This window comes from Rhopalosiphum padi, chromosome 1 (genome assembly GCF_020882245.1).
Source record: "Rhopalosiphum padi isolate XX-2018 chromosome 1, ASM2088224v1, whole genome shotgun sequence".
Lineage (NCBI taxonomy): Eukaryota > Metazoa > Arthropoda > Insecta > Hemiptera > Aphididae > Rhopalosiphum > Rhopalosiphum padi.
This window is the reverse complement of record NC_083597.1, coordinates 10704013-10848191: the sequence shown is the minus strand read 5'-3', so window position 1 is coordinate 10848191 and position 144179 is coordinate 10704013. Positions and strand designations below refer to the sequence as shown.

Below are 144179 nucleotides of genomic sequence, written 5' to 3'. Positions count from 1 at the left end.
ACCTACATACTGCGCATAGTACCTATACATAGCGTATTAGACAATTGCATGCTGTCTAGTGAAGCGGAGCCAATATAGGTGAATCAACAACAATAGCGTTATTATACGTAGGCAGGTACGTTTTAATGTAAGTATGTTGTAGGATAACATTGATAACCATCAAAATTATCAATTTTGTAACTAAACATTTCTACTTTCCATTCAATAATGTGTAAGTATATAGAATAATATGCGAAGGTTGGTGACCTGAATAACGTCATATATTTATACACACACTATAATAATATACTATAACGCGTTACACTCCATCTCGTATCTATATAGAAGAACAAATAATAAATTTTTTATCGATTTAGTGTAAACAACTGGATTATAGGAATTTTTATCAAAGTATATAACTTCAACCAATAAGTTTTATAATTATTTTTTTAATGTCAAAATTAGTATAGTTAAAATTATTTTATAATTTATATTATATTCTATTAAATTGTATTTAAAATTAGTCGTATGGCGATAATAAAATACTTATTTCTACACTATCTTTATAGTTTATACTATAAACGTGTAAACATTATTTATAGTTTATTCGATATAATATAATACAATAGCATTAAACAGTGCTAAAGTGATTTAATGTATTGTGCATGTATTATCGACATTTAAATGCATCCTGAAATGGCAAATTTTGTATTTATCGATTAGACCGTATATAATTACATGTTTAAGATAAAATAATTTTATATTTTTTTTCTTCGAATTCTATGATATATTATAATGTTTCTTATAACCTTGGTAGTTGGTATAAGGTTATTCTACATAAATTAATAAATTATGAACTGATGACCAAAACCATTTTGTTTATCGGCATTTAATTGGTAGGTATGCCTTTGAAATATTTTGAATAAACTGCATATACATGTACATTTTTAATTCCTATTTAAAAAGAAAAACCCAAGATGTTATATTTTTTATTTAAAATGTTTATGTGTTATTATTGTTATTCACTATATTTATTTATAATTTATTTCTGTTTCAATAACAGATTGGTTAAAATGAAGCCGATCATTTAAATTAATGATCGCACAGACATACTTCGAGAGTTTAATCATTTACTCGTCGTTTATAAATTGTAATATATTAGATGTATATAATTGATTTTAAGTACTTTTCAATAAAATGTAATTTAAAATGTATAATACTGAACTACAAAAAATAATAGTTTTTAAATTACCACTGTTATAGGGAATTAAATTTTATGCAGCATGATATTATTAATTATTAATTTCAAAATTACATTGATTTTACACTTTTACGAATCAGCAGACATTTTTATATAGTTATTGACATAAATTTGGAGCAAAAAAAAATTTTGTAAATTTTAAAATTAATATATATATATAGCCTGTTGGTCATAATATATGTTAATAATCATTTTGTTGTTTTAATGTTATTTTGGTCAATACCTATTACAGTGGTCTTGTTGATCCGACACATATTATATTACTGTCATGTTACCAAAAACGCAAGATTATTAAAAAATAAACAAATATTTGAACAGAAATCGGATAAAAATAAAAATGTATTTATTTCCATTACACTTTTATTGAATTATGTGTGTACTGTGTAGATGTAGGTACCTAATAATTAATATCATCGGCAAATTTATAATTTTTATCGAAATTCTAACAATCATCATAAAAGATTCAATTACATTGAATTATTATTTCATATATAATTCAAAAAGAAAATCGTAGCTAGATGATGTTGTGATGGTGAAAATATGCCGAATTACTGAGATTGACAAACTGATGCAGAGCTAATGCATTGAGGTTTTTACCTATATCTATATTATATACATGTTATATGCTTACATACATTTTATTACGACTAATAATCAATTAATCTGCAGTTGTTTGATGGTTTAGTCGATGGATTTATTTTGTATAGGTATACCAGAACAAGGAAACCTATGGTCGACAATTTATTTATATGTTGATTCAAAGGTATTATACATTTCATGATAAATGCAATTGAAATATTTAAGATACTTTTATATCTACTTATATTTTTGTGCCAGACTGCAAGCATTTTTGGTAAACGGTTTTGTCTTAGTAATGTGTTCATGTCATTCATCATTCAGACCTACAAGAACAACACGTTACGGGAATCACTGCAAATCTGTAACTTAGAGGTTTTTATGATGTCACGAGATATAAGTATGCTAGCAACACATTTAACAAACCTATAGAAGTCCTCGCATCACGCCAATGTATAGTCGTCGCGTGACTTGCAACAAGGAGTTGAAGCATTGAAGTCGCAGTGAAGAAGCTTCAAGGTGGCCCAAATTCTAGCAGGGATAATATTATATGGTGAGCAACAGTGTTCTTGATTATATAGTCTGCGGTACTTAATGTTTTGGTGGATCAATCGTCAATGCGCAAAATTACTCAGCTATTCAAATACTGGTTTTGACAATATAAATTTAGCAAGTCACTTCCGAGTCTTTTTGAAAGTAAGCGGTGCATGAGTAGTGCCGTGAATTTTGTTCCATTGCACCTGGTATAAATGCCTTTCGCAGAAAAGAGTCACAATAACCTTACATTTTCCGTTTTTTAACATTGGCCTTAAATATAATATACATATAAAGAATTATACACTATACACTACCTATACAACAAAAGGGATATACTACTAAAACGACATTATTTTTGGTTTCTATTTTAGAGCACATTATATCTCCGGTATCCGTCTGTCCGTTATTAACCTGCACCGGTAGGTATATCATAGTTAATATGATTGTTTGTATTAAGACATTCAATTACGACTGTCGAATAGTTATGGAATTATAGTTTATTATATGTTGTATTACATATATAGGAAGTTCATAAACCAGGATTTTAGTGTGCTCACAGATTGATCTTTCCTAACCTAAACTTGAATTTATTATAAGATTTTATTAAAAATAAAAACTGTAGTAATAAAGGCAATATAATATTAAAATTACATAAAACTATAGGTTCATAATATTATTATATGCATGTATATGTCGGTAATCGGTATTCACTCGTTTCAACGTTTGTCGACGTAAAACTATAATTTTGCAACGTATTGTAAAGTAGGTATGTTATTAATATTTAAAGTGATGGTAATTAAAATTATTTTAAAATGTCAAAATGCAAAACACTGGTATTTTAATCATAATTGAGTGTGCTATTTTTACCGATTGTCGTATCGGACCTCTGTTGTGCATAATTTCGACGACATCAGCGCCCGTGTAATATTACGTCCACGACCAAAAATACGCTGTGACGCTGAGAATCATATAATGAACATTGCGCTATGTAGTACTATAGTCGAGGTCAAACGTTGGCGTGGGAAGAAAATAAACACAAACGCGGCTATTATAGCTCCTATAATTCCTATAATAGTATTATTAATTATTATATATATTATAGGTTTTATATACTTCTATATACCTATATAGTGTATATATATATTTTTTTGTGTGTGTGTAAATATATAATATTCAGTAATGAATGTATACGAAATTAAAAATTATTTAACAGTTTAAAAAATATAAATTATTTAAACTTTGTCAGACAATTTATTTCGACAACTAAAATATTGGCTAACAAGACTAAAAATAATTTAAAAAATATAAAATTCGTAGTCTGTATAGTTATAACTTAGGTACAAGGAATGATACCTAAAAATATGTGATGAATATAATATTATCTTTTTGAGATGAAAATATATTTTGGATATCTAACAGGATATTAGTGGCAGCTAAAGATAAGATGATAGCCGATAGGTAATGTCATAAATCGTATAACTATTATTGAATGTGCGGAAGGTAGTCATCCAATGAAAGTTTAAAGGAATGGGGAAATCAGAAAAGTATAAGGTGTAAGTCAAATCGGTTACGGCAGAACGATATGTTGTATAGGTACATTTGTTTGATAGATTAAAATAGTAAACCCACTCGGGTTGTGGTGGAATGGCCGAGGAAATATTTTTATGTAGCAAGTGGTATTAAGCTTAATTAACAGTCATATAAAATATATAAAGTAGGTACATTCATAGGTCATAGCGATTCGCAATTATAGCTATTTAGTATATATCATACGCTATTTAAATTACTAAAAACCGAGATTAACGAAATTTAACAACAACATATAATAATAATTTAAGCATATAGTAATATAGTGTTATAGCAGTGATATATTTATATATGTTATAGGTTTATATATGTAAATGTACTCGTATATTACTATATAGTCACAAATATTTCTTGTTTTTTTTATTAATTTTGATAAAACTATTTTTCAGAAATTGTTATTACTTTTATGAAGCGTAAATTATTATATTTTAGTATATACAATTATTTTAAATGAAATCATTCGTGAAAGAATAATGAAAAAATTCAAATTATTAGTTTAACTTAGTACTTACAGAGAGTAAAGTTTCAGTAAATAATATTGAAGTATCTATTTGAATATTTCTTAATATAAAAAATTTCCAATTTTTATGTTTTAAAACTTAAATCGTTAAAATATAAAATTTATGCCGAAATTACCAATGTCATTCGTATTTATTTTTAATTTCCCCCGTAATTACATAGGCGCAAGACTTGGGAGAGGGGATTTTCCCTCCTTATAAGCTTCCCAAAAACTAATGATTTAACTATATAATACATTGAAAATTCGGTATAGAACTGTGCTACTGCCCTTTCAAACTTCAAACATTATTTGCGCCTATATGTCCGTAAGTAGGAATATCAATAATAACTAGGTATAAACCATGCAATATGAAAAATATAAATATATTTTTAATAAGTATAATTATTTATTATAATAGTAGTAAAAGCGTTTGAATATTTCATGAAGTATATAAAGTTTTGAAATATTTCAATGTATTTTAAGAAAATGCAATGTTTAATGTTTTTGTGAAATATTTCATTTAAAATATTTAAGACTTCAAACACTATAAGTAGTATATAGTTATGTGACATGTGCAATTGGGCTATATTGTTGTTCACGAGGATTGGCGTCTTCTTTCAGTTTCCACATCATTCAATAATTGATTGAAAATGAAAAATCTTCAAAATAATCTTCTTTTTAAAAACGAAAATCCATGCTTAATGACCAAATGCAGGTTTGAGATAATATTTAAATCAATTATATGCTATAAACAACATTTTTATAAGTATAACTATATAAGCTTATTTACAGTTGTGTTGGCCTATATTTATTATATCTGACATCTGTATATCAGTATTACTGTATTAGTATAAACATTAATACATTAGATGCAGTTGTTAATTACATGATACTGATACAATCAATATATTAATAAAATTACTATCGCAATAGTCAAAAAAATAATGAGTATGATAAGTCATAAGTGATAATAATTGTCGCTAAAGAGTTTCAACCTTTCAGTTATTTATATTATAAAGATGATTTCACACAATTGTGTCCGTTTGTTATGCGAGATAAAAATTACCTACCTGTAAAAAGAAAATCCTATGTATATTACACCTACCACGATATGAAAAAACCAAAGAAAATTTAAAAAATAACATTGCTCAATCGAAATGTACATATTGCTTTTATCATTTATGTATACGGGCAGACGTCATTAAATTATAACAGTTTTGGAGCTTTAACTGCGCATTTTATGCAATAATTTTATTTGTTAGAAAATTTGTCATTACTGTTGCTAGTGTGTGCTGCAATATAATAATATTATATTATATATTATCTATATAGGAATGACTATGGGCAACGATAAATGACACTTGAAAAAAAATGTATTTCACTAATATATTGTTATTGAGACACGGATACTCGGAGCGTTCGGCGCGTATAATTTGGTTTTCGAGTTGTCGAAAAACGAGGTGGTAACCGGTGCACGCGGTGGAGCCAAAACCGGTTGTGTTGCAGGGCCCCCTCCCGGTGCGCGGCTTAGCAGTGGCAATCGGACGCACGTCAACCACCTATAAATAATATTATAATATTATTTTGATTGTTGTGTTTATTGTGTAGTAGGTATATAATACCATACGACATGAGATACACTTATACGTGAACGACAAGATCTCGCGGTGCGCCTTATTATTTATTATTATGTACGATTTATTATATTATTATATTTACCTGATGTATACACGACGGTATATTGACGAGCGTCATACGATCTGGCCCAGTGCAGGTCGGTGTCGTCGGAGAGTATATCTATGTATATACAAAATAATATATGTAATATACCTACTGCAGGTACGGACGGACCACCATCGCCGGGTGAATGCCGCCGATGATGAAAAATGGCCGTTCATATTATAATGCGTATATAGAATGAAGATACTACTTGGAATAATCCGAAGAGTCACACGGTATACAGCTATCGCGGTACCGATAAAATACACACGTGCACAGCGCATTTATATACGTATATATTGGTATATTTAGCTTGAACATAAATCATGATTTATAGGTGGTGACCTATGCACTTACCTATGTAAATTTAAACAGTAGCGTAGGAAGACTCGTCAGCGCCACTGGCAATCTTAGAAAAAAAGCGCCTTTTTACCAATTAGATAAATTGACGAATGTACGCGATGTACGCGTTAATAGCAATAATTAATGGAACACTGATGGAACAATTTTCCTTATTATGCTATTTTCATCATTAAGTTCACACGTAGTGTAAATAATTAAACAAAATCATACACCTTTTAGAATGTATACAATGAAAAAAATGTCGTTTTGAATGTACTGAATGTAGAATAAAAATACTATTTTCAAAGTAGAATTTCGCGCCCCTTCGCAATTTGCGCCCCTGGCGTGGGCACACTTTGCCATACCCTTGCCACGCCACTGAATCTATATAGGTACATTAGCGTAATTGGGATAAAAAAAAACTAGTGGGGAGGAGCACAAAAAGACAAAACCATAATGACCTAGTTGTTTGTTTTTACACAAGTCTTAACACTCATTGTATACCTACAATAAAGTTTATTAATTGTATACCTACCTACGATATATATAAATAGCCTAGAAACAAATCGTAGCAGTATTGTTAAATTTAAGTACACTGCCAAGAGCTCATTAAAAAAGTAACTTCTGCAAGTTGTTTGATAAACAAATAATGTGACGTTAGTTGTTGTTAATTTTGTTATCAAAATTCATGTAATAATTTTTATAGGGTATTTGGAAATATATAGATTTGCGATAACGTTTGTCAATATATACGATAGCATATTATTGTACAATAAGAGAAAGTGAAATAATATTGCATTTTATGCAATAATTTGAAGATAACAGTTTTTATCTTAAAAATGTATGTTATGTAGGTAAATACATTCATTATATTTATTTTAAAATATATACACCGATTTTTACGGTTGGTATACTTGTGTGGGACAAAATATAATACATTTGCCTTGTTTCTGTAACAATTTCAAGGGGCTGGCAAGAGCCCTTGCGTAATTCATAATTTTTCACTGTTTATACTTATATTATATACATAAATTAATGTACGTTTGTGTATGGGACTTGCAGACTTAGAAACTATACTGAACCAATTGGTATCAAATTTTGCAAATATATTCTTTTAGATTCGGGGAGTATTCTTTGTTTTGTTATTCAACCCCTATAGGTCGCTATATAGGGTGGCTCATACATGACTAGTTCTGGCTCTTGAAAGCCGAATAATTATTTTGCTTATATATACCTACTACAAGGTTGCCATTGAATACAGAAATACAATTTAAAAAAAAATTGGTTTAAATCAACCGACCTAGTTTTTTTTTTAAATAAAAGTAAATATCATTTAATTAATCGTTTGTTTTTCAAAATTATCTACAAAAAAAGGTAATGTCCGTATGTTTCAACTAATTTTGACAAAAATATCAGATGAGATTAGTTCCTTATAGTTTTAGATATCAGGAAAATTTAAAAAGAAGTTTATATTCGAAAATGTACCAATAGACAATAGTACTTATACTATATCTATAATCTATAACACGGTGTACTATCACGGATTGCCCATCTTTGTCGAATTAGTTTACAAAACGAGGTACAACGATGCCGATTTAGTCGTGAACTAGGGTATTTCTTTCTTTATTTATTTTTTGTTCATTTTTCGCGGGCAATGTCGGATTACCTAGTCTATGCAGCTATAGTAGTCTAGTCTATCATCTATTATAATTTATGTATTCCGGAATAAAATTAGTATAACTATACCTATGTAATATAAGTTATGATTATCATCATATTATTATAATATTATATTGTTTAAAATACGTATTAATCGTCTTGAGTTATTATAAGTTAAATAATAATTTAACTGCCGCAGACACTGATTTTATATCTTATTCATTATGAGTGAGCTGAGCTTTAATGCACAACAATATAAATAATAAATAATAATATATTAATATCGAACATTTTTATAATATATGTATAGGTACCTACACCGCAGTGCAGTAATAATCTAATTGTAAATTATAATAGGTATACGTACTTTAAATATATTAATCAATAAATAAAAAATGTTTGGCATAGACGTTGCGAAACACTCTTTTTATTTGATACATACAATTTTTTTGTATACAATTAAACCTCTATAAATACCGCTGCTATTTAGTGGTGTCTACTGTCTATCAGTGAAATGTTCACTATTTATGATATATAAGTGCCTATATATTTTTAAACTACACGTTTAAAATATAAATATAATGTTTTTGTTTGTTATACTATATTATGCGTTATGGTCTTCATCGGTTATTATTACTTTTATCATATCTGTATATTTCATTTTACGAATTATAATACCATATCGTATATCATATATATATATAAATTAATTGTTGAACTGTATAAATTTAAATATTGAGAGTTAATAAGAATAATAATAATAAAAAAAATGTTTATGTTTATACCTATATATAAATTATATACAAAGATGTATAGCGCGTTATTGAGTGTTATTGTTACTACGCCAATAGTCATTATGCTCGATAAATGCAATTATTTTATTTTTTATTCGGTTCGAGGGTCTTGGTAATTGGCGTCAGTTATGATTTATTTTGCGCGCACGTCAAGTTGTCATTGAGGAGTGCAAGGACGAGAGATATTGTCGATGTTGCGGAAAATTCAGGAGGGGTCGCACCGCGCAGCAGTCACTCTACAAATGCAGTCCCCGGGCGTCCCCGCGAGAACTGCAGTCATCACGCGGAGGGGTGTGTTTTTTAATATATTAAAACGAAATCACTCGACGCGAAATAACCCTCCTGTTATTTGCATTTCTTTACGTCGCACGCACGCCATTCTCGTTTTTATAATTGCTGTACTCGAATATTCTCCTTTATACATATAATTTATGAAACTCAGTCGTTATATAAAATGCATGCAAATATATATTACAATAGGTACTTATATATTGTATATTGCATATATTTAATTATTATATATGCTAATTAGAGCCGGTAGCCATTATTATTTGTGACACACATATACTGCATTAAATTGGTATAACATTTAAATACATATAGTATATATATATATAATATATGAAGATCGGTTATCATTTTACAATTATAACGATATGTGCACAAATTCTGAACGGAAGTAAATTAAAACGTATATAATTCGCAAAAATATTGCACAATGACAATGTCTATGAATTCGAAAAACAGCACCGACACTCTCTCTCTCTCTGCCTCTTCCAAGTCCATATTTCTAAAATATTGTACACCTGTATTGTTAAAAATAAAACTACAAAAAAAATAACATGTTATACCATCGACTATTATAAACAAGTACGAGTTAGGTATCGCTATACTATGATGATGAAGTATAAATATACAAACTATATAATAATCTAAAATATACTATATGGAATGATATTATTATAAATATTATACGGTTTAGTCCCCGCTCAACCGAGTCTCTGGAAGTGCACTTGTATCACTTGTACGATGTATACATCACGTATAATACCCAAAAGTGTAGTGTTGGATGTAGAGTGAAGAGGAGCTGAAGAGATGAATAGCCATTCCCATAGATTCTATGAGAAAAAATATTACTTGTTATCTATGTAGTGTGTATACTGTTTAGGTAGAATACAATAAAACCTCTCAAATACAATAGTTTTTGCAATCTCTCTAATACATAAAACTCTTTATTTTATCAGAAAAATTTGTTGGTCTCAGGCAATTCCGTTGTAGAGAGGTTTTACTGTATATACGATTTTTATGTATGATATCTTGTATAATTCATAATGTGTACACATATACATTAATACTGTATTTTAATGTTACATCAATATAGAATATTTTATTACATTAATTTATAATTTATGCATATACAAGGAGGTAGTTCATAATATTAAATGTAAATAGTACAGTTTAGTTAGGTTTAGTGTTTTTATAAATGTATAAACGTGAGTATAATATTACATTATATTTATTATAATAAATGGTTATTTTTAATTTTTATTAAATTTGTAATTATAACAGGCAGTTGGTATTTATTATAATGAATACATAATCGCAAAATTGTTACCTATATATAAATCGTTTAACCCCCACCTACCGTTTTCGTAGCATATGTATCCGCCCCCGCGCGATCGTTATAGACGCGTTTATTTAAATGGCGTTTGTAAATATATTACCTATATAGTACGTTTCCAAGAATTATATTTAACTAATCAGTATACCTATAATACATAATCAAATAAACAAACTTATACATCAATATTGATCGAAGATTTTATACTTCCAGAATTCTATTAAGTAGAAAGCTCATTTTAGAGTACAATTTTTAAATTTACGAAAATATACATATATGTATGTACAAAGTGCATGTATCGTAATTCATAATGATCTGACACATTCGAATGCAATTTTAATATAAAATTTTCTTATATCCATGATGCACTGTGCACATATAATACCATAAGGTACGACAAGTATACCTACCATACTTATACAATATTATATGTATAATATAATTCGTACTAATTATATATGTGTGTGTGTGTGTGTGTGTGTGTGTGTGTGTGTGTGTGTGTGTGTGTGTGTGTGAGTGTGTTATATGTGTAAAATACTTATATATATATGTATACGTGAAAGGGTGCGCTTATTGTTTCGTGGAATGGTGATGGTAGGGAAGGTTGAATGCATATGCATACACACAAATATATATATATATAAATGGTGTATACGCGTCCCGCCAAAGCTCGAAGGCAAACATTCCACGTGACGGCGGTGGCGACTATCGATCCCCGCAGTTGTATGTATATAAAGCGCGGGGAAGCGGTGCGGGGATATGCCGCGGATGCGTACGAGGGTTATACATTATTATTAGGCGCCAGCGACGGAGGCGATCAATACACGCGCGAGCAGCCTGGAGCGTACCGGCCGCCGTGTGCTCGAGAACCCCTTTTTCAGCTAGTATAATAACATTAATATATACGCACGTATATACACAAAATACGACGTAGATAGGTGAGTATAGCATAACTCGTGGTTATAGATATATAGTAGGTATATCATAGGACTTTAAAGGTATATTACGATGTATTATAACGACTATAAGGCGGTTTATGTCGATGACGTGTATGCAATCTATGGACTTCTATTTCGTATTTGATATCATCGATATTACATGAACATTTATGGAGTAAATGTGTAACTCCCCCTCTCTTATTACGATTTCTATTTAAAATTAAAACATGTGTTTCAAAAAAAAAAATCCTATAGCCACGCTTCTGTTACGTGACGTCGGAAAGATTTCATATAGCGAAAAAACGGTGACAGTCACGCGAACGATGAATATAATTATGATACTCCACTCGTGATGGAGTGGCGGGCGTGTCATAACAGACGATAGCGTTATCTCAATAACGATTCTATTATTATTATTATTATTATGTATTTTATCCGATCGTTACAAGTCAGTCACCGCGGATGCCGGAAGTTGCCGATTCTGCGCTATATATATACGCGTGCACGTGCGCTGCACCCGGCGCAGGCTCGTGCGAGGGACGCGAAAAAGCGAATACTATACTACTGCTACTGCTACTGCTACTAATAATAATAATAATAACACAAAAAAAGCTGTTTGCGCCTTCTGTGGAGCGGATTCCGCGTGGACAGACCTCGTTGCGGGCGTTTCGGTGCCGCGAGAGGGGGAAATTCGCGATCGCGACCGAACTGGGGCTGAAAATCCCGGCGGATGCGCGCGCGGTAAATACTATTATGCGTATACCTATATATATATATATATGTTATATATACTGGCGTATACTGCAGACAACCAAAATATATATGCGCTGGGTGGCTGCCAAAACGATTTTGTTGTATGTCCGATCTCCGTCTACGTATATACCTGTAATTATAGATGATATTATCTACCACGGTTAGATATTATACGCATCGCGACGAATAACTTTTATAGTATTATAATTATTATTATAATACTTTACATATCATATTATATATTTATACATGGTTTCGAAAACAATGATATATCGTCTATGTTATATACGTGTAAGGACTTAATATTTTAATATTTTATACAGTCACATAAGGGCGTAGATGAGACAGACCCCGACTTAGGTCTTCACAGTTTATACAGCTGATGATTTATTTTTCACGCCGTCGTCCTTGATTTCTTGATTTCTCGAGCCGGCAAGAGCTCGCTTATGGACTGTCGTAGAAGTGAAATAGTGAAATAGCTTGATCGGTCGACAGCTTGTCTTCTTCGTTTTCGAGCCTAAGGATATTCTCCGACGTTTTGTAGAATATCCCGAACGTCTCTTGATATTTTTAGAATAGAAATACCTTCTTCAAATAGTTCGAAAGGAGGTTTTCAAAGACCGAGCTATGTAATAATTCTAGCAAATCTGCCATTTCTGGAGACCGATCAAAGCACGTAAGAAGGACAGCTCCTGAGCTCCATGATCCTCCCAATTTGAAAAGTTTAACAGGGAACGCTCATCAATATCTACCACGTAAATAAGCCAGTGCAATTTTTCAAATTCATCAAACAACGAAATAAAAATACATTCTAAATTTGATGAGAAACCATAAAACAATTTAACGAAATTATTAATTGTTTTAGTGAATAAGAAAATGTTCTATACTTATCGATACCATTTTATCACAGATTATATTTTTTTAAAGTTTATAGGATTTTTTAAAGCTCAGTCTGATAAGTTCGATAAGATAGTTGCAAGTTTGATTCAGTTTGAGTGATTCAGTTTAAGTTCGATAAATTTAAAAAATAGTTCACAACATGACTAATGATTAGAGTTATTTACAATTAATTATACTATAATTAGGTATATAAGCACATTATAGGTACAATGACTTGGAAATTCAATTGAAAATTAATAATGCTAGTGTTAAACATCAAAAATCAATAAAAGTTAATTGATGTATGCACTGTTTTGTATAGAGGTGTGCAAGTGTCCTTACTTTTTAAGTACCTAATTATTTTAAATTCATTTATTAACGTCTGACGAGGATAAGCAATTTATTATAATCATCACAATCATTGTAACGGTGACTGACGGTAAGCACAGCATTAAAATAGCAATTTATATTTTAATGTAGGATGTGCAATTATGAAACCAATATAATTAATGTTTTCTCAAATATTATTCTCCATTCATTGTTTTTTTTACACGATAACAGCAATTTTTGACTAAAAATGTTTTAGTAAAATTGAAAATATATAAATACTATCATAAAGTTTTTTTTCAATAAAAATACCACTATGTTTTTTCAAATACATTCTGAATTTTTAGTTCAGATTTTATAGAATATTATATTATTTAAAATAAGCTGTTTAAAAAGTGTGTATGGTGAAAGTGAATTAAGCTAATTTATTTATTTATTTTTTAAGATAAACGCCAAATATTGGCTCAAGTATATAGTGTTAGTGTATTAATAGTAATTGGAGTATTACAATAAGTAATTTACAATAACATTTTTTATATACATAAGAATACTAAATAATTAATGCTAAACTTGAATTAAATTTTTACACATTAAATAACTAGTTTACTAATAAATTGTTTGAATGCTTAATAATTAGTAATGAAAAAAGTCCAAACCGGACTCATTTCCCAACTTCAACATTCTCTTAAAAGGGTTATTTCGACCATCATAACTAGTTCGGCGGGTTTTGATATAATGTTTAGCCATGAATTGGAATTTAATAGCTACTCTGAGTACTCATGACGTTTAATTATATTAGAGTATATTTATAAACTATCAAAAATCAAAACATTGTTGTATCTACCTATATTATACAATAATTATTATCATTATTCATTATTCATTACCTATTCATTAATTCATTATACTATAAATAAAAACAATGTGAACAGGTATTGTGTATTTCCTGAGTTGCTACATTTTTTGTGATCTAAACCCTAAAATGTATTAATTTGTATGAACTTATACATAATATTTTTTTTCAAAATAAACCCACATATTATACATTACCCATACACACACATGCATATAATATTAAAGTTCTTTGTGTACCGATTCTTTTTAAGATTACGTTTACGTTTTTAGGAAATCTTTTATAGTTGCTAAACAATGATTATTAATTATTATTTTTTATTCATTTAAACGCTTCAACCATTATAATATGGTACGCCGTGTCCAACGTGAATGCGTCCAATGCCGCAAAAAACAAAACGGCTTGTATTTTGCCGCGTCGGACGCACCGCACTATACGAAAGAATAACAGCTTGCAGGTAAGAATTGAAATTGCATGGACTAGTCGCATTTAACGGATTTACATTGGACACGGTGTATACATTTTCAGTAAAACATAGTTTATGTTGATAATATTGTATTATGAAAATAAATTTTGTGTAAAAAATAAGATATATAACTTGAATTCGCGTTAATGATTTTTAATAATTGTATATATATATGTGGCATATATATGCTACCTTTTTACAAAAAATGTATGTACAAAATAATTCAAGTTGCAACAAACCATCTGAACTAATTATAAAATAACATTTATGCAAATAGCATTAATTAAAAATATTTTCGTTTATAACGACTTATATAAACGTAATTTATAATGAATTATGTATTTTAATTTATTAAATTATTGATACAATATTATTTACTTAATATTATGACGTTTTGTCAGATGAGTATTCATCATCTGAAATTACCATACAAAGAATTTAACTTTTAAATCATTTTAACCTTCGAATGAGAGAATATGACGAAGAAAAGATACAACCATTGTTTAATAAAATTATTCAAAATCGTTGAATTTTCCAAAAAAGGAGCTTTTACCAAGTCCCAAGACCATAATAAATTATAGTTTAGTGGCATTTTATTGTTGATAAGATATAAACTATTATATTATTTAGGTACATGTACAGCATCTAAGCATGATGAATTATCTAACGATTAATAGAAGTTTATGGTTATATATTACTGGCGGGGCTTGGCGTTAGATTGAAATTGTTTATAATAATATTATACAAAAGGTATATAATATGATATGTCGAGAGAAAGTCACCTGCAGTTGATATTAGTACAATAGCAATTTCTACCAGAGAAAGTTTGCGCACAAATTAACTGACACTATTAGATATACTTTCCATCGTTTATTTTTACCTATTATATATGTATATTAAATCATAAAGTGTTACATTATAATTCTTATCACTTATTGTATACCTATTTATTGTGCACATAGGTATTTATTATGTCAGGTATATTGTATAAACGTAATAATATTTGGGTGTACAATTATTTTAATTTTTTTAATATTATTTTGTATGCTGCAAGTGTGTACACATATGAGTACAGTCTCAATTTATTACTTTATATACAAACAATTAACTGATTAGATAAATTTCAACTGAATAGTTCTTAGTTCATAAAACCATTTGTATTATATAATTACGAGTATACCTATCTATATGATATTCTTATAGTTAATTTTATTATATTGTATAAAATGTATTATGAACGTATTGTACAAATACTTTTATAATTATTATCATTTTTTTTATCTTTTGTCAACTGTCAAGTACATATTTGTTAAAGTTTTTTTTTTATAAGACCGAATTTCATATTTGCGTGTCGTGGTTTTCAATTGCAAATCTACGTGTTTATATAGCGGCTAACAGGTATAATATTATATCGTGTTTTGTATTTATATTACAAGATAAAAATCGTATTCAAAATATACAAATGTAGTCATTACATTGTGAAATTAAATCAAGTCAGAATTGTATCAACACTTGCATCATATATACACACAAAATATTGTATATTTACACTGTTATACATTGATAGAGTAGTGTTTTTAAATTGAAATATATATATTAGCTATTAGATTTTCTGTGATAATTAATCAAATAAAACTTAACAACTGGACCAATTAATTTAATTATTGATGTAATTTGTGGTTCTAGACTTTGAAGTATATTTTAATTATTATATAATAGCAATTATTTTATTATACAAGTCACTAATTAGCTAATAATTATTATATAACATATTATATATGTTATATTACATGTATAAATATGTTATTAATTATTATTAATTATAATAGACGTAATAATTTAATTTTAACGCATTAAAAACTATCTATTTTCCCCATAGAATCCGTACTAACAATAATACTCGTATATTCATATAAGATAATATATAGTTTATTACTATATAAACAAATTTTCACGTCTTATATAAGTTGATTATTTCAAACAGAATCTCATTATCAGCCCTTTGAAGATAAATTCAATTATTATTTGAGTAAATTAAATGTATACGGAATACTGATATATTATAATTTGCCGCGGGGTGGTTAGTTTATGCACGTTGGCTACATTCATATTTGATATATCTATATATGTTAAAAATAAAAATTTGGTTTGCTTTTACACTCCCTTTTCAATAATGGGATGAATTTGTTCGTTCTGATTTAGTATTACTTCTACCCATAAATTATTAAGTTACCATACAGGAAAAATTTTACGTTTTGAAGAATTTTGATTTAATATCTACTTGTATTAGACTTTTAGCCAATATTATAGGACCTATACAAATTACTATATATAACTCCATTTATGCGATGTCACTTTATTTACAATATTACGTATAGCTATATATTTACAACAGTATCATAATGTAGAGGGTATATTTATTGTAGCATAATAATATAAATTATAATTATTACAGATACATTTCTTAGTCCTTTGCATTATGACTGCATATTATTCAAGGATTTATTTTTACAAAAAATAACAACAGATTACCAGCTATCTATCTAATTCGTTTTTAACATAAATATTAAATATATAATATTATGTAGGTATAGCCGTGTATAAGTACAGACGAGTCTATGAAAAATCACTTGTTTAATAGGGCGATAATTATTATTAATACGTCATGAATACGTCGTATAATATGTATATTGTAAATATCATAATAATATTATAAAGGTTACGTTAGGTACACATCATACATTATGAATTACGATACCTACTGAGCATGTAATCTCACTCCTTTTGTTATTTCCTCTTACTCCGCGAACAAGCCTATAAGCTATTGCTTATGAACCGTTTTATAAGCTATAGATTTTATTGATTTATGGGTCTTGCTAATAAACAGAACTTCTCTTCTTTCCCGTATTAAATTTATTATATACTCCTATTTTGTTTTCGTGTTTCTATGTCTAAGCGTTATCTATATACTATGTGTTGCACAATATATTACTTTAGGGCGTGTGTTTACTTTAGGTCTATACTTTGGACGTATGCCAAAATAAACATTTTTAAATTCTAATATTTTACATCTTCATATATTTTATACATTTTGTATAACAGTTGAAATATCGTAAAGCTAATCATTATTCGGATGATTTTTGATAAACTTATAAAATATTTTAATTTGTGGATAGGTGCCCGTACTATATGTTTTTGACCGCTGAATCCAGAAGGATTTGACACTTCAAAAATTCTTATAAATTTCTTTTATATTCGTATAATTTATAATATAAATTATAATATTTATAATATGAAACTTATCATTATGCGAATTAATACCTTTTATTATTCAATTATAGAATAAAAGAAAAACTAAAGTTTGCGAGTTCTTGATTTTTCTTGTCTGTTATTACCATTAAGTTAGTAATATTGAAATAACTATATATTATATTGTTCTATACGTGTTATATTATGCACGGTCGCAATGCATTTATTATCTTAAGAGTTAAGACTCGACCATGATAAACTAATAAATTGTTATTTTAGAATATACTAAATCGTTATATAGCTACTATATAAACATATAAGTAGTTATATATTATATTGTTATATCTATATAAATTAATTACTTTTTAATATTTACTAATTACTATATAAGTACAAGGTATACAATGTTATATATACTACGTTTTTGCCGGTACAAACTTGATAATAATTTAACTTGACAATGGCGTGTGTGTTAAACTGGGATGGTGTTCGGCTGCCCGAACAAGGATGTGATGATGCAGCGAGGGAAGGTAGATGCATTAACTTTATATCATTATTATTATACTATCGTGTCATGTGTACGGCGGCGAGCTCGTATGTTTAGCCATCAATAATGCTGCAGGTTCGCGTCAACTCTAATTATAAGGCCACGAACACTGCATATTACTATATTATATAGTTTCATGATGCGTGCTGTATGGCTGGCTACATTATATAGTAATGTATAGATATAATATTATGGCGAGGTCGTGCTCTTGTCCTTATTTTCAGTACAACATCAAGGTTGATTTCTCGGCGTGTCTACGATTAAAATTTTCGAAAAATAATCAAATTCAGTTTTACGACCGTTAATACGTCGTACAAGAAATCGGGATTATCGTTACTTTTTACAACTCTAATAATTATAAAGTACAAGTGCCTACCATATATATATAGCTTAGTAATTATGATTGTGGATTACGGTCCTCGTATATAGAAAATTAGTTTAGATTAAATGATAAATTTATTAAACCTATATAAGTACTTTAATGATGTTAAAATATTTCAATAGCTGTTATATAGATTATATAGACATCCATGTATTCACTTTTGATTACGTATCTTAACCTCATATATAAATACATATATATATAATATAAATATTTATATATTAATATACACCTATAAATTGACTACACGATGTACAACACGCGTATAGCATATATTGTTATATATATACATGTATATATTTTTGGTAAAGAATTATGATTAGATTACCTATATACTTATGTGAACTGCGTATATATATTAGGTATTACTATGCATCTACACAATATATTTTTAAAAACTTTGTGATGGTTATAAAATACATATTAAGAGATTTATTCATCATGAATTATTATCAATCTGCAGAGGTATAAATATACTCCATAAACGCGTATATGATTTATCTGTACTCAATAATAGCCGCATTAAGCTTTAAAGAAGGATATATCTTTTCATAAATTATCACAAATTCACAACTAAAATATGTCCGCATAAAAATTAATCAAATTAACAAATGCCAACATAAAATATTGTCTATACCCTTATTATGCGGTCGGTATAAGATTCACGATACAAATTTCATTCTGAATGTTTATACAATATAATATACTCGTATTATATAATTCTGCCGGAAGTGATGATAATTAGACACTGCCGTAAAGGATGACTTGGCAATAATGAAATGTCTTATTTTATCAAGGAATTTATACTTTTTCCTACAGCCATTTTTTACCATACCTAATAAATGTTGCAAATGTTACTGAGATTTCTGATAAATATAAATAGTAAATACTGAGTGATCAAATGATGATGGTTTTCCAAAAATATCATAATTAAAAAGCATAATTTTTATAAGCTAAATATTAAATTAATTATTGTTCAAATGTATTTTCACACGATATAAGTTACAATTCAAACTCAGATGAAGGAAGAAGGGAAGTAGGGTACTATCGTGGGTTCCGCTGTTCTTAGAATCTATACCTCTTTCTATAAAATGTATATTTTTTTTTAATGCACACATGAAAATTACCTATATTAAATGTTTTATTAAAATCGATAATTTAACCTCATTTTCATACGGTTTGATTATTATTAATATAAAAATACCTATTATAATTTATTTCGTGTGGAAATCAAACTATTTGTTTTATTTATAGTTAACATTTATTTAATTTATATAGACTTGCATTACAAAAAGTGCGAATTTTCAAATATTTTCACAGTTTGCGTGGAAAATAAAGCTCAAAGAGTAAATATCTCAATAAGAGTCTTCGGCCGGCAGAGACGCCCCATCTGAACAACTGCAGTCCGTCGAAACCTCCGACACCGGAACGGCTGTAGTAGTGGAAGACGGTCCGCCTGCAGTCTACGCCAGACTTTCGTATGACAGCGTCATGTGGGTTAAGGGTCCTGAAGTCAAAAATAGTTTTGACCAGAAATTCGGTTGGCACGACAACACCCCAACAACGCGCTCCCCGCTGTCGTCGACGTTCTTCCACGGCGTGGCGAAACGTCAAGCGCGTTGTGTTGGGCGCGTGTTACATCCAGCGGGAGTAAAGTCTAGAGCTTGACCCATTTGGCCGCGCAGGAAATCAGACATGATGACGTCGTCTGTATTCCTAGTTCCTCTATAAACTCACCCCACAAGCTCACGATAACCGCGAACTCGTCGCGCACCATCAAGTGATCGGAGGAATGTACGCAGGTGACTTACCATCGCGGGACACCGCGTGTCCGTGCACTTTCTTTTATTCCTCGCCCAATCTCGTCTTTCATCGCCGTCGTCCTGTCTGATGTCCCGGTCAATAAGAGGGCCAAGCTCCGGATGCAACACGCGCCCAACATAACGCGCTCGACTTTCCGCCACGCCGTGAAAAAACATCGAGTACAGCGGGGAGCGCGTTGTAGGGGTGTTGTACCCGGCTCGAGCCAGCGGACTTGCTGGCCAATGCTGTTTTTGACCAACATGACGCTATCACACGCGACTCTGACGTAGACTGGCGGCCCGTCTTTCACGACTACAGCCGTTCCGGTGTCGGAGGTTTCGACGAACTGCAGTTGTTCAAGTGGGGCGTTTTCGCCAGTCGAAGACTCGCAGACCGACCGCACCAGCTCCTCCATGGCGTCGGCGATTACGGTTTCTACTAAATCGTCTTCGTGATCTGTGATGTTGTGAATGGTATTTAGTATGTCGCCTATGATGGAATTGAAATCAAGGATGTCATCGTGTAATATAGCTTTTGAAGTGACGTTATCTTCAATCGAGGAAGCCATTATTATGTCGCTGAAAATGTATTGCGTGCGTGCGTGGGTGCGTTTCGAATTTTAGATCAGAAATCAACTTATTTATAATATCGTCGGACGCCGTGACAGAGAATCACTCAGACAACGACTACGGCGCATAGAGTAATAGTATATTATTACTCTATGGTATGGTGTTGTTTATTACAAGCCAACAGATACTATTATTATGATTATTATTTAAAATTAAAATCCATATTGTTAGATCTTTAACTTATCATCTAGTAAATTTTAAAAGTACAATGAAATAATAATTTAAATTTGAAAAGTTAACATTTAAAATTTAAATATAGGTAAGTATACTATAGCTATTTATAATTGCAATAGATCCACTGGAAAATATTATGTATTATTGTTTGACTAATTTTATATGTTGTTCACAAATGTTGTTCACAATACGTTGAGAATAGTAGGGGTGAATTCGGAAGGGGGGCTAATGAGGTGATCGGCATTGGCTCTTTTACTTTAGGGGGAAAATATATCGTAAAATATATCTATGTCGTTGATAATTATAATAACTGAAGGGAGATGAATAAATTTCTCACGTTATACTTACCCATTATATTTATCAATGTAGAACCGCAATGAATTTATATTTATATATAATGTATCCATAACATTTATATATTGCAATCTTCTACTTATTAATATAACCAGTGGCTGATTCAACTGGGGGGGAGGGCGAGGGACCAACCCTTGACAGTTATATTATAAGTTTGTAGTTTGTATAAGGCCTAACATCCAATCCTAAATATTGTGTATGCAAAAGTATGATATTTATTATAATATAAAAATGCTGAGCTTCCCGAAAAAATCCTTAATCCTAACTAACTATATCCAATGTGTATAAACATATTCTGTATTTTGATATTTATTTCATATATGGATTATTGGTACATATTATGACTGTTATAATTATCATATATCAATTATTTGTAGTTCCCACACAACCATAATCCTAAATATTACCAATTATAATTATTTTTATTTTTATATAGTATTAATTGTACGGAGTAGATAAACTTAAACTTTTGGTTTTTTCATAAAATAAGAACACAATAATTTATGTATAGGTAACCTATTCATTCCGTTTGTTCGTTTTTCTGAGATTTGTTTATTTATATGTAAGATACTTTTCGTTTTACATTTTAATGAATAAAAATGTGTATTTAAACTTGAGCGCATAATAGCTAAGAGGAGCCAGAATAGGACAGGTAAAGCTTCTTTTTTTTTTTTTTAATGCTTATTTATTATAACCATGTAAGTATCTATACCAATATTGCATACCTAAATTCTATAAACAATTAAGGAAACAAATCTGGAATATAAACCTATTACTGCTACAGCATCATACGCGTTCAACAGTCAAATACAATCTATGATACTACAAATACTAATCTATTATCTATATGCAATAACTGTAATAGCTGCCATGATAAAATAGCTTTATGAAGCCTGTATTTTTTCTGTTTGTTTTAATTCAAAATTCGCATCTATATATCATTTGTAAACTATAACAACGTATAAGAATATAGTTAATGATTTAGAAACTATAATAAATGAGAGCTATTATTTTTTATATAAACCTTTAATACATTGCATTTATTCAAAATTAAACATTTGCATTATAAATATTTGTCTTTTGAATATGATTACTTACCACAAAAAGGTGGACAAGCATAGATACCGCTCTACTGTTCAATATATCTATAGTTTTATTAGCCGGCATAAATTTCTAGTTAAAATTACTTGATGAGTTAAGCCAGTTAAGGCAATCAAACTTATTTTATGTATAAAAGATATTTATTTTAAATATTAATCTTAACTGATAATGTATTAATGATGCATGTTAATTTTATTAATATCTATAGATTTTTTTTAATAATAATATTGTATTTTTCTAAAGAAATATTGCGTTCAATCGTTTAAAATATCGTTAAAATATTTGTTTGATTATAAATATTGTTATTTTCGTTCATATATGAAATATGTTACTATATAAAATATGTGTACCTGAACCAATGTCATATTTGTAATATTATATTAAATTTTTGTTTGAAATTTCAATGTATTTTGAATGTTTTTATGTAATACGTATGAAAAGTTGTCATTATTATTACTAACATATTGAATATTGTAAATATTTGAAATTCTTAATACCGTTGATATGTATGAACAGTTGGTATAATACGAATTGTGTGTAATAAAACTAATGCGAGGAAGAGGATACATAAAAAATGTATTCGGTACCAGGTTTGGGAAACCCTGTTTCGGCGTGCGCGTGCAAGAGAGCGAGACACTGACGGTGAGCGGTCTACATTTCTACAACAATATAATATAATGATATATAATTTAATATCACAGTGTGTAGGTATATATACTCGTAATTCGTGCGGGACACCAACAGCGATGATGGTAATAATATATAATAAGAAGAACAAGAGAAAGAAATGCACCGCAGAGAAGGCTATTATTGCAACAATTTGGGGAAAGAAAAAAATATTATAATCGCAGTCGAAGTGAAATGTGAATATTTCATCATCGTAATATTATTATTATTATTATTATTTTATGGTACATTACAATATTGTTATTCAAAAGCGACGACGACAAGTCGACAACACACTGTTTTGTGGAGGAGGGGGTCGTCACCGATTGCGACGGGTTCGTAGGCCGCCGCCGCGTGTAAAACGTGCGTTCAAGGTTTGTCGGGGAAAAAAAACACATTTCGTCGGGCGGATGTGCGTGCGTATTACAGACAGTGTAGTCGTCACCGGCGTCGCGCAAGTCATGCACGGCGGCGGCTGCGGCGTGCACGTTTATTATTATTATTATTATTATTATTTTTATGTTTTTTATGTAGTCGACCGGTAAGTACGTGCGGCGACGTAACACAACGTTGCCGGATTGCCACCGTCGCGCGTCTGGCCGGAGAGACGGTGCGTGTGCGAGTATTTTTTTTTTTTACTCGACGGCGTTCGCCTCTTATACCGCGCGCAGTAAAATAATATATTATTATATTTCAATCTATCGGCACCCCTTCACTATATTATTTCGAGAGATTCTATTCATAAAACGGTGGCTGATACGATTATAATAATAATTAATAGGTAATAATGTATATATGTCATAATCAATCGTATACATAAAATCCCTTGATGAAATGATAGGTGTGATCTACCGTCAATAGTTAGTATTCACTACTATAGAATATAGATACATATATTATAGACATAATATAGTATAGGGCCTATTATGTATTTTAATATTTTTTTTCGCGTTTTTTAATATAATTGATTCAATCTAAGATATCGCGAAGTTTAGATAAAAATAAAGGGAATTTCAATACTAGTACTTTACTTAATAATAATTATGGGAAAAACTAGAAAGAAAGAAAAACAGTATCACGAGAAAATGTAGTTACGTAACACCAGATTTATACTAAATCGATTTCGTGTTTTTATAAAATTCAGAAGAAATGTAATCGTAGAAACTTGATATTTTCAACAAGATATACTATCTCGTGTATATAGGTACTATAATTTTCTAGATAATATGATGATATAATTATTAACATATTCAAATTTCAAAGTATTAACATTTGTACCTCATCTGAGTCATCTGTATTGACTGTATTCATACCATAATAATATAATATTAATAAGCTATAGTGCTTTATACTGATTTCCTATTTATACATAATAGTATATATATAATACTGTGTCATTATCGTGGTCGAAATGATTTAAACAAATTAATAACACCGCGATGATGGACATAATAATATGTATATATTAGGCCTTAGACGAGGTAATGGTGTGCTTGGGTCAAACAATAGTCAAATTGTAAACGCCTATATATCTATTCCCACTTCTCCACTCAGAAAAATTATTTATTTTTAATAAATATATTTTATTATTTAAATATTATTACATATAAAAACTTGACCCTATAGTAAGTAAATGAATGTCTTATAATGTATTTACATTAGCTGCATTGATTGGTTCAGGTACAGGTACTGGTAATTTTTAGGTATATAAAAATACGATGAACCATCATCGTCGCCGTGAAAAATGTTTAGATGACATTTTTCCAGTGCGTTCCCCTTCCTTGAGAAACACCCTGGGCCAATGACCAATGCTGTGCCAAGAATCTATATAATCACGACGATTGCACGTACACAAAAGCGTAGGGAGAGAATTTTCGAGCGAACCCTCTACCCCCAAACGCCATAGCGCAATAGTGCAATATTTGTATAATATGGCCATATTGACGTTTTTATAACATTGAATAATTAATAATATTATAAAATATTAATATCAAATAACATGATTACCTGGACTTCCTACGTTATACTACAGAAGGTATTTAAGGTATTTATAAACTTGTGAGAAATTATTTTTAAAAACATTATTTTACTTTATCCTATATATTATAGTATAAATGTATGACATATCTCTATTGTGGCATAAAAAATAATGACAATTTTATTATAGTATAAAATAATAATCCATAATATCAAAAATATTTTAACTTAATTGCTTATAATATTATAATGATATAGCTACGTGAATTTGCACTTAAATTTGTTTTAATTTTTAGAACTAAAAACTCATGACTTATGATAGGAATCTTATTGTATTATATTTTCAAATCATGGGTGCTAAACTAAAAATGTTATGAATTTTTACCTAATAAATAAGTTGATGCAAATTTTCATGATTTTGATGAATTTTGTGAAAGTTTGAAGTCTAAATAGCTATAAAAAAAACTGTAACTATATTATATTTTCGGTATTTTATTAATTATGAACAATATATATGAGGAACCTTGTGCATATAATTTCCAAGCTTTAATAAGCGGGATAATCGTGGGTATATAACACAAGAAGAGCCAAAATATTTTAAAATTATAGGTATCATATCTTTCAAATGCTAATATAGGTACTCGTATTTGGTTAAAATTCAATATAAATACATGCAGTCTATAATACATTAGGAAAATAAATAACATTTTGTCCATAACTAGGTTGAAATTTATGTTTTTTGTAAAATGTCAATGCATCCATCATTCGGTTCAGAAATTAAAATTATAATTTTTTTATAACAATAGAATATAATTTTCACAAAAATGTCGCACACGAAAAATGTTATATAGATTGTTTGCTAAACTAGCCATTATTATAGGTACTATTATTATAGAAAAAACATTTTAAAATGAGTCACCTTTGAAAAATATATTTGCGTTTAAAGGTCTCTACGAAGTTTAATTTTAAAGCAAATTATTATTATAATTCTCGCATAAGTCGAACTTTAAAACGTGATAAAAGATGTATGTATATCATACATCATGTAACGTACATGCTGGTATAGGTACATATATAATATAATATAAAACTATGAATTAAATGCATCATTTTTTGTAAATTATATATCTTTGAGATATATAGAATATTTGAAATATATATAAATATAGCTTTGCCTCCCATAGCCCCTGAGTAAAATCAGTATGTGTGTATATAGCATTGATTTGTGTTGTAAAAATGTAAAATATTACAAATAATTTTAACGAAAATCCACATTTCTTATTTGGGGGAAAGTAAAATGAAATTGAACTGTGACACTAAAATTCTGAATAATATGCGTCTGCACATGGGTATTATATATATAAGTATACGGTTGTGTCTCTGGTGCCTTATATATTGTTATAATTTATTGCGTCGCTTATAATTACGCTGCCGACATAAATATCATAGGTATAGGTATATATACATAATATATTATGTTGTATAGTTGTCAGCGTGCGTGACTCGAATTCTGTCATAGGTACTATATATACACCGCCGTACGAAACGGTCAAAATTAATAATTAGGTATATTCACGCTCGTACAATAGGTGTTCATATATTTCATTCCTCTATATAATATAGAGAACGATGTACCTGAATGTTCCATAATATACATAACTGCAGAATATAATATATATAATATAACGCGCGTTACCGACCGCCATGCATTACACAATAACTATAGGTACCTATATATATTATATATATTACGTCTCATCAAACCTGATGCGCGTTTGAATACATTTTGATATAACACGAATGACAAACGCGTTTACCTTGAACAACATTTTAGATGATATTATATATTATCGTTTATTAATATATTATAGTTATACGGTATAATACCTATAACATTATATTATATATATATATTAGGTACCTATACAGGGTATATCTGATGTATCTGATGTGTATATAATATTATGTATTTATATATCTATATTACCTGAGTAGTAATCTATTATATCTATCTATTTTATACAAATATATAGTCATAAATAGCTTTAAATTTGTATAAATCGTTCAATATATAGTTATAATTCCGCCAAATCACTAATATCCGTAGTTGTATTCGTCTATAGCTAATATAATAGGTACATATTATAATTACGTATATATTATTATTATATATTTTTTTAATATCGATACTTTATTATTCAATAATATGTAGTATTTGATCATAATATATTCTGTATAAAAATATAAATAATTTATACAGTAAAAAAGAGGGGGTTAATATAAAAAACAAGAGTTCGTATTGCCACAGGACATTTGTTAAATAGTTCAAAATTCTTAAGAATTTTATAATGTAATCTTTAAGTATATTTAAACATTCTAAAAATCAGAAATTGAATAAGTTTATTATTAAATGAAAAAATGGGGGTGAACATGCTTTGTAAAATCGTTCAGTATATATATTATTATATTATACTCTTATACGTTAAGCTATGCGTAATACCTATATACTTATTATATTATATAAGTTGATTCGCGCGTAATCCTATAAATCTCACATTTCCACATTAGATATATAGTTGGGGTGAATAGAAAGTTGAAACTTACAGGTATATAAGTCGCATTTACCTACGTGATATGATTAAATCGGGCGCGCCCACACATATACAAGTGAGATTTTCTAATAAAAATACATTTTTTAATTGCTTAATTCATAAATATTCAATTTATTAAACGTATTAATATAAACTAATTATTCTGAATTTTAAAAATGTTTTTTTGAATACATTTAAATGCTAGTTTTAAATTTTCTGAATTTGAATCTACTTAATTGTATGATTTTTTTAATAAATCAAAAATATTAATTTATAATTAAAGTGGTATAATAAATACATACATTTACCTGTCTATGATGACGATGAGTTTATTATTGAAATGTAGACCGTTCATAAAATATCTTAACAACTGAACTGCAATCGAACAATGCATAACACGATAATATAATATATAGCTGTGCAAATATATAAAATACTACAGGTCTAAAATGTATCCAATTATATAATCACTTTTCTATTTTATGTAACCGTCAATGGCAACCCTATTTATAAACAAAATAATAATCGTCCTTTATGAGCCAACAAATCCCTGTCTGAACCTCTCTTTAAATTACGAATTTAGCAAAATCCTTTTTTGTGTGCACTTATATACATAATGTAAACGAAAATACTGTTAAAATTGCAAGTCTCTACCTATTGTAGTTTAAGCTCCACATTGATTCTTTATCTGCATTAAAAAAGGCCGCTTATATATCGATGGATAATATTTATACTAATCATAATAATTGCAGTAATATATGTAAGAGCCTGAAGAGATATAATAATAATGTTCAATAATATATTCGGGCGTGTCTTTGAAGATATATAAGCGATATCTGCAGTAGTAAATATAAATAAAAAGAATCATTTCCTATACACATACATAGGTATATATTAGTATTAGAGATCGTGATTAATACTTGTCTTTATCTACATGTATATGCAGTCCACATATACCTACTATATATACCGACAGGCGGACAGGCGTACACAAATTGAATGCGGTAAAGTTGAATGTTGAATGTCCGGCTTCCTGGTTGCCAAATTACACATAATGTTACTATATTACTATATATACTATTATGTAATTTAGCAATCAGGAAGCCGTGTATATAGCTATATAATCCTACACATGTATCGTATATACATGTATACAGTAGCGTATTCAGACCGGGATTACCGCGAGTACAGACCACTGGTCCTCTAAGGCAGCGGTTCCCAAACTTTTACGACTACGGCCGCGGCACCCTTAAGAAATAATTTGTGTTTCGCGGAACCACCTTTATTATACGTACATTATCTAATTAAATACGTCATTGGTTTTCAAACGATCGGTTATATAGTTATAAAAATAAATTATCATACCTTATTACTAATTGTAGCATGTAGATTCTGGAGTTCGAAAGTTGAAGTTCTGTATAATCTATATTGATAAACACATCGTGATTTAACCGTCATATGTCTTGTCATCGTCGTCTCTTTATACATAGGTACATAAGATTATAAGTTCTTACTAGCTTATATTTATATTTACGTACTGATATTATACCTACATTTATATTTTAAATATTATTATAATATTTCTTTTATTAATAATATATCTATAAACGTTTGCATTTTAGTGAAAGTTTAAAACATATTATAATACATAATTGAAAAAGAAAAATTACCCCCGTGATCAAATGCTTTTTTAATAGAGATTCTCTTGAAAATAATTCATATTTAAGTACGACTGTGTAATATACGGTTGCAGCGAAAACAATCGATATTGTAATAACTATTAAGTATGTATAACAATTTCTGACTATAATATAATAGTTCCAATAAAATAAAAGTTATTATACTAAATTTAAAAACCAAATTATTATTTTATTTTGACACTTTCTAAAACAATACGTTTTTATGTATTTACATAAGTTGGTTGCCACTGACATAGACGTGAGTATAACTAATGAAATAAGTAGTTTTAACCTGTCATCATTATTGCTACACATATTATTTGTGCTGCTCACATATAGCTGATAAACATTTTGAGCGTCACTGCGTCAGTCTTTTAAGTGTTTATCATTGATCGTTTGACTAAGTCGAGAATACCGATAACGTGAGTATGTTTTAGTATTATAGCCTAAATGCCATAAAAAGTATTAATTTTTTTTTTTACTTATAGGCTCAATCATTTCCATCTACGGGTTTCGACTATTCAAATTTCTAAATAACAACTGCAAATAGACGATAGTACCTAAAAGCGATACCGTCGATAACCATAGGAGATTTTCCAAAGGACAAAGTTTTTTTTTACAAATACATATTGAATATACATAGTATAAAATTTTTATAATTTCTATGGGATCGTGCCAATCAGAAGGCTCATTTCTGAAAAATGATTCTTAACAAATATCGTTCATTTTCTACGGTACATTATAAAGAGATGAGTCTCTAGCTATTTCTTAAAGCCCTAGGGCCATCAAGATTCTCATTACACCACTGTATGAATATAATATATACAAGTGTACTTGTTCGATAATTTGCATAAATATACTATGTAGTTTTATAATAAATAAGTTATAAAATAATATTTTAAATATTATACCTGAATATTAAGAGTAAGTACATCTACAGTGTAACATTACATCATTAAAACGTGTTATTTTATAAGTTAGTTAGGTATTACTTACCATACATTATCATACCTCAAAAGTAACTTCGTTAAAAATTAGTTACTTTGTATGCAAGTTATTAAATTATAATATATCATGTATTTATATATTACACAGGTATAAAAAGTACAAAGTCACTATAGAGTAATATACACATAGTAATACTTATATTATATTTAGTCACATCTCACATGTGCTCACATATCACCTAATACTTATACGATTTACATTATTATAAATTTATAAATATAGTTATTAGTGTTGTTACCTACTTATTAGTTATTATACAAATGCTAATAGTGGATGAGATAAACACTGAATCTTATATATAAGTTCCATTCAAATGTGTATGGGATATTATAGGATAAGCAATACTTAATAGTTTCATTAATATATAATTTTAGATGAACCTAAATATTATACATATAAGCCGATTACTATATAAGAGTCTTATTTACGCATAAAAATATAAATATGAAACAAAATATAATATTGAAAATGCATTAAAAAGTTCTATTCTACCGATAAATGCATCTTATATATAGGCCACCACAAATGAACTTTTTTTCATAAATTTGTTTTTTTCTTATACTTACATTGCATCTTAAATTAATAATAAATGCTAAATATAAATTGTCTATATAGTGATATTTACCATGATGTATATGGGCTTATTGTTAAGTTTTAACTTCTATAAATATTGTTTAATATTGAAACAAATTTATTTTCTTATAACTTAATAATTTTAAATTCTAATCAATGTTTATTATTTTTATATAATATATTATATGATAATATTTACACCAAATTTGTTTTAGCTTAAATTTATAAAAAATAGTTAGATACTGGGTGACATTATACACACGGAAAAAACAAAACAGTTATTTGTGCTATAAAATTAGTAGGATTGACTGTATTTTATAGTTGTTATATAGGGACCTCCGAAAATTGAAGATTATTATACATAGATAATTACCCATTATAAATAACAATAATAATTATTATTTTTAAACTTAAAAATAATATAATTAATAAGTTAATTTATGTATAGTGATGTGTCAATTATCATTATAATGTATTTTTATTTTATATTTTTAAATGTTATATAATGTTAATATAATTATACATTTATATTTAAAAATGCACATTGTGCATAATACTAATAGTACTTAAACAGAAAAGTTATACATACAGTACATCAGCTTAATTTTTAAGTATTTAAAACATTTCATTTCATTTTCATTGCTATTATTTTTAGTTATTGCTTGATTATCCAAATCCCGGGGCTCGATTACAATAATAATAAGTGTGGATAATCGACGCTCTACCGTATTTATATTTTATATTGAGTTTCTTCGTTGATGATCGTTATTTCAATTCGCTTATAGAAGATGATGAAATACTCATGTATAAAATATGCAAATAAAATATTTTTATTCCACATTATATCATAGAAGTTAATGCTATAGTTATAACCGGAAATATAGATGTAGTAAAATGATTTTAAACGAATTATTATACAACCGTCGTGTCGCCTGATAAATTTCAATGATCATAAATATTATTATAGTTATTAGCATTATCTTTTATCACGAACTGGCATCTATATACTATAAATTCATCCTGAAATAGAGAAATATACATGTGTGTCTGTGTTTAAAGGCAGCTGTTTGTATAGAATATATGAATAAAATATAATATATTAAGTGGAATTCATGCACATAAAATCGTTATTTTTGTTTTTTAAACCTAATAAATTTTTGTTTTTAAATAAAATCTTTTACTTTTATAAGTGGGTAGGTCATGTTCCATCATCGGTTTTTGGATGTTTAACTAAAATGTTGTACATAGCCCAATGATAACAATTATATAGGGCTAAAATTATACAACTAATAAAACACTCATATAATTTTTACACAATCACAATCACGGCATGCCGATATGCCGTTTTTAAAATTATACTTAAAAGATTATTTTACAATAGTTGAACATTTATTATACATAAGTCATTAGTAAAAATAGAAATTTAGGAATTGCAGAATAGATCATATACTCATACACAAGATATTCATGCATATTATAATATAATAAATTTATCAGCAGACCTAAAAAGTAAAAAGTCTTGAAAATAAGTAAGTACTTAGTACACTATATAGTATCATCAAACTGTTCGTGGTTTTGGTATATAACTATATTATAGATTTGCAGGATTATATTATTATGATTTATGACTGTATGAGCCATACACAATCCTCCGTCTTCCAAGGTTGACCAGAATAAACCTTTTGGAAAAAAGTAATATCTTATTTTACTGTTTTTCTATAGTTTTATATAATCTACTAAAATATTAAATAAATATTATTTACTTCAGATTCGAATATGCCCATAGGTTGATCGTCAGATTTTTTTCCCAGTGGACATATTACCGATTTTATACAAGTTTCGTGACACGTCAAAAAACAATCTGTATACAGAATATAATATTGAAATATAATAGCGCAGTTAAAAATAAATGCATCTGATTTTTATAATCTAGTTTACTTTGACATTTTACAGTTTTCGTAAACGGCCATCTCAAACGACTTCTACATATTCTGCATTTTTTATACATATTTTTTATCTGGTTCAAAGCTTTTGTATCGTGGCCGTAATAATAAACTCCTTCGTCATTTTTGTCCGATTTTGAACTAAAAATACCGTAGTTATAATTTTATTGACTGCTTAGTCGAAATAAAATAAAAATATACACCAATGTAGTATAACATAATACATTGATACATATAAGTAATGCAGTAATATTATATAAATACATTAATACGACAATACGTGTGACTATATCGTTTATACCGCACATTTTAAAATATATGCTTGATGTGTTCAGAAATGTATTTATGCATGTATCTATTACTATACTATTATATAAGTTATATTTATAAATACTATACTCTTACAGGTGATTCAGAATACGATCGATTTGATGTCTGAACGACATTATATATATCTAATATATTGTATATACAGCAAGTAAACTTAGTAAATGTTCTGTAGCAGCAAATATATCAAAACTATAATGTATACTATATACACAATACACAATACACGATTATATTAAATTTGTAAATAGGTATATGTATTTATATTTTAAAGAAAAACAATTTCAAACTGAAAATTATTTGCATCAATAATACCAAATATAATTATTGAAATGGAAATAACATAACAATTCGTATAAAACAGCTGTAGTGAATACTATTATATAGTATACATAGTTACTATATTTAGCCACGATACCTATATTATTATTATTATATTATTGTATTATATAAAAATAACAATGAGCATTTTAGTTGATTTTCAGTTTAAATAATTTTTAAACAAGTCGTGAGTAGGTAAAATATTCTAATAAATATATAAAAACACTCATAATGTTTTTAAAATTTAAAGTATTGTAAAAAATCAACATAAACATATATAGACAATAATGTGCTTACTTTTATGTTTAACAATAAGTCAATTTACAACAACACACAATTAGTTCTTCTAAACAAAAATTTTGCTATCATAATGAACATTAGACCATTTAGATTAAGACAATATATCCATTGTCTATGCTCGTGTGGTATGTCTTTTTATTATACACTCAAATGTAAATTTACATTAACGATGAGTTATAAATTATAACTTACCTATAACGGATATAACACTTATATAAATATATTAGAACTTATTATCAGTTATCAAATGGTAAAAATATATTGTAACATCGTAGGTGTTATTTACTTAATATGTATAAATTGTATACATTCTAGTTATAATATCAGTAATAATATATAATTAGATTAACATAAAAAAAGAAAAAATCTAATTATCAGTAGTAGTATTATAACTATAAACAGGTTCATTTTAGAAAAACAAGTCGCGACAATAACATAATATACCTACCTATTATTGTTAACTTTGTAACTAAAATTATATACTATAATAATTTATATACAGTACATAATACTGCTATTTGTTATAATATTACATATACACTTATATTAAGATATTTAGATCATACTTTGGAATTGGAATTGATTTTCGATCCTTTTATTATGCTTACGTATTATAGAGCGACAGTTATTTATTTTATTAAATCAAAAAATATAATAATAAAATATATTTGGCAGGGTTGAGTTATGAATTTATTTCACATATTATTCAGCTGAAAAAAGTTCAAAAAAAGATAAAATAAATTATTATAGAATCTATAACATAGACTATTAATAAAATATTTCTGAAATTCAAAAAAACTATCTTTCCGGTAACGGAATGTACCGATTCCTGGAAACAATGTATGTAATAATAAATAAAAATAAGTAAATCATAATAACCTACACTAAAATTAATTTTTGAACAAATTTGTTATAATAATACTTGTATTTTTAAAATATACAAATAATATAATATAAAATATAATATAACATAGTCTAGACTCTACATTCATCTTTCATTATCGAAACTGCCTTATATCTATAATATAGTATACCTATACCCTAGGAATTCTATATAAAATGACCGATCTTTCATTTTTGTATGAAACGCCAACATTTTCTACTCCATCCGTAACATTTAAATTACAGATATATGTTATATCCGGTATCCGGAATCCGGATAGCCGTACATAGATATATTTACGAATTATTACAATAAACAAATCATAAGTATACGTATATATAGTCATATATCCAATATTTCAATTCGTTATATTATGTCTATTATGTGGAATTAAACGCAATGTATTACGATGCGAACATTATGCAGGCCGTGCTATGGTTCTGCAGCAGTACATATATATAAATACCTATCTACATTATTATTATTATTATTATTATTATATATGTGTACATATTATATATGCGTATACACTATATACACGCCGTCAGACGGAGATTCTATACGCGGTGTTCGAGTTGTGTTGATAATAATGACCTTATAGTATAATAATGTTATCAACATCTAGACGAACCGATGTCGCATGTATAATGCATGACCGCTTTTGTGAGGTTCAAGTACTGCGGTGTGCCAGTGCTCGCGTGTGTGTGTGTGTCGTTCCGCGCGTTATTTATGAATAATTAATGCATATATTATATATACACGTATACATTATACACAGTGACACGGTGTAAACACGAGGTGATATTTATTTTTCTTCGAAAATCGACAATGTGTTTTACAAGGTGGCCCATTAGCATAAAAAAAAATACAGTGTACTCGTATTATTTCGATAGGAGTCGCTGAACTTTATGGTGTGCGCGCGTTTGTTTGCATGTTGGAAACCGTTTACACATATACCTATTGTATACGTGCCGTCTATATACCCAAACCTAATAATGATATATAATATATGTATTGTATTATCGTATATATCACATTGTGTACTCATTATGAATATAACACTATATATATATATATATGATATTGGTGTATAAGTATAGTTAGATAGGTATAGGTAGGTATACTTACTGCAGTATACTCACCTACGCTACACACTTCAGTCGTGTGTATGTCGAGTCTTTCAATTTTCTTCGGATTTTTTTTTTTAGTCTAGATACCGTATTGCGGTTCGTTCAAACATATTAATATTATAATAATGTGATTAAATTCAGTATACCTTATTATTGCTTAAAAATAAATCAATAAGACTTATATATTATAAACATTTGAGCTCACTATATAATAATAGATAGCTATACCACTGGTAATAGTTATACTATTATTTTTGTATCTTTTGAAATACATTTATATTATCTATTACTTCAGCAGCTATAGGTAGTTATATTTTGTTTTTAAATTGTATGCATTCATTGTATTGCACTATACCTACTTGTATGACATGATGTCAGTATTGGTTATACTGTTATACTTCTATATAATAATAGAACAAAATTATAAAATAATATTATGTATGACATCATAGATACCTACTATTTACCAATAGTATCATATAGTATCATTGATAGTATATATCAATATAATATTATATACTAACGCAACTATATATATTGATGATGTGACCGCACCAAATAGAGCTTTAAACTATTTCTATACGTTTTTAAATTGGATCAAATTAGCAGTGTATTGTATATTAATATATATATAGTTATAGACGTAGATATGTGTATACTGTATATAGTATAAACAGAACCATATTTAACAATATATACTAACTTATTGCTGTATATATCTGTATATATAACTATAAGTACTATTAATTATTTATATTATTATCTTGTTATTTTATATTATAGGAGGTTAAATTTTTATACAATATTTAAAAACAAAATGTATTGTTATACCGCCATTGCGGTCGTATAAATATAGATGAAAAAAAAATTATGTAAGTAGAATAAATCATTTTTTTCATTATTTAAACTAGTTTGGTATTACACATGTTTCATTATAAGCCGAGCACAAAGGATTTGGTGTAATTTTACTTATAAATATTATAATGATAATGTTCGTACATTTTTTACAAATGCTTAAACGCAGTAGTAAATATATGCACCTGCAGCCAGTATAGCCACGATACAGTAGCCACCGGCAGCATTTTAATCGTATATATTATACAACATATTATTGAATAAATGTATTCATATACATATATATAGATGTCCCTAGACGTATTTGTTGTATCTTATACATAATATGTTTTGTATTTTAACGTAGGTATATATCTATAGTTCTATCGTATAAACGAATATATAATTATATAATAGATATCTTTTGATCCGTAGTTTATTGCTATACCAGGCTATCGGTAAAGTAATGTTATATATTATATTAAGTATTAACATTTTATTTCAATACGACTATACGTTAATTTATAGTCAGTAGTAGAATATAAAGTGTGTCGTGTAAAATTATAATTAATATCAAAATCTTATTCTCATACCCCCAATTTGGTATTAATATCTATCACTGATACACCATACCAGACGATAGATGATATATAGACAATGTCTTATTGTATAATTACTAACACGTAACATTAATATTTAATATTATATATTTCTAGTTATATATAGGTACTTCTTAGTAAATTAAATGATTTTATGTAAATACAAATTGTATTTTAAAATAATTAATAATTATTACAGTCCGCAGAGATAGTCAAAATTGTATTATATAAAATCAAAAATAGATCATAATAAAATAGACCTGACAGAAAAGAAATAATATTTTTATCTTGCAGTATTTTCAATTTTATACTCAATACATATATTATTATTTTTTTATTATATTATCCTATCTGAGGGTTCTAACTTCTAAGAGTGTCTGGTGTTCTGTTTAGCTACTTAACTATAATACTCGTATTTACAAAACATACGATTCAAATAGTATAGTATACGCATTATTATAGCTTATAAGAAAGATAAATATAGATATAATAGTATAGTATACTATAGGATATGGTACTGTGGTATTCAAATGCACCTCTAAAGTTCTAACACTTCTAACTATTAATAATACTAAGAATTCTTAGTAACTTAAGTTATGATTAGCAGAAACCTGCAGCTTAAACGCCGAAACCAAAAAAGAATAAAACTTACGTAAGCACTATTTTGGCTTCTGTATAAACCACTAAATAATGTTTAGGTAAATTGAAATACCCTGTAAGGAAGACTTTTATAAACGAACTAGAATAATCCAATTTAATAGGATTAAAATAACCCGTTATAATATGACTTGACCACCATAGTACAAGTACTTATTATTATTTATATTTAATAGTTGACTCTCTGCGCATAATACTATCTGCAGTACCTATATATTATATAGTACCTAATATGAGAATTTATTAAACTCGGAGAACTTTTTGTTATATATATCTGAGGGACAAATTATACAGGAAAAGATCTAATTGCAAGTAATTATATATAAAAGTGCAAGCAATAAAGCAAGAAAAAAATATTATTATACTCATCACTATAAATAATAAAGTACTTAGTAATGAGAAGTTTATTATTTATAATGAGGATGAGTTTCGTCACTTGTTTCCTAAGGGGGCAATATTTTTATTGAGCAGCCATTGGGGAGCTTCGATATTTCAATATTATCATTATCCCTCCCCTAAATATTGTTGAACATAATATTATCTTTTACAAGTTACAACAAAGCATACAAAATATAAATTCTAGTAGAATATTAAAATTAAATTATGCACCAAAATTTAAAATAGGAATAAATAATTTCTAAAGTCTTGTCATAAGTAAAAATATATATTATATTATTATATAAAAGATTCTATTATACAATATACATAAATAAAAATTGTATAAACATTTTCATTTTTAAATGAATTTTAATTAAATTCAATTTTCTGTCAAATTACAGGTGAGGCTAAGGCGTGCAAAACAATATATATATATACGGATAGTTCCCCCGACCAGTACCGCAGCTGGTGATGAGATTCCGGTACATTTAGGTATTCTATACAAATTCTTATTTAATATGATTATAGATTTTATTGTTAAAATTAGTGAACTGTAACAACCGACGAAACATATAATATAATACATAAATACAAATTAATTAATTGATAATGTTTATATTAGGTACTTATGAAATTATAAATATTATACGTTAATGTATTTATTTACATTTAATTTTTTTAAATATATTAATTTGTTCATTGTTGTGAATATCACAAGAAATTCGGGCAGAATGTCCATCTCGACGTGCTTAAACTGTATCATCCAAACTCGAAATTATATATTATTTAATGTATTTTATCATATTTTATAGTTGATAATATTGGTAAATATTAAGGTATATGTACCAATATTATCATTATTTTATAATAATTAATAATGAATATAAATTATTTCAAGTTAATTATTTTTTGTTATTAAACCCATCCGCCACTTATTTTCAAGGTGCAGCAACTGCTACACCTTTAATAAAGGTCCGTGAAGTTAACGGGAGTATAGGGTTGGGCGCCACTGTAGCAGCAGACCATATTATATAATATATATATATACAGTAAGAAAATTCTTAATTCCAATTTTCAAATGTATTATCGAATCATCGAAAAGCATGACGTAAATTATGCAGGGAAAATATAGTGCAGTGGTATATAGATATATTTTCTAAACGTATATAAATTATAAAATAATATAAATCAAAAACGTGTTTTAATAAAAAAAAAAAATGTCTTTTATGAGGGTAGAAAGAACCCGGAAATTATATCATTCCGGACATCCTTTCATATTTCAGCTCGACGCTGCAGAAAATGTATTGATTTTTTTTGTGCAGCTTGTGTATACGATTTTCATAAACCAGAAAACTCAAAGCGGGGTGACGTAAAAGCATTTAATAACGCGAGTGCGTTTGTAAGGGGAAAAGGGTCCCGCACATGAAAACTGGCATTTATGAACGTTGAGATAAAACTTGCAGAGGGGAGAATGGAAAAAGTTTTATATTATATTATTATTATTATATATATATATATAATGATATATACTTGATATACAATATAATAAAAGAGGGCTGAGTATAGCACGTTGTTTGTTACGCTCTACCGGTAACGATGTGAAAATATGTGTGGTTTCTTGAGGGCGGATGTAATTATAAGTTCTATAGTATAAGTATACTTATATATAGTATATATATATATATATATATTTATATATAGGTATGGAAAAATGTAAGTCCAATAATATTCTATTAATCTATTATACAGTAAATGTAAAATAAAAATCTGCTAGTTTATATTACTATATAGTATAATATTTGGTACCTATACAATTATCATACGTATAACAGTACCTGTATATATATTATATACAGTGTATCTTATTTCATTGTATGATTTTTTAATAGTTATGCTTATATACGTATATTTCGTAGAAACAAAAATAAACGCGTTTTTATTTTTAACTCAATTTTTTTGTATCAATTTCAAAATTTTCAGCACACAGCTGTACCAACAGAAAAATCAACTTAATTTGTAATAGATTCTGCAGGTAAAGATTTTTTTATGATGATGATGGTCTAATTATCAATTTTCGATCGCTAATTTATTCACAGGATCTATAGAATTTAGTAAATCAATTAATAGAATAAATTGACAAAATTGGAATAAATTAAATTGTGTAGAATTAAAAAATATTTTTGCGACTCACTCCCCCATGTGTCTGGTCAATTCATGTGTAAACGTATACTATAGAAAAGAAGACAGAAGTAAATTGTCAAAAAGCTTGAAAATATTCAACACCAAACCCAACCTCATGAGATTTTATTACACCACTTACAAAAAAACCCAAAAATATCTGTATATACTTCTGTAAAGTATCTGTGTCAGCCTTATATTTAATAATAATATGTCAAATAAAAAACAAAAACTAATTGAATAATATAACAAAAACATTTATTTGTGAAAAACAATACTATTTTCATAGACATATGCTAAGAATATATAATATTAAACATCTGCTTTTATTTTAACTTGCGCGCATTTATAAGTTCGAACATTATAAACTATACAGAGTGCTTCAAACAAACTTATTATAATTAACATAATTTTAAATCAATAGAAATTCACTCTGTATCATAATTTTAACTATTTATGTGCTTTATGCCCATATTACACACAACAAAACAATCGACGGACAAATTTTCTGGTGCGTTTCCGCCACGAACGGTGTCCACTTTGAATCGTGGATTCATTGAACTGTGTTCCAGCTCTACGACTGGTTATTTCAGGATCTAAAAAAACGTGCACATAGACCGGTTTCGTTTGTCCGTTTTCAACTTCAGCCGATACTTGCATAGGTATGCCCTCAGATATAATAGTTTCTTAAGTTGCACTAAATGTAATACACATATTCTGCATCGAACTATATGGTTTCCTTGGTGGACTTACGAAGTCATCGCTTGCTACATCCAGTTCGGTCGGACCCACAGAGGCTGACCGTGTCGATGCCGAAGACGACAATCGGATTTCCATTCCATCGCCAGCACCACACAGCATTGCAATACTTGGCATTGATGTATATTTTCTTGCTACCAAACCAGAAAAATCTCGATTTACTCTTTCGGTCTGATCACTTGCGGGTGATGGTTTGACCGACACCGACAACATCACCTGGTCAGCTGCAGCAGACGGCGATCGGTTCTCGACGTTGGATGTAAAGATGTAATATTATTTTGCATAATAATGTAGTACCTATAATATTAATATATACGTTTAATATAGTTTAACGATAAATGTATAATTAAATACTTTTAGAGCAGAATATATTTTATTCGACGTATTCTTTGTAATAATAACACTGTTACTGTATAGTAATAATAATAAACTGCAGTGCGACAGAAACGAATATTATGTAGTATTATCAACATTATAATACATATAGTTGTTAATAAAAGCAGTCAGCAATAGATGTTTATAGATTTTGTATATTTGTTTCTAAATGAGTAAAAAAAGCATATTTAATTTAAATATAATAACGGTCAAACTTTATTTCTTTATTCACTTACATATTTTTAACATTAAATTATAGGAGGAATAAGTAATGGAGGACCAAAATCAAATGTTATAGGGGGGGCACTTTCACACCCTGGCCCTGTATAGCAGCGCCCCTGCACGGAGGCCAATGATGGTTTAAGTGGTATAACTCATATTTATGTATTATACCATGGTTAGCTATAAAATATATATACCGCACTTATTATTGCCTACAAATTTCAACCCAAGAAAATTTAAGCGTTCGTATACTTAAAAGTTTACCACTATAATAGCTAGGTATCGAATTTCCTATAAAATAATTTATAGACAGCAGTCGCCTCGACCCTGGTATGAATTCGTTGACCGTGGTATACTTACACATTTTGTACTATTGTTATATTGTATAGGTATATAATACTTACCTAGACGGTGATACGCGCGGTATATACCATCATATAAGCTATATTATATAAAAATCAATACGGTTTCAGACCGGGTCTAGGAACAGAAAATGCTTTATATAAAGGTATAAGTGTATAACGCAATTTCTATATGATAAACTAGATAATGATAAAAAGTATTTGCTGTTTTATTAGATTTAGTTAAGACTGCAGTTGTTAGGCACTATATACGCATCGTCGTGATATTCTTTCTCAATTATTCTACCAAGTTTTGGAATAATTTATGTAACAATCGTAACATATATATTTTGGATTTTGTCAATCTATTTTGTAATATACGGTTTATATATTGTTCAATCTTTTGTCGACTATTAGTATAGGTCCAATTTCTTTTAACCAAATGCCGATTATATTACCTCAAAGAAAAGAATTATTAATTTATTATATATATTAGGTATATTATGAAAGATATTCAATTAAATAAATCAATACAATAAAAAGTCCAATAAATAAGTAATTATATAGATATATATATATCTATATACTCGAGTATAATAGCAGCTATAAACTATATTGATATACGATAATATATAACTTCGAATACTCGACAATATGTCCAACGAAATAAAAATAAACATGGAAAATATCTGATAGCTTATTTATTTATTTATTAATGGGCTTGATGGAATCTAATAGAACGATACAATTTATAATTATAAGAAATTTGAATAATACAATACATAATCATTATAATATAAGCAAACAATAATATGAATCTATAATATTAACAAATGGTAAAAATTGGTAATAAACAGCTTAGATTGCAATACTATTATTAATAATTTTATTCATATTCCTTATCGTCTTCATGGGGATCATAGGTATAATTAACAACGCGTTACACGTATAATTTTAAACTGTATATGATTTCGCTTTTAGATTTTGGCGATTATCATTTTCATTTTTATACGTTTTGTATAATTTGTTCCTATGTGCATGTTACAAATACACGTATAATTAGATATGTAAATAAAAAATAACAAAAAAGGAGGAGAGGATTGATGGAGGGGATATCCATCAATCGCTGTCCCTCAATTACGCCACTGAAAATTCTCTTTTCTTCGTTATGGTGTGCGTAATACCGTAGAAATCCGGTAGAGCTCGCACCTTGTACGCGCGAGTACGTATGTGACGGATTATGCGCGGCGGCGGCGGCGGTATTCGCAGATAGACCAACGACGGCGCGCCTGTTTGCGTCGACGCACTAAGCGGGCAGTCTCGGATCACGCCCAACGTGCCGCCCCGTTCTCAATCAGGTCGATCGTCCCGTATTTTTATTTATTCACTTCCCCCCAAAGCCTCGACCACAACCGAAAAAACAATTTTACTAAGAAATAGTGTATATCTACCAATATACCATCAGAATGGAGCAATCCTATTCAAAATAATAAAAATGTATACATATATATTATTTGCGCAGGTATACGCATGATGCGTAAGTAGGTATGATCATAATTGTATTTCGAAATACAACGAATACTTATTTAAAAAATCTATCTTTATCACTACAATCTTAGTAATTTCTGCAGTATTTTAAAATGATTGGATAATGGAAAATTATGGTTATTTATAATTTCAGCATTTTTAAGTTAGGTAATTCTTATAATTTTCTTATTGTAAATTATATAGGTATGTATATATTTATACTAATTATATACCAGGGGTGGCCAAATCGCGGCTGGCGTCATAATAAACTTTTGCGGCTCTCATCTTATCGTAACATTTTTACAAAAATTTTTTTTAATATGAATTAATTTATATATTTTTTTTTACATTTTGGCTCTTCCATATTTATTAATATATTTGGTGGCTCGCGAGTCTCTTCTCGCTGGCCACCCCTGCTATACATATACCTACCTACATAGGTATTGTAATTTTATATAAAATAACACGCAATTAATTTATAATACGAGGTATATTATGTTTACAGAATTACCTATAATAGAAAAAAATACATTTGAATTAATTCCTGCAGATTATTAAATAAAAGTGTAAGTTATTGTAATTAAAATAAATAATAATTATTTACAAAATGTAAATATAGCTAAGACATTTTTATATAATATATGTCCTTTTATGATGTAAAATTAATTTTCGGGAAATATATAATACAGATAATATGACATGTTAATAATTTTTGAGCATATTGCTTTTGTGAATTTCATAGTTTAATGTATGCTTCAGTTTTGACATCTTTTTATATATTAAAAAGACAAAAATATAAAAAATGTTTTCGAATTTTCCGAATTATATATAGCATCACATCATTTCGCAATTTCCAACTGTTTTAAAATATTGGGAACCAATTCGAATGTAGGTACATTTTTATTTTTTGGGTACATAGATATAGGTATCAGTTCTCACCGTCATACTTATTCTACCCCCCTTGGTCTTTGTGTCCGCCCATGTACCCCTAAACGAGATTCAATTCTACGTGTATACCTGTATACCAATACGTTTCTGCAGGCTGTAGTTTGGTTGACTTCTATAGCAGTCATATATTATTTACCCATACACAATATACACACACACACACATATATATATATTAGGTGTAAGAATATTATGTATATTGTATTATATACTACCTTGAATGCGCATAACATTGAATAGGTGCCTATTGAAACTCTGGTCGACCATGTTTATGTATTTTTTTTTCAGTACAGACAGTTCGGCGGCAGGACTATATATCTATCCACAGTCCACACAATAATCGACATTCCTTCACTACCGACATTGGGTGGTCCGAAAATTACGCACGCATGCATTCCCACACGACACACCCTCACCCTCGCGTAGTTGTTTTACACACGCACACACAGGTTTCGGTATGACTCGTACGAGTTCTCAACACATCTGGTCCCGCGTTTGCAGTTCGTCTACAGCGTGGGTGACCCTTTCTCGGTTTGATTGATTGATCTAAAGGCATTATTGAGTATTTTTATACCTACTTATTCTATAGGTATGTCTCGATTGATCGCATTTTACCAAAAAAAATAATATCTAATCGTTTAATAGTCGCTAAATATTTAGCCACGTGTACGATAATATAAAATAACTATAATAATAATTATAAATAAATTGTACAATGAACCGGACGCTATGTATATTATATATATATATATTTATCAGGATATGTAATAAAAAAATAATATTATAGTGAATACTGAATAGCCTCTATAGTCTCACTCTCTCGCTCTTGTACGGTCGCATGATTGGCCACCACGTTGCCAGATCACACACCGTTTCCGCCGATCGATGTAACGTTGTCGGCTTTCAGAAACACTGTTGGTGACACTGCGACCAACTCCATCCGGAAGTGCACGTCCATTTATCTTTCGTTCGTGGTTCGCACTGCATCGCCTCGTGTATACATCTTGTCGTATGGCGCACCGTGGTCTGTTATCAAATTATCATCAGTTATCACTCGCCGCTGTTTAGAGTCACCGTTCACGTGCCGTACTTGGCTTTTATAATCCATATTTGATTTAGTTTACAACATAGGATTTTGTTTTGATTTATTTTACAATATTGTGAATCACGACAAAAACTCACAATGGTTAAGTCTGGGAAAAGAAAGTTTGTAAAAAAGGAAAAAGCCAAAGTCCATTTAAAAGTCTCACACAAGACACTATTACCCAAAGGACAAAATGTGACCGATACGAATTTCAAAGTACGCAAGATCGTGTTACATGGCCAACTTAAAGAACGTGGTGAGCATGAGATATTGTCCAAGGGAAACTTAAACATCAAGGTATGTACTAAAAATTTGTTCTTCGTAATGATACTTAATATGCTGTACATTTTTGTAGGAATTATTGTCAAGACTAAATCATCATAACATGTGGCAAAGACAGTCTGGACTTGAAGGTCTTATAGACTTGGTAGCTTCTTATCCTCCACAAACCATGGCTGTTCATTTGTCATCATTCTTAGAAGCAGCTTCACGTTTAACACTAGATTGTGAGGCGGACATTCGCAAATTGGCTGTCAAGTTATTATCATCAATATTAACAGCCGTAGATGAAAAGCAGATTGCTCCTTCTTTTGAAATTGTCATCAGATATTTAGCTTGTGCCATGAGTCACATAAATTCTGCTGTAAGAGAGACATCTCTTAACGTATTGGATGTTCTTATAACTAAAAATCCGAAACTTACAGCAATTCATTGTCAGGTATTATATACATTTACTATTTTAATTAAAAAAATTGAACTGACTAGAACAAATAATTCCTTTGTATAATTTAGACTGTAGTGTTGCCAGGGTTTTTAGATTTAATATCTTCAAAACTAAGTGATACAACTTCTCGGAAACTAACTGTACAAATCAATGAACATACTACTACAAGTGTTTGGAGACTAAAAGTATTAAATAGTTTACGTTCATTGCTGAGTGCAATTGTCAAAAACACTTCATTTGGATCAGAAAGTAACTATGAATATATGTTAATTTCTATTATATTAAAGGTTTAAGGGAACTTTATACCTGCCTATGTTGTCTCCATCTTACTAACTTACAACAAAGAACATTTGCATTCAGCAAAATCCGTTTTATGCTGTTAGCTTTAATATTAGAGCAAATTTACCTATTATACAACTTAAAGGAAATAATATTATATTGGGAATTTCATAAACTTAACTATGTAAAATATTACAACTTTAAATTAGAATATTAATAAAATCCCATGAGATACCCTAAATAATATTCTTACCTTTAAATCTTATAATTGGTGAATTGGCTCTAATATTAAAGCTAACCACATATAATGGAATCTGTTGAATACAAATTGTCTATGTTATATATAAAAGAGAAACAATACATACAAGTATGACATTCTCTTAATACAGCAATTCCCAATCGCCTTGGCATGGTACATAAATTTACTTGATTTGCCATGTAATTTTTGGCTTATTATGTGTGTTAAATATATTTCATAATATATTTTTAAATTAACTATAATATATACAGTAGTTTCCGCTTATTAACTGTATATTTATTTCTATAATGTTTGTACTTGAAATACTATAAAAAGACGGTGTGCCTTCAAGTAAAAAGATTGAAATTCTCTGATTAAATAGATACATTTTATGATTTATTATTATTGACTCAAAAACTTTTAAACTAAAAGCTGTATATTATATTTGATACATATTTGTAAGGTATGTAGTAAAATATTAAACTAATAAAATAAAAATGTATAATGTATATTCATAAATATATTATGTTATATTATTTTGGCAGGTATGTCGAAGAAAAGATAACAATTATTTTAATCAAAATATTTGACCATAGAATAAGATTGAAAAATGTAATTATTGTATTTTTTATAGATTCTTCAACTCTAAATAGGACAGTCAATTGGAAAGATTCTTGTCGTTTGCATGTCCCATTATACAATTCCATAAGTTTGAAAGCTGGTCCTTTGGATTTCAACATCTTTCAAAAAACTGAAAAAAATTCTTCAACAACTGAAATACAAGTTAGAAAAATAATTATAAATTGATTAATTAATAACTACCTAAATATTAATTTTTAAATTATTTTTATTTGATTTGATATATTTAACATGTTCGCTGCGACTCAATTTTGTATGCTCATACCCGGGTGCTTGTCAAATTTACGAGTTTTTTTTTATAACGCTTATTGGCGTTTGAAAATTTGAAATACGTATTGCACACACGTACAGTAATATACACTAAACAACGCTGACGGAAAAAAAAATTCAAACGCAAGGCCGACCAAATTATAAATAGTTGAAAATAAATATATAAATGACGCCTTATGGAGTCATCCTGCAGCGAACATGTTAATTAGCAATGGAATTTTTTTTTTTCAATTTATTTCTATACTTTAAAAATTGTATTGATTTAGTATATTTTTAATTTTAGAATTATACAGCATCATTAATGCCTCTTTTAATTGATACTTTCATTGAAGTGGCTCCCAGCAAACGAGAAAATAAAAACAGTTCGGAAATTTCATTACAAACAGCATCAATATTGAAATGTATATTGGATATTATCCTTTTGTTATGGAAAATTTTTCAAACTTCTGATAATCCGTCAGAAATGGTATGTATACTATAATATTAAATATCAATTATATTAATTTTTAGTTAGTGTTTAATAAATATAGGTTATTTAAATTTGTATCTATATATGAATCATATTTTATTTCAGTTTAAATCTCAAAATATGTAGTTTAAAACAGCCTTAAAAAAATCTTTACTATTATTTATTATAATTATTAATTATTTTTTCATAATATACATTTACATGTTAAATTAAGTTTTTATTCTTAAACTATAATACGAACTGCACAAACAGAAAAATACATGATACAATAAGTGAAAATCCTTATAAGAAAACCAAAATGTAGTAAATACAAGTCTAATTAAAAAATCTGGTATTATAACTGTATCCAGTTTCCATTTAACTACGTTTGAATGGGCAACTTTAAATTAATTCTGCATAGATCTAGTTAGATGTGCCGAATCCTTCAAAAATTGAGAACTCAAAGAATCAGAAAAAAATGAATATGTATTGACAGAAAGACAACAATCTATGCCTTTGTTACAAATAGCTTGCACTTCCGAGGTAGTCTGAAATAAAATTAAACTTGTATGATCAAATGGTGAGAGGGTATAAATAGCTCTTAATTAATCTATGTCCTCACTTGATAAATAATTGTTACCAAACAGAACTGAATAATGATGATAATACCTAATACCTTATTTATTACACCTTTATTTTATATATATTTATTTATTTGTAAGTATTATTATTGTGAGTGAAAATCATTTGAATATTATATTAAAACATACAGGGCAATTGTTTTATTTTTGAAAACTCATATATTTCAAAATCTATTAAAGTTAGTGAAAAGAACATTTAAATTATAACTTATTAACTACTTTTTTGATTTTAAATTTTCATCTACAGTGAAACCTGACTTAACGGACACCTGTATATAACAAACACCTCTCGGTCCCGCAAAAAGATAGGCATTCCAATATATTTCGACCTGTCTATAACAAACTCTTTGTATTATTGACACGGACACTAATATTTTACCCCATTGATTTCGTAACTGACAAAAATCCTAGTTCAAATCTAAATGTAATATCATATTATAAATATACGAACTATGAAACAGCGTCAATACAGACCACAATTAAGTACATGTGAAAACACAGATTACGACCGATTGCATTATTGTCGATTTCGATAACGTTAATTTGCAATTAACTCCAGTACTCGCAGTACCTATTGAATTTATGAAGTTGAGAATAGATATAAATCCAGAAATTTATTGTAATAATATGTTTAAAAGAAAACCATAAGTAATTCTAATGTTGTTATTCAGTTTCTATTGGTTTGCAGTCAGAGTTTACATATTTTTCTTAGCAATGATATTTACCGTACCACATAAATCTTTTAAGTTAAAACATAAAGTAAACATTATTTGTTGTAAAGAGTCTATTATTTTGTCTATTCGCAAATTTGCTGATGAATATTAAAATAAAAATAATTTATTACGTACATATATGTAAAATATAATAATATAATAATAATGATAAAGATTATAATATGTACAATATTAATATAATATACGTACAAAATTTTCATATTTCCTTAAACAGATATGTTTCTAATTTTACTTATAAAACACTGAAACCTTTCTTAAACGGACACCTGTCTATAACGGACAATTATTTTGGTCCTGTGACTGTCCGTTAAATACTTATATACAGGTTTCACTATATATTATTTTATACACTGAAAAATATCTTCTTTAGAATATGAAATTAAAAATGTATATTGTCTTTCAAAAAAGTAAAGAACTTAATATAATGGTAAAATATTTTGCTTTATTTTGAATGGAAATCCTAATAAACATTTGTTTCATGAACTTAAATTTATTTTTAATTAATGAGTGTTTAATGACAAAAGAATCACTCTGTATAAAGTATAATATACACACTTATTATGTTTTAATAATTCATGGTCTATATTATAATATTACATTTTCAGATGTCTTGGTTTAGCATTAACTATGGTCCTAAGATTTGTCAAACATTTATATCAACTGGTTTTCCGTTTATTACACTCAACAGTGGTGGCCGTACTCCAGATAAAGTCAAAAAGCACAAAACTGACACAGATGTGGTTTTAGATTTATTTGGAGATAGTATGATACAATCTGACACAAAATGTTCCAAACAAAATATAGACCTGTGCCTTGTATATTTTTTACTTAGTAAATACAAAGTATTACCTGTACCAGTTAAAGTCATATCTTTGTATATTAACAGTAAGTATAAAATTATAATTTTATTTTTAAGATTTTAATAGTTATTAATATTTTCAGATTCATTAAATTCATACAAGTCAATTGATCATCAATCTTTTGTTGTGCTAATGCATTGTCTAGAAACTGTATCTGACAATGATGACTTAATTAAACCAAAGGACTCCTTTGATTTGAATTCTGTCATAGAAAAATTAGTTAATATTCACAACGAAATGGTAACAACTGATGGTCGTCATCGTCAAGAGAAAACCAAGTTAGTGTTTAACTTCTTGTGTTCAATCACGTCAAAAACACATTTGAAAATAGCTGAAGAGTAAGTTATGATGTTTTTATATTTGTATAGTTTCTTAATTATGTCAATTAGATAAATTGTTAAGCTTTTTCATTCTTTTTAGAGTCGAAGATTTTAGTAGCTGGCTGACTTTGTTGCCAGAATTCATGTGCCAACGCAAAGTACCATATCATTTAGTGAAAGCTCTATCAAATGTGTCAAGATATAATTTACCACAATTTACGAAATCATTGAACTTGTTAAAGCCAGCATTATTGAGTAAGTATTTAAATTTAGTGTATTTCTAATTTTATTTTTACTTGTACTTTAATTTTTTATTGTATATATTTTTAGATAATGTTGACATTGTAGCAGACAACAAAGCTGATAAAATTAATGGTCAGACCTTATTAAAAGATATGATGTATACACAATATGATTGGGAAAAAGAAATAGGACTTGTTAATTAATGTGTACAAACTATTTTGTTATGAAAATTAAATTTCAGTTTTTATACATTCTAACTAATAATATTAAATCTGAGTTAAATAACTAATAATTGTTATTTATGTTTTATAGTGTATAATTTTAATCATACTATAAAATCATAGAACAATAATAAAAATTTGCTAATTTAAAGACAAACATTTTTATTTTTTTAAATGCTTGAATTTACTTCAGCTATAAGTCATAACTATGACTAAACAGATAAGTATCATTATAGTTTTTTAATATGCACACTTGTTATATTATTTTTTATATTTTGCCTTTATCATAGTTCTCCACTTCTAATTGTCCGACATTACTATATATTATAGGGATAAAATCAACCAATCAAAAATATAACTATCATAACATGCTCTCGTGAATCAAATTTTATATAAATACTTTAAAGTACTTATTTAGGTTGTTTTTTCAATATGTATATTTTAATAGTGTCTTAGTATATATTTTCTACTTTGGAACAAGACAATCTAAAACCACTTTGGACACTGACAAAAACTAATTAGTATTTGTGTTCTTGGAAAATTATTACCACCTCAAATAGAAACGCATAGTGTCTTGTAATAAAATTGAAAAAACATGAGTTTTTTAGGATATATTTTTATTTTTTGGATTTTAAGGGAGGAGACAGGAGTTAATGTTTTTTTTTAGCACTTATTTGGATAATTTTAGATGCTTTAACTTTGGTAATGACTTAATTCTCCACATTTTATATTAATATTATTATAAACTTCTTTAAGTATTGTAAATTTTGTCAAAATTACAACTTTAAACATTTCACATTAAATAAACATATCTATTTTTATGAATATTCAACTAATCAAAAAAATAGTTAACATATGTTTAAGATTTTGACAAATTACGTTAATACTTCAATTGATAATAAATAACTCAAAATAGTAAAAATATTTTAACTAGATTATGTAAGCACTTGGTGAAAATTTCAAGTTTTATGGTGATTTGTTGTTGAGTCTAAACAATATACAAAATCTATTGTGTCAAAAACTAGTTAATAAAAATTCCTTTTTTGTCTCAAAATAATAGAAAATCCGCCAATAAATATGAATTATAATACAATTCAATATTATGAATAAATTAAACTCATGACTGTCACACTGGACAAAACTCAAAAATCATGAGAAATAATACATTTTATCTTTAAGATCGAGTAAACCTTTGAAAATAGTTTGATGTATAAGTTATAAATTTTAACGGTTATTTGTGTAAAATTATTATTGAAAATAATGCGAAGGACCGGCTAGATTTTGTTAATTATTTTAGAGTTTAAAGTTTAGAATGTATTCATAAGACATTGTAAAAAAATAAAAATTATGTTTATAGTTTAAAATTATTTATTAAATACAACATAAATAATAATAAATTCATATAAAAATTTATTTTGAACTTTTCTTATCAATATATTTTAATTTAACAAATGACCAAGGTGGTACCTAACCTTTCTATAAACATGTCAGTAACCTGAGTAGCGTGTAAAAAGCAATTATAAATATGTCAAACACTGGTTGACCCTAACCTCGTCTAAAAACATAATTTAGAAGCTTTTATGATTTTTTTGGCTGTAGAAAATCAGGCATTGACTTATACAAATAATAATAAATATGTAAATAAAAGAAAACCTGTGAAGTTATGAAAAAACTGTAGTTATCTTAAGAAATTCAGTAAATTAATATTCCTTTACTTAAAGTTATTTTAATTTTAAAATACAATGAAAAATTTAAAATTATAAATTTATGAATTATAATAAAGTATAAATTAATATTAAATAAAAATATATAGAATATATGAGAAAAACAATTTGTATTTCTAATTTATGGAAAAAAAAATAATAATTAAAATTCACTTTTTAAGTATAGTACATACTTAATACATTTATTATTAATGAAATAATTAAAAAAAAGATCAAAGCTGCTGGATCTATTTTAATTTTTGCCTTGGTAAAAAAATTTCACATTCCTACTTAAATAAATATCTTATTTAATAAAAAGACAAATATATTATTAAAAATTATGTAAATATTATCTTATTAAGTATTAATATACAATATAAGTTTAGGTACAGTAGAAAAAATAATTAAAACACAATACTGACAACCAATATTTCTTAAATCTATTTTGTTTATAGTATAAAATGTATAAATTAACTTATTGAAAATTCATTTCTAGTATCATTCTGCAAATTTTCATTTAATGTAAGAATTAATTTATGTAAATTTGGAGCTTCAGTCTGTAGCAAATCTAAAGGATCCTGAACATTTAAAACATGTTTAATCATTTAAATGAAAATTAAATTAAATAACAATATAACATGTTTTAATTAATTAATTATTACCTCCACTGTATGCATAGCGTTCATATAATATGGAGCTAGAGCAATATGTTTTTCCATTTGAAAACATATATTTAAATTCACTATTTTAAAATCTTTTTCAACTTCCTCTTCATTCAAATTCTTAAATATAAATCCTTCTTCGCGCTTATCAAATAACTAGAAAAAAATTCTCTTAGTAAAATATAATCAACTTGTTTTAATATTTTAATGTATTGTACTTACCTCTCCTGTGTAGAGTGCATTATAAAAATCTGCCATGTAAAAGTCAAACAATTGTAACGGTCTTAAAATTGATGGATTATCTGCTATGTCCTCAATTCTGCCAGTATCTACCATAATGTGCCTAAATAATTTAAATTTTTTTTTTAAGATTTCAAATTATATAAATATCATAAGATAAAAATTAGTTTTTAATTAATGTGTTTATAGGTTGATCCATTTAACATAAAACACTCATTATTTCAAAATTTATTGTTTTTGAATATATTTTTGTCACATACATTTAAATATTTAAAAAACAACTTTTTCTAATATATTTTTTAAATTTTTTAATGATTACATGCATTTTTTATTCTTTAATCTAAAGCAGAATATTTAAGCTGTAGTATATAAAAATTAGATTTAGACAAGTAGTTAATGAGTTATAAGTACTTAATTTTTAGATAGGCAATGTAGTGTAGTACATAAGTACTCAGCAAAATATTAGTCCACTACTCATCTCGTTCTAACTTGATTTAAACCGATTTTGATAAATCAAAATACTCCGTATGATATTCTACTTTGTAAAATTAAATAAAATATGTATCCTGTCATTCAAAAGCTGTTTTTTTTTTTTAGTAAAAACTTCAAATATTATAAACTATAAATAATATAGTTGAACATAAAACCTTTTTTTTTCAATAATATTGTTTTGTAATGACACAAAATTATTTAAAATATAGGTTTTCAAAGGTGTTGTTATTTTGAAATAATGAGTGTCTAACATTAAATTATAGATCACCAAGTATAATAATTGTATTATCACAGAATAATTAAGGTTACACAAATAAATTATTTATCTTTAATATCTTGAAACATTGTATTATTTAATCATAAAAACATTAAACACATTGTATATCACATACCTCAACATAAGTTTAGACAATCTATCTAACCAGTAAATATTTATTGACATCAACCCGTTATAGAAAACATTTGGTGGCATAATTGTCCAAATAGGCCAAATAGATGGTTTCAAATTTTCTAAAATAGATACCTAAAAGCATTTTTGTTAGTAATTTAATTTACGTACACGCATAAAATAAACTATATAATTTTTGATTTACAAGAAACTCACTTTTTCAAAAAATGTATAAACTGTATGTTTTAATTGTTCTTCTTGTGGATAATTATAAATACATATTGAGCACCAATGTGATATATATTTTGTCAAACATTTTACTATTTCAAATTCTGTTTCTTCTCTTAATTCTTCACCAAATAATGTACAGTTTTTATTTTTTCTGGTTTGTTTAGAATTAAAATACTAAAACATTAATAATCAATTCAATTATTTAATGTACAAAAAATAATATTCTTAATTTGAGAAAATAAATGAACAATAAATGATCCTTAGCTTGTTGAGAAATGTTTTAAGTATAAAATGATTTCAATATACTAAATAAATAAATTAGAATATATACATTTTATAAAAAATAAAAAATTTAAACCTAAAACCAATATTGTAATTTAAAATAAAAATAAATAATTTATTTATAAAAATTACAAATTTTAGGGATAACTAATCATTTATTTGCTAATTTAATAATAGAGAAACAAAATAATTAATTAAATTATTGATCCTAATATGACTATTAGAAATAAAAAGCATAATGTTAACAAATAAAATCACTATTCAACTTACCAAATTACAAAGAAGATTAGTCAAAGAATTAATTACCATTCTATAAATTAATTCATCTCCAGTAATAAATATAGCATATAACTTTTCTAAAAACCTATTTTTTAATTCTAAACATAAAAATACAATTAATAAATATAAAACTTAAAATTATTTCTTAGCAACACCACCTTCTTCTGAAGTGAATGATAAGTATTCAAAAAGTTCATAAATTATTCGACTATTTTCCATTCCATCCCATGAAATTATGTATTGAAATATAAACATATTTACTGCTGTCAAACCTCGATGGGCAAATTTTTGAAATTCCAAAACTTCTTGTAAGAATTTTGTTTTTTTTAATGATTTAACAGCAACTTCATTACTTAAAAATACTAAAAACATTTTACAAATTAATATTTATAATAATTATAAAATTAAAATAATACTTTAATTACTTTGATCTAGACTATGATATAAATTATTTGAAAATCTATGTTGTAAATTTAATTCTTTATCGTTGTTCATAAGTAATTTACACCAGCCGCTCACATTACCCAAAAGTATTAAGCTGTTATTAGTAGAACTTTCTTTCATGAATGATTTTGCTAATTCTTCAGTACTGAAGATAAAAAAGTTAGTTATTTTAATATACATAGTAAATATTATTAAGATATTTTACCTTGGAAATTCAAATTTGTTATTAACATTTACAAACTGAATTTTATTATACAATTTATCAGAGGACTTTCTTTCCTAAAATAAAATAAATATGAGTTTAAAATGTATGTTTAAATCAAAATTTTTTGAATATATACATAATCTATGAGTTGCTGAGTGTGCGTAGATTGAGGATGTATATTCATTAATTCTTTTCGAACACTACGCAAACCGCATGCAAGTTCTTTACAAAATGTATTGTTACAATCAAAAAGTCCTTTTGGGCGTGTATTGTTCATTGAATTAGGGCTTTCAAAGAGACTAAAAAATTGAAAAAATATATGCTGAATAATTAAATACTGTTGTTTTCAAATATTTATAATTACGTTAGTAATTTGTTCAGATGTGGTTCAGATTTTGAACCCTCTATATTATTCTTCAAACATGTTATCATCCACTTTTGAACATCATCAGATTTTGTCAAACAATAGATAATACCAGCAACTGGTTGATTCTAGTACAATAAAATTATAATCAAATATATCTCATACATGTTTTAATATTAATAATATTATAAATATTTACTTACTACATCTTCATAGTTACAAAGATGAAATAGAACTTTATAATATTTATCAACTACGTCCATATTAGTTAATTTTTCTTCAACTACGTCTATACAAATAAAAAAACAATACAATGTTTAATTTAGTTATATAAATATAAATAGGTGATTAAAAATGTCAATATATCATACTTAAAAATTAGGTAATACAGGTTAAATTAAAAAAATTAATTATTAATATTATTATTATTTTTTAATTACAATTGATTATTTAATATATTTATAAAGTTAAAAACTATAATACTTACAAAGTAACCAATATAATATGCATTGAGCTTTTGTTGCATCATTAGCATTTTGGCGATAAACTGATAAAGCCCAAACTATAAGTTCTTCACAAATATCATGTGGTATTGATGGTTCTTCTGGTACTAGTGTTAAAAGTATTCGTCTAAAATTTTGTACACCTAAAATAATATTATCAATTTGTTAAAATTCTTAAACTTAATCTATCTAAATCTTAAATAGTTACCAATTAATAATACAATACTTTGATTAAGCAGGTTGGACATACATTAATAATTTAATATATTTTTCATAATTAACTTATGATATAGTTATAATACTCAGGTACTTACTTAAATTAACAGTACACAATAATTGACAAACAATATTCATCTCTTCATGAACTAATCCATTGTGTTGAACAATGTCTTTAAAATCGTTTAGATAATTACTAAATAATATATTAGTTGATAACTTGTTTCTTTCTAAAATAAATACAAAAAGTTGGAATTTATGTACCAAAATATTATATTTTTAAAAATGTATAAGACAAAAATATCCCAAATATAAGCTACTAAACGGAATTAAAAAATTATAGTACTTTATTTTCTGAAAGTTCTAAATTTTGTAGCATGAAGTATACAGTAGCCACGTTAAATTTTGAACAAAACATGTTGTAAATTTGCTCTATTTAAGATAAACTTGTGTACACTATGTATTACTTTAAAATTTAAATTAATAATATTTATTTTGCATAATCAAGTACAAGAAGAAAATAATTAGTTATTTTTATGTTATGTTATAGGTAAAACTTACCAATACTTTGTGACAATTCATTGAAAAACATAGTACGGTCATAGTGATAATCCTCTTCTTGACCACTCATTGTTATGAATTTTACTACAACTTACAATAGAAATATACAATAGAATAATTTTTCATAAAACAATTTAAATATTGTTTAAAGAAGTAGTAATTCTGCCATTGAAGAACTATAGTAATACACTATTAAGATTACGGTTTAGTGTTTTTCCCTCACAACAGTTGGTTGTAAAAACAATGTTCTATGGTTGGACAATCTCAATAGACAAAGCTATAGCCTATAACTAAACGTCTAACGAATAAAAAACGGACTAAAACGCGGACCGACTTGATAGTCAGTAGTCGACGGTTTGAAATTATCCATTCTCGAGAGACTCGAAAAAGCTCGATAGGCGATACTGAGTACTGACTACTGACTTCCAGTTTCCACCTTTCCAGTGGCTGAGTCCTGATAGCAGAACCAGATACAACTCATACAAGTGATACAACCGAATTGAAAAAAATAACGAATTTTCGTTATCAAATTTATCAGTTATCTCTAACTCAGCTACCACGTTAGTAGTAAACTGGTAACAGAATCGTTTGTTTTTCGTTCTAGAAATTCTCCCACTTTTTTATTTGGTTATCGTTCGATTCTTTCGGTGCTTACTGCTTACTTCATACTCATACTATATAGTTTACAATGAGTAATAAGTACTAAGTTTCATTACTTTGGTATTTTAGCTTTTTGACTAACGGCTCGCCTAATTTTAATATTTTTGACTTGTTTTTATTAAATTTATATAATTTTTGAAGTTTCCTAAAATATTATTTTACTTAATATCGTACATAATCCTACCATTTAAGCAAGTAATAACGAACAAAAACAGAACCAGTGAATGTTATCATCCAAAAAATATCATTGAAATGATATAAAACGAAAAACATTGAATACAATATTCAAGATTTTACATTCAGACCTAGTATTTGAAGAACTAGTACACAGGTACCTATAATTGTTATAAACTAATATAACTGTTTCATACATTGTATTGATCTCTATATTATATTTTTATGTTAATGGTCTATAGTTAAACATTAACAATGAGTTACGGCGATTCTGAAGCTAAAATGAATCTTTCTGCTTTGCAAAGAGTAGACCCATATGTTGATAGTATTGTACAAACAGCAGGACATGTTGCTTTGTATTCATTTAATGCAGAAGCAAATGCATGGCAAAAAACCAATGTTGAAGGGACTTTACATGTGTATACACGATCTGCTGAACCGTTACATAGTATTATGATAATGAATAGATTGAATACAAACAATTTGATGGAACCAATTGAAAATGGCCTAGATCTTCAACTTCAAGAGCCATTTTTACTATACAGAAACTGTGGTGGTTCCATTTATGGTATTTGGTTTTATGACAAAGAAGAATGTGCCAAAATTTCTAATATACTGAAGTCATTGATTAAAAACTTGATAGTAAAACAGAATGATAAAATTACTAAACAAGAAACTGGTTCCACCAAAAGTATTGATCTCGTTTCAATGCTCAGTCGAGCACAAGAAGATTATAGGTAATTATTATTTTATTTATTCAATATGCTTATATGCTTAATCCATCGGTGTTAAACATGTGATGAAATCAGTTGATTTTTTAACTTAGAGAATCATTTTAAAATCTTATTTAGATGACAAAAATGGATCATTGACTTGCTATCTAATCAAATAACGATCCATTTTAAATTTAAAATCCAAGAAGTTAGTCTAACTACTAAATTACACTTTTAGTTGTGAAATTTTATAATTTTCAACTCGTGATGTAGCATTTTTCATATTCGTAGCAAAGTATAAATATTGGTTTTTAGTTGATATATTTTTTTTAAGTATAGCGATTTGTAATTTGTGGTAATATGTTAATATTGCTCAGCACATTATACTATTATTAACTATATTAGTAATAGGCGCTCATATTAATTAGGTTATACATTTTTTACTATCTTTAATCAGTTTAATGTGTTAGTGCAAGCAATAATATTAATTTAAAGACCAAAGCCAGTAGGTGTAGCTTAGAATAGCGGCTCCCAAACTTTTACGACCACGGCACCATTGAGAAATAGTTTATGTTTCCTGGAACCCCCCTTTTTTAAATAATATAAAATAATAATTTTTAATAATATAAATACTCCAAATATAATATAAAATAATTTTCTCAATAATCACATACATCTAGCGGAACCCTTGACTCTTGAGATTGTCCCGCGGAACTCTAAGGAAGTCACTTTGGGAAAAGCTGGTTTAGAACAATGTTTATACAATTTTCCTGTATAGGTTAGGTTTAAAGGCAAAATATTAAGTTGCCAAATAAATTAAAATAATTTTTATTAAATTTTAAATTGGCATGTCAAAATTATCACAAACCACAAAAACTTAAATTACTATTGAAGCCTATACCTTAAGTAAAAACCATAAAAATAGCAAACTTCAAATTATAATAGCTTTTTAATAATGATTTTCAATAATTTCTGCAAAGGGCACCAAAATACAACTATTAAAATAAAAATAACAAATATATAACCATGAAGGGGCCACTTACTATGTATGATAAAGTTTAATACTTCACAATTATATTCTTCAATTTAGGATAGTATGTCAGTGATAATCCCCTTACAAACTTTTACCTGATAAGTTTATATTCTGACTATGTTCCCAATATTTTATATAGGTAATTATAAATAATTTATGCATATATAATCCAAATACCAGTCACTCATTACTTTTTCTCAATAATAAACTTAAAGTTTAAAATATTAACTCCTCTAATGCTCTAGATGTGCAATAGAAGGGATTTTAAAGATTAGGCTCACACATAATTTTGTCTCAAATTTTTTTTTATATATATATACAGTAGAGTAGGTCATGATAATCTAAACACGATTGGGAAAAGGGGTTGTCCGAATTACCAATTTGTTCAGATTACCTATGACTGCGTGCATAGGACCATATTCATGTACTTTTTTCAACAAAAATGACACGTAATTAATAATTGTTATCAACATATTATGGAATCCGATAACGCATGTTTTTGATATGCAGTCATAATAATTGTTATAATTATAATTTTATTGGACTACTAAGTACAATAATGAAACAGTGGCAATGTAAATTCAAAGTCGATCAGATTATCATGTCTTTTGGACATGTCTAGACTCTACTATATAATATGTATTATGTAGTTGCTATTAGTTACAGGAAAAAAATAGTCAGAGTAACTGCATAGCTTTAGAAAATTGACTTTTGCTATTAAAAACCAATCTTATTTATACCTAATATTGATTTTCCTTTTATTTATCTTAAATATCACAAATTAATATGTAAATTACTACTTAAATAAAATAGCTATCATGATTGGATATAGTTTTATATTTGATCAAATAATTCTATTAATAGTGTTAAAAAAAATGTGCAGTTTACATTTAAAGGAGCTTAAAAAGGGATAAATCATTGGGTATATAATTTGTCATAGGCAACACTATATAAGATCAATTAGTAAATTATATATTATACTAATTTAATAGGGCCAATAAGACCAGTTCCAAAGGATCCGAAACTCCATCCAAGAAAGTTGAAGAAAATGCCCCTCCTCAATGTGTTATGGATTTTTTTGCAAAAGCAGGAAGTGGGAAAAATTTCTCAGAAGGATTACCATCATTATCAAGTTATGCAAATACCCAAAGTACTCAAACTCCAACTTTAAAAACGGGATCTAACGAAGCTTTGTTGCACAAGTTGATGGCAAGTCCAATTCATACAGTAGAACAAATTGAAATGCAACAAAGATCAGCAACACCTAGAACAGATATCTTGGTCACAACTCATACTGAGCAAATTAAAAATAAATCATGTTCATTCAATAAAATAAAGCCCCGAAGTTTAATAAATCAATTAAATCAACAAGATGAAGATGATAATACTTCCCATGCTAATCGAAATGGATTTCATCGGCCAAAAGATAATAAAGATAATTCATTTAGTGCATCATTGATTGAACATTTTCTTAATCAAAGTGATATATCGGAGAAATCAAGTATAGCTATGGGTAAGTACTAAATATGTATTTGTATTAACTTCTACTAGATTCCTTTAAAATATAACATTTATTAAAACACCTTTTTTAAATGTTTCATTTTTACAAATTTATAATCATTATTCAAATGAGTTAAAAATAAAAAATAATTTTTTGTCCTAGGTGCATCTATGCCATTAGAATCACAACTTGAATCAGATGAGCTAATGCCACCTACTAGGTTCATAATGGATGACATTGAAGATGAACTAGTTACCTCTTCAGTAAATGCAATGTCAATAACAGAACCTAAACACTTGGAACCAGCAACTAATAGATTGGAACCATTAACAAAGAATCAGTTATTACAAGCTTTTGAATACTTATTAAAAAATGATCCAGATTTTATGGTTAAAATACATGAAGGTTATGTCAAGTCATTATTACGGAATTAAGATTATCTATTAGGATTCCATTACTTTAATAGAAGTATGACTATTTCTTTTCGACATTTTGACAAAAATTGCATTATTTTTTAAGCAATATATATTTTTTTCCAAACAATAATAGTTATTAATTGCTATACATAAATAATTAAATAAAATAATAAAAAAAACTATTCCCTTTTTATTTTGTGATTTGAAAATGTTTTATTATAATATACAATATACATTCTTGCACTATCTGAGCAGTTCAGAATAAACGCATGTATAAATTGAACATTTTGATTTATATTTTGAAGATTGTAAGTGCTTCAAAGTATTTTTTTCATAATCAATAATTAATATTTACTCCAAATGGTATTTCAATTTTGAAAAAACAATACAATTTTTATTACCAACTGTCATATATTTATGCTATTGATTAAAATAGCTATTGTTGGTATATTAATTGTACTTCACTATTTAATTTTTAATTTTTTTTTTAAATAAATCTTCTGGTTTATTTTCATGCCAATTTATAATTTATTTCATTAAAAAAAAAAAAATGTGTAACTTCAATGTTATCTATTAAAATTACAACCTTTCTTTAAAATTAGACTTCTGTATTTTAATCATGTATAATGTTTAGATTGTTTTGTATAATATGAAAAACCTGTTAAAATTAAGCTTTAAATTATTATTTTCAATTAAAATTAAACACAATTGTGTACTAAGTTTTAATGTTGATACTGTTAATAATGTGTGAAAATGTATTGATGCAATTTTGCATTTTAAATATATTGAAAAATAAAGTAATGGAATTTTAGTTGTGTTCCAAACAATAATAATTTGCAAATACATTATAAAAATAATTTACCTATTATAATATTTTTTAAAAATCTAAATAATTATAAATTGAGATAACTTCAAATGCATTATCATTGGCATTTAAGATATTTTATAAATGTATTATAAACTACTTAGTCTATCATCTCCTTTGTTTTTTTTTACATTGGACACTATTAGAGTTTGCTACTATCTGAAATACTATTTTAGTAGATCTGTTGAATAAATTCATACATCAGAAATTACATAGCCAATTTATTTTATAATTTATTTTGATATCTGTTGTTTATAACTAAATATATGTATACAAGTACAAAAATAGATCATTAAACATCCTATTTTTCATTATTTATTACTGTCTGTAAATATTTTGAGTAAAGTATAACCATACTAACATAGTATAAAGTGTAATAACGTGGATTCAATTAAAATGTTTAAATTTATAGGCCAGCTTTATCAGATAATTTTTAGTTTTGATATTAGTAATGATATTTGAACATAGTAATAAAATACACTTATGATTGCTTTATAAAATCTATGGTATGCCTAAGTCTAATATAGAAAATTAAGACTTATTAAAAATAAAAATAGACAACAATAACTCACTAGAATTTTGACAATCACATTCTAAGTTATAGTATAGTAGTGCTATTTCTATAGCCATTTAAAGAAATTAAATGGTTTATAAAATTCTTTAATTATATCATATTTATCTAAAGATCAATAGTGTAACTTAGTAGTAATGTTTATTTTATTTTATTTTTTTTTTTATGGGGGGTCAAACAAATATTTGTTACCAATTGTCTGTAGAAAATATAGTAATGGAAAAGGTAATAACCTTCTATCCCTCAAATAAAGGAAACAATTTAATAAATGTATATGTGTGAAGTTGAAAAAAAATAGGACATGTAGAGGTAATCACTCTGCTGTACAATGGGTATTAATGTGTATCTTTTCATAGATCAAGTCAGAAATTTGAGTGTTTGTTGTTAATGAAATATTAGACACTTAAATGTATATTTATTAAATTTTAATTAGATATAAATAATTACATACAAAGTTGAAAGTACGATTGTAAGGCACTTGTTGCATTGATTTTATCTATTTCACAAAGCAATCATTAACTAAAAAAATTTTAACATTTTACAAAGAGGTCAAATATTTAAAAGATTATAATTTAAACATTTGGGGAAAACTTTAAATATCTACGGTTATTTATTTATGGATTACAACAAAATATCAAAAATCGATTGGCGATAAATTGTTATTTTACAGATAAATGACCAATGTTGTAAAAACTTCAAGTGATCAAAAAATTAATGTGGCTTTGTTTTATTATTTAGGTCTAACTAAAAATCGTGGACCACCAGAGAACTACTTATTTTAGCGCACAATTATTACAATCTTTATAGTTTATAATCGTGGTCCCGAATGATCACGGAGACACGGACTATTATAGTAAATAGCATAAATACATGTTATTATACACTATAAAACATTTTAGTAAAGACCACGAATAAAGATACTTTCGTGGTAAAGACTAAAAATATAGTATATACTATAATATTAGATATAATAAATAAATAATCATAGACAAGTATACTAATACAGTAATACACTAGTCAGTAGTCACTAGTAGTATAATATATTCTTATTTCTTAGTAGCCTGTCCGCCGTCTATGAAGTATGAATGTTTTTACATTATCAATACCCCTTTACTGTAGTTCTATGATAACTTATCACTAATAAATTTGTATAGATAGTAAAAAAAATTTAGCCCTAATGAAGAGCAAAATATATATTATTTAATTTATGAATTATATGGAGAAGACCCGACATAGTTCCCAATAAAATTGCGGATTCTCAATTCACCTTTTATCGCGAGTCACCATTTCTATTTTCAGTAGTCTATTCATAGATTAAATGTTCATAAATCTTTACGAATACCTTGGTCGTGTTCTAATATGTTTGTCTACAATGATAACTCATATTATTATAGGTTATAAAAATATCCGGTTCTCTTATTGTTCGTGAGATTTCAGATTTTGTATTTATTATTGTTGAATACCTAGTAAAAAACAATCTGTTTTTTCTGAGTTCTAATTAATATTTATTGGTGGACGTCTAGGTATCCGATATTATCATTATTGATACGTTTTTCTTAACCTTGGATAATTTTGTTGATAGCTCAATTATTTTACTCTGCAAGTCTGAATTTCCAAAACCCCAAAATGGACAACATTTTAGCTGCTAAGCAAATTTTAGAAAATTATGACGCTCGTGTTCCCAAGGATAACGATCGGGTGTATAAAGACGAATGTATTTATTCATTTGATTCTCCAGTAAGTATAGAGTTTTGCACATATAATATTAACCTTATATTGTATTGAGTATACATTGATAATAAAATTAATGTATATTTTCTTACAAAAAGTACACTAACATCTATGAGGAAAAAGTATCTAATACCTTAATTTTTGTGTTGATTTTTTTTATTAAGTGACATTAATTATACTAAATGTGTGTAAAATATTTTACAGGACTATGAGAAAGGTCTTTTTATTTGTTTAAAAACATTTGCTGGGTTTGGAATTGATCATGTTGAACGTTATCATAGAAAAACTGGATGTTCAGTGTTTTTACATATGCTTAGAGAAAAAATAGAGGTATGTTTATTATTTAAAAAATTGTTATCAATTAATTTTGAAAAATAAATTTTAATTTGGTCAGAAACATGAATAATATTTTTACCTATACCTATTATTTTATAGGATAATTCTCCGAATGTTTTTTAAACATTGTCACATTACAAATATAATATTTAACATGAATGTAATTAACTTATTCAAATCATTTTTACAGTTTATGTTAAATATATTTTTTTTATATATAAAAGTAGAAGCTTCATTTAATGTTTTTTATATTAATCAAAAAATAGTAGTAATTAGTATTTAGTAAATACCAATTTAATAATGTAATTTATGTCAAATTAAATATTATAATATTTCTGACTATTATAATCTATTGTAGATAGTATGTACCTATCACATATATATATAAATTATTAGGTTGAAACCAAAATGACACAGGTAGGAGATGCTCCAACTGAACGGAAAATTACTAGACTAGCTATTGGTGTAGATGGTGGATTTGATCCAGATGCTGAAAATAAAAAGTATAAAACAATAGAAAAATATTCTATAGTTATATTACCGTCTTTCAATTCAATTCCATTTGAAACTAGTGAATTACCACAAAAAGTAATTATAAAGTTATATTTATTTTGCTGATTAAACAGTTAACATATTATTTTAATTTATTTTAGATTATTGACTCTGTAAAAGGTATTATTGAAGCTAAATCTGCTAATTATTTGGACGAATTACAAAGTTTGTCTAGTACTTGGGACGGTGAAGTTCGACAAAAAACTGTGTATGTGATTAATTAAATTTATGCCAGAATGTCTGTTTAAATAATGCTAATATAAAAATGTACATGTCTATTAAAACGATGTCACACCCGTTTGTTATAATCATTAAAAAAAAAAAAAAAAAAATGTATTGTATTAATATGATCACATAACTTGGTTCAAAATTAAAATATTTTTTAAAGATAAAATTTGCTATGTTGTACATTTGGAAAAAGGAAATAACATATGCGAATGTGACGTCCTTTTAAAAATAAAAATCAATACATCTTTCTTTCCAAACATAATTTTTTATTCAATATTAACTAACTATAAAAAATTTATATTCTTTGCTTGTAATAAAATATTGAAGTTACTAATTTTAGTAACAATATTTTTGTTTGACTTTTGATTAAATATTCTGTTTTTAAACATGAATGTTATGGATTTTTATGAGCTTGAGTTTAATACTTAACATTTTTTCTATTCATTAGATATGCTGATATAGAACAGTTAAATAATGGTAAGAAAATTGCTCCCAGTGGATGGAAGTGTGAATATGAAGATTGTGATAAAACTAATAACTTATGGCTTAATTTAACTGATGGTTCAATTTATTGTGGTCGCAAATTTTTTGATGGATCTGGGGGAAATGGTCATGCTACTCTTTATTATGAAAAAACAAGTATGATATTAACATATTGATTTAATTTTGAACTTGATCTAAGCTTATTTTGTATTATTATTATTTTAGAATATCCTTTGGCTGTTAAGCTTGGTACTATAACAAAAGAAGGTAAAGGAGATGTATACAGTTATCCAGAAGATGATATGGTGGAAAATCCAAATTTAATCAAACATCTTTCACATTTTGGTATCAATATTTCTGCTTTAGAAAAGGTATTGATTAATATTGTTTATTGTTTATATACAACTAAAAACTAATTAAATATAATAAATTTACAATATTTAATTATAGACTGAAAAATCAATGGTAGAATTAGAATTAGATTTAAACCAAAAGTGTAATGAATGGGCAACAATACAAGAAAGTGGAAGTGAGTTAAAACCAATTTTTGGTCCTGGTTACACAGGTGTTCACAATCTAGGAAATTCTTGTTACATGAATAGTATCATACAAGTTTTGTTTTCTATTTCGGATTTTACAGATAAGTAAGAAATTCATTATGTTAATTTAATATTTATGTATATATTTATTTATAATTTAAAATAAATATTCTTATTTATAGGTACTATTTAGGCTCAAGAGATATATTTGAAATGTGCCAAACTAGCCCCATTGACAATTTTGATGTGCAAATGTATGTTAATTATAATATTCAAATATTTATATATTTAATTAAATAATTTTTTTTAGGGCAAAAGTAGCCCATGGCCTATGTTCAGGAAAATATTCAATGCCACCTCCAGAAGTTATTGAAGGGAAAAAAAAAATATTGGCATCATGGTATTAGACCAAATACTTTTAAATTATTGATCGGCAAAGGCCATTCCGAGTTTGCTACAAAAAAACAACAAGATGCACAAGAATTTTTCTTATATTTCTTGTCATTGATAGAGGTACATATTTTTTTTGTTTTTATTTACATTTGTTTACAAAAGTAATAATCCTGTATACAATTTAATGAATATTTTTAGCGCTATTCTCAAAATTCCCAGAATCCAGCAGAATGTTTCAAATTTAATATTGAAGACCGTTATCAATGTTCAACTACAGGACAAATTAAATATACCTATAGACCAGAATACTGTTTGCCATTATCTATTTCAATGGACAATATTATTAACAAGACTGAAGTCGAAATTTTTAAACAAAAACAAGCTGAAAGTGAAATTAAAGAGTAATACATTTTTTTTTTTTATTATTGCTATATATATAATTTAAACTAAACACTGTATAAGAAGTATATTTTTAGTAGAAATTAATAATAAATTAAAATATTAATTGTTTGATTACCGTTTATCTTGAAGATTCATGCAAATTAAAAATAATTATATAACAAATATGTATTCATGTTTTATTTGTTTTTAGTGCAAGTTATATAGTCCGTCCAAAATTAAAATTTGCTTCTTGTTTAAATTCTTTTGGCCAACCTGAAGTCATTGAACAATTCTTTAATGCTGCGTTAAACCAGAGAACTACTGCAGAAAAGTATGTAGTGTTGACTTTGTACTTTAAATTTTATGATGTATCTGTGCTTTTTGTTCTTAATTTTTAATAATAATATTCCCACTTAAATACAAGGACTACAAGATTTGCTTCTTTTCCTGATTACCTCATGATACATTTAAAAAAATTTACACTTCGTCATGATTGGGTTCCTATTAAGTTGGATGTATCTGTTGATATGCCTGAAGATATAGACATTGAATATCTTAGAGGAAATGGACCACAAGAAGGTGAAAATCTTATACCAGAAACTTCAGGTGTGTAAATTATTATCAAGACCTTGTTAACCATGTGACTTTATATTTATTATAAACATTTATATACTTTTTCAGATGCTCCTCCAGTATTTGTGTTTGATGAAAATATTATGTCAGAATTAACAAATATGGGATTTCCTCCAGATGCATGTAAGCGTGCAATATTTTCCACAAAAAATAGAAGTCTTAACGATGCTACAAATTGGCTTATGGAACATATATCAGATCCTGATTTTTCAAGTCCTTTTGAACAACCTGGAACGGAAAATAATTCAGGTCAGAAAGTTGATTTTATGTTTAATTATTTTCTTACTATTCAATATTTATTAAATTAACATCATTTTAATTTTTCTTCTTTAGAATTTTTACCTAATGAAGAAGCAGCTGCTATGATAATGTCAATGGGTTTTGAACGAAATCATGTAATTGCTGCTTTGAAAGCTACTGAAAATAATTTAGATCGTGCTCTTGACTGGATAATGAGTCATGGACCAGAAGAGATACTCACAACAGATGAAACACCAAAAAGTAATAAATCTGAATTCAGAGATGGAAGAGGAAGTAAGTGAAGATAAAACAATTTTATATAATACTACCTATAGTAGGGGTGGCCACTAACCAGTAACCTTAATTTTGGGAGCCGCAAATTTGTGAAGCTAATTCTAAGCAAGCCATATTGTTAAAAGATGTTTATTAAATAGAATAATTTTACTCTAAGCTTGATATCAAGAGCCACGTGCGGCTCGTAAGTCTTGTTGTGGCCATCTCTAGTTTATTGAAATTATATATTTAGATTTTTGTTATTTTAATTAATTTTTTTAATACTAATAACAATATTTTTGTTTTGCAGTATATAAATTATTTGCATTTGTATCTCACATGGGCAGTTCTTCCACGGTTGGACATTATGTTTGTCACATAAAAAAAGAAGGACGTTGGGTAATATTCAATGATGAAAAAGTAGCAGTTTCCCAAAATCCTCCTACTGACTTAGGTTACTTATATATTTATAAAAGATGGTCTAACGATCAGGTTTAATGTTATTTTATTATAAAATATCATAAAGAATAATTTTAATTTATTTATTTTTTTAATTCTATTATGAATTTTTGTATTACTTTCAATACTGAATAATTTTTTTATGAAAATGATTTTTGTAAATTGTATTCAGAAGTATTTTCTGATGACAATATTTATAAAAAAATTAAATACATGTAATTCATTAAATATTAACATTGAAACCTAAGCTAAATGCTTACAACTAAAAAAGATAAGTTAGTTATTTGTACTATTGTTTATAGCTTTATTAATTTTTTCTGGAAAAACAAATAATTTAATATATTTTAAATAAACTTGAACTTGAAATTGTAATTGAATAAAAGGTACCTTTTCCTGCTATTGCGGTTGCCTGATTTATACTGTACAAGAAATATATTAATTGAATTATACCTATTGTTCTTGTATTGTTATTTATAATTATAGATATTAATATATCATATTAAATATGATCAGATTTTCAGCATAGATTATTATTCATATACCTTTATTATTATTGTTATTAATAATAATCTAAATTTAATCGGCTACATGGGCAGTAGTTTTCAAAAAAATTACAATATTAGTAAACAAAATATACTAATCTAGTAATTGCATGTAAACTTTAATCATTCATATAATTTCTCATGTAAAATCATACAATAAATTACTGACATTTTACTAATATTGGGACTATGAAGACTAATGTAACATTAATTCGGCAACTAGGGGCATGACCTAATCAAAATTCATAGCATTGCTGCAAATCAAAACGAAAAATTTTAATATGCTGCAATAAATATGTATTATTATTTTGCTACATTACATATGACAGAAATGAAAAACAGCCTTTTAAATTTATAAATACTCATTTTATACATATTATGACAGACTAGCTTGTATAGTTGTGTTGAAAGTTTATAGGTTGCCATTGATGGGTTGTGGCTAGTTGTTGAAATAACTGAAGAACATACTGAAAGATAGAAGTGGTAAACTATATTTTGGTTCTATTCTGTCTATATACAAAAATGTAATATTTTCTTAATTTAACATAATATTATATAGTTGATGGACGAATCATTGCCATGTTAGAAGAGAACAATATTTTATTTGTAGATTGTGGTAAAAACTGACTATTATTGTGCTTGTAATAATTACTCGGATATCAAAAACTTGGAAAAGGAAGAATAGAAAATAGAATCTTCAAAGTGCCAATGCATTATTTTTAGTGAAAGAATAATTATAATCACAAACTCAATAAATGCCAAACTGAGAAGTGTATATTTTAAAATACACCTACCTAAGTCACTTGGTGCAAAAACTGGAAAATTCATGTCAACCCCTTCAAATTAATCCAGATTACTTTAATCGCTCTACTCCCTATCGATTGTCTTCCAGCCTACATCGACAAATACCTCACCCGATGTCCTCACCTAGAGGCCAAGCGCCAATAATTTAACCAATGTATTCATATATGCTCAGACCTAATCTATAATCTATATGGAGTACTTCAGAGGAATTTCGTATTAAATTGTCAAGTCTTAACTATAAAAATAAAATATTTTTTTGATTGTTTACTAAAAAATAATTCACAATTTCACAACATATTTTTGTTTATTTATCTATTTTACAGTACTTACAAAAAAAACTAATATTTTATTTACGACGGTCTGGTTACCACGGTAGTTATTTGATGAATCTGTTTTTCAAAACTTTTATTGATATATCTAATAAAAAAAATTAAAATACACATACGGTTACGACATGGCTGACGTAAATTTTAATAGTGGTCCTGCCTACACGCTGGGCAAGCTGCTGCCGCGGAAAGAAACTTCACTCCGAGTGCCCGGCCCCAAGTACGACCTGAGCAACTTCACACGTCACGGACCGGTCAGAGTGATAGGAGCCTCGCTGGCGTCCAAATTAAAAGTACCGACTACGCGTACTCCCGGGCCGGCCGCGTACAATACGGTTCCCTGCATGTCCGCCACATTGCCCACAATACCATTGTGTTTCATAGGGTTAGTATATAACAATATTACGCACGAGTATGTAATAATATTAATAATTGAGCAGCCATTATATTAATATTTTACCTAAGTGTTAATATTTCATTAACATATTATAAAATATGTAGTTCAAAAGTTATTCACAACGGTTTTTGGTTGACTACATGATTAACATTCAATGTATAAGGTTTAACCGCGGTGTATGCGATGTACGCTTCATTTAGATTTTACTCGAATAAATACTGTATAGCAACTCTGAGATGAAACCCGTGTTATGTTAGTTATGTTTTTCAAAGTTCGAGGTAATGGTAAACAATAACATTTATAGTTGGCGAAATAAATATGATTCGAAATGAGTGCCTATATACCTACTTTTGTATTATTCTGTATTATAAACTATTACTATTATTATTAATTAATTAATTGGGATCATTATAACTGCAAGGGTTATACGATTTGATTTTTTGCTCTCATGTGAGTTGTGACATAATCGTATATAAAAAAACTGTTCAAGACGTCATATTTTTACTTTGTTTTCCATTTTTCTGCCTTTTTTCCACCACTTTTATTCTTCGATTCGCCCTGGAGCAGTGGCAGAACGTTATTATATAAAAATAATAAATGTTTTCGTACGAGTAAAAAAACGTCCGTATAATATGATATACCTACTCAATAATGCGGTATATACAAGTCGTTCACAAACTCATCGTCATATAATATACACTGCAGGACGAGACGGGACTGTCTGAAGAAAACCACACGCACGCCGGCGCCGAACGCTTACGCCTTGTCCACTACCATCGGCAACCAAGCGCCCGACATGCCGTCCGCGCCCATGTACACGATTTCCGGGCGGCCGGCCGAACCAGGACGCGGGGGCGTCGGCAGGCGGGGAGCGGCGTGGTACTCGTCACCGGGACCGGCGCGGTACTCGGCCGTCGAGCTGGACCGTTTCAAAAACCAGACGCCCCGGCCTGTGATGCTCGGCAGCGTCAATCAGCGGACGCGCGGAAAACGCACGCCCGCGCCCAACGCTTACTACCCCGCCACCGACACGGCGTCCCGTTACGCCAACGCGCCGCAGTTCTCCATCGGCGGCCGTATAACGACCCGTGCAAATCCGTACTACACAGCCGCCGACAAGGTACCCGACTGGGAATGATGTACGCGCGCGTGCGGGTCGCTATACGCCGACGCGTATAGCGACCTATATTTTTTACCTTCGGAGTTACTAATGATTATAAAAATAGTAAATACACAGAATTCAATCATTTTTGTGATCATTTAATTTACAATGATTTTTAACTTCGCAAGGTGCAATCACAGCCGCGCGACGTCCATTCCCGATCCGCGCGGGCACCCTTTCAAACATCATCGCAGAGACGCCCTGCAGGCCCGCGATGCTCGGCAGCGTCAGTCATCAGACGCACGCCCGGTAAACTTTATTTTGTTTTGTTAGAGTTAAAAAAAAACTTTTAAAGAACCTTGTATTAAAATTTAAAATATAAGATGTAAAAAAAAATTGTATAATTGTTAAAAAATTTTCAAAATGGTAAAAATTGTTTTGTAGATATAAATGCATACAATTTTTTTTTGACATCTTATATTTTAAATTTTAATACAAGATTCTTTAAAAGTTTTGTTTAACTCTAACAAAACAAAATAAAGTTTACCGGAAGTCACAATATGTTTTTCCTTCGGAGTTAATAATGATTGGTCGACGGCGGGCGTGCGTCTGATGACTGACGCTGCCGAGCATCGCGGGCCTGCAGGGCGTCTCTGCGATGATGTTTGAAAGGGTTGCCCGCGCGGATTGGGAGTGGACGTCGCGCGGCTGTGATTGCACCTGCGAAGTTAAAAATCATTGTAAATTAAATGATCACAAAAATGATTGAATTCTGTATATTTTTATAATCATTAGTAACTCTGAAGGAAAAAATTATTGTGACTTCCGGTAAGCGTATTTACGTTCTGTACATGAATCTAGCACTCAGTGCCAAATCAACGTATAGTCCGGAGTTGTAATTTCTGTTCCGTTTTATACACGAGTTTGGCACTTCGGCGTTTATCGTAATATACATTTTATAAAATATATGCATAATAAAATATTACGTTAATATTAATATTATTTATTATTTATTATTATTGTAGATAGAACTGAAACTAATAAATAAATAATAACCCGTTCAATATTTTTATTTATACTCATTTTAATTTATATTTGTTATTTAACACTTAATTGTTATAACTTGTCACAAATTTAAAATAGTGTTTGTTCACTGTACTGAGTACCTATGTGGCTATGTCAATGTGATTTTGAATTTGTTGTATTATTTTTTATATTTTCTCCTAAATTTCTTTTTTTGTTACGTCTTTTATTATCTGGCATTTCACTATTTGATGGTCGACCTGCTTAGATGGTGCAAACCACTGATCTGATTGTATAATACTTTTTACAGCATATTAAAAAATGTTCATCGCATAAAATTATTTTAACATTTTTTAAGTAATAAATACTAGATTCAATTTAAAAAAATGAAATATTTTAATTAAGTAGCCGGAAACAACTTGTTAACATCTCGACTTAGATATAACGAGATCAACAAAAAAATTATTTGCTCAACAATTTACAATAAAAGAGGGAGGTTTTTTTGGTATCAGCGATCACCACACAAATCGTGGGTAAAATATCGTACTTGAATGTTCCAAAGATCAGAATTTATCATAGTGGAAAAAGAAGGCGAGTAAAAAAATGTGTACATGATTGGTTAATCACCCTAGCTGTATAACATTTGTAGGGAATACGATATTTTTATGTAATATTATTTTTCATGCTGATTGCTGGATAAGTACCTATTTAAAAAATTTATATTGCAAATTTATTTCGTCAAATGTAGATGTATAATATATGTCATATTTGTTTATATTTAATGTTACGTCATTACAATCTAAATTTATCACGATACACATTGCACTTATGCAATTTTCATTAAACGTTTATTGATTTAATTAAAAATTGTACTAATAAAATAATAGGTAATTATTAATACCTCAACATTAACGGCATTACGGTATCGTCGTATAACAATAAATATGAAAACAACGCAGTTATAATTAATACACACGCGATGAAATCTTACTATGAATTTTAATTATCAATTAACACATTCCGAAGATAAATGTGATAGATAACAACAATGTCATAATATATATACCTACTGTATAGCATTGTAAATAGCATACCTATGCATTTTATTATATTTTGAGCGATGGTCATTCGCTTAAAATAAATACGATCGCACGCGTGCTTATATAAATAAAATACTTCCTACTCGTTTCCTATATTCATTCTTTATTTACTATGTGCGTGAATACGTACATTATAAATAATAAAATTGATATTAAATATGAAAGTAAGAAAAGGTAACTTATACCAATATAGAAACTTAAAATTCATGGTACTTAGTACTTACAACATTTAATTTGATGTACCTATATATCAACTATTAAGTTGTCCGATTGGCTCGTCTTTATATGAAAAAATTCTTATACAAAGATAGACTGGATAGAGGAAGAAGACATAATTAAAATAATAAATGAGCAATGTACAATAAAATTAATTGATTGGACATCTATAATATAATGAAATAAAATAGGTGATTCGTTTATTAGCTATAGAAAATCAGAATTTAATGTTTATTTGTGTATACACTATACTGTATATGTACCTATTATACCTACGACATACCTATTGGCTATTTATAAGTATTTATATATTATATTAATTTTCTTTTTAACTTTTAGTAAAATGAGTAATGAGTAACGTTTAACAATTTTTTTTTGTTTAATCAATATATGGTTGATGATAGCTGGACGATGGACTGGACTATAATATGCACAACGATAACATACAAACATCGGAAAAATATTTTGACTCTTAATTATCACCAATTTACTTCATAGGACACACCCTAGGACATTAGTTTGTATTTTGTATATATCATTATATACTCACGAAGACTCGTAGATTACGTTTGAATATACTATTACATCAATTATGGTTTTAAATTGATTTATGAAATAAAATAATAAGACAGTATATAGTCCTATACTATACTATATAGTACTCTTATACATTTATACTTTTTACATACGTCCCAAATAGTATTACTGAGCACTACAACTCTTAATAACCTATACATAAAATAAAAAAATGTACCTTATAAAATGCATAATACTCCCATATAATGCCGTACTGTACGATTATTATTTTTATAGTTTAAGAATGTCAATAATTCGAACGATATCGTTGATTTGACTTTTTGTATCCGTAGATGCATAATCGGCCGAGAACCAAATACCAAATTATTGTCGTGTATATTATTTGAAGTCGATCTACATAGGTTATAAATGTAACAATAATAATAATAATAATAATAATAATAATAATAATAATAATAACAATAACAATAATAATAGCCAATAGGTAGTTGGTACTATATTTATTGCGACAACAAAATATACATTATAAAAAAACTAGTTGCTGCAAGCTCGTCCAATAAGCGCGTATTACATTGTGCTCGAATACGGACGATATTCTATTAATATATATCATGTATGTACAAATGTATATAGTACGTGTATTATAATGATTCATGACACTTGCTATACATAGTTCATGTTATATACGGAGCGGTTCGCGATATTATCGCGCACTTATAAATTATAATAATGATAATAATAAATTTCGATCTGTTCGGAGTCCGAACTTCGGACTGTTCGTCTTTTTAGATATTTTTAATAAAATATAATAGGTATATATACCTAGAATATTATTATAAGACTCGCGTCGACGACGTACGAGACTGTACAGAAACGCGCGTCGTATTTACTATTTACACCACCGCTGCAGCAGGCGGCGTTTTCGGTCCGCCGTGTAAAAATGCCTCGGCCGCGCGCATCTTGCGCAGTGCGTTGCGTACAATGGGCGGCGTGTGTTTTACATCCTCAACCGAATATAACATGTGAATACAGTAGTCGACGCCAACTGTCGGGGGCGTAGGACGTGATTTGTTTTCAGCTTGTTTTTATTATTCGTTGCAGTTCGGCCGTACGCACGCACACGCGTTAAGACACATAATATTATTACCATCGTCGTCGTCGTCGTCGCCGTCGATTGTTGTTAACGGCGTTTTCAAAGCGGCCGAGAGGAGAGAATATGTGCTTTTGAGATTTAAAAAATACACCAGGTACGTTTTTTTTATAATAGTTTATAACATAGACGAATTTATCGAATTCTTATACCACACAGAATAAATTCTCGAAAACTTGTATAGGTACGGTTTGGTTAGTGTGTTATTTCGTTTTTTGAATAATTTATTTCTATTCTCGACACGAAACGCTGGTCAAACGAATGAATTACATATATATAGTGTATACATATATAGGTATAATAGAAGTGCGTGTTGTTGTTTTCTTTTTTCTTTTTTACACGCGTAATAATTATTAATAGACATCCCTTACCTATGCTATTTCATAAAATATACGATGGAGTATAATATAACATTATAATATTCCGTTTATTCGCGAGTACAATAGTTAGTAGTGGCCTTATTACAACGCGCCGTCTCGTAAGCTCAGTATTTTTTATATCGTTTACAATTTATAAATTTTTGTATATACACATCACACGCGCGCCCGCGCTATTGATGTATAATATCAGCGTTATCCATACACGGCCGCACCTTTGACCCGTTATAAATACTGGTGTGTGCGGTAGCCGGGCCTCCGATTAACGTACACCACGATTGCGTTGCCAAACTTATATTAATCATATTGTACGATGTTTATAACGCGTTTATATTATAACGTGGAGAACTGCTTGCGTATACGCGTATCCAGAGACGAAATTGATTAGAATCGGCCGGACGATTTGTTCGATGATTTTTAATTGCCAGTAATTAAATCAGCGGCCAACCGTCGTAATCGCGTGTTACATTTTTATTCATTGGATTAACGAACCGCATCCTGGACACGTTCGTCCGCGTGTCCGAAATCCGCGCCGCCCGGGTCCGAGATCTATATAATAATAATGTGTAATGTTATTGTACAGCTGCTCCGCTGTACCAGTATAAAACGGCGACTGTATATAATAATATTCGTAATGGTATTATACTGTCTAAGCGCACGTTTCGTAACCCAGCCCGCCGACATGGGGTTTGATTGTCTTTCAATTTAAGTCGTCGTCGTCTGAGAGCAGAGACCCGAGACCCCTCGTTTTTTTTCGAAACGCGCGATTGACAATATACTCAATAGCCAACCCGTTTGTATAATGTGTGTGTGAGTATGTATGTGTGTGCAACGTGCGATCGTCACCAGATGTTGGATGTGTGTACGTACAGGCACCTCAATATAAAATAAGATTTTATAACAATATTCCGAACGAGATTATTATACACGGCAATGGTGAGATTTATGAGATTGATCGGCGGGATAACCATAATAATATTATATATTATACCGTATTTACGCGTATATATTGCTACGTATACATAATAATAATATTATACTTAGACATAAATATAATATATCATGTCTAAGTGCTGTCGGATTAAAATAATAGATACATAATATAATTTATCAATTTTATATATTTTATAAAATACTCAAGAATTTAGCTTTCAATGATATGCTTCTCTTTAAAGAGCAAAAATTATTATAAATGTCTAATCAAATATAAAAGTGTATTTGTTATCCAAAATAACTCCCATTGTTGATAATATTTAAATATTTTTCAGTATAAAATAATCGTTATTCTATATCTCGTTACCTACCTATTAAATTGTAGGCACGTAATCATTAAGATATTTATATAATATGACGTATAGATAATAGATCCTTTAACATTTTGATGAACAACTTACTTGTTTATTAATCAGAGTAAATGTGATTAGTTTAACGTAATCTTTTGACCTGTATGATATTGATAAAAAAGACCATCCTAATAGAACTGTAACAATACAAATTACTAGAGAATTATTATCCAGTTACAAGTTAAAAACATAATATACATATTATTTACAAAGAACATTTTATTTTATAATTTATAAGCAAAACTATACAAACATAAATTCCTTTAAATAAAATAGAACGTAGTTTATGTATATATTAAGTGGAAAAGTGGATAATGATAAACTTGCTGAATCTTAGGCTCTATTTTTTTTCGTAATATGATAAAAAATTTGAATCAACTCACTTGAATATTTCTACGCATATACTGTTTATAGGTTTGATTATTAATTAATTTATATTATGAAAAATTATAAGTATATTACAGGTGTCGGTCTCAATAATAAGTACATTTCGAGTTTTGAATAGCTAGTATTGAATTTGAAAGTGCATAACCTGACAACCACCAATCCCCCAGCCCAGCCAGCAAAAAGTCAGCTTCGCCAATGCTTATTATTATTATTACTTATAATTTTATAAATAAACGATATGTATGTACGTATGAATAATATATAACATGACGATTGGCAAACATTTAATATATTTTATGTATATAGATTATAGGTATGTACACAATCAACCATCAAGTATAAATGTCAATATTTGATATTTTGATTTGATTTAACATAATCATCTGTTAATTCCAATTTGTCATTTTTGAACAAGATAATAATGTTTTTAATTTGTGAGGAACCAATAAATAGAAAAAAGGAATTCAAATATCTAATATGAATTGTACACATTATTTAAATACTAAAATGTATGAAAATTAAAATTAAAATATTAGTTTTAGAGTAGGTTTAAGCCTTATAATATCATCGACATTAATCATACCTATAATATATCATTACATTTATATTATAGCTTCATTAATCATTACCCGTTAGCCATTGCATTCAATATAACTTATAAGTAATAATATAACCTTAATGTTTATCGCTATCAAAAAAAAAATAATATTTTATATGAACCAATCTTCGATATTGTATACTAAGTTAACATATTAAATGTAGCATTTTATTTATAAATAGAGAGGTATAGTAGTACTTGAAATATTATATACTCATATAGACAATTGAAAATGTCTATATAGGTATAATATCAATCTGAAGACAATAATAATGTTCTAATTATACTGCATCCAAAATATATAATTATAAATTTAATACTTAACGTTTAAGTACCCACACAAAAAACATATTCGTTTTTGAACATATTTTTGACGGATAGGTACTATAGTATTATTACATAATTATGACTATGCTGCCACTAAAAAGCCATCATATGCAATCATTAACAGGTCAATAATACGTTATTCAAAATACCACTTCTCAAACTCGATAAAAGAATGTATCAATCATTGAAGATCTAATGATGCCCATAGATTGAATCTAGAACGAATACAATAACAGTTTATGATAAGGTGCACACATGTGTTCTATAATGTAATCCATTGAGTCTAAATTCCTTAAATTCAAACACATAACCATTAACAGTGTCCATTAGTTTTTCGGTAATGAGAGGATGTAAAATAACGTACACTTAAACATTCTAAACATCGATACTGAGTAATATAAATTGTGTAATGGGTACATAAAATGTTAAAAATAATTATTATATCTATTCTTATTAAAAATAAATAAAACAACTTTTAAATTTTCACTAACAAATATTTCTACGACTATATTTCAAATTGGTAGTTATAAAATTTGGTCGGTACTAAAAAATTAATACTGTACTACATAATAGAGTCTCAAATCACAATAATTATAATTCATACTATTCATAGTACCTATTAGTTGATATATAGGTACATAAACTCAAAATACATTTTTAAATATATATGTTTTTCTTTCATATTTTTTAAAAATCTAAAATAGCTAATTTATAGAATTATGGATTATATCATAATGACATTAATAACTATTAACTAAAATAATTACGTCTTCACGTATTCAATTTTTTCAAACTTGTTTGATATTTTTTTAATTATCATATTTTAAGTTCAAATATGGATGAAATCACAAATTTTAATAATGTTTGTTGGTTATTTTTTTATAATTCTAAAACATTATTTTTGAGGACTTAAAATTTATATATATCAATTTATAATTTTTACTATACGCAAAAATATTTTTAAAATATTTGCAATATTTTTATATTTTAACTTATTAGAACCATTATGAGCATTTTAAAATGATATTGGATATGCATTCAATTACACGTTTTTTTTATTTTTCGTTTTATTTTTTTCCGATTATATAAAAAATCACTAGGTATTTTTAACTTATGACCACCTAACGTATATCAATTAGCTCCCCTTTGCTACCAAAAATCATTTAGGAAAATCAAAGCATTTTTACTGCCTTAAAAGGTGATGGCAGACAGAAAAAATATACATCATTGTAAAATCATTGAATTAATACATTTATTGTTCCGCTCAGAATCTAAAATATTGGGACAATGCACATTTTCGTTTTTTACTAGTTGGTAAATTATCAGCTCAATATAGGCATCTTTAGTTAAATTTAAAGTATTTTAGTCTATGTTTTGATCAATGTTTATACAATAAAAAAAATGAGTATTTAAAATATCTTTAAATAGTCCAAAATTAATCATGAAAATTATATTAAGTATCTGAAAAGTTAACATAAATATTTGGTAAGAATTTCAAAATTGTTATTCGTTTTTAAGTTACACTAAAAATTGATTTTTACGTAAAAATTTCTGTTTTTCCTAAATTGTTTGTTTTTCGATAATTTTAAAAATATTGAAAATGTTTAATTTTGAATATATTATTAAAAAGATCCAATTTTCTATCAAAAAACTTCCTTCAATGTTGAAAAGCAAAGCATTTTTCAAATATTTACCAGGAAAAAAAACACATCAATGAACAAAATCAATATATTGTATTCATTGCTCCGCTCAGAATCTAAAATAATAGAATACAATAGTCAATAGATTCTTCCCGTAAATTTTGCCATGTTAGATATGCGTTATTTGTATAATATGGCGGAAACAACAATATGCGGGTATAAAAATATTATCTTAACAAAAGCCTACGGCAGTATGGATGTCATATTATGATGTGGGGGTCATGAAGGTCTAGGTGTATTGCTAAATTTATATTTATTTTAAATGAAATATCGATAATATTTAAAACGTACTAATATTATATTTAATTGAAATAACGTTATGACCAGTATTTATTTATTTTATGCTAATTGCTAAAATAAACATAAATCATAAATCGCGTGGAAAAACGACAAACCTAATATAAATGGAAAAATAATATATTTTATTTTACAGAAATATAAAATGGTTTCAATTATTTTTTTATATTTAACAATAGCGTTACAAAAACGTTTGCAAGCGCTGAATTTATTTATTAGAAGTTCAAATACTGAAATAAAAATTTGAGTATTTAAATAAAAAGAATTATTTTAGTTAAGTACCTAAACTAAAATAATTCTTTTTATTTAAATACTTAAAATTTTGTTACAATTAAAAAAATATTATTTGTAGGATCTTGAAACTTTTTACCAATACGTATATTTGTATTTATTTAATCAAAATAGTACAATTGACATTTAACATAAAAATAATGATTACAAATGTCGGTATATTAAAATGTTAATATATTTACGATATTATATCTATCTAACTATATAAATGTGAAATAAAAATCTTTATACGGGGTAAACTCTGGAACCACTTATAATAGCTTCTTGATTTTTTGAACGAAAGAGTAAATCATGGAGGTTTCTATCGCAATAGCATTTGTCTAAGTTAAAAAACCTCTGAGTTATCTAATAATTAAAATAAACGTGTAAATTGTATAAATTGTATACCTATAAATATCATACCAATAATATATTGTGCGGCTCGCGGATTTCCAGCTAAAAATGCAACTCTAAGCGGGACAATTATGTAAAATTGATATGTCAGAGATATCATCAATACACAAAATCAGAAAACCAAAAATTGTTTTTATCCTTTTACTAATTGTTAGCATTGTTAGCATTATAGGCAACTAAACTTAAGACGGGTGCATTTTGTACGGGCGACGAAGTGCATTGGGACAGTTATAGTATAATATATAATTTGAAAGTTTATACCCTGCAGTATAAGCTTGTGGGGGGTTAAATAAGTTACAAAGCAGAAAAATATTAATGAAGAAAATAACAAGTTCAAAATCAAAAAAATAATAGAAAACAATACAAAATAATTTATACAACTTATGTATCATATTATAGTTACCTATTTAATAAATACACAAATGGTCGAATTCATCTATGTATAATTACCAAATGTTAACAATTCTTTTAATATATATTACTATACTTTAATGGAATGATAAAAAATATTTTTTTATGGTCAAAGGTAATGAGTTAAACATTACTGGACCTAGATAATCAATACATCTCTGTTCAAATTACATGTGTATACCTACCGTACACGCGTACACTATAATACCACATGCTTTAGAATCTTATTTATTTTCTTGTTTAGTTGTAACTATTCTAACTTGTGATTATATTATTATTATTATTTGCTATACAGTAGGTATACACAATAAATTGTTTTAAATATTTACTTTCATTTTAAGCTATTTATACCGTGATCTTACACTATCCTATTTACATTGTTCTATAGTATTTGCTACATCGGTATTGACTTAAGTTAATATCAGCCACTACATGTTTATTTTATATGAAATTAGATTATTATAATTACTGTATGCGAATTATTTATGAAAAAACCTTGTTAACATCAATAAAACTTATCGTATTGTTAACTCTAAAGTAAATTACTAATAGCGATATAAATATATATTATATAATTGAACATCCATATAGGAATATAGACTGACTGTCTACGACAAATTCGTTTTTCGTAAATAATAATTTATCTTTGAATTCAAATTCAACACATTTATTACACTATATTACTTAATAATGAAATAGGTATCACTCTATACTTTAATTTGTATTATCGACACCTTCAACATACTCAGCAGAGCGACTTACCAGGTTTTTATTATATTTTAAAAACTTTAGAAAACGTGTATAAATATAATGTATTTATATTTTCTGCAATCCGAGTTCACTGCACCCCAATTGTAAATCCCTGCAGATCTAAACTTTTCACTTAAATTTTTGTTGATTAATTCAAGAAACAAACTTTAATCTGATGTACCTACTTATATATTACGTATCGTACATTTCTGAATCATCGATTTTCGAGAAATTCGGATCATTGTTTGCAATAATGTATAATATAATAACAAAATAATATTCTATACATCCTTACATATACTTGTATACAGTTAATACTAAATAATTTTGTATGATATATACTTACGTTTTTATATTCTTTTTTTTTTATAGATTTCCTGAGAATTAGTGGTATAATGGATACGGCAATGGGTAAGTAGCATTGAAGATGGTTTTACTACAATATGATGTTCAATAATAACTTATACGCTACATATGCACTCGTGTGCATAGTAAATAAGAAGACCACCACACTATATATTATATTATATTATACTGCATATTGTATATTATCTACGCTTACACGCACGCGTGCGCGTGTACACACACAATGCCCATTAAATCGCCCTTCCTGCATATAAAACATCCCCGTGACTAGAAATACTTAATCGATTATAATATATAATTTTTTTTATTATTATTATTATCATAATATATTTCTAAAACGTTTTCTTTTCAAAACGATTAAATTTTTTTTAAACAGCGGGGCCGCCGACTACACACGATTTAGTGTGCCACCGCACGGAGATCTCATTATACATAAGTATACATCCGCCGTTGTCCTATAACCTATACCATTAAAATCGTCTATTAAATATAACGCGGAACATTATTGTATCATAATAGCAAACCATTATTAAATTATTTTCTATCATAATATTATTTATAGGTACGATTTACTCGTTCTTAGCACACTGAATCTAACATTTTCTAACCGTAGAGATAGAATAGAATATAACTGGTACCGTCCTACGACCCTAACGAGTATATTATTATAATTCATATTATATTTACGTCGAAACGTTCGTTTTTTCAAACGTGGTTTTGTCGGTAAAATATCATAAATCTCGTGGTATTTTTTAAAGGCGGCTAGAAAAGACAATTAGCGTAATATTTAGATGCACTTCCGAGTACCCACTATGTAGGCACTAAGCACATTTGTTCTATCGAGATAATATTATAATCCACGATGACGTGTAATAAAATATAATATATTCGTAGGTAGACCAACATATATATATATAAACATAACTTTATACATCCGGATGCATTTAATGTTTTCCGTTTGTAGATTTCAAAAACCGCGTATGCAGCCAAAATTCGTTAAATATGGCATTGTGTATAGTCGGATTATTATTTCCCGATATTCGTATTTCACCTCAAAATTCAGTCAAGATGTCTGGTATACGGGGTCCGGTTTCCTGTCAGTGACGGCGCGGCGAGTCAAAAGACGTACGACCGCGTGTTTGTACAATAGGGCCCCAGAAGGTCGGTCTTTTTATGACCCAAACTGAACTGTTAGATGCGGGAGGGGGAAGTATTGCACACACGATTGGTGCCATGTGTAAATCGTTTATGAACAGCGTGTACGCGGACGGTTACCATCAGCCTACCGAAAAATTATAACCCCAAAGAAAAGATTCAATCTGGACAACGTCATTACACTATTGTTTACGGAGAAAAAAAATATGTATATATACGCAGTACGTAATACGTATACCTTCTATATATGTTCATTATTCACACAAAAATATAATATTAGTATTTCAAACATGTACAGAAGAAAAAAAAATAATCCCTAAAATAGGCGTGTAAAAAATAAATAATCAACGAGTATTGTGTATGTAGTGTATATATAAGAAAAATAACTATATATATGTATAAACAACTGTTTATCATTGTAGACAACCCATCTTATTTCGCGTTGAACCAAGGGTTGCGGAGGGTTGTCCCGGTGGTTGATAGGCAGAGGATGGCCAGGAACAAAACAGAAACCGGATCGATGGGCAGGACCAGAAAGACAGATAGGAGCGGTAACAAGTGCCTAACGAGGTCCTTTAGCGCTAACATTGAAGAAGCCAGATTACTGGTGATGGGACAGCCTAGGCCGGCAGACGTAGCACCATCAGTTAAGCACAGGAGACACGCTAGCACCGGTCACAAGGTAAGGTTTTTATTCTTACTACTAAGTACTAACTGTAATTCATCGCCGGAGATTTAATCACATTCATATAGGTACATTACGACAGAATATAAATTATAATTAATTTAAGTTTTCCTAAATCACAATCTAAAAAACTTAGATACGCAATCAAAATATTATGGCCAATGCATTCAACTAAGATAAGTTTTTATAAAAATACACATTAATCTAGATAACAAAATTATTCTACTAAAAATATATAAACAATACACTTATTAATATTTGTATCCTTATACGAATATATATATCGATGTTTAAGTATAATATAATTTGTATGAAAAGATGCGAACGAGATAAATTTAGAAAGGTAAAATTTTACCAGTAAAAAATTGACCGTTTATTTTACAAACTTTTTTTACTATTCAAAATGGTATGGAAAAAAATGAATTATAATAATTCTTTTAAATGAATAATAATTAATTATAATTTATGAAACACGTTATTGATTTTTTATGGTCATTACTGTATTATTAGTTCTCAATAAACGGTTAACCACATATTATATACCAAAATTAAGTTGTGGTTAATTGTTACTACTGTTTAATTTTTTTAATATATTTTAAACAATATAAATTTAAATAATATAAATTGTTAAGGAGCTCTTTCCGTGCTCTAATACAAGAAAATATTATTTGTACATTTATATTCATTGTATTTTTATATACGTATAAGTGTTAGTGTTGAATATAATATAGTATTATTACAATAGTGTATAATATATTATATTATATACTACCATTACTATTTCGAAATGTTTTACATTAAACCTTCAAATAAATTCTACTATTATCCAATCAGTCAAATAATTTAAACTTGATATAAATAGCCTTCACGTTTATGATGGACATTTGTGTATTATTTTTTAAACCTTTGACTATTGTTTTCTACAAGTATATTTTATTATAACTACTCGACGATTGTTCAAATATTCAATCATTATAATATTTAATATTATTATTGTTATTTAGTGATTTAAATTCATATTATTTATAATTATAAAATAATATTATAAATTCGTGTATAACGCATATATATTATTTGTAAAGACTGGAGAATAAGGACACCATATAAATGTTCTTGAGTAAATAGGGTGCGTTGCGTGTTTACTAGTAGTCATACAATTGACAGGTTGAGATTTAAGACTGATGATAAACACAGTCATTCTAAACATTAATTTTACGTCACTTTACTACAATTAAAATGATTGTATTTATACAAAATATACATATATATAACGCGTTTAACATAGAAATAAATAAGATTTTGTTTAAAAAATGTAGGCGTATATGTAATTTATTGTAGGTACCAATGGTACTATAATAGTATATAATATATATTTATACTTAATGCTCAAGTATTTAATCGCGATCATTAGATTAACCTACTTAACTATTGATAAATTTATTGTATGCAATTTAGTCATGTATAAGTTCACAATAAGGTTATCTACCAATAAATATTCCAATAAACAAGGAATAATTTGCGACAAAATATTTACAACTACAATATTACTTATAAGTTATTTGTCATTAGTAATAACTAATAACTATAATAATAATACCATTATTGATTAAACGTGTGTTTTTTTTTAAATTCTCATTATTATCATCAATTATTATTAAACTTTAAAAATATAACTTGTGCAGTTGTCGGGCTATTGGTCTACAGCAGTATATTTAATAGAGAAAAAAAAAGAATTTTAAGTACACAATAATAATAAATATATATATTTGTTTGGAAAGTCATAAAAGTCCGACAAATAGTTTTTCTTATACAACTCGACAACTGTATAAACATAAACTATATAATCCAAAAATAACACAACTATACAAGATAGGGTTAAATTTTAAAAGTGATCCCTCATTTCTTATCTTAAACATTTTACAAAACAATCCTTAGTAAACGAAAACGTCTTTGGCAAAGGGTTTTTTCTTATCATTAGTTCAAACGGACGGGTAGACGGATTATTTGGCACTCATTTATGTGTTTCAAGGTGAAGGTTAAGATAAAAAATTGACACAAAAAACTGTGTACACTAATACACTTTTGATTTTTGAACAATGGATAATGTAATAGTATTTTGTTGGTTTTCTTAAACCAGTAATTTTAAACATCGATCTAATCATCGAACTTAACAAATCATATACATTATTAGCAAGGGCTTAAAATCAAATAATTTGTTTTTCTGTTAGTGCTAAGTTTTATTATTATTAATATTTTTATATAAGTTGTTTTGATCAATTTCTTTCAAGCTCTCCAATTTATTTACTGGTATTTTGTTGTTTTTTTTTAAATATAATACTTGTGCATTTATAATAGGATCTAAGATTTATACTTACTGTATAGAATACTGGATAATTAAATTAAATGTAGACATTTTATTGTATTTTGATTATCTATAATTATGTAATTAAGTTTATTAAATATAGCCACTGTATTTTAGAGTAATCTTAGTATTGTGTATATGTTTATATACATTAGATGTAATTTTTTAATAGGTATGTATAGAATATATATATATATATAAAGGGTTCATCATATTTATTTTTAAATTATCCACTTGATGTTCAAATAATTATCGATAATGATTAATATTAACCATTATACCTTCCCTTTTATGTATAATATTTATACTTACATCTTAAATTGGCCCATATGGCTATGAATATGTATATTACATCGATACTAAATGTTAGTGATTGCTGTATATTTATATTTAATATAATCTCCGATACTTACTGTTGCAGAATTTTTTTTTTTAGTACGGTCGTATATCGACTGCATTCGGTGTGCATTATCATAAATCAAATATAACGTTTGCTTTGAAAATTATTACCAAAAATTGATAGTCATTTAATTGTTTCTATATAATATGTTGTAGGATTCGCTACAACACGATTTAGTTCACTGTGACTTACAACCAGACGGTGACGTATTCTTCAGTAGCAGCGGTGACGTTCGGTACAGCAACCTAAAATCTACAGCCCGAGGGGGACGAAGACACTCGATAAGCTCGTTTGGAAATTATTCCAGCAGACGTCCGCTAAGTGACTGCATGGCGAAAGCTCCTCGAGCAGGCGACCTCAAAGGTAATTTGTAATTTAAAGAATTGTGCTTTGTATTAAGTGTTGTGCCAAAAGTCATCTAATCTTTTATTACGATAAATTGTTTTTGCATTTACGCACGCACAATTCAAACGGTCGATGTGTTTTACGAAATATTATACCTGTATAGTATAGATTTTATTGGACTGTGGGAAATTAATACTAGAAAATATTATGATAAAATTGTTTGCATTGTTTTCAAAACTATTATAGGGCAACAGTCGTGAAATTATAGTAATAATTATTAATCAAGAGGAAAGTTATGAAATAACGAATTCTTATCAACATAAATAATATACAATTATATTGGTTTATTTTTCTATTTATTCAATTATAATTTATATTTGATCTTGATAAACGTTCTTATTTACAAAGTTAAAATTTAATATTTATGCGAAAATAATAATAACTTTATGCTCTTTTCAAATTAATGTATTATCTCTTCTAAACGATTCAACATAGTACATTTACTAAAATAACTATAGTTTCGCTATTTGAAAATTGATTTTTCTTGTCAGTTTTTATTAATAAATTGTAAATATTTAAATAATTAATAAAATAAAGCGTAGAATTATATGCATTCATCTAATAACCCTGGAAGAATCGTTATTAATACTAGGTATAGGTTTCAAAATTTTAAATGCATTAATAATAAATTACTATACAATTATTTATAAATATTCAAATCGTAGACAAACATCTCGGAATAATTAAACAAATACTAAAATACTTTCTAAATTAAAAATGGAATTATGATGCATTATTTACTTAAGGCATTTTTTTGTATTTTACCATACTTTAAAACATTACTGTACAACTGTAAAGTGCAATTTCACTAAAAACTAGGTCAAGCTAATTGAGTAGCAAACGTGGATTGCAGAATTTTATTTTTAGAGTAAATGTCTACAAGTTCATATACTTTCATTGTAATGTTTTCTTATGAATTATAAAAAAATTATAATTTAATAATTTTTCATCTCACCAGTATTCACATTATCCATATAATATAAATTATTAAATTGAGGTTTAATTGTATATAAATTATGTTTAAGCTATAGGATGTATAATGAACACCTTTACTTACAATTTTTGCTTTATAGGTACATGATTATTAGTAAATGTTGTTAGTGTATAATTATTTACATTTTAAATATAAGTTAATTAGCAATATATATTTACTATTTAGTAACTGCAGTGTTACATGTAGATAAATTTAAAATGAAAAATTTCGATTAGGTAAATAGCTAAAAATAAAATAATATTCTTAAATATTAAAAAATATGATTTTACAACCCTTTTCAAAACAGTTGGTAATTTATTGAATTATTATCAGTAAGAATAATGATAAATAACACAAACATTTTGTATTAAAAAATTATCTTTAAATTTATTATTTGATAAATGTGTACAGTATCTATAGGCTATTAAGCTCTTCAAAATATCAAACACAATAATATATTAATAAAGTAATACTACTTCGAGCGTATTTAAATAATATATAAGTTTACTGTTGCATTGAGCACTACTAAAAAACATTATAAAGGTTGCTGTTGGAGAGCTTTTAAGTTTTTCCGGGGTTATTTTTTAAAACTGATAGTTTTTAATTTTTATTCGTTTATGTTTTATTATTTGTACATAGGATTTATATGTGATCGAGAAAACTTTCGTTACATCTCGGAGTGTAGTTCCTGTATACAAACAATTCCATAAAAAATAATAAAGTGTTGGCTAAACAAAACAGCCGTCTACCGGTCTGAGCATGCGTGCTAGAGGGGGGTGACTATTGAGTAGGGAAGTGCTTAAAATAGTCTCAGTCCGCTACTTACTTTAGTAGCACGTGTTCTCACCGTGGTACACTATGAGGATGTTTATTTCCGTACCTGCAGATGGAACTAAAATGTTTGCTAAACGATTTTATAAATAACGAAAAAAAGGGTTGACGATGTATGCAATTGTAGTTTATGTGTACTGTGTGTCTGTGTACATGTACATTTTTCGAGTAACTATTCATTTTTTTTTTATTATTATACCATTTCCTTTTGGTACGCAACACATACGACACACGTGCGCATGTGGTTTTCCGGATTACGGCTGGCGTTTACTACGTCTAGCGAGTTTTATTATTTTTTCAATGGTACGGCGTTGGCTTCTACAATTTAAAGTACAACATTCATAAGACAATAACTAATAAAGAATAATAAATCATTTTATTTTTAAATTATTAATAACCATCATCACGTCTGATTCGTAATTTATAGTATAAGTATATACGGAGCGGTTCACCAAGCATGCTTATTTCCTTTGTATCCTTTAATAATGCATACATTTAATTTTAATTTCTGGTGGTTAGAATTTTTAAATATACTTAAGAACCATATTTTTAAATGTTGAGATTGAAAAAAAATATAAGAGACACCCTATGGGCATATAAGCTTCTTTTTTCAAATGAAAACTCCTCTTGTTTAATTTAAAGTGTCAAATAGATATATTTTTTGTTTTATAAATAATAATGTATCCTAGTCGAAATTTAAACAAATAGTTTCTGTCGTTTCTGAGAAGTTAAAATATATGTACTAACTACTAAAGACAGTATTTAATAGTCCCGTATAATGATTCAACTAATTAACATATATTTAAATAACAATTTTTTTGAAAATCAGGGATGCGTAAATATTTGTTTTTCCAAAATAATGTTTAGAAAATACAAGAAAAATATCTACTTTGCCAACGGAATTCAATTTTAAAAATTGTTAATTTGAAATTTAATAATGTAAGTGTTTTTAATGCTTAAAAAATTTGACAACAAACACAAAAAAAAAATACACGTTACTGTAAAATCATAATAATAATAGAAATTGATCACTCCAGTCAGAATTTAAAATAATGGTTCTTATTAAAAAAAAAAAGAAGAAGTTTGTATTGTCCTATGGCACTCTTTAATTAGCATAACATATACTCGTATATAAGTAGGTAATTGAATAAATGGTCTTTAAGTATAATTAAAAATTTTAATAATTTGAGTATGTATACATGCATAACTAATGAAAAAATGGCGTCAAGCATGCTTTGTTAATCACTCTGTATCTATATTTTATTACTTTTGTCACAGTCACATTTAGAAACAAATAATAAAATGTTTTAAGCTGACTCCTAATAAAATAATATCGTGATTAGAAGTATTGATGATTTGATGGAATGCGTACAACAAACTAAATTTGTTTTATTTTATATTATAATATATTATTAAGTTACGAAACGCACCGATCAAATTTTAAATATTAGTGACTTTACACAAATACTATCGCTGGTGTTTTTTGGTTAAGTTTCTAGTAGTTCAATAGTAATTTTATAAATTTTAGGTATATTGATTAATTTTTTTACACTATAATGTTCATTTTTAATATGATGTTATATTCATTATTCTTAATTGATTTTATCCTTATAAAATCTTTAGTTTTTCTATTTGAAATTAGCATTAAATTATACATTCAATATTTATATATAAGTACCTACGTAGTGTTAAGTAAATATTTACTGACTTTAATTATAATAAATATTATTAAATAATAATAATCAGATACAATTTCCAACGTAAATATTATAGGTTCTTAAAAAAAGTTTTTAACTTCTATTTATTATTGAGACAGAACGTCTATTATGATAATTTAATTAAGAATACCAATTACCAATACAACCTACGCCTGCCAGTACGATTACAACGGTAACAAACATAAAGTATGATTCTTACCTACTCTACTCGTATACCTAATATGTCTTATAGATAAAGGAAGTATGTTTTTTTTATCAGATGCACTACTTGATATTATTACTTATACATCATAAGTAAATGACTTATAATAATGTGATGAATAATTATTAATATTAATGTAAATAAAATCATCATATTATAAACAGCTCAACATATACATTATAAGCCACGATAAAATTAAATAATTACAGTTTGTATTAATAACTTAACAAGTTGATTAAAAAATTGACATTTTATCAAATAATAAATTGTTTAATAAATGTATATATACCATCATCAGTTTATGGTCTTTGGCTATTATACTTCCATGAGTCATAATGATACTACAAATATTAAATTTAAATATCATATAGAATAATAATAATAATAATAATTATACTATAAATATTTACGTTTTACCTACTCATTAAAACTAAGGATTAAATTAAAGCAGTTTAGTAAATTATTTCAATCCTATTATTAAATTTTAAGTATAAAATTTAACAACCATAGTCTGTTTAAAATTAATTTTTTTTTTTAAATAAATTATATTATAATAAAAATATAAAAACTCCTATTAAAGAACAATTTTTCCTCACATCTAAACATTACCAATATACATTTTTAATTTTATACTTAATCTTTGATATTTATAAGATTATTAAGTAATTTAAATTCGAATTAAAGTAAACTATCCAAAACCAAATATATGTTTTTTTTTCATTTGTGTCACTATTATTTCGACCGAATTTTCAATAATAATATACAATTATACATTATAATACATACCATATTTTAAACTTGTATCATAATTATTACATTTTAATGGGTGTATATAAAAACAACATTATGAAACCATGTAGTTATTTATTACAGATTTCTAAAGAAAATTGTTGTTATTTATATTTGGTCTTATAATATAATATACATTTTTATAGGGTTTCTATATCTCCATTAGATTTTCTTAAACTATGGCTAATACTCACAGATCCAAAACAGAAATGTTTATGAAAATATAAACAAACATACATTGTTGATAAATTAATGGCTTTTATATACTGTTCAAGATCTAAACACTAATTATGTTTATTTATAAATAAATTACCTTTTAAAAATAATAATGTTTTATAATGTGACATAAAAAATAATAGGTATTACAATTCAAATAATAATTATTTTCCAAAGGTTATTTATTTTTGATAACTTCATAGTCAATAGTATAGTCGTACAGAGTACTCCTTAATTTAAATGATATTATTATACTCATCATTTTTATCAAAATATATTTAATAAGCTTAGGATAAAAATATAATACCGTTCTGAAAACACTAGTGTTATCATTTTATTTAAAAAAAATGTATTATAATTTTTCTTGTTTTTTAAATTGTCCTAACTTAAAATAAAACATTTATTTTCGTATCACTTAAAACTTGAATAATTAATGTATGTAAATATTTTAAAAAAAATGTATGTTTATCACTGTGTTTGTAGATATTCCGATATTCGTATATCGTATATGAATAAAAAATATTTCCTCTATAACATGAAATCAAATCAACTAATATTAAACAATGTATTTTAAAAGTCTGAAAATACTAAAATATTAATAACACTATACTTTGTAGTTCAATCGATATTATTGACATGGTAATGCTGGACAATAGAATATTATTGCTATAGAATATCTTGCTATTATTTCACCCAATGCGTTATTTTATTATTTAATGAGAAAAATTAGATTTTCTTTTTAAACTTTTATACAGAACAAAGTTACTACTTTAAAAACTAAACTACTAAGACATACAACACTTTTAAAGCTAATATGGTATTTAACTTTAAAGATCGACTAAAAAAACCAAATTTATACAGAATGCAAGTATTCAAAAATATTACACAAAATTACAAATTTCCACCTTTTGTCTCTATTCTGCAAGCCCTCTGCATAAATACCTTGAGATTTGAACAATAAATTGAGAAAAACAGCAATCTTGAATAAATGTATCCTCTTCGCAGACTTAAAAGGAAGTGTTGTCGTGATATTCTAACTTAATCCATTTATATTCCTTTCGTATTAATCCCAAACTAAGTGTATTAAGACATATAAACTGATAATTAAAAATTTTAAAATACTTATCTACATCTATATTAGGTATTATATATAATATATTGTCTACAAAACATTTTCAAAATGTATAATATATATAGTACAATTTTATAAATATTTTGACTCTTTTTGAGATATTTATAAACATTTGAAAGTTTTTATTTTTTTATAAATATCGAAAAAATGTTTAAAAGATTCGTCATATATTTTTCTATTCATAATAAAACACGTACATTATAGCATTAATAGGTACATTGACTTACTCCTCAATGATGAGGTAGGTACACTCGGCATCTAAATATGTAGCAGAACGATTACTTTCGCTTTTTTTAAATTACTTTCAGTGGAATAGGTGACTTTAAAATATGTTTTAATTTCATAACTTACGTGAAAACAAAAAAGTTTAATTTTTATCGATGTGTGATATTATTATCGTGAAATGTCTATTTTTTTGGCACATCTTGATGTAATGGAAATAATATAATCTGTAGGCACACACTGTTTTAGTGATCATCAATTGTCTCTATTCACGTGGACTGCGGAGTAAGTTATTATAGTTAAAATCATTTTCTACACTTCCAAAATTTACGATTAGAGTGTTTAAATGGTTGAAATTAAGGTCATGTCCTACAAAAAAAAAAAATAATAAAAATGAAAAACAATTTGATCCATGTTTTGTGATGAGTATTTTTTAAATGTTGATTTGTATTGTTTTCTATTTTAGTAACGTTAAACAATTTTATAATTCAAGTTTTAAAAAAATAGTTACAATAATACAAATAATAATTTTTTCAAAATTAAAAAAATAAAAACACTCGCCAAAACAACTTGAATAAAATTATTTCTTATAATGTTAACCTTAATTTTAACGACATGTATCCACAATTGTACTATACAATTTCAGAAAACTACTGTTTATTAGTAATAAATTATTACACTATACTCCACAGTCCTTGCGTACGTATAGGTACACAGAAGTATACAGAACACAGGACAGATAAAATATTTTTCTTGTTGTGGAAGTTGTGGTCCCTTATGTGTGCTTATTATTTATTTTTACCTTATCAGTGTCCACTGAACAGACAGATTTCACGTATAATATATATATTTATATGTCATTGACTATGTAAATCATTAAAACACGATTCAACGCGTTATCGTTGTATATGTAATTCGTTACATTCTAAAAACTTAATTATTATTATCTGCCGCGGTAAAATATTCTGAAAACCTAATAGGGTCATCTATGCTATAAGCTATATACATCACGTTCAACTGTGTAAAACGGTCAATTATCAGTGACTCAAGTTGAATATCGATTTCTATCTGTAAATTATTTGATATTAGTATTATTGCTATACACATATCGTACAAACGTATACGCATGTGCAGTAGTCCTCCAATAAAGGCGTAAAAAGTATATAATGATAATTATGGGCGCACTACGGTATACGTGTTAAATAAATGAATAAATTTCAAATTTACCACAACTGAAACCATCAATGTTTTGGTTGATGTGAATATCAATTTCCCAGCTGCGACTCAAACTGTATAGAAGCGTCAAGTTTTACGTTTTGCGTCATCCGAAACAACAAAGTGTATACTGTGTGTATAAATAAATAAATAAATAAATATATATATATATATGTGTGTGTGTGTGTGTGTGTATGTATAAATAAATAAATAAATATATATATATATATATGTGTGTGTGTGTGTGTGTGTGTGTGTGTGTGTATAGGTACCTACGTGTATTAATATAATAATATACGTCCTATGCCTTAAATGTAGAAACTTTTTCGTATTGTAATTCCGTTGTCGTAACACGGACCGCGATGCGCATTAACAATTTGCTACTGGGTTTTAAAGCATAATATTATTATGGTACACATATTATATATATAATAAATATAATATGATTGGTTATGGACAGTTTTTCGCTGGACTAGAATAATGATTTTTTTTTATTTCTCTAAAAGATAAATATATTACATAAACATATTATATATACCTATACTGGCTATACTATACTATTCTGTATTCATTAAACCAATAATTATTATACAAATAATGTGTACAACTGAACAATATATCATAATGCCTTGATTAAATATTTGTAGCATATTATATGTACCTATAGAATTGTAGCCGGTTATAGATGTAGATTAGCTTGTATATTTATATATAGTTCATATAGATGATACATGCTTATAAGTTGTTATAATTAGTTAATTCAAGTCAATGTCATTACGACATTACTAAAGTTGATTAAACCGGCTACCGTTACTTATCGACTTCGCTTCCTGTTGTAAATTTGATACTATTTCTTCGAAATTATTGTACTATCGATAGTTTATAAAAGCATGTTCAAAACAAATAATAATGGTGTATGTTTCTAAAATGTTTTTTCATAAAATATGTTTTTTACAGAATACAATTATGATATATAGGTAGTCAATAATCATTAGTGTAGAGAATATTTTCATAGTTAAATTTATGCATTTTTACGTATAAAGCGTGGGCTATGGTTTTTTTTATTTTCATTTAATTCGTATAAAAAACAATTTAGTTAAATTGTATTAAAATTTGTTTTATAACAAACACTTACGCACGGAACGAAATTTTCTCAAGTTCTTTGGATGATGAAATATCATTTAAGGTGAGCTAAGGCTTTTCAAATACAAAATACAACATAAAAGTACAAAACTGTTAACATCAACTAATTATAAAAGTATATACGTATCGTCATAATTATTTTAAATATTCATTAAATACAAATTGGAACTTCAGGTACGCTTTAAAATTTATACGGTGAAAATTATATCAAAATAGCTGCACAATCGTCTATACAATTTTAACGTCTCTAAATATAAACAAATTTTAATATACCTATAATAACTAACAAAGATGAACGTCAGACAAGGTTAATTCTTTTTTTTATAAACGTTTATTTTATTTTTAGAGTTTTGTCTGGCCATTTTAAATTTTAAAAACCGTCATGATAAAAGTATACATTTTAAATATATAATAAAATGATATGACCATACAGACGTCCTGGATTTATGCCTGTACTAATAGTTTAAATATATAAGAACATTTTACATTCTTAAAATTAAAACTATTTTTAAAATTTACACTAAGACTTATATTATATAGTTTAAAATAAAATAAAAGGTATTCTTTAATTCAAAATTGTGCGTGCTAACTATTTATCGCGCGAATGTAAAATTAAAATTAAAAACAATAATTCGTAATTGTATGTTTTTATTACACAAAAAAATAAAACTTACTATTGTTTGTCAACATAGCCAATTTGTGATGATGCTTAATTTGTTTTTTTCTTATTTTCTTCGCCCCTATATATACTTTAATATCTGTGAGTTTTAATAAAACGTAAATCCACACGGCACACAGTATACCAACACGTTACACCTGTTGGTGGGACGCCGGTGGAATATTGGTTTGGTGCCTAGGCGGGGTGCAAATATTAATTTTGACCTTACACAGTTACGTAGGTACTTACTATTATATCCTTGGGGGATCAAACACGACCCTTGTTATATCATAGATTGTACATCGAAATTATGATATTAATATCACACTACTGCTGTATAGTAATGGTTATAAACTTATAACTTATAATTTATTATGGCATAGAAAATATTTATTTGTTTTTCCGTGTAATAACTCGCATTATACACATAATATTACTACTAAATATAGTATCTACCCATTCGAATTTCGATCTGCTTCGATTTAATTTTTATAATATAGAACTTTATCAACTCTACCCAGTACCCACTCAATCACAATTCATAATATAAATGTATTATAACACTCATTGTGTACAGTGTCTCGGACCATTCGATATATATATATTATCCCTAACTTCCAAGGTCCAAGTGCTGCTGGACTATAGATAGGTGTGATAGATGTCACAATAACATGCCGAATGACGATTTAATCATAGGTACGTATAGCTGTATATGTATAAAATTTGCTTGTAGGACGTCAGATGCGAGATTGCTAAGCTTCCAGCAATTAATAATATGTACCTAAATTATGATTATTAATTATACGTTATTATATATTATGATATCATGCCAATAATCATTATACGATACGAAACGTTGTAGTGGTGGCGGCAATGATAATGATATTAAGACACCGTTTGGGCTGTCGCTATGGTTTAAACCGAACCGCACAGAGTAGGTACCCACGACACGCAACGCTACCGCCGTCCGGATAATATTAATCGCGCCTGCCCGGTCCGCAAATGTGTTTGTCGACGTCGATGTTGATATTCGTCAGTGGCTGCGTCTGTCCGCACGTCCAGCGTTGGTCCGTCTGGTCCGAATCCGTTTTCGTCAAGTTGTTTTCCATGTGCGATTCGTTGTTAATGTTATAAATTCCGGCGTGTACACGTATTTTCGTGTGCGTTGTATTGGCGTTTGTGGATAAATCGTGCGCAGTACGATAATAAAATACAACATTCAATACCAGCCTATATCGTCCACGTCCGAGTACATAATATCTGAAGCATTAAGTGAGTTCTTAAATTTAAAATTTATAACCTGCAGCGTCTTCCGATATTGTAGTCTTGTGTTGGTTATCAGGTGTTTTTCGTTAAAGGTTAATAATATTATTATCGCTCTAGTAGACGTGAATAATACAGTTTTATGTTGTGGGCCGTTTATTTTTCCGTCTAATGCTCGCCGATTTATAGTACCATATTATAAATTGTCCTCCTCGACTTTTCCTTTACGCCTTGGATAAAATATGTTTATTCCACTGCATATACTAATATTATTTTAAAAAAAATTTTAATTACTTATTACAATTCTCGGTTATTACATGTCATTATTATGTATTTATGACTTTATGTGATCTAAATATAATCTATCTACAGATCCCTCTATCTCAAATAAACAGGATATTATTACAAAAATTAATTAAAATGATCACCCTTTTTTTCGTCTAAAAAGTTTGTATAGATTATTAAATGTCAAACTTAGCTTTAAATTCGCATATATTATGAGTAAATATACAGCAAAGAATATTATATTAATTCTATTGAATGTTTTACAATCAATCGAACTTAGTAGATATTTTATTTAAAACTTAAAAAATTGTTTGGAATTAAATTTAAACTTATTAGATAAATAACTTATAAATAAGTTAGAAATGTTTATAAGTCTTAAATAATTTTCAACTAATTAATTTTTTTTTAAATGTATATATAAGAAATATGTTAGTAACTACATTTAGATCTAACTTAAATAGTTTATTGTTATAGAGCAAATTAAAAATTAAAGAAAAATAATGTTTATTTAAGTTGTTTGAGCCGTTTAACGTTTTACTATAGTTATGAAGTCTAAATGTTCAAATAAAAAGTCGTCTATTCATCGTATATTATAATATGATCATGTTATCATTAGTACTGAATTATTAATGAAAATTTAACTGATTATATTCTATTCTATTATATACTAGGTAGCTAGGTATTTAAATTCATTTTTGAAACTAAAGTCGTAAAATCAACTAATGCGCGACTGGTGGACGCTCGCGCAGTTGCAGAATTTTAAAATGTTATTTTTTTATTTTATATTTTTATCGTTTTTTTCGCGCGCACGTTGGTGGTTAATAATAATAATATTAATTAGTAAATACACCGCGTGACACTACGCGACGTTGACACTTAAACGTTGACGTTCATTTTGGCGCCACGTCCTAAATATATATTTATATATTATTATAATATTTTCCCAGTGTCGCGCACTCGCGCGTGCTCCTGTCCCACCCCCGTCTGCAATAGATATATATATAATATATATTATAATGTTACCTACGTACTCACGTGCCGGATATGCAAATCGTAGAGCTGCAGTGTACATATACCATAACGATAATATATTTATATTTTATACATATAATATTATAGCAACAGGTATAGTATAAACGCGTTTATATATTATTATGATGAATTGGCCGGAGAGACTATACTGCACGTCTTGCATAATACATATACATAGTAGGTAGGGTAGCCGTAGCAGTCTGTTGACGCTAACCGGAAGGAAACCACTGTCCGGTACAAATTAAAATAATAATAATATATTGTGTGTGTATATATGTTTATAAAGTACGGTTCATCGAGGACACCTCCTATAATAGTAGTCCTAAACAATGCAGATAACGGCTAGTTCGGGGGGGAAAACGCCAAACGGTAAATATAATGTTCAAGTACCAGGTACGCGCCAGAGTGTACACGGCGCACACTATACGGCTTATATCGTCGTCTTGGCGTCTTGCTTTAGTCTTGAACTTTGTATTAGGTATATTGTATTTTATAATGTATATTGAGTGAGAGAGAGATAGAAATAGTGAGAAATATATCGGAATAATTATGTAAATATTTGCGTTTCAAAAAAACCGTCTGTATTGTTTGATCATAGGCATGGGCATGAAATCCGACTGTTTGGACATCGTTATCGTCTCGAGCGGCGACAGCGAAGCCGCTATGATGTGGATTAATTTCCTCATCCAGTGTTTTCAACATTTCAATCAAAAGGAAAACAAATCACAATACAGGTAAATATAGTGTACCTATTTATTATATGCGTTAGACGTGTATGACTGCGGAGAAGTCATATGAAATAATTGCATTGAAATTAGTGATTACTGATAAGTATAATATTATATGGACTTACACACGAATTGTTTCAAATTATTTGTCAATGCTTTAAATATAATATAAGGTGATGACTCGATATTTAAGTATTAAATCGTTAACGATTATCAATAATTGGGTTTAAGAAAAACGTGGTACTACATTTTGTTTCTACGTCTACACTCTACATCATCCATAATATATTATAACTTATAAGTATACAGTATACTTAATATTATACGCTATCTATAAAAAAATAATGACATATTATGATGACATGGTGTACAAATTATGACGTATAGATATTGAATACACGCATGATATGTATTATGATTTATTATAATATAATAGAAATATTTAGTACCTATAACCTATATATAACGTTATTAAAAACGTTAATGTGTTATTTCAGCGTAATAGAACGATAGAACTATCGAGGAGTACTTACTTGAGTTACTTATATTTTTTACATTACATTTGTGTAATAAATTTTGAATTTCATTGTAACAATATTTATTTTTTGTAAGTAGTAATTATTTGCATACTTATGAATTTTTCCATATTAATATAAATCAGTTAACAGTTATTATAAACAATTGATGGTTCAATTTTATATTATTAATTATCTTACTTTACTTACTTTCACTATAGAAGTATATCCGGCTATGAATGTCTGAAGTAATATATTTCATACAATTTTATGTTATATTCTGTTAAGTCATAACTCATAAAACATATAGCTATTGTCATCCCATTTTTTGATCACTTGAGTTTTGATAATAATTACTAATAACTTAATAACTCTTTGACCTTTGTTCAAATATTAAGTCAGTATATACATACTGTATAATACTATATTACTATATATTATACAACTTCTGCTAGATCTCTGAAAAACAATTAAAATCAACTACCATACATTTTAAGAATCTTGTATACCTGTTTAACATATCAGTAAATCTATGAACATATAGAGTATTTTGCGCCGCAATATTTCTAAAAATGAATGTTCTTACTATTTGCATGGGTGGTTGAAAAAGTTTTCTGTAGATGCTTATTGTTGGAGTATTTCTAGAACCATTTATTAAAATGACTAATATATTTTCATATTTTAAGTAGGTATTTTAAAAGTTTTAATTCCCAGAATTGAGCTAATGCTTTTATAAACTAAATAAGATTACTGTTGCATATTTTTGGAATATGTCCAATGGTCAAAGTATAATAGCACTCATCCAACAAGTAGTTTTCTCTCAGATTAATTTTAATTATTACTCATCATATTATAGTGATAGTGTAGGTATGCGTCGTATTTAGTAGGGTTCAATTATTTTTTTTACTTACACAGAAAACCTACGGCCATATTTTAAAATATGTTTATAATATAATATTTTTCTTGGTAAAAAAAAATCTATTTATATTTACTGCATTTAAAACTATATTTACATATTTTTTTAACATTTTTTTTTCACGAATTTTAACTTCTAATTGATTTCAATCAGATTGTGGTATTTAAAAACCAATTTAACACGTCATAACAATGATATTGTCTTATTTTTTCGTGAAAATGAAGTAAAAAAAAATTATGTAACTAAAATGGTTTAAATAGTCTAATGTAATCATTAATCTTGTTTACTTACAAGTTACAAGTTAATCACACTTATAAGATATATCATCTAAATTTAGTTATTTCTTCTAAAAATCATCACAATGACTTAAAAACTCATACAAATATATATATAATATTATTAATCATAATATACTTATTTCAGAATTCAAAGAGTAAGATTAGAAGATGTGTTGTCTGATGTAATGTCAGCACCGCGCCAGGAACGATGTAGTCAAGCTCGACTACAGATTGTACTGGTTTGTCCGATATTTTTAGAACGAGTGCTCGCACATACTGGTCGTTCTGATTGTCTAAGTGCATTGCTTCAAACCAATCGTATGTTGGCTTTATTGGTTGGTGTTACAGAATCCGATGTAACTGATCAACACAAAACTGGTGAGTACTGCTTCTCATATTTTTCCGTTACTTATTTAGTATTATTATAACATATAACTAAATAACTAATATAGTTTTAACCGGAAGAAGCTAGCGATTTGTTACCAAATATTGAAATATTTACAGTATTTGTTAACAATACGTCAATATATATGTATTTATGTATATATATATTGTATTGTTAACATCAGAATATAACGAAAACTATTTTTAATCGTAATTACAGTACTGGTAGACTACGATAAGTGGAGAAAAATGGCCGTGAAAGATCAAGATCGAGAATCTGTTGGTGATTTTTACGGAGTGTCTATGGATATTCTTAGTAAATCGATGCATGTTCAAAAGGCGGTTAGTATGCCTGAAGAGGATACGAAATTCTCCATTACTCCCAAAAAGATCAAAATCGTGAGTACACCTGTCTGTATACAGTATTATATACATATACAATATACATAAACGACTATAGTAATTTTACTATTATATAAAAAGTGTATTTTTTGACTATCCACTAATCGATCGACTGTTAACAGGGCCAAAATAAACTCATCGTTTTATTATCAGAACCATTGGTATCGGAAGACAATGTCGTAATCACCGTGGATAAAAACGGGCACAAAATAGAAGTGACAAACGTGACGAGAAGAAATCCGTATACGCTACAATTTAAAATGCCGCGTTAGTACAAATGCATATTATAAAATAATATAAATTTATTATATTTATATGCCGATACAATTGCACACTTGTTAAAAAAAAAAAAAACAATAACCATATGACATTGTTCATTACAGTGAGTTGTTTGCAAGTATCTGTCTTGGTAAACGTTATTGTCGAAAAAAATGGCCAGCCGTTGGGCCAACGTTCGGTGAAGTGCGAAAGCCGCATGAGAGAATTAGATCAATTGATACGTTCGTTGGACAATCCATTAAATTTCTTGTGCCAAGTAAGCATAATTCTTTTTTTAATAATATAATTTATTATGGACGAAATAATTAATAAATTATGTGTATATTCTCTAGACGTTTGGCTTGAATCCCGTCGATAGAGAGCAATTAGATTTGTTTTTGGTCACGGCCTATGTGAAGAATGTTCCGCCCAATTTTCATCTACTTCAACCAGCTGGATCTCGATTCCAATATTGTAAGTCGATAATCGCATTGCATAATAAATAGTAGACATAGAATCTATGCCAACATTCATTGATATATGTTTTTCCGAGTTTTCTTCATTAATCTCTATACCTACATCGACTATATCGAATAATTAATTATACACAAACCACTATTAATACGCATTAGATCTAAATTGTATTATATTTTTTTTTAATAATTCAAGAGTTACATTTTTAGGACAGAACAAATTTATTCGATTGGTAATCTACCAAATTATTTTAATTTATAACAATCTGAGATTCAGTAAATTAACGGTCACAATTTATAAATATATAAATGTACGTTAATTATTTAAAAATGATAAGAGTCGTACACGAAAAATTACGTAATAAACATTACAAACGTACAATACTACAATAAAGAATATTATTGGAACACAATTATATGAGTTATTATATAATTGTTAGTATATTTCACAATGTCTATATAGTTGTTTTATTAAAAGTATAGTATATTTTTTTCATATACATTTAACATTTTTACATTTTTTTTACAATTTTTTTGTCAACTGTTCGAAAACGTTTGGTATTTACGTTTATTTTGTTTGAATAAAAACCGCAACCGGTTAATCACATAATTGATTCTCTCCTACCCGACCTACCCACAACACAAAATCAAATTAAAATTTCATACCTGTACACTGTTATTATTTTTTACAAATTGTTTTTGTTTTTATTAGTAGCAAGATCGCCCCATACTAATTATAAGGTCACATACATTAATAATTATAAATTTCACTACTCTTATATTTTGAATCACCAATAAAATGAAAACTCGAGATGCCCTTAAAATTCGAGTATAAATTCTAGAGTCGGTTATACCCACAGTCCGCTGCAGGGTCCGCTCGTTGACATATTTTATGAACCACAACATCGTGTACAATAATATAATAATATAGGCGTGTCTATATAATAATTTTTGTTTGGATTGTGTGGTCGCTGCAGGTCACGAAGAATACCCGACCATGTTGCACTTTGCCGCCAAACACGGGCTGGAGAAACTGTCGTGGCACTTGCTGGAAAGCCCGGGCGGCGAACAGGCGTGCCAGCTGCGGAACGCGTCGCAGTTGACTCCCGCGGACGTGGCCGAGGCGTCCAACCACCAGAAGCTCGCCCAGGCGCTGCGGGCGTACGTGCAAATGACCGAGCTGACCAGCATGTATAGCATACTCAAAGGCATATCGGACGGACACCACCAGCAGACGGTCGGCGGCGACGACCCGGACGCCAACTACATGCTGCCGCGGCCGCTCAACGACAGCTATCTGGTGCCGCCCGCGCCCAGGCCGGTGGCCGAACAGCCGGCGGCCGTCGCCCATCCGCACCAGCCCAACCACTGTTACACGAACGTGGGCTCGCCACTCACGACCAACGCGACCATGTTCAACTATCAGATACCGCCGCCACCGCAGTCCATTTTCGCCACCAATTACCAGGTGCCCACCAACGGCCGGCCGTACAGTCCGGCGGGCGGCTCGTGGTCTCCCACCCATCCCGCGGTGCCGTCCTCGCCCGTCGACCCGGTCCCGTCGCCGCTGGGTTACTTGGAAATGAGTTCCAACAGTGAGTAACCTACTCGCCCACCGGATATGAATTCGCGTACACTATAGTTGGGCCCCGGTGTTGCACATGTCCTCGAAACGGTTTTTTTTTTGTAAATTATTTATTTGCGTGAAACCGCGTTTAGAGATATCAATACAGAACCATTGATAGTCGCTATAGTAATGTTATAAAACTGAGCACAAATGCAATACTTACAATATAATTCAAATTTATAAATTAGAACTCAACTGTGATAATATTCATATTTACTTTTGTATCATCGCATATATGGTGAAAAACGATTTCGATTTTCAATACATCAGCTCGTGCAATTTTATACAACTTACCCAAAAAATAAAAATGTCTAAGTACTTTATATTTCTTAAACCATTATATAAAATATTCATTTCAAAATAATTAAAACGTCATCAACACTTGGGCCTTTCAGTAGCTAAGTAGATTGTAAATCTTGTACAGTTGTAGTTGAAATAGTTAAATCGAGTTTAAAAACAACTATACCAAAAATATTTGAACTCGTATTAACTTTTTCAATCGACTCCCTTGTGTATATATAATTTTAATTAATTCACTTTCTTCGTTTCTAACTAAAGGTCTGGGATCCGCCAACTATTTGCGAGCAAATCTATCGTTGAACGATAGCATTAATAACAAATCAACTGGCAATAGAAACGATTTCTCGATTCCTAGTTCTCGTGGTATGCATTTTTTTTTTAATTTACCATTTAAATTTTAAAATGTACCATAAATTATTTTTTTTGAATATAGGCAGTAATCAAATGTTGTCTACGCCACAAGATGAACTATTGGAAATCATACACGATTTCAAGAATAACGTTCTAACTATTAACGAGGTGGAAAATCTAGTCGAAACGTGGAAAAATCGAAATGACGTGCAACAGTCTTTCAAAGAGAAACAGGTAAACAGGTGGTTCAGGCTAGTCGTTGAAGATCATGTAAATACATTCCAATAATATATTTATAGGAGCAACTGCATCAAATGAGAGTCGAATATGATCGAATTCAACAACGGATGAAAGATCAATTGAAACGACCTACTCCGTTCGATCGCATCAAAAAATTCTTTGGCAAAAACAAATCAAAACGTAAAAATCTTTTATTTTGTAATGCATTATTAATACATTATTCTTTTATAGTTTTATACTCACTTAAATATGTATTATTGTATATTAAATTATTACTAAATGTATTGTTCAAAGTAATCAAATTAAACTTTAATGTTTATATTTACAGATTCTGAAATTTCACACGAAAACTTAACGAAAAGAAGTGGTTCAGAACATCATTCTAAAAGACCATCTAGTAGTCTTAGTCTACAGAGCTCGAGCAGTAAGTTATTTGTTAATTTAAATAATTTATTAGTAAAAAAATGTCTTATACTAATTGTTATGCATAACAGGTTCTACTTCTTGTGGTCGGTCCAGTACTGTAAGCACAAGCAGCGTGAACGACAACCATACAATCCAACAAGACAACTTGGATGACGGAAAGGTAATGTAAAAAATAAAAAATATAATATAATTATGAACAGGTGAATCGCGTTTAACTGTAGCTGTGTTTGGATTCTTCTGATTTTTGTGTTGTGGTTTATAATTAGGTACATTTTTTTACATGTAAACATAATATTTCACCGTTAAACAATAATTTATTACAAATTAATAATTATTAAATAATATAGTTTCATACATTATCCTCAAAGTGTTAGACTATTATTAAAGTAAAATATTTATGGCTACGTAATACATTTACTATTTACAAATATTTATTATTATTATTATATACAATACACATTGATAACGACATCTTGTTCACAGTAGATCATTTTTTGTTAAAGCTTTTAATCGGTCGTTACTTCGTCAAACATGTAGTATAAAATGAATATCAACTTGTTTTAAATTAATTTAAGTATGGAAATACGTATCTTTGAATCTCTCCGTCTCTCTACACCATACCCACAACTCACAAGTCCCACAACCTACTACTATATTGTTAATTATCAGCATTAATAATATTCAGCAATCACCTACAATAACTGATAAACGTATTACCTGTATAGTCTATAGTGCTATACCATCCATCACTTTTAGTATAATTTACTCTAAAATGCATATTGAGTATCGCTAATTATATTTTTTTCTGTTTCGATTCTAGCCCCTGAAGTCGTCTTTCTCGTACTTCGATCAACCACACTCGTTCTCGACGTTCCTTCAGCAGGGCAGCAAAACGACTGCCGACTTCGCGGGTCACGATTACGGCAATGTCGTGTACTCGCCCGTGGGTTCCGCAACCGCCGAGACTATCATGGAAGAGGAAATCGATATGCCGTCCTGCAATGCTTCCCGGGCACTTGGCGCGTCGGCCCTCCGGTGCATGACAGGAATAGCTTGCACGATCGCCACTTCACCCACGACGACTGACAAGTCCGAGCACGACGAGGCAGCCGGATTCGAGCAGTCATACAGCGGTGGTGGTGGTGGTGGCGGCGGCAGCTCTGTCAGCGGTGCGGATTTCGAAGACGTGGAAGACAAGGTGCAGAGGTTGTTCGACAACATGCCGGACTACACGAACGTCACGGTTTCCGACCGAAACTCTCGCAAATACGCGCCTTTGCAGACGTGAACGCAAAATCCGTGTACAGCCGCTCGCCGCCGAATTCGTTTCACGTCTCCCCATGCAAAATTTAATATTTATACTATACCATCAATGCGTATAATATAATAATGTATATAATATTATATTTTAGTTGTGCGTGACTATGAGATTTTAAGAATCCATGTCGATGGCAAAATATTTTCTAGCCACTTCAAGTCTGTGTAAAATAATATAAAAATATACCTAATATAATAGGCTGATTTATACAATAATACATTTTAATATGTTTAAATACATTTTTACGATACGTTTTATACGTAACGGACTGGTTAGTGATAATATTATATTATTAAATATTTTTATACTGGTGACTAAGATTAATAAAATTTAAATTCTAAAATTAAACGTATTAAGCGTAATACGTCGAGCGAAAATAATATCGTGTGAATATGTGCGCGCTCAAAAAAAAAAAGTGCACTTTGAAGTTTGAACGTTGTAAATCGTTTTATTTATGAACCTATAATATTGTTATTTATATGTTATGATTTTTGTTTATATTTTTACTTCTTGAAATAAACTTTTTTTAAATAAATATATATTATATATAAAATCTTGTCTTGTGTTATAAATTCTTAGCAGAGCGATAAATGTATAGATTTTGTAATGGTGTTTGTTTTCTTTCTATCTAAAGATAAGATACTTATTAGAAGCAGAAAAAGTAATCCAATTTTTAATATTGAGGGTGGTTTCTAAAAATGTCCAGTACTTTTTTCAGAATAAATGGGAAAAATATTTTTATTTTCTTTAACAAGAATATAAAATTTAAAAATTTAAGCAATACCAGTATTTGAAAAATCTATTTGGTTTTTTGTTTTAAATCAAAAATATATAGCATAAATAATATATTTATAAATAAATACTTACAATTATCACAAAATATTAATATGATTTTAAAAATATTTCGCCTTTTTTTTTGTTGATATTTATTAAAGGTATAAAAAGATGATTGGTGATTTTCTGTATTTATTTAACATATGCACAACAAATGTATTTATACATATTTATATATACGTGTTTTATTTCCAACTTATCATTTATTTAGTGACTCAGTAAAAATTCAATACATTTTTGTCTATAAATTATATTTTATTATTTTTTTAGTGAATACTAGTTATAGTTATCCGTAGTCGGGATAATATCTTCATTCTCTGCTCGCGATCTATACTTAAAATCCGCATTATTACAACATTGATGCCAAAAAGCCTACTCCCTCCCACTGTATGATGTATGTAATTTACTATACTTACATTAACGAGAAAATATGCCAAACATGAGGGGTTTATTATACGAGATGAAGTCAATACATTAAAATATAATTTATTTAGTGATTTATAATTTATGTAGCATTATTTGTTTATTTATTAAGTATATAAAATATTAATTAAACAAAACACTAGAATTTAGTAGGTAATTAATAATTAATTCATTAATATAATATACTTTTTTTTCATGTTTGAAACCGACTGCGCTGTGGGAACTGCTTTCGCATTACTTCCATCACGACTCACGAATTCCACGGCGCTGAATATAATATACTTACATACATGCATATTAAAGTTAATAAAAACATAATTTAGAGATTAATAATTAATTTAGTAATAATTATTAGTTATAAAGCATTAGATTTGCACTTAATACTGATTAAGTTCTTATTCATGTATTCAGATATCAACTAATTATCTCTAATTCTTTGATTTTTATAAAATCTGTGTTCCACGTCAAAAATCTATGATGGATGTTGATTTTGTATTTTCTTCTGGTGAAAACGAAACTGATTTATAAGATGGTACTTTTTCATAACAAAAATATTAAATTTATAGTACATATGGCACTGTAAATTGATATCTTTCAGAGTAGTCGATCACGTACAGCTGCAGGATTCGACATAATTTATTAACATCTGAACTATATATATACTATATAGTGCATGCGTTTTCAGAGACGTACAAAAGAATTGCGCAATAAGGTAAGCGTAAGGCTCATTACCTGATAAAAACGTCAAAACTTATTGTTAAACATTTAATTAATATAAATTAATTTATACAATATCTTGCGATAAAGTGCGTCATTATAAAGTGTGCACATTATTAGATGTCATAAATTTATGTAATATTACTAATATTATAATATCAAAATAAATTATAGCTGTCTGTAATCATATCTTATATTAATTATTTCATAATATTATTATAGGTGAGTTAAGTTTTACATTCACTGCGGGGTTATGTAATTTCAGTATATTTGCATATTGCATACATAAATATTCAACATAATAATGATTACAATGTTATAAAATATTCCTATACTAATAACCAACTATAATCTATATTATATTTATTATGGACTATGATGGTGATTGGTGAATTGTAAGTAATAAGTTAACAAATATTTTTATAATAAAACAATAACTACTATAGTTTATAAAGGCAACATTTGCCCACCCTTTCAATTATTTTAAATAGTCTTAATAATAATAATTAAGTACAACATTGTTTAGTTCAGGTACCTAAACATATCAACTTATAAATATATAAAAAAAAAATAAATAGATAATAGTATATTAATTTATTTTCAAACATTTTTTATACATATAACTTAAAAGTATATCAATTCCAGGTTATAACCATTTCATTTTTATGAATTCTTGGTTATATAACTTATATGTCGTAATAAAAATGTTGTGTCAATAACTGTAATATTAGCTAATACATAATATATAATACATATGTATCTAAAATATTTAAGTACACATAATATATGTTTAAAAAACATGATAAGTATGAATAACATCATTGGTTCATTTTTAACGTATGTGTAAAAAATGCCTATACATTTAACTGCTATGATTTTGTTGAGCTAGTTTTGAAGGTTCTCGTGGTTCTCGTGGTTCTCGTGGTCTCGTAAAAAATGAAATTATATCGATTGGTAGTGGGAATACGATTGTAGAATTCTTCTCCGCTGATATTGTATTCAATGTCTAAAAAAATAAAATAAGATAAACATCATAACTTTAAACATTAATTCATTATGGTCAGAAAAAATTTAAAATATAGGTACCTACTACCTACATAATATAAAATGTACAATATATATTATCTATGTCTAACCTCATAAGGATTAAGACAAATACAACAGTAAAAATAACTTAATAAGTAGAGGAAATGAGGAATCTAGGTAAAAATACAATACATATGATATTCAATTACAAAAAGATTATTAATTTTTATGTTATAAAAACAAAACATAATACCACAATATATTAACCTATACAAATTTACAAAAAAAAAAGAAAATCACAATTCACAAGATCCTTAGAATCAATGGTTTTTTGGAATCATTAACATACAATATAGCAGTCAAATTGTACATCAAACAGTCACGTAAGTCTTAAGTCCCCATGAATAAATTATTGATTTATTCAACATTGTTAAATATGTAATTTCGTTTAAATTTTAACTTCAAATATATATAAAAAAAAGTTGTGCGTATGTATTTTGAATAGTTTTATATAAATATAAAAACAACTTATGTGGAATCTTTTATACAATTTCTAGAATTTTGATCAAGCGATAAGCAAATAACTTTTTATTGAGGGTATTCAAAAAAAAATAAAAAATTTCTCATGCCTAAATAGCTCAAAAATTCAAAATATTTTGAAAATTATAACATGTACCTATAGAAAATAATAATATAAAAATGTTATGTTAATATCAAGTATCTATACATTTCTCGTTTTTAAATAACAATAAAATATCAAAAATTGATTAAGAAAAATAGTTATTTCATGGATGAATATTCAATGTTGTAGAAATTTGAACTTTATAAACGCTCACAAAAAATGAATGTGACTTCGGTAAACTTTTTTTTTATTACAGATTAAAAAACTTATGATGAATGAGAAGTCTTATATACCTTTTTTTTTATTTATTTACAAAATACATTTACAACCTGTTTATATAGAAAAACAATAAGTAAATTAGATAAAATAGATTACTAGACGTGACAACGTGAGGGAAGGGAGAGTCCAGTGACACTACTTCCAATTTATGAACTTGAGGGGAGATAAAATGTTATAAAAATATGTGCTAAATAATATTTAGTAAATCACGCGGCCATTTGCGTTTGAGACGACGGAGGGGGTTGTCAGGTATTGTTCAAGAGAGTTTAGATATAAGCGGATTAGAGTGCTTAAATATGTTTTATGGAATTTGTTATAATGATGAGAGGCAAGAGAGGATATTGGTGGTAAGTTGAGGTCGTGGTGTAGGGTGCGATTGCTAACATACCAGGGAGCATTGGAAAGGACACGTAGAGTTATTGATTGAAACGCTTGAAATTTGATAAGGTTAGAGTTTTTCGAGGTTCCCCACAGTTGAATTCCGTATGTAATTGCGGGACATAAAATTTTTTAATAAATTAGAATTTTATTAGAGAGAGAGGTTTTGGATCGGAGAAGTAGTCTTAATTTGTGAAGTTTGAGGTTAAATGAAGTTCTTTTAGCTTTGATGTGATCAGCCCAAGTTAATCTTTGGTTTTATATAACTTTATAACAATTTTATTAAATATGAAAAAAACATTTTATTTAAATCTAACTACAAAATATAATTTATATATTTTCGCAATTTTTTTCAAAATTCCAAATTTAAATGCTTATAAATATTGCAACTATGCATTTTCTCTTTTTATTAATTCCCAATAATTAATAGGTTAGGTATTTTTTTCCGAATTATTTTGAAAAATACTGTGAGTTTTTAGTTTTGACATCTTTAAAGTACCAACTATACATAGATCCAATCTATATATATCTGGTATCCATCAGAAATCACTTTCAAAGTTAAAAATCAAAGCATTTTTCAACTACTCGTCGTATACATAGCACATATTATGTCGTAGGCATATATAGTCGAATCAGGGATTTTACTAAATTCGTAAGCAAATAGCCAAAGAATTTAATTTTCATGCAATTTTGATATTTTGATATATTTATTTATATATTTAAATTTAAATAATTCATAGTTTGTTTTTACAGTATATAGCAATAAATAATTAATAAGAAAATATAGTTACATTTTTAAAATAATATAAAATGTTTCATTATTGATTGCCTGACTTAAAATAGGTATTTAACTAAATTTCTAGATGCTAGTAAGATTGCATAAAAATTAAATTCTTTGACTATAATAGTGCAAGTAAAATGCCTGATACGACTTTATGCCTACGACGCACATACACACAAAAAAATTATATCATTTTAAAATCAAAACACTCATTGTTCCGCTCAAAATCTAAAATATTTAATCATGCTCATAACCAGGACTCGGATTTTATAGCATTTGCTAATTATTATGGGATAGAGATAAAATATCAGAGTGAGCTATAAATTTGTTTTATGCACCAGTGACTTCAAAAATGAAATTTTATAATACTATTTTTTTTGCATATTTGAAGTATATTAGGTTTTTAGTGCTGTTTTTCAAGTTTTGGTGGTTTTTTTGCTAATTTGCTTAATATAACGTTTTATTTTGTATTTTCAAATTTTTTAATTATGAACAAAATACATTTTTATTTTTTCTATATTTCATGTTTTTAGAGCATATTATAGCGCATATTTCATTTATTTTTAGTGGCTTGGTGCTATAAAATCCGAGCCCTGCTCATAACAAACAAATCTCACTTTAACAGATTTTTCCTAGATTGATAGAGAGCACTATAATATTTTTTAAGGTTCCTAATAATTATAATTTTATTCTTGCAATTAACTTTTTATACGACCGATAACTTATAATTCTGTTTTTAATATAAAATTGAATCATACTTGTAGGTATCTGAGTTGTAGAGCAGCCGGAGATTCACTTATAACTTCTGAAGCTTCGCGAAGAGCTCTCGATGCTTTTTGTTCACCTTCAGCCGCGATGACCTTAGCACGAGCTTCTCGGGCCGCTTCAGCTTCCGCCGCCATTGCCCTCTGCAACTGAACTGGCAATCTCACGTCTTTACTGTAATGTTTTTCACATGTTCATATAGGTAACAACATACACAATATTTGTATAGAAGAAATAAAAACATCCCTCAAAAATAGTAAACTTACATTTCCACTCGTTCGACTTTGATGCCCCACGACTCGGTGGCTTCGTCCAACGACACTTGCATGGTTTTAGATATTGCGTCTCGGTCGCTGAGAATTTCGTGCAACGGCCTCGTACCTAAGACGTTTCTCAATGTGGTTTGAGCTAATAAGCGAGTAGATTGGTGAGCGTTGGCAACGTTAGCTACCGATATCGTAGCGTTACATACACGATAATAGACCACGGCGTCCACGGACACCGTCACGCTATCTTTGGTCAATACCTAAATATCGTACAATAGGTACGTTAGGTGATGTTTATTATTTCGTAAACATATTATTAATCTCATAACATACAATATTAAATATCAATAAAAACCTACAAAATGCATACACTAGAATCACTAGATAAAATTCATACCTCTAAATTTGATAATAGTAATATCTAATATTAAAGGAAAAATACAAATTTGGTTCTATTAAACACAACTTTTCTGTGCTGTACAATGTACATTGGTAAGAGTGGTAAGACAGAAATAATATACGGTGTCATTGTTATGTCCTCTTATAACAAACAAAATAATTTAAAAAATAAAAATAAAATTTGTTAGTTATAGTTTAGCCATAGGTGGGGAGAGGGGGAGAGGGGACTTAACCTTTTCCAAATCGAAGGTAATATGTTATAATTATATGTGTATAAGGAGGCGCGGGTACGAAGCCCTTGCGGGTAACTTTATATTGGGTTATTATAACTCCCCTAAAAATTCAACTAAATGTCCGCCAATGAATTTAGCTCAGAACCCATTATTTAAATTGAGAAAAAATAAATTAAAGTTTAACACGTACTTAATATTGTCAAAGGAGTGGTGAAGTAGTTAGTATTTCAAAGGTTTAAAATACCGACATGACAAATTTTTAATTACCTGAGTACTTCAAGTACTTGCTTAAGTTACTGTTACTTATTGCCTAACAATATTTACAATATTCACTGACGTGTACATATTTATGACCAACAAAGCAAAAACCTCATTTAATTTCAAATTACTTTCTTTTTTTTCCCCAGTTCTAGAATTTTAACCTTTTATTATTAAAAAACCAAAAGTACACCACAAGAATAGCCTATACACTCTACGTCTAAAGTAGCACAGACAATACAGTAGCTATTGAATAGGAATACTGTATACAATATACATATATTATATCTATGTCAAGTATATCAATAATATTTATGTATTTGTCGATGCCATTGTACGCTAGACCCAATATTATAATATATAATAATAATGATGATATTATAATAATATTATAAATTATACGATACCTCTTGTGGCGGTACATCGTACGTGCGTGTTCTTAAGTCAACACGCGCATAGTTGTCAATACATGGTAAAATGAAGAATATACCTAGAAAAAAAATCGCTCATTAATCGTAAATATTTTAGCGTATTTATATAGATGTATACTCACCCGGCCCTTTCGCCCCACCCGATACCAGGCGTCCCAGGCGAAATATTACGGCTCGTTCGTACTCCTGAACTACCTGTCAGTGCGCAGATATAACAAAACAAATATATTATTTCAATCATGTACAATAGAATTCCGGGGTACAGGGATTTATAAGCAAACATAAGATCAAATTTCTATGTACACTAACTTTGAAACAGACGAACAGAGAAAACGGGAACGTGATGACAACAAGTACCCAAGCACATGCCGTCATAAATTTACCGCATACACCTGGATCGGTTGGTGCGCTATCTTCGGCTAAAAGGTGAAATTGATTAAATTATTATTGAAATGGTTAAAACATATATAACCGATGACAGATATGACAAGCCCCCTCTATATAGAAGTTAATTTTAAAAAAAACCACACGCTTCAATAAATCGATTGAAAACGAAAAACGTAGGTATTTTTTCGTGCGCAAGTACATTATATATGGTTCTTATATATTACAGTATATTATATATACCTACCTACCGATTGTATAAATTATAATATTATAAATAAGTAATTGTATTTATATAAAATTACACGTTGATGGAAAATAATTCAAACTATAGAATATTAAAAGTTCAAAAATTTAATTAAATTATCGAGTAGAAGTGTTATTGACATACGATATATTAAAATCAAATCTACGAGTATAACTCCTAATATTAATTTAAAATTTTAAAGCATATATTGCAATACGATAAATATTAAATTGTGTATTGAATGAAACAATAGGTAGATACCTGATACCTATTCTAGTTTCAAAAGCTGTAAAATGGAAAAATCAAAATCTACTCGTACGTTTAAAATAATATGATTTATGAAAATTATTTAAATAAAACCTAACAATTTTTATAATTTGTTACGAACATTTTATTTAAATTCAATTAAATACAAAATGTTTTAATAACCGTAGTTCTAACGACTATAATCTCTACATTTTTTTAAACTAAAATTCTATATTTTAATTTTAAAGGGATAAATATATTGATTTTAATGTGTATCTTCAAAAAGCCGGGAATTTGTATACAAACTCTGCAGTTTTTGACACAAAAAAATTTCTTATATTGTTAAAATTACGAATAAAAAACGAATAACCGTATAAATGTTTGAAATTTTCACCAACTGTTTATATTAGAAATTTCTATACACTGTATAGTTTTCAAATTATTTTGGACTATTTATAGGCATACAAACATTTCTGACTTGATCTATAAAATGGTATACTTGACACCTATACTTATAACTTCCTCCATTTTTCTTTTAATTAAAACTGTATTTTTTGTTTCCATAAATTATTAAAATAATTATTAATAAAATGTAATAATGTAACCTATAAAAAGTAAAAAACTTCATGTTTCACAGAATAAAGAATCTCTTGTATCTATACTGTCTATTAAAGAAAGGTTACATGAGTTTAATAATTTGTTGATTAAAAAAATTAGTAAATAATAAGATACATTTTGAGAATAGCTATTTAAATATATTATTTTATTATTATTTATTAATGTAATAATTTGATACAGATAAAACATAAAAAATTATGAGAAAAACAATCAAAAATTAGTTGGCCCATGGGGGGATCGAACCCACGACCTTCGCGTTATTAGCACGACGCTCTAACCAACTGAGCTAATGGGCCACATGGCTCCCAAGTAAATATCATTTGATTCTGAGCTGAGTGTTGAATGTTTTACCCAAGGATTGATATTATCCACCTTGGTTTTACCTATCGAAATGATATAATAATCTATTTTTTTTAGTTAGCCATGAGTAATAGTTGTAAAATGGCAAGACTCGTCAAATCAATAAACCTTCAATTTTCATTTTCTACTATCGGATTTCCGATAGTCCGATAGTCGTGTCAAATTTGAAATTGTTAATACTATAATGAGGCGGGGGTGGGTAAATGTTGTGCAAGCTTTTTCATAAGTTATAAGTTGTTTTTATACTTCAAATGCAAAAAATACAAGCTTTCGCTTTGAATCTTTTTCATTGTGTTTAGTATATTTATATTGTAATATGTTATGTGTTCAGTGGTTTATCATTGAATTCAAATTTAACACATTCATAATCTGATAATCATTACAGAGATGTACCCACTCAATGACGAGGTACACTCGACATCTACTATACAGAACTACAGAAGAAAGGATTCTCGAATTTTTCCTTAAATTTTTTTCTATTCTGTTATCTATCGCCTATCGGTATCACCCGGAGCTGTATAAATACCACGATTAAAGATATACCTAAGTATATCTTTAACCGTGATAAATACTGAAGAAGGCTATAAATAGGAAACGTTTATTTCCAATATTTTTAAAACTAAAATAAACGTATTTGAAAATTAAAAATGTCTCTTTGAAAATTGTGTATATGAATGCGTAATTACTATGCTATACCTATACTTTAAATATTACTCACATATATGATAAATCTATATTCTATGATAATATAAATATGACTAAATTATATTATTAAGTTATACTTTATGTCTATATGTACACCGTTTGGTAATAAACTTATGTATTATACCTATATAGGCTGTAGTATAACACGAATACCCGATGCTCAGTAAGTACTAAGTATATACAATATACATATTTCGACAAATCCGAATGATATTCTAACGCAGTTACCAATTACCTACGTGACCACGTGGTGCACAGTATTGTATTATATTTATAGACTATAGACGATAGTTAATAAATATAATATATAATTTATTATTCAATATCATTACATTAAACATTTGCTTATAAACATTTCTAGCATGGGCGACAAATGTCTCACATTTTTCACCTTACACTATATTATAAAATAATGTTAATATTACAAAAATTCATGTTCAAATAAAACGAACGAAATATACTGATAAGATGATACGGTACATCGAATATAATGAAGGACAATTCTCCTGCATACTAATATTTATTATTACAAGTTTCAACCTTGACATCAATATAAATATAATTATAAATACCGAGTGGTTCATCGAGCATGCTCACCCCCATTTTATGTCTTATATTAATTATGTCCTGTGACGATATAAACTACTGTTTTTAACTATAAATTATTTAGTAGATCGTTTTTGTTTTTATTTTTATGTTAATATCGAATTAAAAATATATACATTGAAGAAGAAAAGGGGATGAGCAAAAATTAAAAATAAACTATAGAACCTGCTTCTACTATATATTATATTTGAATATTTCGATAGTGAACCTATAAATTGAATATTTAACTATAATCTATAATATTGGTGTTTTAAATTTAATGAAAAATTATGATATCTAGAAGAAAAACGATTTTGGTTGTCGAACAGCTTAACGATAGTCTTTATTATATTATATAATGTAAATGTATATGCATTATAAATTATAAATTAGCACATCTTTAAATTTAGAACCTTGATCTGATTTTTGACAACATATCAATACATCATAATATGATGTATTATATTATAAAAGTGAGTACCTATAGGTATCGTAGAATTGCGTAAATACATTCGTGTTATAAATATAACTTAAAATAAGTATAAATATCTTGAAAATATCTTTGTGAATTGGTATAGAAAGTTAGAAAATGATAAATGAGTAATAACACTAATAATGGATATTCCAATAACTAGATATGTCATCAATATTATTTTAAATAAAATAAAATAAAATCGTGTTATTTTATCGTTTTAAATTTTAAATATCCAATTATATTATATTTTTTTTTACACCCACAGAGTACCAACTAGATCTGATACCAAAAACCCTCAAAGTTAAAATTGAAGCAATTTCAGTGCTTCATAAACAGTGATGACATACACCATAAAATAAAAACATACAACACTGTAAAACCAATATATTTAAAATGTTTATTGTTTATATTTATAATTTATATAGGTATTACTCAGTATTAGGGAGTAGGGACTAGCACTAGCTGATTATATATTATTAATCAGCCTTATTTAGCCTTATACAGCAGTACCACAACTACTGACGGTGCTGGAGTTACAAGAAAAAACATTTTGAGGGGAATGATACTACCTCTAACCTCCCTAGTTCCACCACTGTGTATTTATAATATCTCGTTTACCCTACAAGGCTGCAACCAATAATATGTCACGACTCACGATATGTTGCGTGTCGCTCATCCTAACCCACCTGTTACAAGTGTCATTATTTATTTACCTGATAATTAAATAAGTTATTTCTTAAGTTATTTTTTAATCCATTGACGATTGACACACTTATGAGTTATGAGCAAAATACATTTAAAATTTAAAAAAAAACTATTGTTATTACGTATTTTGAATAAGTATCTATGAAATTTGATTAATCGGGTTAAAAATTAATATTTTAATTTGTTACTATATACTTATAAAATGGAAACTAGAATGTTTAATGGAAATTCTATGTTTAAAAGTAGAAAAACTTGGTCTGCATATGAACTTTTTTTATCGATTTCGGTAAATTAAAATATTTTCCCTAGTTAATAGAACTATGGAAAGTCTGAAAGTATATATAATAATATATGTCCACACACTGTATCAATCATATACCGATATACCTATACACTATGCAAAAATACAATATATACGGTACAAACTATAATAAAAAAAACTAAACCGTTCATGGCTATAGTAAAATAAAATTAATAATGATAATAACATGCAATATTTTTGTTACGAATGTACAAAAAAAAAATAATTATAATATGTGCATAATGTATAAAATTGTAAATACGAACGTTAATAATTTTATATTTTCAACAATTTTTGACTGACAGACTCACAATATTTAAGTAGGTAAAAATTAAATTGTGTTTTCATTGAAATGTTGGTGAGTAAAGTTTAGTTGGGATTTCAGGACTTATCAATTCAGGAAGGGTATTAACTATAATAAAAGCAGTAGGTATTGATTTATGTTAATTTAAATGAAATTTCAAATTTAATTTCAATACTGTCTCTCACAGAAAAAAAAAATAATAAAAGATGTCCCTATGTATTCATTTATATGTAGAGTGTAGGTGAATATCGAAAAAATTAACATCTTTATTACGTTCACTGTACGTTCCGTTTAAATGGGATCATTCGCTTTCATAAATTAATAACATATTATACCCCGTATCACAACCTTATTCAAACGAAATGTTTTTTATTCCACTATCTTCGTACAATATGTACGTAAAAAAATAAATCTGTTCTCAAAAGAAATACAAAACACTATTTTTACGATTTTATATTGAAACTTGAGTAAGTAGTTATAAACAATAATTTTCGTGAAATGAATGTTGAACGCCGTCAAATTTATTATCAGCGATAAGCAAAGAATATATTATGTCATTAATCATTATAATATAAATATAATGTACCCGCACGCTGTCACTCTTTTCAACAACAGGTCTGTCAGATCTTGTCTAACGGGCACGCGAACAGTTATCTCCAAAATATCTTTAAAATACAAAAATTATTAAATAATTTTTGTAGGTCTTTTCGATAAAGTTAAGCAAAAATTATCTGTCTAATTTTTTTTTATGTTATAAATATAGTCACCATAATCTACAGGTCACTATAATAACGCTAGCCCTAACAGTTCAGTGACCTGTTATAAAAAACTTAAAACAAACCATAATATTTTAGCGAGCACGGTAGGTACATTTACAATAATTAAGAGATACACTACCCACACTAGTTTAGGTATTTAGGTACCTATCGGCTACCATATATTAAAAATATTAGTATTTTTGTTGGGGACACTGATAATATAGCTAATTGAAAAGCCGATGCTTGTTGTCTTTTTAAAGTTATAGCAAACGCGTGATCACGGTTCATTACATTAAATGCTAAATTAATGGTTTAGTTACATAAATTATACTCAAAAATTAATTTAAAATGCTGATATACCAATAACCACCCACCTACTGACTTGAGTCCCGGGAGACTCAAAAAACTGACTCCGCGCCGTCACTGATTTGTATAAATAAAATTAAAATAATAAATAAAATGATTTAGATAAAATATCATAATTAACTGTCAAAAATTCCGAAGTTTGAATTAATTTTATATTACCTCCTTAAAAATATTGAAATTTTGAAATTAAATTTGGTTTAATTTATTAAGTTATTAATAAAACAATTAATATTATTGCTGTATTTAACTGCATTGATTTTTGTAAGTCATATTACTATTGTGTATCGATGTATTAATTAATTATTCGAAACAGTGGCGTAATTACGGAGGGGGAGATTTAGGTGTCGTATCCCCCCAATGACTTTTTTTTTTTTAAAAAAAACACTAGTAGTTTTCATTTATATTTAATGATTTAACAATAAATATTATTGTATATTATTGAATATTTTGTAATTAGTTGTTTCCGTGTCACATGCGTGTTAAAACATTTAATCCTCCCCCCTCCCCCCTCCCGAACAATTATGACCAAATTATGCTATTGATTCGGAAAAATTTGAGTTAATAAAGGTTACCTAATATATAAATTTGAGAAGCAATTCCAGTGGTAAATTAATTTGCCTCATTAATCTATTACAATCATACTGAACAGAATAAGTAGGTATAAATGTATGATCATTTATCGTAAAAATAAATTCTTCTTTTGTAGTTTTCATCACAATGTAAGTACATATTTTGTACTATTTATTTCAGCATTAAATCAATTATACAAACACGCAGTAAGCAATTTTACCTCTTAAATATTAAAAATAACTAAAACTCTCGTATTAGATCACCACCTAATTGACAGTTTAAGCAATAGACACAAACCAAACTACTATCAAAAGTATTTAAATTTATTATTCAATCAATGTTCATTAGTATCGACAAACAATAAATAATTAAAATAAGTGAATAAATTAGTTGTATCTGATATCCGCGAAATTCACTATTGATAAATAAAACTATTTACCTATCTACCTAATTAAAATACTTACCTCCGATTATGCGATGTCTTTGATCCACGGTTATGGACGTGTCAATGTGATTGGCCAAGTCGATAACTTCAGTGGAGTCAGCATTTTGCATGTTTGCAGCTACGTGTGAGTGTGTGACGTGTAGGTAGGCAGGTGTATACCTATATAAAATATAACCGTTCTCAGTCGACGGTCTTTCTACGTCTGATTCGGAGGGACTCGCGACGGCGCGACCACTGCATACACGACGCGGTGGCGAAATAACAAACAACCGACTGAAAATTGATCCACGAACTATTTACATTATATAAAAAAAACAAATCCTAAATTCTTAAATGTAATCAAAGGACGATGTAAAAGCTCTGTTTATTTGCACATGATATATTATATTTATATAGAATACATTTTATAGCATATATCTATACCTATCTTCTATTTTATTAGGTATATCTTATTACCTATTATATTAATATATAAGGATAATATAGTATTTATAGATAACTACGCGTAACCTTGTACAATAGTTTTATATATATATAATATTATATATAACCGTTTTTAGTCGACGGCTTCCCAGTTTCCCATCACTTCTGATTCGGAGGGACTTGCGACGGCGCGACAGTGCGACGACTACCATTGTATATACGACACGGAGGTGAAAACGACCGAACTGAAAATTGATCCGCTTAGGTACTATATATTATACAAAAAACAAATACTAAATTCTTAGATGTAATCAAATTCTCTTTTAATCTACACATGACATATTATATTTATAGTATACACTATAAATGTATACAAATACATTTATAACATATATCTATTTATCCTACTTTATTGTATCTTATTATCTATTTACCTATTATATTAATATAAGGGTAATATAATATTTATAGATAGTTGCGCGTGACCCTGTACAGTATATATAGGGTATAAACGCGAAGTTTCCTTTCCAGACATCGAACGTCTAAAATATTTAAAAACTTAACCGCGGTGGCCATGATGGGTGGGTGTGGGAACGAATGTTTACGTCTTTTTGATCGTATACAATTTTAATGAGATCAAACCGTAAAATCGATTCGTATAGAGCAATAGACTATACCTATACCTACATTATTATAAATATTAATATTATTATTATGATGGAACAGTGCACTGTGGACGCCATGTGAAAAAGAGTAGGTAGTATATCGATCTGAAAAAACAGACACTACTTGTCTTCATAACCCGTCAATTCGTATGCCCAAATGTAAAAATGTTTGTTTATTTATTCATACTACCTAATCATATTATTGTATTATTATATACACTAACGAAATCAGGTGATAGTATAATATGATGGTGAAGACCCAATTATAGATAATTGGTTTATAATAATTTAATATATATGCCTATGAATTGTCGTTTAAACTTTAGTATTCGTATGTATTATTAGTAATTACGTGGTTTGATGTTAATATATATATATATAGTCATAACGAAAGAATTTAAACACTTCGCCGTCAAAAAAAAACAAAAGGGGTTTACCAACGTATATATAGAAAGGGGTAGGCAAGCTGAACTGCTGAACTGCTGAAGTATTATTTTTTTAAGAGGTACTTACTACTTTGATCTCTGCACATATTGAAGTAGACAGTAGGTCCTTCTACTCGTTCTACCTATAAGCTACAATATATAAACGATACGAGGACCTATATATGTACATTACTACATTAGTTAATAATTTATTAAACGTAAAATAATTTAAATTCCTAAAATAATTTAAATATTTCCTTCGAAATATGAGGATTGTTTTAATTAATTAATTCAACTATACTATGCGTCTATGCAACATGAATATATATAAATATATTATGACAATATACCTAAGTAGATAAAATATATGCCTTGTTGGCTAAAGGTAGTACATTTCTTTTGACTCAAAAGTTAAAAATAGCGTCCACAGTAGGATGTATGGACTTGGAGGTGTAAGCCTCGCATTAATTAGTAAATATTAAGATTTAAGAGTTAAGATCATCCTATGTAGGTGAGGTCAGTAGCGTAAGTAGGTATATTGTATATAAAGGCCCGTGTGTAATGACTCATATGGGACCTCAAAAAAAAAGATAAATAATCAGTGACAACATTTAATGTATCCCATTGGCCATTCCCAATATTCCCATGTTGTAATATAAATAGGCACTCATTTCGAATCATATTTATTTCGCCAACTATAAATGTTATTGTTTACCATTACCTCGAACTTTGAAAAACATAACTAACATACATAACACGGGTTTCATCTCAGAGTTGCTATACAGTATTTATTCGAGATTTAGATTTTAAATGAAGCGTACATAGCATACACCGCGGTTAAACCTTATACATTGAATGTTAATCATGTAGTCAACCAAAAACCGTTGTGAATAACTTTTGAACTACATATTTTATAATATGTTAATAAAATATTAAGACTTAGGTAAAATATTAATATAATGGCTGCTCAATTATTAATATTATTACATACTCGTGCGTAATATTGTTATATACTAACCCTATGAAACACAATGGTATTGTGGGCAATGTGGCGGACATGCAGGGAACCGTATTGTACGCGGCCGGCCCGGGAGTACGCGTAGTCCGTACTTTTAATTTGGACGCCAGTGAGGCTCCTATCGCTCTGACCGGTCCGTGACGTGTGAAGTTGCTCAGGTCGTACTTGGGGCCGGGCACTCGGAGTGAAGTTTCTTTCCGCGGCAGCAGCTTGCCCAGCGTGTAGGCAGGACCACTATTAAAATTTACGCCAGCCATGTCGTAACCGTATGTGTATTTTAAATTTCTTTATTAGATATATCAATAAAAGTTTTGAAAAACAGATTCATCAAATAACTACTGTGGTAAGTGGTAACCAGACCAAATAAAATATTAGTTTTTTTTGTAAGTACTGTAAAATAGATAAATAAACAAAAATATGTTGTGAAATTGTGAATTATTTTTTAGTAAACAATCAAAAAAATATTTTATTTTTATAGTTAAGACTTGACAATAATCACTATAATGATTTTATAATAATAATATAAATAACCATGCCCAGTTGCATTAGTTAAAATGTGTACCACCAGTTTGCGTGTCAGACTTTGGCGATTCCCAATAACCACAACAAATTACATAATATGTACCTAGGTATTTTATTTGATAAACATAGTACTTTACTATTATTATTACTACATAGATTATAGAAATTACTTCAAATATAACGATTTATTGTTTACAATTAAGAGGACGCCATACCCGCATGTGCTGTCTCTGACTTACTAACTTACTAACGTACATCATAACAAATTTTCGTTCAGTAGAAAGTAGAGTACATTTTGTGATGTCAGCTTTAATATTAGAGTAAATTTACCTATTATCAAATTTAAAGGTATGAATATTATCTAGACAATGACATATGCTTTTAATGATATTATTATTTTAAAGTGAGTTACAGCTATGCAAAATATTACAACTTTAAAATGTCCATAACTCACTTAAAAATGATAATATCAATAAAATCATATATCATTGTCCAGATAATATTCTTAACTTTAAATTTGGTAATAGGTAAATTTACTTTAATATTAAAGCTTACACCACAAAATGTAGTCTACTGAACGAAAATTTGTTATGATGTACGTTAGTAAGACAGAGACAACAAATGCGGGTATGGCGTCCTCTTAAGTTACTTGGATAGGTACATTATAATATGTGAATAAAAGACAAAATTCAATTTAAAAAAAATTACATCTTATATAAATTGTATTAGGAAAATTTTAAAAATTTGAAGAATGTGAAAAGTTTACGGAACATCAAATAAAACAAAATAAAATATGTTATACACATGTTGTAATGATCAACAAAAAAAAGACCATAATATACCATTATGCCTAACAGTTACAATATTAAAAACACATGTATAATTTACTTGATAAATAATATTTTTTTCTTTTTTATAATTATTTAGAAAATATATAAATTAAATAAATACATCGAACTATGTGAGAAAATTTTTTGTTTATTTACTTTAAATGTGCTAAGTCATTTACAATTTTTTCAATATTAGGTTCTGATGTGTTTTATCTTTCAATATTGAGAATTGCAATATTTGTGAGTCTTTCTTGTGAAATTAAGTTTCTAACATAATAGTTACAAATAGGAGGTATTGAAATATAATGAACGATTGTGAACTCCGCCATAATATCGGTACCTAAGATAAAATGGTAATGAAAAGGTCTAATGTAAACTCCTTCAGTTTTACTTTCTTACCTGTAATGGGTACGCAGATACTCGGACTTTCCACATTTAATACTTTGACATCCGTTGTGATGATATACGCCGTAATTTCCTAAGTCGATATGTAAAACTTAACAATAGTTATATTTCAAATTCTCAACTGAATAAATTCAAAATAAAAAAGATAGTGTTATATTTAATGATTATTATTTATTACGATTATTTAACATAATACACATTACAATTTGTCATTGATTTGTTCAGACAATTATTATTTTTAAGTTTTGTATATTTTTTGGCATATTGTGAATTCCTAATTGTTATTTAATGTGTGTAATTATTTATATAACAGTTACAACTTTTTTTTTTTTTAATAATATATTATAGGTAGGTATAATTTTATAATGTGGCAATTAATAGGAATGCGCCCAATTATAATATCTACCTTTATTGGTGAAATTAGTACAATATTTAAAGAAAAAGGGTAAAAATCTAATAGCTTATCAGAGGCGAGAGAGGAGGCTAATAAACCAAGCATACTCATCCCCATTTTTCCATTTATTAATGTTTATTCAAATTTTCAAGATTTTTTTTACTACTTAAGGAATGTTTTGTGACGATACAATCTTCATGTTTCAAATCAAAAAACCGCCTTTTGACTGAAAATTATTTAGAGTACATTTTTTAAAAATATTTTGATATAAGTACTAAATGCTTTGAGAAACTTTGAACGTGTATTTAACCAGTTTTTCAGTCATTAAAATATTAAACCTAAGGATGAAAGTATTTATAGAACTTGTACAATTTTTACAAACTATAAATGTTAATGAACTAATTGTACTAAAATTTTAAATCACTTTAACCCTTATATATTCCAAAACCATAATCCTTGGAAAAAAGTTAAATAATTCGAAATTTATCCATCAAATAATTTACAGTAAAAAAGGTAGGAAGGAAAATTCTCTTTTGAAAAATAGAAGTTTGTATTACTTCAATTAGAATTTAGAATCTTAATAACTAGATTATTGAAAATAAAGGGGTTGAATTACTCTGTATAATAAAGGATGTACTTATAGAAATAAGATGATCACTGTGATAAATTCAGGTTATGGACGAATTCAATAATTATTTCAAACAAACAAAATCAAAATCGTTTTATTTCAAATAAAACAAGGATTCTTAAAAATTATAATAACAACTTTGTTTTTAATAAAATAAACATTAAATAAAAACGCCAGAATCAATAAATAAAATCAATTAATAATTTGTATTACCATTGATTATAAACAGTATTTCATTACCAACATAGTATTAGGCATTCGAAAATATTACAAGGAATGTATTGCAAACAAATATAGGTACATAAGTTAAATATATAAACACGATATAACTAACTTTAACTCCTTTGTTAAAACATACTTCATATATTTTTATTTAATAATTTAAAAAATTAATTTTTTTAGAGCACCTAATATTATGTCTGTGTATTTTTAACAGCATATTTGAAACATAATTTTATTGAATTCTTTCGAGTCACATATTCATTTATTTATACCAGATCCTTTATTTGTCGATGTTAAGACAAGTTGGTCCCCAATACATATTTCATGAAATATAAATAACAAAAAAAAAAAAAAAAAACATGAAACAGATAATAAGTAACTCATAACTGTTACAAATAATAGTGAAGGTGATTACTTAAATAATAATTACTGTGATAATTGAGCAAAAAATTATAACTGACATTTTTTTGACACTAAGTTCTAAATTTTGGCACCAATTCAATAAAAAAATTCTAATTTTTTTTAAAAAATTATAATTAACAATTTTTGGTATTTGATATATATACTAATTACAATAATTATGTTTTTAACATTAACAATTTGTAATGATTAATTACATATATAAAACAAAATTTTAAGTACATAATCTTATTACAAACATGTTTTATCAATGACACAGATCTTAGTAAATTAGGTATCTTACTAAATAAAAAATAACCATTTTCAACAAAATGTTTGGTTTATACAACTTCAAACATAAATTAATAAAATAAAGTATCCTAGTTTCAACTATTAAATTAGATATGCCTTAGAATTATAACTTAAAACTTGAAAATTTATATGCACCAGTTTAATATTTTTTTTAATCTAAATTGAATATAATAATAAAGCATTATTCAACATTTTAATTTGTGTTATTAATTTCCGATAACCACCAAAAAAGAAAATTTATGAATTTATGAGAAACAACTAAACAATATTAAGAGTATACGTTTGAATAAAACATAAAAACAATTTATAACATGTTGAAACATTCAACTCAATTTAAGTACATCTCATGAGATCTTCTTTTAACATCTACAAACATTAAAATATTTTTATTTTTTATTTATTAAGATACTTTGTTATAATAATTATAAGTCTCAACAATACATATAAATTGTAAAATTAATACTTATATTAGGAACAAGTATGCAACAAAAAAGCAAGGATTAAAACTAATTTAATACAAATTAATAATATAAAGTTAAACACAAGATAAATTAGTTTTGTTTAATTTATACTTAAATATTTGTAAATGATAACATAAGAATATAGAATTTGACCAAAATGTTCTTGGTATGAACTATATTAAAAATTCATTATAATATCAAAACTCTTTTAATTAAACCTTACATTATGTCAAGTTAAGGAAAACCAAAAAGGAGCATAATCATTGATTAATTTCTTTAACCATGTGCTATTGAGTTTAAGTTTTATAAACAAACAATCTTATCCATAGCACATTTTCCTTTAAAATTATGTTAAAATAGTTTTAGCTTATAACAGTGATACAATATTTATTTTATAACTTTACTGTTACTCAAAATTAATTTAGGAAAAAATAATTATTTCTTATTAATTATAATAATTAGCCTTTAATCCTTGCTTTTATTAATGTATTAAAAATTATATTGGCATATATACAAATAAGAAATTCATTTGAAAACGGACTTAATATTTTAAACAATTTTAAAATGTAAATTTATTACAGTAAAGATCATTCCTAAAAATAAAGAAGTCTACCACGGCCTATTATTTATTTATGTTGATTTTATCATTTTATTCATTGGATTTAAAAAAAAAAAAATTATATTAAGAACTACTGAAATAATTTGTGATATAATTGTTTATGATTTTTTAAGTTTTATCATTAATATGATAATTATACGTGAAAAATGAACAAAAGCCAAAGAGTTTTTCATAAATAAGATAATACAAAACAAAAATATTTATTAAGAGGTACAAATTTTCTTGGAATGCAAACAATTTAATAATTAAAATTAAATACATTTGTATTTGATTATAATTGGAGAACAAAAAAATTATCACTAAATTGATTACCTACATAACACATTATCTAGCTTAATAGACATTAAAATATATTTAAAATATTTCATGTGATTTGACTCATTAATTTGGCTAGAAATATAATATAAATTAGTTAAAGAAACAGCTAGTATTTATTTTTGGCGCATTTTAATAATGGCAAAATACTGTCTCATCTTTAGACATAATTTAAATAAATTCACCAACTTTTACAAACTTATACAATTCAATTGACTACTTTAATTTTATTATATATAAATATTTAATAGGTAATATTTGAAAAATTGGTATTGAAGAACTGAAATTATTGTTCAAAGTTACTACATTCTAATTATACTTTCAAATCATTGAAAAACCTTACTTATTTTATGTTTACCCTGCCGTCACAACAGTGTTATTTAAAACAATGATTTCAAGATATATCTTTTATTTTTACTCTTTTTCACAAGTATCTAATACATTTAATCAATTGAATTTCTTATTTTTAAGCTATAAGTAGACAGAATTTGTGTATTGTTAATACTATTTTTATTATTATTATTATTATTAAATAGGTATACATGGTAATATTTTTTTATTAAATTTTATATAACAATACATTAGTAAATATATATGTACATTTTACAAATTATATGGTTATTTAAAATGTATGTAATTAATTAGTATATCATTAAAAATGATAATTATACTATACACTATGTATAATGTAGTTGGTATATGTCATATGTCTATAAATATATCACTTGAAACTTTTTATATTAAACACCCCTTAAAGATAATTTGTAGCGCTTTATAGTTCACACTATATAATTAGGTACCTCCTAAGTATCTAAAATAAAATTATATTATAATTTTTACATACACATTGTTTTATAACTTTCATTTTTAAAATCAGCCTTATTTAAAAAAAAACCTACATATATTACTTCCTAAAATAAAAATAAAATAATAACAAATAACTTTTTTACATACTACTTTATCACAATTCATTATTCAATCTTCAAGAAAATTATTAAAAATTAATCATATTTGTTTAGTTATTACCAACATTTACATCAAGTCCAAGGTTGGTTGAAGATGAAACAACAGCATCATCTGGTTGTAAAATAATATTCCAAAATTTTCTCATTGACTGATCTGCTTTATTTAATAAGCAAAATAAAAATTTGTGACTAATATTTCTATCATCCAGTATATCAGATTCGTCCACAGCTAATTCTCCTAAATCTGTTTGAGTAATATTCTGTTTAATTGCTATTGTACCAGTTATGTGAACATCATCAATCCAAAAGTATGGAGTCACTTGTGCTTCCGTGTATAGTTTATAAATTACATCTGGCGAATAAACTATCGCCCAGCCTCTACAATAAATTGGATACCAACGATTTGGATATTCAGAATATGAAACTCTCCATTTAGATCTATATGAACGTTTTACCATACTCGAAAACATGAGTTGGCACATAAGCAAATTTCGCGCTCCTAAAGGTGATAATCTATGATTGAGTATTTCCAACAAATATGGTGCATTAACCAACGTATCATCATCAGTTTTGAGCAAATACCTGGCACAGGGACAATAGTATAAAGTCCATTTTAGTACCATCACATGTTTATAAGTTAAATTACGGTAACAATCTATAAAGTCGCCTTGAATAATATCACTGTACAATTGATTTTCTAAAACAACATTGTTTTGAGTAATGTTTGAATCTGGGAGACCCATGAAAAATAATGTTGGTATCATCTTTGCCCATGTATCTCTTATAGCCTGACGTTTGGCATAATGTCCTGGTGCAGTATGAACTAAAGCCACTATCAATTTAGTGTTGTTGTTGCATACTTTTTGGTTTATATTGAAATTGAAAGATGGCAGATCGATCAAAGAGTGAAGATCTGTATCTGACAAAGAATGTAACTCGAATGGTTTTGAAGTAACATTTTCTATTGTAAGTATACGATATTCGACATGGCCAGCATGTGATTCGTCGACATTCACTATCTTGCTCCATACTGACCACAAAGAAAATGTGATTAATGTAAGGCTGCCAAGCGATAAAATTAAAGAATACAATCGTCCTATCATGGCATTTCTTCTAACTATTTACTGCTCTGAAACATAAAATAATTTAATATTTTAATATTTGAGATAACATTTGAATTTTAATTAAAATGTATAAACATTTACAGAAAGTAGATTGTACAGATAAAATGAATAATAAATTAATATAAAGAAAAAGTACTAATAATTCAACAAAAGAAAACACATAAATTATGATAAAAATTTTTAATATTCAATTATTATTTAAAGTAAGTCAAAACTACTCTCCAAGAATGTTATATAAGATAAATACTTAAGATATATATTAAATAAAAATTAATTAATAAATAAAAAAAAAACTGGGAACTTGCTATACTGTGTAGTAGATGATTTTTAGTGTACCTTGGTCATTGAATAGGTCATTATAATGTACATATATGTTAAATTAATTGAACTCCGTAATAAATCATTGCATACAAAAAACGATTCTGAGTGGAGACCAGACTGTCAGCCTACATAACTAGATATTTTATTGAATTCCTATTAAATTTTCTATGAGTAATATTCAATTTATTAATATAACATATTATATCGTCATATATTTTTTGTTAAAACATTTTGAGTTAATAACCACTTACCATAAAACAGTGTGAATTGGTTTCAGATAAATAGCTTAAAATTAATTTAAATATTTTTTAAATGTCAATGATCATTGTACATAGTAAAAAATAATAACATTATATAAAACAAATTGTACATGAACCCTATATTATTTTTAACCCTTAATTAACTATAAACATTGAAAATGTTATACATTTTGTAACTACAAAATTGCACATTTTTGTGATTTTAACGAAATTAGTCAAAATTTGAAAACCAATCACTTATAAAAAATATATGTAGTTTTACACATCATTTTTTTAATTTCCAAAAAGTATCTTGCATTAAATGATAAAATTAAAAATTCCATGCATTTTTAATTTTAAACATTTAAAAAAAAAATCTAGCTATTGATTTTTATATTTTAATTGGGACATTTAACTTATTAAAAATCTATAATAAATTTTGATTTAAAAACAAAATACTTGAAAAATACATGATAAAATATTATAAAATACATAAATCGAAAAAAATAAAAAAGGGTTAACAATTTCAAATACTTACAATCATGGCATAAGAGTAGGATATTTTAAAAACTAATTTCAGTCTTTTAAATTTTATTATAAATATAATATATAATATTATATATTATGGTGAAAATTAAAAAAAAAAATTACTATATTAATTTTGTTAAAAACTCATTTTGCATAAAAATTTACTTTTTTTCATAAACTATTTTTAAACCTAACTTTAGAATCTCCCTCCCACCAAGTCATCCAAAGCTCCACTCAGAATTCAAAATGCCAAGTTATAGTCATCTTTTTGAATAATTTCATTTTTAAATCATAAAATTTTAATTTAATATTAGGATGTAGGATGATTTCTATAGAAGAAAATTTTACTACAAATGTATTATTATACTTACATCATTCAGTTTTAATTCTTCAATTGTCTTCAGGAAGTTATTATTAATATTATTATTGTTCTAGGACCTAAAAAAAAAAAAGTAGAAATTATAAAAAGGTATGAAGCAAGATTGTTAGTAAATATAGTAACATGTGTACATTTCAAACAAACAATAATAGGTTATATGTTATACCGGTTAAAGTATTATGTAATAGATCAAAATAAAATCATTTCAGGAATGTATTTTCTTTGTGGACTATGAAACTAACATTAAAATAATACAACCAATGCCATTTAATATTGATTATATCATTATTTTTTATACTGTTTTGTGATGGTACATGAGCATGATTTATGCCATGGTTAGTGTCATTGAATAATTTTCAGAATGACTACTGTTCCATATCAAGTTTTAAATTACTTTCACTAACTAACTTCTTTAAGCCTATTTAATTTAATTCATCACTTTAACTTGACAAGACTATCTACTATTTTTTTTCTTTTTTTTTTATAATAATATAATGTTCTGGTTCAATGAGCTAATATATATTTCATGTAAATACCTATTTTTAATAAGTGCATTTTTCTAAGATGATTTTTCAATCAAAATCTTAGACATTTTTAAAATTATCTAAATTATTTTGTATTTAAATAAAATATAATTTATAAAATAACTTATTGAGAAGTATTTGTTAGTTAAAACTATTATTGTGACACGTTTATCAATTAAAAACAGCATTGTATGACCCTGATGGCAAGAAACAATTTTATGATAAATCAACTATGTTATAGAATTCTAATTAGCTAGAAATGGATATAAATAATTGATGACCATAATGTAAGTAGAGGGAGTACCACCTACCTCCTCAACAGAATTAAATTAGCAATAACTAATAAATAAGTATGTCCTAGAAATCAATGCGAATAAAATTATTTATAACCAAGGTATGTGTAAAATTTATCTTAATGTTAAGAGAACACTGTATTTTATATTAAATATCTCTTCTATACATGATACAAATTTAGATTAAAATGAACATACAAAAGTAATAAATGGATGATTCAATCAATAATTATTACATAATTTAATACTTATCTAATTAAATCTATTCTTAAGTGTTTGAGGTAGCATATAATCGATTCTAAAATGGAAATCACTAGTAATTTTTATATAAAAATATGTTGAATCTTACTTCAAAGGTACTGCAACATAATGTTTATAAAGAACACAATAAAAATATACTTGTTTTGTATTAGGAAAGGCTGTAAGAAAAACAATTCTATGCAATGAACATTTGAAAGAATTATTAAATTTTTAAAATCTATTCATTTTCCTAAGTTATTATTAATATAGCCATTACAGTTAATATATTGCCATACCTGTCATCACATAATTTTTAAAATAAAGCAATAGTCAATTTACAATTCAAAAACTGACATTTTAAAATCGATTGAAGTAGGTAGGTATTACCATTATTTATATTTAACCACAATAATTTATGCACTAAAGAATAGGGTTGAAATAATGTCTATATATGATGTCGCCACAAAGTCCCTTGCAATATTGATGACTTAGTTTTCTAAGCAGCTATACCCATGATTATTTTGCTTCAAGGACAAAATACAAGGATATTATAATTTAAAGTTTATGTTTTATACCAACGAAGATAATATAAGTAGGTATATATTTATAAAATTAATATTTAAATTATTATGTAGGTATGTATTCAGGTATAACATTGTATAATACTAACATAGTAACAGTATGTATCAGACTATGACAAACATTTAATGTCAAGTAGAAACTCTATCAATCACTTAGACCTGTTTAATATAACCCTGGATAAGTTACATAGTTATTTTTAAATGAGTAACTAATTTTTTAAATTATATTAATTGGTTACTTCATTGTTAGTTTAAATTTTTTATTTCATTAATGTGAATATTTACACTAATACCTATTGTCATTGTCATATATTTTTAAATCGAATTATTCTTATTAAAATGTATTATCTAAACATTCTAAACATTAAAAATACTAATGAATGAAAATTAACTATTCATACCTTAAATATAACATATGATTCATCAATCTAAAATTGCATAAACAGCATTGTAATACTTAAATTAAATACATTAAGACAATAACCATTTTATTATTTATTAAATTTGGCAGAAAATAGGTACCATAAATAAATAAGAGACAAGAAATATTAAGTTTAAAACTCATGTTTAACATTCTGTTCTCAATGATCTAATAAATAAATATTAGGGTGGATTAAATCTGTATAAATAATTATATTTAAAAAATTAAATAGGTGATGAATAAATATTGTAAGTATTATTATTCTAAAAACTTACAAAACTAAAAAACTAATTGATAAACATATAAATATGGTTTACATATAAAAAAAAAAAAAAAATAGGTACATGATGGAAGATTAATAACAATTGAAAAAGTAGAATAAAACATTCTTCGCAGTCTGTGATAAATGATAAGTTTGACTGGTACTTTCGAAAAGCATTTTTAAACCTGATATAATTATAAATAAACATAAAAATGGAGCCTAGATACACTTTAACTTACATTTAACTACATATTTTGTACTATTAGTATAGAAAACAAAAAGTAAAGATTATTGTATGGAGGTTTAGATATGTATACACTTGTTGTTTGATTGTACTAAAGTAATTGTAGGTATTAATATTAATAAAACATATACAAATAAAATTAATAAATTATTAATTAATATTTAAAAAAAAAAAATTATTTAGGTACCTCAAAATTAAAATAAATTAGTACCTATTTTTTTTTTATAGTTAAATGTTTCAAAATATTCAAAGTTATGTTCAAGAAATTAAATATTCCCTAATTCTTAAAATATTTTTAAGTATACAAATAAAATTTTCCTGTAAACACAATTAAATACTATTAAATGTGAAGTTTAATTAATCATCTTCATTTTTCACTTAAATCAAGCAAATAAATAAAAATCAAGGCACTATAGCTATAGTATGTAGGACATATCGTTGACATATATTTAGTAATATACAGGGGCAAATAGGCTTATGGAAAAATACAAATTTTCCACGTGGGTCATAACTGTTTGGCTCTAGGCAACTACTTTTTTCAATAAATGACAATTTATTTTCTAATTAATATTTTTCACACAATAATAAATAGTTTATCCATAAAATATGGAGAAAACCATCTTCTTGAAGTAATCTAATCTAGAAATCATGCCGCCTGGTTATTTAGTCAAAGTATTACAAAAACCACAATAACTTATTTATACTTATAAATGTCTGCAAGCATCTAATGAAAGTATTTGTGAAAATATGATTATATTACACTATATTATTTTATTAATTAAATAAATAGATATGTAATAAAATCAAAACATATAGATAGGTAAGTTAAACAAATGTGTTGCATAATTTTTATGGATCTCGAATAACTTTGAATGAAGCACTTAAGCAATTTTTATGAGTGGTCTTTATAATATTTTCCGTATAACAAAATAAAATACCTAACTGGCTCTGGTAATAAGTATCATTTTAACAATTCTTATGATAAGCAAATTAAATATCTAATAATAAAAATAATAAATTATGTAGGTAATTTATTTCTAAACGTCTGTAACATATACCGTAGAAATCAGTATAAAAATTAAAAAAAAAGTTTATTTTATTACCTAAAAATATTAACAATAAACACAAAATTATTAATAAAAATTAGGAGAAAACACACAATTTCAGAATTGACTGGAACTGAAAGTTGAACCAGCATTAACATTTGCTACCACTTGTGATTTTTTTTTTTAATCTTTTGCTTAACACTATAAGTCTCTGGTCCTCTGGGACATAGTATTTTAAGCCTTGTAGGTATATTATACAAAAAATAAATGCAGAATAGTAATTTGGTCAAATTATTTGTATGGGTGCTTAGATTTGAATACAATTTAGTACAATGAGATTTGGTTAACTCATTGGGTGAAGTAGTTTTGGTTAATTATATGGTGAAATTTAAGATTAGACACTTAAAAATGTACCTATGAAATTAATAATATGCACACATTTATATAGTATGTTAAGGTATAATGGAGTGATGTTCTATTTTTTCTTCTAAAATATTACTAAAGAAAAACAATATTTAATGAATATTGTACCTAGAACTTGTACTCATAATATATAATATATTATATGTAATATTATTACAAGTTTACAATAATAATTACAATAAGTTTCCAAAAATAAAAGATAACTTATTTATGATAAGCCAACAAAGAAAACAATAACAAAATATGATAACATTTAGTTGAAAGATCTAAAAAGATATAATAATGCTCAAAATCTTAAAATAAATAGGTATCTCAGTAACTTAAAATAAAAAGTACCCACAAAGATATTAATATAGTAGTTAGTATACAATTAAGGAATCCATGTAACTATTATAATTTATCACATATCTCACAAGAATCTAACTTTCTAAGCAAAAAGTAACACTTTAAACAATTAAAATTGGCTACTCTGTGTTATACTGAAATGTTGAATAACCACAAGCTAGATGCCAAAAAGTTAGTTATTCAAATTTGTTGAGTGTTCACATGGAGAAGGTTAACAACAATAAATCAGTAATTATTTTACATTGTTGTTTGTTAGTGAACTAAACAGTATTGACCCAACTAGACAATGAGGACGAGCTTTTGGATTAAAATGAAAAGATAATCTCAGTCTATACTAAGCGTTAAAAAATTAGTAAAAATTACACAAACGTTTTTAAATGTTGTTTTTCGAATCCAAATATTTTGTCCGAAATGACATTAATAACAATCGAAGTTTCCCGATTTGATTGACTATAGTATTATGATCAGACCATAAACTGTACGGAATTATTGAGATATTTCTACTTGGGAGCATTAGTGAAACTCGCGATTCGGGACTTTGGAATCATGGCCTTCAGTATAATCGTACGACTAGTTCGTGGTCTATCAGTGTCCACTTTACGACGTAATGGTTGAAAACAACTTTTAAATAATAATAATAACCCGCACGAACGTCCCTACCACGAAGGGATGTTGGGTATGGGGTAGCAGTTAAAAAAATGTTGTCCGACGTGGCGTCGACCGGCGTATGTCACCATGTCGTCCGCATTACTTACCGTCCGAAGATTAGTGGTGGTGGTGGTGGTCATAGTGATATTGGACACGGCGATGACGACGATCTGTGCGCGGAACGTCAATTAATTTTTTTAGCACGTCTGGTCGACGAACCGGCTTCGACGTCGCGATTTACGTATCCACAAGCCCTTCGCCCGCCACGCAACGGTGTACACTACTGCGGCAGCACGCAAAGCGAATGGCTAAGCACCGGCGTCGCACTACGGTCTACGACTAGTGAATAGACGACTACAGCCGCGTCTGTGTCGATGACGATGGTGGTGGCGGCGGTGGTGGTGGTAACGGCCGTCGTCGGCGCGCGGTAATATAATATTTAACAGCCGCGGTCGGCGGCAACGCTAAACGGCCGCAGATCAAACGATCGGCGATGCGGTGAACACGGCGACTGCCGAGATGACAACGATGGCGACGTTCGACGGGATATCGAGACATTTCCCGCTGGATTAACGGATGACGCGAACAGCCGTTTTTTCGGGCCACACTATTTTTAACCGACAGCATTGATTCCGGTTCATATTTCGATAACAGCGACGGATGAGCGATGGCGATAATCAGTATTAAGGACCGACAACAGGAAAAATAACCTGCCAAAGCCGACAGCGCATAACGATAACCCAGTCGCAAAGTGTCACGGGACACGGACCGCCGTATGGTCTTGCGGGGCGGGGTAGTACTGATGATTCGGCCGCTCGGTGTGTAGTAGACGGGAGGGGTCGGTCTGCACACTGTAGCGACGGGCGGAGTGGTGGTGGTGGTGACGGTGGCGGCGGCGCGCGCGAGTCGGTATTCGGTAACCGGTGTCGGTGTGCGCTTGTGTACCGGTACGGAAGTGGCCGTGGCGGTATAGGTACGACGTCGGTGTGACGTGTATGCGTTATTGCGGCGGTCGTTCGGCGCGGTCAAGGCACGACATCGAGACGAGTTCAAATCGCGCGCGTCACTATCGCCAACCGACGGTCTACGTTACTTCCCGTCCGAGAGCCGTCAGTGTTGCCACCGCTCAAGGCGTTTATGGAGACAAATATCAGCATAAGACTATCTATGCTAGAGAATTTAGAGATAATACTTTCCGACCTTTCCGTTTTCCACGATAACTATTTAATCGTGACTACTAAACTACAGTACTGTTTTTTTCGGATTTTGAAATTTCGATTTCAATTAATTCGATTACCTACAAAATCGTATATTTTTACATAAAATGCCGCTACTGAGTACTGATCCTAATTTTTAACAAACAATGTTTTTGAAATGTATCAAACAGTGGCCACATGCCCCCACATACATACAATTTGATGAGCCTGTGTGGGTGGATTGAATATTGGGTGAAGGTGGATATATCCATCTTGGTTGAGTGATTAGTAGTTATTTATCATACAATGACTCATCAGTGTAATATAATTTTAAAAAAGTACTATAATGAATCATTTTATAATAAAATAGATGATCCTGCATGGCGTTGTTGTTTTAAATTGTACATTTTAAAGTGTCCATAAGTCGCTTTAAAATTAAAATATAAAAAAAAATTGATAAGATTCACTTTATAGCATTCAGAATGCTGCATTCTTATAAATTTATTGTAATATTAGACATGAAAAAATTAAATGGATTCTTTAGAATTTAGAATCTACTATATCGCCTATATTATCTTATATATTATACGTTTGTAAAACGAACTAGACGAAGACAATGCATGCGGGTGTAATGTCTCTTTAATAAAATATATAGGTAGGTATCATCAGACAGTTTCTAAATGGTACTACAATATTATAAATCCTCGACGCTGGCACCCGCATTTAAAATTCAATTCTAAAGGAACACTAGTAATTAACCACAAATTCAAAATCTTTTCATTGTGGACCCTGAGGTCCTTGAAATGTTTTGGTACTAGCGATACCATAGATTTTAACCCATTATAATAACAAGTCCACGATTCTTCAAACAAATTATGAAAATATGAACTAGTGAAGGTTATAATTTTAAAACACAATATTGCATAATTTTGAAAAATAAATACTTAGTATTATTTTATTTGTTCAGGTCTCTAGGAATATGTAGATATTCAAAACTAAATATTGATAAGTAAACAACGTGGTCACACAAGTGACGCAATAATATACGATATACCTATTTTAAGCAATAAATAATTATACTATTTAGTATATTATAGCATATTATTAGAAGTATTAGTACATACTAATTAGAGATAAATTATCAGTTATCACTTAAGGTTGGTATTCAATGGCAAGATACATATTTACTTTATATTTTATGCAAATATTTAAAAAACGTATTATAATATAAAAAAAAAAATTTCGGAAAAAACAACCAATTATTTATTTATTTATTTATTTATTTCTCACCCATATAAAATTTGGTAATAATTTTATTTATATTTTAAGACGTAAATAATCTATAATGACATAATTATACATAACATATCCAAAGAAATCGCTAAAGGGCCCCTTAGCGGCTTAGCCTTCCATGGATCCTTGGTTACTTATTCTTATCAAATCTTTGAGATAAATATATACCGTAATTCGTGATCATATATACAGTTTCTAAACATATGAATACCATATACTTTCTATTTTTGAAACTATAATATTTTTTATTGTTTAACATGGGTACTTGCACGGTTGCACGATATAAAAGACCTTTACCGCTATTTTTAGAATTGTCTAAGCTAAATTTATCGATTACTAATAAGCAATGCCATATAATATGATTTTAGTAATTATAATAAATCACAAGAAGCGAAAACATACATAGCCGTATAAGATGATACATCCAAATAAATATTTTCTATATAGAATTTAATAATAGTAATCAAAAGTGAATAAATTATTCAAAATCATCGTTATTTTTTGCTTGTTTGTTGTTTATATGCAGTTTAGATTAAATTGATGAATAACACTGTATCTAAGGCGGTTTAACAAGTTATGTAGTTATGTGTACTACAACAGTGAAACTAAAAATGAAAATTACAAAAAAATACCCAATAAGTTGTCTAGTAAAAAAAAAAAAAAAATGTATTAAACAAAATTTTGAACTTTTTCATAAAATTAATGTGTTGTTATTGTTTTAAGGGCTTAATTATATAACCGTTACTAACGTAGTAGTGTTACATAATTTAATATTTATGCATACCAGCGTACCTATTTATGTTTCTGTTTTTTTTTTGACGTGACTCAAAAACTCAAACACCAAATACACTTATAACTTAAATAAGAATTAAATTTGTTATTAATTATTAATAAATTCTGATAGATCCATTAACAAAATAAACAACATAATATACTATTAGTTTATGTTTTTT

The 144179-nt window shown here is 27.6% G+C and overlaps 9 protein-coding genes and 1 non-coding gene across 12 annotated transcripts in view; 5 read left to right on the top strand and 5 right to left on the bottom strand.

Annotated features, from left to right (window-relative positions):
• Positions 1-33145: 33145 nt before the first annotated feature.
• LOC132931806 (uncharacterized) lies at positions 33146-33912 on the bottom strand. Its single transcript, XM_060997827.1, has 4 exons — positions 33872-33912; positions 33462-33607; positions 33287-33384; positions 33146-33202 (listed from the first exon to the last, which is right to left on the bottom strand). Exons 1-4 carry the CDS (start codon positions 33910-33912, stop codon positions 33146-33148), a joined length of 342 nt encoding a protein of 113 aa, XP_060853810.1.
• A 12372-nt stretch (positions 33913-46284) lies between these two features.
• On the top strand, positions 46285-52102 carry LOC132921752 (testis-expressed protein 10). The gene is made up of 9 exons (XM_060984945.1): positions 46285-46625; positions 46684-47046; positions 47121-47301; positions 48204-48352; positions 48762-48944; positions 50907-51186; positions 51244-51499; positions 51582-51736; positions 51812-52102. The coding sequence occupies exons 1-9, from the start codon at positions 46428-46430 to the stop codon at positions 51925-51927; spliced, it is 1881 nt and encodes a 626-aa protein (XP_060840928.1). The 5' UTR covers positions 46285-46427; the 3' UTR covers positions 51928-52102.
• Positions 52103-53332: 1230 nt separating this feature from the next.
• Positions 53333-58996, bottom strand: LOC132921748 (uncharacterized). The gene is made up of 15 exons (XM_060984930.1): positions 58516-58996; positions 58053-58184; positions 57723-57881; positions 57439-57524; positions 57236-57363; positions 57008-57170; positions 56872-56945; positions 56648-56811; positions 56381-56584; positions 56214-56320; positions 55647-55835; positions 55435-55565; positions 54533-54653; positions 54311-54466; positions 53333-54226 (listed from the first exon to the last, which is right to left on the bottom strand). The coding sequence occupies exons 1-15, from the start codon at positions 58583-58585 to the stop codon at positions 54119-54121; spliced, it is 1992 nt and encodes a 663-aa protein (XP_060840913.1). The 5' UTR covers positions 58586-58996; the 3' UTR covers positions 53333-54118.
• A 158-nt stretch (positions 58997-59154) lies between these two features.
• Positions 59155-63836, top strand: LOC132921758 (mRNA-decapping enzyme 1B). The gene is made up of 4 exons (XM_060984952.1): positions 59155-59506; positions 59592-60086; positions 62088-62608; positions 62759-63836. The coding sequence occupies exons 2-4, from the start codon at positions 59605-59607 to the stop codon at positions 63028-63030; spliced, it is 1275 nt and encodes a 424-aa protein (XP_060840935.1). The 5' UTR covers positions 59155-59506; positions 59592-59604; the 3' UTR covers positions 63031-63836.
• Positions 63837-65848: 2012 nt separating this feature from the next.
• On the top strand, positions 65849-71150 carry LOC132932454 (ubiquitin carboxyl-terminal hydrolase 5-like). The gene is given in 16 exon segments (XM_060998836.1): positions 65849-66185; positions 66384-66509; positions 66912-67103; positions 67169-67275; positions 67744-67934; positions 68004-68149; positions 68229-68422; positions 68500-68571; positions 68628-68715; positions 68717-68830; positions 68909-69111; positions 69303-69422; positions 69516-69697; positions 69773-69973; positions 70058-70258; positions 70548-71150. Coding segments are annotated over 16 exon segments (2436 nt in total). The 5' UTR covers positions 65849-66074; the 3' UTR covers positions 70736-71150.
• Positions 71151-72379: 1229 nt separating this feature from the next.
• Positions 72380-73960, top strand: LOC132917859 (protein CIMAP1D-like). The gene is made up of 2 exons (XM_060978815.1): positions 72380-72753; positions 73471-73960. Exons 1-2 carry the CDS (start codon positions 72497-72499, stop codon positions 73901-73903), a joined length of 690 nt encoding a protein of 229 aa, XP_060834798.1. The 5' UTR covers positions 72380-72496; the 3' UTR covers positions 73904-73960.
• A 3720-nt stretch (positions 73961-77680) lies between these two features.
• LOC132929588 (phosphoinositide 3-kinase adapter protein 1) lies at positions 77681-110588 on the top strand. Of its 2 annotated transcripts, XM_060995049.1 has the most exons (17): positions 77681-77990; positions 85140-85178; positions 86711-86970; positions 89891-90098; positions 102418-102553; positions 104402-104634; positions 104861-105039; positions 105165-105309; positions 105426-105577; positions 105654-105774; positions 106751-107368; positions 107959-108063; positions 108134-108285; positions 108351-108471; positions 108620-108715; positions 108786-108877; positions 109538-110588. In XM_060995049.1, exons 2-17 carry the CDS (start codon positions 85163-85165, stop codon positions 110003-110005), a joined length of 3102 nt encoding a protein of 1033 aa, XP_060851032.1. In that variant the 5' UTR covers positions 77681-77990; positions 85140-85162; the 3' UTR covers positions 110006-110588. The 2 variants fall into 2 exon arrangements, with proteins under 2 accessions (XP_060851032.1, XP_060851041.1); XM_060995058.1 differs by lacking the exons at positions 77681-77990; positions 85140-85178; positions 86711-86970; positions 89891-90098 and adding an exon at positions 100182-100511.
• A 1665-nt stretch (positions 110589-112253) lies between these two features.
• Positions 112254-125207, bottom strand: LOC132918189 (band 7 protein AGAP004871-like). The gene is made up of 8 exons (XM_060979314.1): positions 125068-125207; positions 124536-124789; positions 117757-117866; positions 117570-117642; positions 117424-117506; positions 116127-116386; positions 115854-116034; positions 112254-113015 (listed from the first exon to the last, which is right to left on the bottom strand). The coding sequence occupies exons 2-8, from the start codon at positions 124624-124626 to the stop codon at positions 112872-112874; spliced, it is 942 nt and encodes a 313-aa protein (XP_060835297.1). The 5' UTR covers positions 124627-124789; positions 125068-125207; the 3' UTR covers positions 112254-112871.
• On the bottom strand, positions 119165-119238 carry Trnai-aau (transfer RNA isoleucine (anticodon AAU)). Its single transcript has one exon. It is a non-coding gene; the product is annotated as a tRNA-Ile (tRNA).
• Positions 125208-130009: 4802 nt separating the features above from the next.
• Positions 130010-144179, bottom strand: part of LOC132931835 (beta-1,3-galactosyltransferase 5-like) — a 20032-nt gene continuing 5862 nt past the window's right edge. Inside the window, exons 1-3 of one of the 2 annotated variants that reach the window (XM_060997870.1) lie at positions 140845-141785; positions 135703-135769; positions 130010-134248 (exon numbers count right to left, since the gene is read on the bottom strand). In XM_060997870.1, coding sequence (XP_060853853.1) covers positions 133170-134222 — 1053 coding nt within the window. In that variant the 5' untranslated portion in view covers positions 134223-134248; positions 135703-135769; positions 140845-141785 and the 3' untranslated portion in view covers positions 130010-133169. Of the gene's footprint in view, positions 134249-135702; positions 135770-140844; positions 141786-144179 lie in introns of those variants that run through there. The other variant, XM_060997871.1, reaches the window with a different exon arrangement.

Bases quoted from the DNA above. Each gene is read 5' to 3' on its own strand.
- LOC132917859 (XM_060978815.1), top strand. From the start codon at position 72,497: ATGGCTGACGTAAATTTTAATAGTGGTCCTGCCTACACGCTGGGCAAG. The intron at 72,754-73,470 runs GTTAGTATATAA...TATACACTGCAG, and splicing joins ATACCATTGTGTTTCATAGG to GACGAGACGGGACTGTCTGA.
- LOC132921748 (XM_060984930.1), bottom strand. From the start codon at position 58,585: ATGAGTGGTCAAGAAGAGGATTATCACTATGACCGTACTATGTTTTTC. The intron at 56,812-56,871 runs GTAAAATATCTT...TTTTATCTTCAG, and splicing joins AACAAATTTGAATTTCCAAG to TACTGAAGAATTAGCAAAAT. The intron at 55,566-55,646 runs GTGAGTTTCTTG...AAATGCTTTTAG, and splicing joins TTTATACATTTTTTGAAAAA to GTATCTATTTTAGAAAATTT.
- LOC132929588 (XM_060995049.1), top strand. The intron at 107,369-107,958 runs GTGAGTAACCTA...TTCTAACTAAAG, and splicing joins CTTGGAAATGAGTTCCAACA to GTCTGGGATCCGCCAACTAT. The intron at 108,472-108,619 runs GTAAAAATCTTT...TTATATTTACAG, and splicing joins TGGCAAAAACAAATCAAAAC to ATTCTGAAATTTCACACGAA.
- LOC132921752 (XM_060984945.1), top strand. From the start codon at position 46,428: ATGGTTAAGTCTGGGAAAAGAAAGTTTGTAAAAAAGGAAAAAGCCAAA. The intron at 47,047-47,120 runs GTATTATATACA...TGTATAATTTAG, and splicing joins TTACAGCAATTCATTGTCAG to ACTGTAGTGTTGCCAGGGTT. The intron at 51,737-51,811 runs GTAAGTATTTAA...ATATATTTTTAG, and splicing joins GTTAAAGCCAGCATTATTGA to ATAATGTTGACATTGTAGCA.
- LOC132918189 (XM_060979314.1), bottom strand. From the start codon at position 124,626: ATGCAAAATGCTGACTCCACTGAAGTTATCGACTTGGCCAATCACATT. The intron at 117,867-124,535 runs GTAAGTATTTTA...TTCACCTTTTAG, and splicing joins AAGACATCGCATAATCGGAG to CCGAAGATAGCGCACCAACC. The intron at 116,387-117,423 runs GTATCGTATAAT...TACGATATTTAG, and splicing joins ACGATGTACCGCCACAAGAG to GTATTGACCAAAGATAGCGT.
- LOC132921758 (XM_060984952.1), top strand. From the start codon at position 59,605: ATGAGTTACGGCGATTCTGAAGCTAAAATGAATCTTTCTGCTTTGCAA. The intron at 60,087-62,087 runs GTAATTATTATT...CTAATTTAATAG, and splicing joins CGAGCACAAGAAGATTATAG to GGCCAATAAGACCAGTTCCA. The intron at 62,609-62,758 runs GTAAGTACTAAA...TTTTTGTCCTAG, and splicing joins GAAATCAAGTATAGCTATGG to GTGCATCTATGCCATTAGAA.
- LOC132931806 (XM_060997827.1), bottom strand. From the start codon at position 33,912: ATGTCGTTCAGACATCAAATCGATCGTATTCTGAATCACCT. The intron at 33,608-33,871 runs GTAAGAGTATAG...CGGTATTTTTAG, and splicing joins GATCGTATTCTGAATCACCT to TTCAAAATCGGACAAAAATG. The intron at 33,203-33,286 runs GTAAATAATATT...TTTTTCCAAAAG, and splicing joins TGGGCATATTCGAATCTGAA to GTTTATTCTGGTCAACCTTG.